Source organism: Oratosquilla oratoria, chromosome 23, assembly GCF_046742065.1.
Source record: "Oratosquilla oratoria isolate Oo_2021 chromosome 23, ASM4674206v1, whole genome shotgun sequence".
In the NCBI taxonomy this organism is placed as follows: Eukaryota; Metazoa; Arthropoda; class Malacostraca; order Stomatopoda; family Squillidae; genus Oratosquilla; species Oratosquilla oratoria.
Window position 1 is genome coordinate 56,362,406 of NC_134799.1, and position 124,793 is coordinate 56,487,198.

At 40.3% G+C, this 124,793-nt stretch overlaps 3 protein-coding genes across 6 annotated transcripts; 1 reads left to right on the forward strand and 2 right to left on the reverse strand.

Moving 5' to 3' along the window:
• Window positions 1-19,474: 19,474 nt before the first annotated feature.
• On the reverse strand, window positions 19,475-106,534 carry melt (ventricular zone expressed PH domain-containing protein melted). 4 transcript variants are annotated; one of them, XM_076207124.1, is made up of 22 exons: window positions 106,405-106,534; window positions 106,052-106,195; window positions 97,060-97,169; window positions 93,975-94,135; window positions 93,681-93,825; window positions 89,817-89,991; window positions 85,398-85,561; window positions 85,135-85,269; window positions 82,370-82,517; window positions 80,498-80,645; window positions 76,575-76,831; window positions 69,668-69,973; window positions 67,079-67,291; window positions 46,464-46,580; window positions 35,923-36,059; window positions 35,623-35,758; window positions 35,297-35,436; window positions 34,862-34,990; window positions 32,221-32,349; window positions 31,889-32,008; window positions 26,119-26,256; window positions 19,475-23,918 (listed from the first exon to the last, which is right to left on the reverse strand). In XM_076207124.1, exons 3-22 carry the CDS (start codon window positions 97,105-97,107, stop codon window positions 23,757-23,759), a joined length of 3,108 nt encoding a protein of 1,035 aa, XP_076063239.1. In that variant the 5' UTR covers window positions 97,108-97,169; window positions 106,052-106,195; window positions 106,405-106,534; the 3' UTR covers window positions 19,475-23,756. The 4 variants fall into 4 exon arrangements, with proteins under 4 accessions (XP_076063239.1, XP_076063240.1, XP_076063238.1 ...); XM_076207125.1 differs by lacking the exon at window positions 106,052-106,195 and having other exon boundaries at window positions 106,251-106,527; XM_076207123.1 differs by having other exon boundaries at window positions 106,052-106,527.
• A 1,133-nt stretch (window positions 106,535-107,667) lies between these two features.
• LOC143037694 (uncharacterized) lies at window positions 107,668-111,935 on the forward strand. The gene is made up of 2 exons (XM_076206234.1): window positions 107,668-108,955; window positions 109,378-111,935. Exon 2 carries the CDS (start codon window positions 109,545-109,547, stop codon window positions 111,285-111,287), a length of 1,743 nt encoding a protein of 580 aa, XP_076062349.1. The 5' UTR covers window positions 107,668-108,955; window positions 109,378-109,544; the 3' UTR covers window positions 111,288-111,935.
• A 1,445-nt stretch (window positions 111,936-113,380) lies between these two features.
• Window positions 113,381-121,165, reverse strand: LOC143037825 (protein FAM200C-like). Its single transcript, XM_076206383.1, has 5 exons — window positions 121,123-121,165; window positions 118,753-118,919; window positions 116,485-117,817; window positions 116,069-116,401; window positions 113,381-113,700 (listed from the first exon to the last, which is right to left on the reverse strand). Exons 1-5 carry the CDS (start codon window positions 121,163-121,165, stop codon window positions 113,381-113,383), a joined length of 2,196 nt encoding a protein of 731 aa, XP_076062498.1.
• Window positions 121,166-124,793: the final 3,628 nt, after the last annotated feature.

The following is a 124,793-nucleotide window of genomic DNA, read 5'->3' on the forward strand; positions in this document are numbered from 1 at the left end:
CACTTGCTCATGATGCCTACGTAGGCGTCATCGTATCGAGGGGTTAAAGCTGATTTTCCCCAGATCTGCAACAGCCCCTAGCAAACTAAATATCACCAGTCTTGATATTCATTGAATTTCTAAATAGGCCTGACTATCTGGCTGAAAATTGGTTATTTTTCCGCCATGCATCGACACATTTTTTCTTTTTTTAGTTTCGACACCGGTCAGGGTCTGAACACTTGTCTGCTCTTAAAAGTTGCTACCAAAATCGAAACGTTCTTAATACTTGATCGAATCTGATTAGCTAGGGGTCCTCGCATTGAGCTTTTTCTTTGTGGATTTTGTTGTTGCTGTACTTTTCAACAACCCTATGTATTCAAATGGGTACATGTTCAATTTTACACTGTAAAAGTCAATGAAACATGCATAAAAATTTCTTAAGACTTTGTAGATATTTTCCAACCTAAGTAATGATCAGTAGTTTTTGTCTTTTTGTGCCTGTGATACATCATGTTAATGCATTGTGAATCTGTGCAGAGAAAAAGGGTAAGTCCATGTATGCATTTTTTGTAAAATCATGGTATTTCAATAATAAGCTGATATAACAGCTGCCTGTTTTAAAAATTCCTCTTTATTCATTCATTCTATTTGAAGTTTGCTAATATCTGTTGAGCCCTGAAACATGTTAAATTGTGCAGATAAAACATGTTTTACAAAGCTTGGTAACATGCAAAAATAGCTGAGAGATATTATTGGGAAAAAAAAATACTGACAGTAAACCTTCATTCTTTTGTTTGAATTTTATGTGTATAAAGATCTACAATGAATATCAGTTGGAATTATTGTGTTTGCTAATAGTGACCACTGCCCAACTCTTACCTTATCGGGTGGGATCATACAAACTGAATTTCTTTGTTTTGAATCTAAATATGTCACTTGAGCAACAACTTAAATCCGAAAAGAAAATGGTCAGTTAGGAAAAAAATAAATAAATAAAGAAAAAGAAATCAGTGGGGTACAAACTCAGTATCAGTTGCACAGAAATCAAAATTATTTGGGAAAAAAAAAAAAAAAAAAAACTAAATCACTACGGAGTGATAAACCCCCAAGGCTTGAGACAGCATAAGACTTTTTTTTTTCTTTTACTCAACAGTTTTTGGACGAGGAAAGGGAGTATATATATGACAAATGCAAACCACAATCAAAAACGAGAATGTAGTCGGGCAACACTTCCACCACCCCCCTTACCATAGTTAACATATGTCAGACCTACTTTACTGTTGGTGAGTGTAATTTAGCAAAAAGGAAATTTGTAATGTGTTCTGATAGATATATGTTTATACCTTTTTCTTTTATTCATTTCCCAAAATATTTTTTTTTTTCACTATGAAATAATACATATTTATTTTGTTGGAATGCATTACAATAACTTATCCAATTATATTGTCATATTCTCATTAGAATCTGTAATAAAAATCTGAAAATATGGGAAAATTTATATATGAAGTTAATGCACTATTAAAAGAAGTTGCCAATTTAACACAAGTTAATTAGTTCATTAATGATTTACAAAGTTAACTTAAAAGTTAATCCCTTAATGAAATTTCTACCTTCTTCAATTAAAGATTAATGGGTTGACGGAATGTTGCCCACCTCTGATACACACACACAAATAACACACACACACAGTAATTACTGAAACAGGGTTTGGGAACGGAGTCAGAAGTGGGATGTGGACTTCAACATAAAGAAATGTAGCATAATGGGATTTGGAAAAAGTAAGAAAAGAATATCAGGACAATATAGAATTGGTAAAAAGGAAGTAGAAAAAAAGTGGGTTCTGAAAAAGACCTGAGAGCAGTTATCACAAAAGACATGACTCCGTATAAAGAGATGAATAAAATTGTTGGAGAAACCTACAACTTACCAAAATCAACAAAGGTGGCCTTTACCTACTTGGATGAAGAGATGATGAAGAAAATACTACTCACACTGATAAGGCCAAGACTGAAGTATGCAGCGATACTATGAACACCCAATACTAAAAAGAAAATTGAAAGAATCCAAAGAGCAATTACAAAGATGGCCCCAACATTTTCAAAACTGTCATATGAGGAGAGATTGTCAAAGCTGGAATTACAGACTCTGGAACAAAGAAGAGAAAGAGGTGACCTACTGACCATGTATAGAATTATGAGGCATGAAAATCCTTGATAGAGAAGACTTACTAAATTGGGATAAGAGAAATACAAGGGGACATGAAAAGAAACTAAAAAGGAGAGTTATAGATAGGACCTGAAAAAGAACAGCTTTCCACACAGAGTGGTGGATGTCTGGAACAAACTGGACAAAACATTAAGATAAAACTTGATGCGGAGAGATACAAAGATGGGTCACCACGAGCATAGCTCCCCTCCCGTATATTACAACTAGGTAAATACACACACACAGCAGTGAATGAGGGATATGAGGATGGAAATAGAGCAGAATGCTGTAAGTATGAAAATTTGTGTGGATAGCGTCTGCAAGGGGGAAAGTTGCATGAAGTTCAAAGTACATACATATACCAAAGGCTTTTCCCCCTTACAAGGGAGGTAGCCAAAAAACAAAGGCATAAAACCACTGTCACCCATTCCATCCCCACATACTCCACTATCATCCACCCCTTTCCTTCCCTCTTATCTTGGCTCCAAAGTAGTTTGATGAAACATATAGCCCCAGCAGATTTAACACACTCCAAATTCAGGGTTTGCATGAGAATAAATGGGTTTCAACAAGTTTGGGAAAAATATATATATACATATATATTTACATGTTATTTCCATACAAGCAATACACATTTTTGCCCTTTGTAAACCATCACTGAGTAAATTCTAAACTCCTATACAAATGCAACAATGCATTCATATATGTACCATAAGTCCTGATGGAAGGTTATGGCCAATATATGAATTAATTTGGGCTGATTTCACATCCCGTTTTTACGTGGTCAGGTACATCCTTGTATGTAACTGTAACAAGTATGAATGTGTCAACAGTACAGTTGTCTATATGCAGACATATACACAAACATGCATGGTATACAAGTATATACAGTATCATCAACTTGTTTAATATAACGGGTGCTGATCACAAACTTAACCTAATGTGGAAAAAAAAATATATGTTCAGCATAATGTATTTGAAGTCAATACCTAAACTGACTAACATTCTTTGCTAACTGTGGGAATACTCTTGGAGAGACCAACAATGGGTACCTACAACTGGTGGTTCTAAAAGATGCACTTCAGAATCATTTTTATCACCTTAAAACCCAATACCCTTCCCTCAACTGGAAGTTCATGTGAGTTAGTCTCTGGACAGGGGTCAATATCTCTCCCTATCAACTTCAACTGTCCTCCATCTTTTCACATAAGGAGAAGTGACAATCAGTGAGACTGCTCCCCTTCTGCTGCAAATGACGCAGAAAAATTCCCACGCTAATACAAAATATAACAGTCCTAAGTTTCTTCCCAGAGATTTGCAAAGGAGTCTGAGAACACCTATCAATCAATGTAGGATTGTAGGTTTCCAGTCACTCTAACTTGGGGCAACAATTATCATTATCATTCAAAATATAAACATACATACATATACCAAGGGCTTTTTCCCCCTTACAAGGGAGGTAGCCAAAGTTAAAGGTATCAAAGGCATAAATCCACTCCCACCCATTTCATCCCCACATACATTCTCATTCACCAAACCTCCCTCTCTCTTTTATTGGCTCCTCCTGGATGATGGGTCATCCCTGCATCTCGACCACTGCCCTGGGTGAAAAGCAATGCAGCAAGACACAGCACATCCACAGCAAGGCTGCTTTATTTAATCGGCAACCCCCCCCGTCCTCTCATGCAGAAAAAGAGAAGACGGGGAGAAATCCCTTTGGGCTGCATCAAAATATCATTCACTCATACCCCCTAACCCCACTCCCCACCCCCCACCCACTCAAAGGATTACAAAGGCGAGCATGCGGACAGGAGACCTTTTGGTCCATATCTAGGTCGGATGCGGAAAAAATTATAATAATAATAAATTAATAAATAAAAACTATAATATTGTAAATAACAAATAAAACACATAAATAAATGCATAGGTATAGATAAATAATAAACAAACAGGTAAATAGTAAATAATGATAAATTGACATATAACTAATAATAAATGAAAATCAAACAGACAAATGATAACAAAACAAAAACAAATAATACAAAATAAATTATAATCATTACAGCATCTTCCAAGCATCACAGCATCATCCATACACTTGCCTATTTGGACAAGGAAACGATAAAAAAAAATTAAGTACACTAATAAGACCAAAACTTGAGTATGCAGCAACCCTATGGACACCCAGTACCAAAAAGAATATAAAAAAATTAGAAAGAATACAAAGAGCAACAACAAAACTGGCACCAACTCTTTCCAAAATGACATATGAACAAAGACTGTCCAAATTAGAATGACCAACTCTGGAACAAAGAAGGGAAAGAGGAAACCTACTAACTATCTATAGAATTATGAAGGGAATGGAAATCTTAGATAAGAATGATTTATTGTGGCCAAACCATCCAAATACTTTTTCATCAACCCCATCTTCCAAATCTTTTTCTACCACCACTCTCCTCCTCATCTCCTTGTTTCTCACTCTATCCAGCCTAATAACCCCTACCATACTTTACAGGCATCTCATCCCAAACACATTTAAACTCTTCTCTTATGTTCCATGTTTCTGCTCCATACAGTGCTGTCGGCACAATCACCTCAAAATTGTTGGCAAAAGCTATAACTTACTAAAATCAATGAAAGTGGCTTTTACCTACTTGGATGAAGAAAAGGGAAAGAAAATTGGAGTATGCAGCGACACTATGGTCACCCAGTACAAAAAAGAATATAAGGAAGATTGAAAGAATCCAGACAGCAGCTACGAAGATGACCCCAGAACTAACAAAACTATTATATGAAGATAGATTGTTAAAATTCGAGTTGCCAGCTCTGGAACAGAGAAGAGAAAGAGGTGACTTATTGACCATCTACAAAATTATGAAAGGCATGGAAGTTCTTGATAGAGAAGACTTATTAAATTGGAATAAGAGAAACACAAGTGGACATGGAAAGAAGCTGAAAAAGGACAATTATAGAAGAGACCTGAAAAAGAACAGCTTTCTCCACAGAGTGGTGGATGCATGGAACAAATTAGATGAAAAACAGTGTGTGCAAAAACAATATAAGAACTTAAGAGCAAACTGGATATGGAGAGATTCAAAAGAGGGACACCACAAGCTTAACCCCTTCCCGTAAGATACAACTAGGTGAATACTAGGTAAAATACAATCTCCTCTTAGCAAACATTCCCAAATGTCTATTTCTCATCACATTTTTTAATCCCCCAAGGCATTTACTTACTATTTTCAATCTACATACTACCTCTACCTCCACTCCTCACTTTTCCACCACATTCACCACCAAATATCTAAAGCTATCCCCTTCCTCCAGTCTCTCTTCTTTAACACTCACTTCCAATTTGCTGCCATCCTCTCCTATTGTACATCTCATCACCTTACTTATACCCACATTTAAAGTTAAAGTTGTTGGGTTTCAGTTCTGATACCAGTCTCAAAGGCTCTCCTCAGAACATCAGGCAAGGCAAGCCTCAACCCCCACTGTGGCACGGCAGTAACCTGTAACCTCCCCAGTAAACAGTTTAAGCTCACTGGCCCAGGCGGGGCTCAATCTGTTTACCTTGTGAATACGAATCCAGCGAGCTACTACTGTATTAGCACACCTTCTCAAATTCCATCACTAACTTCCTTGATACCTCTTCTAATTCTGCTACAAGAGCAGTGTTGTCAGCAAACAACAACTGGTTTATCCCTTTTTCTTAATTTTCTTTAACCATCTCCAACCCCCAGCCTATTACACTTGTATTTACTTTTCACACCACCCCATCCATGTATATATTGAACAGTCATGGCGACATAACACATACCTGGCAAAGTCCCACCTTTACCTCAAACCACTCGCTCTCTTAATTTCTAATTCTAAGACAGGCTCTACTTACTCTCGTAAAAACTCTTGACTGGTCTTAACTGCTTTCTTCCTATCCCATACATCTGAAATATCTCCCACAGTGCCTTTGTGTCTACTTTGTCATAAGCTTTTTCCAAATCCATAAAGGTCCAAAACACATCCTTACCAAAACATAAACAATAATTTATTTTGAAGTCTAGTGGTCAGTGCACTCATCTTACCACAAAAATCTGATCCATGCAATACCTGCCTTTGCCACATTGTTCCTCCCAATTACTCCATCTGTTCCTCTCCTAATCCTCTCAATTAAAACCCTCCTATAAGCCTTCCCAACTACACTTAACAAAATGATTCCTCTGAAACAACTACACTCACATTTGTCCCCTTTTCCCTTGTAAAGCAGAACTATATGGGTATTCCTTTAGTCCTCCAGCACTTTACCCTCCCTTAGATGCACATTAAACAACCTCACTAGCCAGTCCACTATTACTGTACCTCCCTTCTTCACTTTGTATAACACCCATCTAACTGAACAAAACACAGGAATAGAAAAATAGGCACCAAAAATGATTTGTAAATGGTAAGCTGAACCATAAAGTAAGAATATCCAAACTGAAAATTTAACCTCTTCACTCCGGGGCACATCGCACGTCTGGCAGCATTAGCTGCCCGATGTGCGATGTTGCGTCATAATAATCACATTATAAAAAATAAAGTCAGTGCTCAATCGTTCGTTCTCTTTCACCCGTGAATTTTGATAACCATAGAAAATATGATGAAGCCAGTTTAGAGAGAATGGAGGTTACGTAGGTATGACTACAATAAATATAATCAGCATCATCGCGTACCCACTTGCTCCTCATGACGCCTACGTAGGCGTCACTGTATGGAAGTGATTAAGGAATTGCATAAGAGGATGCAAGAGCACAAACAGAAATTATGAATAAAAGCTTTCAGCCAGTACTCAACATGGATTAAGTTTTAAGACAGAAAAAAATGGAAAGAATGTAAATATATGACAACTGTGAGAATGAAAGAAGTACTTAGATTGTTAGAAATATTGGAAACAAAGATGGCCTCAGGACTTGATGAAATATCAAACTGGACACAGAAAGAAACAATTGATGAACAAAGTATACAATTTGATAACTAGTTCACTAGAAGAGGTAAAGGTACCATTGGACTGGAAATCAGCTAATGTGATGCCAATTGATAAAGGAGGTAACAGAGAGGTATTGCTAAATTATAGACCAGTGTCTTTAACTAGTATAATAGCAAAAATGTGAGAAAATTGTAAGAGAAGAAACATCTCGAAAAGCAAGGAGTTTTAATAAACAATCAATCAGATTCAGAAGGAAAATCCTGTTTTACAAACCTGCTAAGTTTTTAGTCAAGAATGATGTACTATATGAGAGGGATGGGTGGACTGTATATCTGGACTTAAAAAAGTATCTAATAAAGTGCAACATACATACATACATGTATGTTGCATACATACATATACCAAAGGCTTTTTTACCCCCTTACAAGGGAGGTAGCCAAAAAACAAAGACATAAAAACCACTCCCACCTATTCCATCCCTATCACACTCCCCTCCACCCCACCCTCCTCCGTCCCTCTTATCTTGGCACCTCATGGATGACGGGTCATCACTGAATCTTGATCACTGCCCTGGGTCAGCAGTGTCGCAAGACACAGCACATCCACAGCAAGGCCACTTCATTAAATTGGCAATCCCCTCTCTCCGTCCCCTCATACAGAATAGGAGAAGACGAGGAGAAATCCCTTCGGGCTGTGTCAAATTTTTCTCACACACACACACTCCCTCACATAAGACATTAATATGGAAATTAGAAAACATAGGAGGCCTCAGCAGAAACATATCAGAATTAAATATTTCTCATAGGATAGATGTATGAGAGCAGTAGTAATTGATGAAAAGTCAGAATGGAGTAAAGTAATCAGCAGTTTGTTTTGGCTCTTGTAATGTTCCTTGTATATATTAATGACATGACGAAAGCAGTTGCTATGCAAACTTATTTGCTGATGATGAAAAGATCATGAAGAGGATAAGAAGTGAGGAGGATTGTATAATATTGGAAAGGAACCAGGATAAAAGTATACGAGTAGAGGCACGAATGGAAAATGTATTTTAACACAAACAAATGTAAACTACTGGAAATGAGACAAAGCATGAAAAGACCAATGATGGAGTACAAAATGAAATGATAACAGAAGCAAAGGAGGAAGAGGACCTAGGCATCGTAATCAAAGATGGCCTATTACCTAATGTACACATAAGGAAAATAATATGATCTATAACTTGTTGAAAAATATGAATAGCACTTCACTACATGCATGAGGACATGAAGAAAATCACAGAAAACTTGATAAGGCCTATACTGGAATATACAGTGATGATGTGGTCACAATACTTGAAGAAAGATAATAAGGTAGAATACAAAAGGTGATATCAAAGATGATCCCTGGTATATAGATGACATGATATATGAGGAAACATTGAAAAAACAGGGACCTCCCATTTTGAAGAAGGAAAAAGGGGAGACATAATAATGACATCTAAACTGGAAATAGGTTTAGAAGAAATGGACAGCAGTTACTGGTATAAGAAGAATGATCAACAAGAGGTCATGATAAAAAACTTATAAACAAATCTGTTTAGATGTCAGGAAATATAACTTTCTGCATAGGACTGTTGACTTGTGGAATAATCTAGATGAAAATATAACCCGAGCCAATACTAACAAAGAAATCAAGGCAAGTTTTGACAAATGGAGAAAATGAGACAGAACCCCATAAGCATTAGACCTATTCACTCACCCTCTCAATTTTAGCATGTGATTCAGGATTGCCCCACCACATTGCATAATAGATACTATTTTGTATTTTTTCCCACTTTCTAGAATTATTCTAGTAACATACAGATGATACATTTGATACAAACACACATAAATATTTACGTATAATCGTACCTTGATTTACATTCTAAATAACCTTTCTAAAAGCACATAAAACTGGTAGAAAATAAAAACACTTGGAAAATATATGAGGTATAAATGTGTATCTTTTCTAATTCATTCACTAAAGGACAGTAGAAATGGTGGTTATGACTAATGATTTCAATGATGATTTACATTAAATGTAATAAATGTAAATCAATGGTAATTGGAAATATGATTGTGAGCAATGGTGAACACTGGTAAAAATTATTAATGACTACAATGATTTACCTTAGAAGTCCTGCATAACCATACCTCATATCCTGACTCCATAATCCCTGTACTCTCTCTCTCATTGTTCCTTTTGTCTGCCAGGAGAATCAATCTAAAGCTCATTACCTAAATGCTTCCTCTGTATAATAATGTAGATAGGAGAAGAAAGAAAATAATAATAATAATAGTAAAATATACACATAATCATAACAGTTGTTACCTTTAGTTACCGAGTGGAAACCTACAGCCCTACAACAGTTCCAAAAGTCCTTGGTCCTCAAACATTGGACTGTTGTCTGTGTTCTATTTGTGAAGGAGGACAGGGAGGGAAAGATAGTTGCAGTGGGACGTGCTAAGATAATGACAGTGATTAATGAAGAAAATGGAGGAGATATAAATAAAGATGAGGTGAAAGCAGGTATTAAAATGATGAGAACAAGTAATGCATCTGGGTTGGATGGGTGTAATGCAGAATGTCTAAAAAATGGAGGTACACTGATGGTGGACAGGCTGGTGAGGTTGTTTAATGTTTGTCTAAAAGAGGGTAGAGTGCTGGAGGATTGGAGGAGCACCTGTATAGTTCCACTTTACAAGGGAAAAAGGGACAAGTGTGAGTGGAGTAGTTTCAGAGGTATCAATTTGTTGAGTGTAGTTGGTAATGCTTATGGGAAGGTTTTGATGGAGAGGATTAGGAGCGAAACAGTCAGAATAATTGGTGAGGAACAGTGTGGGTTTAGGACAGTTAGGAGTTGCGTGCATCAGTTTTTTGTGGTAAGACAGATATGTGAGAAAGCTGTAGGAAAAAGGTAAGGATGCTTTTTTGGGCCTTTATGGATTTGAAAAAGGCTTATGACTGGGTAGGCAGGAATGCACTGTGGGAATTAGAAATGAGAGAGTGTGTGGTTTGAGGTTAAGGTGGGACTTTGCCAGGGATGTTCAATTTCTACATGGATGGGGTGGTGCAAAAGGTAAATGCAAGGGATTGGAGATGGTTAAAGAAAATGGAGAAAATGGAAGATAAGCCAGCTGTTGTTTGCTGATGACACTATGCTTGTGACAGGATCAAAGGAGGGATTAAGGAAGTTAGTGATGGAGTTTGGGAAGGTGTGCAAAGAAGTTGAAGATAAATGTGGGTAAATGTAGGGTGATGAGATGTACAAGGGGAGAATGTGGCAGCAAATTGGAAGTGAGTATTAAGGGAGAGAGACTGAAGCAAGTGGATAGTTTTAGATACTTGGGTGCAAATGTGGGGGGAAAAAGGAGTGGAGGTGGAGGTAGAATGTAGAATGAGAGAAGCAAGGAAATGCTTTGGGGGATTAAAAAATGTAATGAGAAACAGACATTTGGGAATGGATACTAAGAGGGGATTGTATGAAGGAGTGATTGTGGCGACAGCATTGTATGGGGCAGAAACATGGAACATAAGTGAGGAGGAGAGGACTTTAAATGTGTTTGAGATGAAATGTATGAGAAGTGTGGTAGGGAATACTAGGCTGGATAGAGCGAGAAATAAGGAGGTGAGGAGGAGAGCAGAGGTGAGTTGGAAGATAAGCCATGCGGGGGGGGGGGGGGATGACCAGGGATGAGATGGATGGATGGGGTAAAAAATATATATATATATATTGGGAAAGAAGGGAATGTGTGTTAAGGAAGGAAAGGAGAAGACAGAAGATAGGGGTAAGTGGAGAGTAGTTGTGTATGGATGATGTTGTGCCACATGGGAGTGGGTGGGGGATGAGGGGGAGTATGTTTGAATGATATTTTGACACATCCTAAAGGAATTTATCTACATCTCTTTTTCTAGATGAGGGGACAGAGAGGGGGGTCACCGATTAAATAAAGTGGCCTTGCTGTGGATGTGCTGTGTCTTGCTACAATGCTTCCAACCCAGGGCAGTTGGCAAGATGAAGGGATGACCAGTCATCCAAGAGGAGCCAAGATAATAGGGATGGAGGGGGGTGAATAGGAGTGGAGAATGTGGGGATGGAATGGGTGGTTGATTTTGTGCCTTTGTTTTATGGCTGCCTTCCTCGTAAGGAGGAAAAAGCTGTTAGTACCTGTATGTACATATATATATATATATATATACATATACCAAAGGCTTTTTTCCCGCTTACAAAGTAGCCAAAAAAAAAAGGCATAAAAACCACTTCCACCCATTACATCCCCACATACTCCATTCCCATTCACCCCCTTCCCTCCCTGTTATCTTGGCACCTCCTGGATGACAGGTCATCCCTGCATCTCACCCACTGCCCTGGTTCAGAAACAGTGTCGCTAGACACAGCACATTCACAGCAAGGCCACTTCATTAAATCGGTGATCCTCCCTTTCCGTCTCCTCATGCAAAAATGGAGAAGACGGAGTGAAATCCCCTCAGGCTGCATCAATCTATTTTTCACACATACTCCTTTACTCTCATCCCCCACCCACTCCCCTCATGCCTCACAGCATCATCCATACACAAACATTCTCCATTCACCTCTATCTTCTGTCCTCTCCTGTCCTTCCTCAACAGATACTCTCCTCTTTCTCAATGCCCCTTTTATCCCATCTATCCATCTCATCCTTGGTCACCCCCTCATGTTTACTCCTTCCACCTCTGCCTTCCACACCTCTTTTACTAATCTTTCTTCACTCATTCTTTCCTTGTGTCCAAACGATCCCAATACTCTTTCATCAACGCTATCTCCCAACTCCCTTTCCATCACTGTTCTCCTCCTCACCACCTCATTTCTCACACTATCCAGCCTAGTAACCCCTATCATATTTCTCAGGCATCTCATCTCAAATACATTCAAACTCCTCTCTTCCTCTCTTATGTTCCAAGTTTCTGCACCATACAATGCTGTCAGCACAATCACTCCTTCATACAATCTCCTCTTAGCATCAATTCCTAAATGTCTGTTTCTAATTACACTTTTTAATCCATCAAGGCATTTACTTGCTTCTTTCAATCTGCATTCTACCTCCACCTCCACCTCCACTCCTCCCTTTCCTGCCACATTTGCACCCAAGTATCTAAAACCATCCACTTCCTCCCGTCTCCCTTAATACTCACTTCCAGTCTGCTGCCACTTTCTCCCCTTGTACATCTCATCACTTAACTTTTACACACACTTATCTTCAACTTCCTTCTTTCACACACCCTTTCAAACTCTGTCCCTAACTTCCTCAATCTCTCTTCTGATCCTGCTACAAGCCGAGTGTCATCAGCAAACAACAGCTGGCTTATCTCCCACTTTTCTCCATTTTCTTTAACTATCTCCAATCCCTGACCCACTACCCATTTACCTCTCATACCACCCCATCCATGTATAAATTGAACAGCCAAGGTGACATAACACATCCCTGACAAAGTCCCACCTTAACCTCAAACCACTCATTCTTTCCATTTTTTATTCTAACACAAGCTCTACTCTTGTAAAAACTCTAGACAGCTCTTAAAAGCTTTCCTATCCCATATACCTGCAATACCTCCCACAGTGTATTCCTGTCTACTGTCATAAGCCGATTCTAAATCCATAAAAGCCCAAAAAACATTATTACCTTTTCCTATAGCTTTCTCACATATCTGTCCTACCAATAAAAATTTGATTCATGCAACTCCTACTTGTCCTACACCCACACTGTTCCTCACCAATTACTCCCTGTTCCTCTCAATCAAGACCATAAGCCTTCCCAACTACACTTAACAAACTGATCCCTCTGAAACTACTACACTCACACTTGTCCCTTTTTCCCTTGTAAAGTAGAACTATACAGGCACTCCTCCAGTCCTCCAGCACTCTTACCCTCTCTAAAACAAATATTAAACAACATCACCATCCAGTCCACCATCACTACCTCCTTTTTTTAGACATTCTGCATGGCATTTATCCAACCCAGGCACCTTACCTGCTCTCATTGTCTTAACAACTGCCTTCACCTCATCTTTCCTTATTTCTCCTCCTTTTTCTTCACTCATCACTGTCATTTTCTTAGTGCTTCCTATGGCAACTACCTTTCCCTCCCTATCTTCCTTCATATTTAGCAACTCCCTAAAATACTCTGCACATCTTCCTCCTACTGCCTTCTCTTCTGTTATCATCTCTCCATCTGCACCTTTTATCTTTTCTTCTCTACTTGATTTGCCTCCACTTCCTCTCTTAATTTCTTTCCAAAACATTGTTTTACATATATACCAAAGGCTTTTTCCCCACTTACAAGGGAGGTAGCCTAACATATATATATATTTTTTTAATATTCTGTTATACTCTTACCCCATTTCACATCTGCTCTCCTCTTTGCCTCCTTTATCTTATGCTTTACTTCTCTTTTCTTTGTTCCTCTCATATGATTCTGTCATCCTATTTTGTAACCAATCTGTGAAAGCTCACTTCTTCTCTTCTACAACCTTCTTTGCTTCCTCATCCCACCACTCACTACCCTTCCTTCTATTTCCTCCCATCCTCCTTGTTACACACACCATCTTTGTACACCTTGTGACTCCCTCCTTCATCCCTAGTCTTCCTCCACTCCCAGTTCTACTCTATCCTTCACTCCCTTCCACTCCTCTCTCAGCTTCTTCTTGTACTCCTTCTCCTTTTCTTTCTCATTTAAGCAGTTCACTTTAAGTACCTCCCTACCTTCTGTCCCTTTCCTTTTTCTACATCTATCCTCCACTCTCAACTTACCTTCCACCAAAAAATGATCTGATATTCCCCCACTCTCTCCCTTTAGAACATGTACATCCTTAACTCTTCCTACTATACTCTTGGGTTACCACTATATAGTCCATTAACACTCTACCACCCATCCATCCACCACCCTCTCCTATGTGTACTTATGCTTGACTTTCTTCCTAAATATTGTATTTGATATGATCAACTCTCTTGACACATCCCCATCATCAACTCTACACTATGATATATATATATATTATATATATATATATATATATATATATATACATATATATGTACATATATATATGTATATATACATATTTACCTAGTTGTATTTTACGGGAAAAGAGCTATGCTTGTAGTGACCCACTTTTGTATCTTTCAGCATCCAGTTTGATCTTAAATTCTTGTAAATTTTTTGCACTCACTGTTTCCTCATTCAATTTGTTCCAGATGTCTACCACTTTGGTGTGGAAAGCTATTCTTTTTTAGATCTCTTCTGTAACTATTCATTTTCATTTTTTTTTTCATGTCTTCTTGTTTTTCTTTTATCCCACTTCAGTGTGTGTGTGTATATATATATATATATGTATATATATATATATGTATATATATATATATATATGTATATATATATACATATATATACACGCACACACACATATATATACCAAAGGCTTTTTTTCCCCCTTACACGGGAGGAAGCCAAAAGACAAAGGCATAGAAACCACTCACATATATAGTATATGTGAGAAAGACATGTGAGAAAATTTTAGGAAAATGTATGGATGTTTTTGGGGCCTTTATGGATTTGTAAAATGCTTATGACAGGGTAGACAGGAAGACACTGTGGGAGGTATTGCAGATATATGGAATGGGAGGAAAACTGTTAAAAGCTGTCATGAATTTTTACAATAGTAGAGCTTGTGTTAGAATCAGAAATGGAGAGAGTGAGTGGTTTGAGGTAAAGGTAGGACTTTGCCAGTGACATATTTTGTCGCCTTGGCTGTTCAATTTATACATGGATGGGGTGTTGCAAGAGCTAAATGCAAGGGTAATGGGCAGGGAATTGGAGATGTTTAAAGAAAATGGAGAAAACTGGGAGATAAGCCAGTTGTTGTTTGCTGACAACACTGCACTTATAGCAGGATCAGAGGAGGGATTATGGAAGTCAGTGATGGAGTTTACGAAGGTGTACAAAGGAAGATAAATATGTAAAAGTAAGGTGATGAGATGTACAAGAGGAGAGGATGGCACCAAATTGGAAGTGAATATTAAGTGAGAGAGATGAGAGGAAGTGGACATTTAAGAGAAGAGTGAAGGATAGAGTAGAACTAGGAGTGGAGGAGGAATAGAGATGTTTCAATGAAGGAGTTGCAAGGTGTGCAAAGATGGTGTGTGGAACAAGAAGGACAGGAGGAAATAGAAGGAAGGGTAGTGAGTGGTGAGATGATGAAGCAAAGAAGGTTGTAGAAGAGAAGAAATGAGCATTCACATATTGGTTACAAAATAGGATGAGAGAATAATATGAGGTACAAAGAAATGAGAAGAGAAGTAAAGTATGAGACAAAAGAGGCAGAAAGGAGAGCAGATGTGAAATGGGGTAAGTCTGACAGAAAATTTTGAAAGTAATTAAAAGATGTTTTGGAAGGAAATTATGAGAGGAAGAGGGGGTGAATCAAGTAGAGAAGAAAAGGTAAAAGGTGCAGGTGGAGAGATGATGATGAGACAGCAGTAAGAGGTAGATGGGCACAGTACTTTAGGGAGTTGCTAAATGTGAAGGAGGATAGGGAGGGAAAGGTAGTTGAAGTGGGAGGTGCTAAGAAAATGACAGTGATGAGGAAAATGCAGGAGAGATAAGAAAAGATGAGGTGAAAGCAGGTATTAAAATGATGAGAGCAGGTAATGCATCTGGGTTGAATGGGTCATGCGGAATGTCTAAAAAAGGGAGGTACAATGATGGTGGACTGGCTCATGAGGTTGTTTAATGTTTTTCTAAAAGAGGGTAGAGTGCTGGACTGGTGGAGTGCCTGTAAAGTTCTGCTTTACAAGGGAAAAAGGGGACAAGTTGTGTAGTAGTATCAGAGGGATGAGTTTGTTGAGTGTAGTTGGGAAGGCTTATGGTGGGTTTTCATTGAGAGGATTAGGAGAGGAACAGAGGGAGTAATTGGTGAGGAACAGTGTGGGTTTAGGACAGGTAAGGGTTGCATGGATCAGATTTTTGTGGTAAGGCAGATATGTGAGAAAGCTTTAGGAAAAGGTAAGGTTTTTTTGGGGTCTTATGGATTTGGAAAAGGCTTATGACAGGGTAGACAGGAAGGCACTGTGGGAGGTATTACAGATATATGGGATAGGAGGAAAGCTGTTAAGAGCAGTCATGAGTTTTCATGAGAGTAGTAGAGCCTGTGTTAGAATTATAAATGGGTAGGGGATTGGAGATGGTTAAAGAAAATTGAGAAAAATAGGAGATTAGCCAATTGTTGCTCGTTGAAAACACTGTACTTGTAGCAGAATCAGAGGAGGGATTAAGGAAGTTAGTGACTGAGTTTGGGAGGGTGTGTGAAAGAAGTTGAAGATAAATGTAGGTAAAAGTAAAGTGATGAGATTTACAAGGGGAGAGGATGGTAGCAAACTGGAAGTGAGTATCAAGGGAGAGAGACTGAAGGAAGTGAATACATTTAGATACTTGAGTGCAAATGTGGTGGGAAAGAGGGCATTGGAAGTGGAAGTAGAATATAGATTGAGAGAAGCAAGTAAATGCCTTGGGGGATTAAAACGTGTAATGAAAAATAGATATTTGGGAATGCACGCTAAGAGGACATTGTATGAAGGAGTGATTATGCCAACAACACTGTATAGGGCAGAAACATGGAATATAAGAGAGGAAGAGAGTTTAAATGTGTCTGAGATGAAATGCCTGAGAAGTATGGTAGGGTTTACTAGGCTAGACAGAGTAAGAAATGAGGTGAGGTGGAAGAAGAGCTGGGATGGAAAGGGAGTTGGAAGATAGGGTTGATGAAAGAGTTTTGGAATGGTTTGGGCACATGGAAAGAATGAGTGAACATGAGGGGGTGACCAAGGATGAGATGGATGGATGGGGTAAAAGGGTCATGGGGAAAGAAAGGAATGTCCGTTGAGGAAGGAAGGGAGAAGACAGAAGATAGGAGTGAGTGGAGAATGGTTGTGTATGGATGATGTTGATGTGGTGCTTGGATGGATGGATGGGGTAAAAGGGTCATTGGGAAAGAAAGGAATGTCCGCTGAGGAAGGAAGGGAGAAGACAGAAGATAGCAGTGAGTGGAGAATGGTTGTGTATGGATGATGATGATGATGTGGTGCATGGAAGGGAGTGGGTAGGGAATGGGGTGGGTGGGGTGAGGGAGTATATGTGAATGATATTTTGAAGCAGCCTGAAGGGATTTCTCCCCATCTTCTCTTTTTCTACATGTGGAGATGGAGAGGGGGGTTGCCGATTTAGTGAAGAGGCTTTGCTGCAATGCTTCTCACCCAGGGCAGTGGGTGATGTGCAAGGATGGCCCATCATCCAGTGCCAGGAAAAGAGGGAGGGAGGGGTGGTGAATGGGAGTGGAGTATGTGGGGATGAAATGGGTGGGAGTGGACTTATGCCTTCGACTTTGGCTACCTCTCTTGTAAGGGAGGGGGGAAAAGGCTGTTAGTATGTATGCAACCCCACACCCCTGGTTATTTCTCAGTTGCATTTGGTGAGGTGTGCTTATGCGATATGGTATGTAGGGTTGGAGGAACTGAGGTCTCTTGCATTGAATTGTGTATCATTCTCATGTGCTGTTCTATGGGAAGAACTTTGGTTTCTGAGTGTAGATGTTCTACTGGAGTTACTTTATTGTAGCCAGTTGTTTTTTGTAATGCTTTATTTAATGTTTTTAGTAGGATGTCTTTATTTTCTTAATTGCTGGGTACCATGTTGTGCTATTTGTATGCAGTGTTTAGTGTTTCTTCCTGTAATTCAACTCATTAACCTCTTAAATACAAGTCAAATTTTCATGGGCAGCATCAGCTGCCTTATATACAATGATTTGATGATGCACCACAATATTCATGTTACAAAATATAAAGTTACAGCTGTATCACTTGTTCTCTTTCACTCTGAATATTAATAACCACAGGAAATATGACAAAGCTAGTTCACAGAATATAGGGGGTCACTGAGTTACAACTACAAAATAAATAAAATCAAAATGCCAATGCTGGCATCCCCAAATTCCCCCTCGTGCCTCACGATGCCTACATAGGTGCCATCATATGGAAGGGGTTAATGTATAAGGGTGTGTGGGGAAATTATTGATGATGATGATGATGATGATGATGTGATGATGATTATGATGATTATTTTGATGATGATGATTATTTGATGATGTTGATGATGTGTCACAAACTCACCCATCTGAAGGCTAAGACAGTGCCCCTTACAGAGGACTTTGTAGTGCAGACTTTAATGAACCATGCCCTTGGTTCAACTCTGCCTGAGTCATGGTTCAAACAACCATCCCCTTGGCTTTCGCAACAAGTAACAACGCCCTAACCCGCCCAGCCAGCAAGCTTCCTGAATAATGATAATAATAATAATAATAGTACATGCATGTGCACACACACACACACCAGTCCATCTCTGTTCACATCAATAACAAGAGCTAACATTATCTATCAGCATGTGTAGGACATAGTCAAACTGCTTCACTAAAACCCCTGTATCCGAGAACCAGATTTTTTACAGCATGACAGAGAACACAGGCAGTATCTCATCAAAGAACTTAAATGATATTCTGGAAATTAAACAGAACCCAACAATGGTGGTCTCTTGCTACCACTGTTAAAGTGTTTGTCATGGTATGAATTGCAAAGAACAATGGCCTGCATTAAGAGCACCATTATTCAACTCCAATACCACCAGATTTGAGGTTGATCCCCTTTTTATTCCTTAAACTGAGCATTCAAGTATCAAAGCTAGCTGTTGTGCAGACAATGCAACATGAAAACTACAATGAAGAATTAACATTCTTGTGGGACCTCTCCCTGACAGAGGTAGCATTTATCATTAAAGACATATGAAACTAATCCACAATATATCAGAACTTTGCAAATATCTTACAATGTCATTAAGGAGATTTGTCCCTAAAACCAGTGGCCTCTAGGAAGGGTTGTCACTATATCTCTGAATCAAGGCAAAGCTGTTTGTTTTGTGGAAATTCAGACCTCTATATGAGTGTCCTTGTCTGATCACTGAAATGTGTATACTATGCCACCAAGCATTTGAGTGTCAAGTCATCCCTTCTAAGCTTACTTCCAAGGATTTCCTGTATTTACCTTGTTGTATCTTATGGGAAGGGGAGCTATGCTCGTGGTGTCCTGCCTTTGTATCTCGCAGTGTCTCATTTGCTTTTAAATTCATGTATGGTTTTGGCCCACACTACTGCTTTGTCCAGTTTGTTCCAGATGCCTACCACTCTGTGTGGAAAACTGTTTTTTTTTTCAGATCTTTTCTATAACTATCCTTTTTTATTTTTTTTTTCTATGTCCTCTTGTTTTCTCATCCCAATTCAATAAGTTCTCTCTATCAAGGACTTCCATGCCTTTCATGATTCTGTAGATGGCCAGTAGGTCACCTCTCTCTCTTCTTTGTTTCAAAGTCAGTAATTTCAATTTAGCCAGTCTCTCCTCATATGACAGGTTTGAAAGTGTTGGGGCCATTTTTGTGGTTGCTCTCTGGATTCTTTCAATTTTCTTTATATTCTTTTTGGTACTGGGTGACCATAGTGTCACAACATACTCCAGTCTAGGCTTTATTAACGTGACTAATATTTTTCTAATAATTTCTTCGTCTAAATAGGTAAAAGCCACTTTTACTGATCTTAGCAAGTTATAGGATTCTTTCTTCAACAATTTTGTTTATCTGTTTATCAGGTGGCTTATCATTTGAGATAATTACTTCTAGGTCTTTTTCAGATCCCACTTTCTTCACCTCCTTTGTTCCAATTGTATATTGTTCTGATATTCTTTTTTTACTTTTTTCGAACTTAATTATGCTACATTTCTTAATGTTGAAGTCCACTTCCCACTTCTGACTCCATTTCTAAACCTTGTTTAGGTCTCTCAGTAGTGATTCTCAATCTGTTTCAGCTTTCACTTTCCTCAACAATTTTGCATCATCTGCAAAGAAGCTCATGTAACATCCCAGATCTTCATCCATGTCATTCACGTAAATAGTGAACATTATTGGAGCTAGTACTGATCCCTATGGAACTCCACTGATCATCTCCTCCCAACCTGAACACTTTTCTCTGTGCACTACTCTCATTTTTTACCATGCAGGAAATCCTCCATCTAGTTTAGTTGGTTACCTTGTATCCCTCCTATGTTTTCCAATTTTTTAAATAATTTTTTGCATGGTACTTTGTCTAAGGATTTTTGTAAGTGAAAGCACAACCAGCCCATCCATCCCTTTCTTGTATTATATCTATTAGTCTTCAGTAGAAACAGATCAAATTTGTAGCATGGTATTCATATTGATAGTGTTTGCAGTATTTTGAAAGTGAAGTGTTATTCTGTAAATCTTGCAGAATACGATGATTTCAATTCTGTTAGCTTTTGCTTACTTGTAAGTAGGTACTATTGTCAGTATAGGACATGATGATCTGACCCTGCAACTTGACATAAATCAGTTGTTACAGTACAGATGCAAGGGATTAACAGATACACTGAACTAATACTGTAGGAGACATGGCAGGATAACTCTCCATGTCATTCCATACCCCTAATCATTTTCTGTCAGGGGGCTTTAATTTTCAGTGGTAACTACCCACGCTGTTGAACAATCAGTTAACACTACCAGTAACCCTTCTCATTTTGTTGTTTAGTGGAATGAGTAGTTGGGCATATCTTTACATTTCATGGTTGACCTGTCAATAAATAGTACATCACAGGGTTCATTTCCACCAAACCATCTATACTGCTGGAGGTGACCAAAGTATACTATATATGATAATTTTTGTGACAGTCGCATGCAGGATTCGAACCCACATGCATACATACATACATATACCAAGGCATTTTCCCCCTTACAAGGGAGGTAGCCAAAAAGGAAAAGGCATAAAATCATTCCCACCCATTCCATCCCTGAATACACCCCGCACCCTCCACCCTCCCTCTCATCTTCGCACCTCCCGGATGACGGGTCATCCCTGCACCTTGTCCACTGCCCTGGGTCAGAAGCAGTGTCGCAAGACCCACATGCAACTGTCATAAAAATGATCAGATTGATGTCGCTGTTCCTAGCGAATTTCTCTCGTATACTATATATATCTGTAAACAACTTGCCTCTAATTCCTACTTAGTACTGACACCATATGATCATCCGCATCATACTTATAATTTTTCCCCTCTAAATAAAATTCTAAATACGGCTGCTTCCTATATACCCCATATATTAATAAAAATATATTACTTATCAGGTATAACTCCAGCATTGCATTACACTGGAAAATTAACTTCTTCAATACAAATAAAACTCTTGCGTGCAGCATTGTATACCTAATGTACAGTGAGACCTCTCGTTAACGGACATTAATTAGCTGTGTTTGTGGTGTTTTCGCTGTGTTTTTGGTGTTTTTGGTGCTGTTGTTTAGTGTGTGCAATCACTATGCCACCCAAAAACCACTCCAAAACACCGAAAACACCGTAAACACAGCTAATTAACATCCGTTAATGAGAGGTCTCACTGTACAATGATTGGATGATGCTCACAATAATCGTATTATAAAATATAAAGTCACTGCTTATTTGCTTGTTCTCTTTTACTCTGAGTAATAATAAACACAGAAAATGTGATCAAGCCAGTTCACAGAATTCAGGGGTCACTCAGCTTATACCAAGAGCTTTTTCCCCTTTACAAGGGAGGTAGCCAAAGTCAAAGGCATAAATCCACTACCACCCATTTCATCCCCACATACTTCACTCCCATACACCATCCCTCCCTCCCTCCACTCTTGGTTCCTCCTGGATGACGGGTCATCCCTGCATCTCGCCCACTGCCCTCACCCTGGATTAGAACCAATGTAGCAAGACACTACATCTCCAGCAAGGCCATTTCATTTAATCTGTGACACCCCTCCCTGTCCCCTCATGCAAAAAAAGAGAATATTGGGAGAAATCCCTTCAGGCTGCATCAAAATATCATTCACACATAACCACTCCCTAACCCCCCTATCCCCCACCCACTCCCTTCCATGCATCATAGCATCATGCGCACATAATCATTCTCCACTCACCCCTATCTTCTATCCTCTCCCTTCCTCAACACACATTCTCCTCTTTCCCAATGCCCCTTTCACCCCATCCATCCATCTCATCCTTGGTCTGCCCTTCATATTCACTCCTTCCACACCTATTTTACTAATCTTTCTTCACACATTCTTTCCATGTGTCCAAACCATCCCAAAAATCTTTCATCAACCCCATCTCCCAACTCCCTTTCCACCCCAGCTCTCCTCTTCACCTCCTCATTTCTCACTCTATCCAGCCTAGTGACCCCTATCATACTTCTCAGGCATTTCATCTCAAATAAATTTAAACTCTTCTTATGTTCCATGTTCCTGTCCTATACAGTGCTGTTGGCATGATCACTCCTTCATACAATCTCCTCTTGGCATCATTCACAAATGTCTATTTCTCATTACACTTTTTAATTCCCCAAGGTATTTACTTGGTTCTCTCAATCTACATTCTACCTCCACTCCTCCCTTTCCCACCACATTCGCACACAAGTATTTAAAGCTATCCACTTCCTTCAGTCTCTCTTCCTTAATATTCGCTTACAATACCTCCCTTGGAAGGGGGAGAAAGCCTTGGTATATGTATGTATGTACTAATAATTTTTTCCCAACATTTTAGTAATTTGAGCTGCTGGTACACAGCACACAGCAAGGCATTGTTTACCACAAAATAGTAACTATCATAAGAACCTCACTTAGAAAAACACATAAAATGGTACAAGAATAACTCGTTACGGTATTCAAGATTTCTAGAGCTGAAGGAAATCATTTGATATTAGCCCAAACAAAACTGTCTGGCATTTCCCACAGAAGAATCTTAAATGTGCTTCAATGATACTATATATCATAAAAAATGAATAGATAGTTGAATCATGATGGACGGTTAACCCATTATGACAAAAGGTTTCTCTAAGCTTAATATTATCTGGCATAAGCCAGAGTAAAACTCTAAAATGTGCCAAAACTAGCACAATATCCCATGAAGGGTTAAAAAGGAACATATGCAAATCAATAAATTCTAGCTCATTTCTTTGAGACAGGTCTTACCTGAAAAAATATAGTTATACTGAATAAATTGCTCTGATTGAAAAATTGCAACCAGGAACTATGACTGTCTACCATGAGGGTTTTAACCTGTTCCTGTGACTGGGCTCCCTCTCTATCAGCTATATTCATCACATCTTAACCAAAATCAAATTTGTACCTCTTTACATATAAAATAGTGAAAATCTGTATAAAAACCTTTAAGCCATGGTGTTTACAAATTTGGCCATGCTGTAGGTGCAAAAGTCATAGGGATAATGAGGACCAGTTACTTCAAAGAACAGCACATTTACAGATGTCACTTTTCAATTCAAAATAGCATTCTGACATCACTTCTTTTACAACTACTATTTGCAGAAGTCATTACCATAAAAATGCCAATGTGCTCTTCACATATCACAACAGCTGCCTCCAATATTCATACTTTCTCCTTTCAGGTCCTGCCCATGTCTTCTAATTAGACTGCTGTTCGCATAGCTGAAGAATGTCCATACATGAAGTTCCTTGGGATGGAGATAGTGGTTTTACTGCTGCTATGACGGGCCTGGTTCTCTCGGGAATGGGAATGCGCTACAGCAATGGATAAACATTGTACCCATTGCTCTGCATTCTTGGAATCCTGTGTGCATTAAATTCTATTAGATAAAAAGTTGTACAATAACTATACCAAAATTGTACAATAACTATACCAGCTGGCATACATAGGCCAGAGATCAGCATTTCCATAAATGTACTCTACTTCTTCAGAATCATTATTCTTTGAGTATTTTCAGTCTTTCAAATGAAACATACTACTTCCCATTCTACACAATCCCATCCAAGCTAAAACAGTACGAGACTATTGCTCAATTTGGTTTGGTGGACAGTGGAGGTAAATATGTTATAGTGGGGACTGGGAGGTAAAAGAGAATTATGGACTGGACAAGTTGAAAAAGGGAATACTGAAGATAGAAAATCTGGCAATCAATCAATCCATTACCTAAAATTTCTTTTGCAGGAGACCCATGGCTTCCAAGTAACAGGCAACAACTGCCAAGCAGGCCCATGGAATAGAGTCACTCATGGAAGAAATATTGTTGTTGTCTAGGGATTGTTAGTGTGGGACAGTGTAGGATCAGATACTCAGTGTCTTCTGTGTGGTGGCTGCAACTAGGGCACTTTGATTCTGTTGCCAGGCCTATTCTGAGGTACTGTCTTACAGTTGGATGGTGTCCTGAATGCAAACATTACAGTGTGGTTCTTACTTCTCTTATGAGGGGTATTACTGACCTCATGTATGTATGGATACTATGCATGAAGACTTCTTGTACTCTATGGGCTGTGGGTGTGCATGTTTGAGGGGGCCTTGCAAAGAATTGCACCAGCCATTCTCATGTGTTCTAAGGGAAGGATATTTGGTAAGAGTTGATAGCTTACTGGAATTGTTTTGAAGCAGCCAGTAATTCTCCAGGGTTTTTGTACTATTTGTAGAATGTCTTCATATTTTTTTTATTGTACTAAACTGAGCCACAGGAGCATACTTGAGTGTCCTTACAGGGTTTTCATTCCATTTGTAGAATTTGTTAGGCTGGTTGAAGCAAACTCTGATAGAGTGTTGGTTTTATTTTGCAATGAATTTGGGCGTCAATGTTATGCGGCTTGCTTCTAATGGTAAGAAAAGGAGAGGGGATGAGATGGCAAAAGAGGTGATGACTTGTGTGTTTCAAGTCATTTCCCAAGGTGATCTGCTTGCGGAGGAGGGGGGAGAAGGTGAGAAAGCAAAGAGACTGAGAGCCAGGCTGACAGTATGATGCTCCGAGGTGATCTGAATCTTCAGCATTCATCCAGCCTTTATATACGCAGGCAGGTCATGATCTGTACTCCTAAATGGTGAGGTCAAATTTGAAGTCTGGGAAGTTGGACACAAAACATTCTCATGATTCTCATGCCAGCGGCTCATGAAGATGAAGGATATATCTTCTTCAACAAATTCAGTTTTCATCATCACATGGCTCACATGGCTGGCCAAGCTGTAGATTAGTCATCACTGGCAGATGCTGGTACTGCATGTGTGTTCCTCAAGGAGGCTTTATCCTACCCATGGGCCTCAAGGAAGCTTTAGGTCAAGTCATGCAGACAGGCAGCACACGAGTCACATGGCTGGCCAAGGTGTAGATTAGTCATCACTGGCAGATGCTGGTACTACATGTGTGTTCCTCAAGGAGGCTTTGTGCTACCCATGGGCCTCAAGGAAGCTTTGGGTTAAGTCATGCAGACAGGCAGCACACGAGTCACCTTTTACCCACAATTACCTTCAACTTTCTCCTATCACATACCTTCCCAAATTCTGTCACTAACTGCCTTAATCCCCCTTAACTGTGCTACAAGTGCACTGTCATCCACAAACAACAACTGGCTCACCTACTTCTCTCCATTTTCTTTAATTATCTCTAATCCCCTGCCCATTACCTTTACATTTACCTCCCATACCCCCCCATCCATGTACACACTGAACAGCTATGGCAAACTGACACAGCCTGATGCATCCCCACCTTTACCTCTAACCACTCACTCTCTCAATTTCCAATTCTAATACAGGCTCTACCACTTGTGAAAACTCTTTACTGCCCTTAAAAACTGTAATTCTAATAATCATAAATGTAAACCACTGTATGAGAAATTGAAAACTAAAAAAGAATTTATTGATATATTCTAGGATAGGGTGGCAAAATATACGACTGAGATAAAAGTCCTTTAACAGAAAAATGATTGGCATTTAATGTTGTTCCAATATTAGCAGGTTGCTAAAAAGTTCATGCATAAACAAATACTTTGCTTACCTTTGCTTTAAGTTTAAAAGTTTTGTTGTCTGTGAAGATTTCAAAAGCTTTTGGAATGTGCCTCCTCCCTCTGCGCACCTTTACACTACGAATCTGATGTACATCTATACCCCCTTTGTCCTCCACTTTATCTTCAGTCTGAATGTAATAAAGAAAAGAAAATTACAGCTCAGCCAAGTAACAATACATACCTTACATTAATTTAAATTTTACTGTTTACAGTGTATACATTCATTGAATCACTTGTCTCTAGTTTCACTGGTTGAAAAACCCACAGTCCTACAGGAGCTGGCAACAGTCCTCAGAACCTTCCACAGATCTCTCTGGGAAGAAACTTTGGACTATTGTCTATGTTGTACAAGTTTGAGACAGTTTCTATGTCACTAGCTGAGAGGTGGGTAGTTGCCAGTTCTCAGCCCACATGCACACGCATACATACAACTAGGTAAATATACAGAAATGCAAACATGAACAAACATATATTTGTATTTACCTAGTTATATTATAAGGGAAGGGAGTTATGCTCACGGTGACCCATCTTTGTATCTTTCAGCATCAAGTTTTTTCTTAAAATCTTGAATTGTGTTTGCACACACTGTTTCTTTATCTAAATTATTCCAGGTATCCAGTCCTATATGTGGGATTTTTTTTTTTTTTCATATCTCTTCTGTAGTTATCTGCTTTGAGTTTCTTTTCATATCCTCTTGTTTTTCCATTGTCCCATTTTAATAAATCATTCCTATCTAGGATGTCCATTCCTTTCATAATTCTATAGTCAGCAGATCTCCTCTTTCTCTTCTTTGTTCCAAAGTTGGTAATTCTAATTTGAACAATCTTTGTTCGTTTGTCAATTTGGAGAGAGTTGGTGCCAACTATGTCGTTGCTCTTTGTATTCTTTCTAATTTCTTTATATTCTTTTTAATACTGGGAGTCCATAGTGTTGCTGCGTACTCTAGTTTTGGTCTTATTAGTGTAACTAATATTTTTTTAATCATTTCCTCATCCGAGTAGTCAAATGCCACTTTTATTGGCCTCAATAGTTTGTAGGTTTCTCCAACTATTTTACTGATGTGTTTGTCCGGTGTCATGTCTTTGCTGATACTCCAAAGTCTCTTTCCAAGTTCACTTTTCTGACTTCTTCACCAATTTTATAAGTTCTTGATATTCTATTTTTACTTCTTCCAAACTCCATTATACTACACTTCTTGATATTGAAGTGCACTTCCCACTTTTGAGTCCACTTTTAGATTTTGTCCAGGTCTAACTGTAATGATTCACAATCCTCCTCCTGTTCTTACTTTTAGTATTTTTGCATCATCTGCGAAGAAATTCATATAACACTCTGCTCCTTCATCCATGTCATTTATATATATGGCAAATATGATTGGAGCCAATACCAAACTTTGTGGGACACCACTTATCATTTCTTCCCAGTTCGAGTATTTGTCTCTAATTACTACCCTCATTTTCTCCCAGTCAGGAAGTCTTCCAACCACTCCAATAATTTTCCTCTGATGCCACCTATTGATTCTATTTTTCTTATTAATTTCTTGTGTGGTACCTTATCAAATACTTTTTGTAGGTCTAGAAAGGCACAGTCTGCCCATCCATCCCTTTCTTGAATTATTTCTATTAGTCTCAAATAGAAGCATATCAGGTTTGTTGTACATGATCTTCCTTGTTTAAATTCAAATTTATTTGGATTCAGTATATTTTTTCTTCCAAATGTTTAACCCATCTACTTTTGATAACTTTTTCACATATTTTTGCTATTGTGCTTGTTAGGGAGACCTGTCTGTAGTTGGTTGGATCTTCCTTGTTTCCTCCTTTATATATTGGTAGTAGAGCATGTGTTAGGATTAGAAATGGAGAGAGTGAGTGGTTTGAAGTAAAGGTGGGACTTCGTCAAGGATGCGTTATGTCGCCCTGGCTGTTCAACTTATACATGGATGGGGTGGTGCGAGAGGTGAATGCTAGGGTAGTGAGTCAGGGATTGGAGATGGTTAAAGAAAATGGAGAAAAGTGGGAGGTGAGCCAGCTGTTGTTTGCGGACGACACTGCGCTTGTGGCAGGGTCAGAGGAGGGATTGAGGAAGCTGGTGGCAGAGTTTGGGAGAGTATGTGATAGAAGAAAGCTAAAGATAAATGTGGGTAAAAGTAAGGTGATGAGATGTACAAGGGGTGAAAGTGGCAGTAGACTGGAAGTGAACATTAAGGGAGAATGACTGGAGGAAGTGGAGAGTTTTAGATACTTGGGTGCAAGTGTAGCAGGAAAAGGTGGAGTGAAGGTGGAGGTAGAATGTAGATTGAGAGAAGCGAGTAAATGCCTTGGTGGTTTAAAGAGTGTAATGAGGAATAGACATTTGGAAATGGATGCGAAGAGGAGACTGTATGAAGGAGTGATTGTGCCAACAGCACTGTATGGGGCAGAAACGTGGAACATAAGAGAAGAAGAGAGAAGGAGTTTGAATGTGTTTGAGATGAGGTGTCTGAGAAGTATGGTGGGGGTTACTAGGCTAGATAGAGTGAGAAATGAGGAGGTGAGGAGGAGAACAGGGGTGAAAAAGGATTTGGGAGATAGGGTTGATGAAAGAATATTAGGATGGTTTGGACACATGGAAAGAATGAGTGAAGAAAGACTAGTAAAAGAGGTATGGAAGGCAGATGTGGAGGGAGTGAACATGAGGGGACGTCCTAGGATGAGGTGGATGGATGGGGTGAAGGGGGCTTTGGGGAAGAGGGGAATGTCTGTTGAGGAAGGAAGGGAGAGGACGGAAGACAGAGGTGAGTGGAGAATGGTTGTATATGGATGATGTTGTGACTGCATGAGGAGGAATGGGCGGGGAAGTGGGGGGTGGGGTAGTATGTGTGAGTAAATTTTGACGCAGCCCGAAGGGATTTCTCCCCGTCCTCGCCTTATATGCAAAGGGGGACGGAGAGGGGGGGTCGCCGATTAAATGAAGCGGCCTCGCTGTGGATGTACTGTGTCTTGCGACACTGCTTCTGACCCAGGGCGGTGGGCAGGGTGCAGGGATGACCCGTCATCCAGGAGGTGCTCAGATGAGAGGAAGGGTGGGAGGGGTGTGGAGTGTATTTAGGGATGAAATGGGTGGGAGCGTTTTTATGCCTTTCCCTTTTTGGCTACCTCCCTTGGAAGGGGGAAAAAGCCTTGGTATATGTATGTATGTATGTACAATATTTGCATTTTTCCAGTCTTGTGGTACCTTTCCTTCTTTGAGTATTAAGTTATAATGTGTATTTTGTCCATCAACTCCTCTATGCATTCTTTCAGTATCCAATTTGCAATTCCATCCGGACCATGCGATTTTCTGACATCAGTTTTTTATTTGGTCTCTGGTTTCCTTCTTTGTTACAGTTATTTCCTTCATTGGGGGGATTTCTCTTTCTCTATTCCCTCACAGTTCTGTGAACCTTCATATATGAATACCAATTTGAAAGGATTGTTCATAATTTCAGCCATTTCTAGTTCTTCTGTATGTTCATAATTTCCCTGGTGTAGCTTTTCCATTTCTTGTTTATTTTTTAGTTTACCAATTACATACCTTTAAAATAGTTTAGGCTATTACTTGCATTTTTCTATTATATCTCTTTCATAGTTTCTCTTTTATCTCTGCATATTTTTACATGATCATTTCTTAGTTTGATGGATGTTTGCCATTTACTTTTTTTTTTTCTTTTCTTTTCTTTTCCTTTTTTTCCATCTTTTCTATGCTTTGTTTCTTCTATCCTTAGCCTCACTACATTTTTTTGTTGTCCCAGCTTTTTATGTATACTCTTTCTTGCTTTGGTTGTGGTACATACTTGTTCACTCCCTCATTATAAATTTCTTTAAGCATATTCCATTTCTCTTCCATCTTTGTTTCTTCATTTAGGAATTTATCCCAGTTTGCGTTTCCTTTTCTATGTTTATCATTTCTTCTAAATCCATTTGCTCTTTTAGTTCAAATTCTATTAGTACATGGGCACTCTTTCCTACTGAAGTTTTGTAAATCAAATCTGTCCACAATTTCAGGTTCTAACATAAGTATTAAATCCAGTCTTGATGGTTCCTTATTGTTTCTGTATCTGTATTCAATGGTCATATCAAACAGTATGTTTCTCCATAGGTCTTCTCTCCCCTTCTCTGTCATATCTTCCCAACATATTTCTTTAGAATTAAAATCACCCATAATTACTATATTTCCTTTCTTTTAGTATATTAGTTTATTCATATTTTGTATCCTGCAATAGTTTGGAATGATTGCGTTTGGAATGACTGTGTTTTGGGGGGTACATACACTACTACAAATTTTCTACTTTTCATATAATTGCTTTCAACTTTTATCATAATTGATTCTACATTGTTTTTTCCTTCTGTTATTTTTGTCACATTTAAGTCTTTCCTAGTCAAAAATAATACTCTCCCCACCCTGTTTTTCCTTTCTATTCTTCGTCCAACAGTTGTACAGACCTTGTCCCACAGCATTTGGTGGTAGAGTACTTTTTAATCTAGTTCCTACAATTCCCATTATGTCTGATTTTTCTAATGCCAGATAGTCATTTAATTCATTCAATCCTGAAATCATTCCATGTTGGTATAAGCTAACTTTAATTTTTTCCTTTCTCATCCTTTTCCGTCTACTTCGTATCGTTTTTCTTGATATACCATTTTTTCAGCCTCAGGTCCACTCTAAAAAAAAAAAAAAAATAATTCTTTTCAGTCTCAGTTCTCTTTTAATTTTTTCATTTGCTTCATTTGTATGTTCTTTTTCTCTCTTTTTTTCATCAATCATTTCTTTATCCATACTTTTTTGTAATGTTCTTTCTTTGCTAGCTTTGTTGTTCTAGATAGTATTTCCTCTGCATTCACTTGAGACCCAAGTTTTACTTTTAGTGGCCTATATTGTTTTTCTTTCGAGTATTTACCTATTCTATATGTTTCTTCAATTTCTTTATATTCTGTTCTTCCTCTTGAATCTCTTTAGCAATCTCTTTCTCCTCTTTTTCTCTCTCTAGGAACATCATGTTTCTCTCTAATACCATAGATTATTCTATCTTTCATTTTCTCCTTTGATCCTATTAGGTCCTTTTTCAAATCATCTACCTGTTATTTTCTTCATTGGCCCTCCTTAATAGGGCTACCTCTTTGTACACCATTTCATACTCACTTTAGAGTTTGATTATTTCATCTAACAAGTTGTTGATTTCCCTATTTCTCATTATATTTTTAAACCTGGGTTCTCTTTCCATTTCTATCCCTCTATACATAATTCCACTTTCTGTCAAAACCAGAAAATAATTTTTTTTTCAAACCTTTGGTACATTTTCAGGGTTTCATTCAGGCATGTCCTTTTGGGGATTACCCCCAGGGGGGATTCCACCCTACTTACATCTAGGCATTTCTTCGTTTGTTCTTTATCCCTTGAGTTTCTGTTTGTATTTTTGTTTTTTTGTTTTTTTATTAACTGACCAAGAAAAAATAAATAAATAAAGATACAAAGACAGTTACATTTTCGGTCACTCGTAAAACATTTCACCCTTCCGTTTTGTAAACACGACTAGGGCCAGTTCCAAATTCCAAATTTGTCTGTCAAGGAAGCGCTGCTTAGCGCTTCAGAATTTCAGAGTTTCATAGCATTTTTTTTTTACGTCCTACTTCAACCGCTGTGTATTTACCTAGTTGTATTTTATGGGACGAGAGCTATGCTCATAGTGACCCGTTTTTGTATCAAGATATCGAACAGGCACACAATACAGGAAAAAAAAATTACCGCTCCTCTGTAGGATAGGTGAGCCCCTGAAAGAGTAAAGTAACGTGTCCGCCACTTTCTAAAAATTTTCCATTTGCTCTTCTTCTCTTTTAGCTGCCCTTCTATTACTGGGGTGTTCTCCTGTTGGGTAAAATCAAGAAAAAGTATTATAAAATTTACATCAGGGATTGGCCAAATCAAAGCAAATACCCTTACCCATCTCTAATTACTTTTACCACTGCATGTTCTCAATGCACATGCCTAACCTAAACTGCTTCAGGAAAATTAAATTCATTTGTTCAAGTGGATTGTCCTACTAGCAGGAACTCCTCATACATAAATCAATCCCTGACCTCTTCAAAGTGGCGTGCCTTGTCAGGATGGTTACAAAGGAAGCATCCCCACTGCTGCTCTACACCATTGTACTCGAAGACGTCAAAGAACCGTGCATTACGTAACTCGTGCATCAGCATGTCCATGTCCTGAAAAGTGTAATGCTACATATTAAATCAATAGGGACCAACAATACTCTAACTCCTGCATCAGTATGTCCATGTCCTGAAAAGTGTAATGCTATGTATTAAATCGACAGGGACCAACAATACTCTCACCTTTTGCTATAAAGAGCAAATTAGGAACCTGATGTGTCTGCAGTTTGAAAATAACCATTGTTGGGAAATGGGAGAAAATTATAAAAGTACTGGAACAACTAAATTATACAGTTTCATCAAAGTCATAATCACCCATGACATTGTAAATACAACACTACAGGTATATATTTTTTTGTGTCCAATATGTATTGTAAAATAAATAAAAGCATGCAAAATTAAGAATGTATTCTTGTGTTGTACTATCCTTACCTTAACTTATTTACAAGTCAATTGCAGTAGATTGGCATTAGATGAGATATAAAACACCCACATGAATGACAGGGGTTGCTGCTTTCGTTGCCCATACTTTTGCTTATGTAAATTTTCCATGTGATGTTTGTGATGATGATGATGATATGGTTTAACGTCACAAACTCTCCCCTATTGGGAGGCTGGGACGGTGCCTCTTTACAGAGGAATTTGTAGGTCGGAATTAAATGAACCATGCCCTTGATTCAACTTCGCTGGTGGTGGGGTTCGAACCACCATCCCCTCGACCATCACCACAAGTAACAACACCCAGGATATAACACTTCACCCCATACCATACAACACATAATGGAAGACTGCATTATACACAATCATGCATGCAAACAACACAACATACACTCTATAAAGGATTTGTGGGAAAACCCAGTTTCGGCTGTAGCATTCCTTGGGGAGACGGGACTGCTCGGACAGACAGTCTAGGGAACGACAACAACAACAACAACACCCTAACCTGCTCGGCCAGTGAGCTTCCCATGTGATGTTTGTGTAACCCTATAAATATATCTACCCGTGAGTTGCCTGCTGCTGGGCTTGGGGTTGTCTGCCAGAAAAACAGCACTTAAGCTATTCATGTTGAACTTTTTACCCAACAAGAATGGTGGAGATATCAAAGAACAAAAGTGTCAAGTGTCCAAAGTGCCCATCAGGCATCAACAAACCATAGCAAAAATCATCCAAAAAAGCTCAATGCTGCTACCCTGGTGCCAGGCAGTCTGTGTTGGCATGGATGAACAGCTTGCCCCTTGCTGGAATTTTTTTTACAATAACAGCCATGAGGGTGACAGCAGGAAAAGAATGCTGCCACCAAGTCCCACTTGAGTCATAAAAGGCAACGAAAAACAGGAAGGGGATTAGAACTAGGAATCCTGCTACCTGTAGCTCCACAGGGGACATTCCATTTACAAATACTGAGCTAAAATAATTGTTTAAAATATCACACATGCCTTCATTTGAATATTCAAGTTGACTGTCAGCAGATAATAGAGGACCAATGTGATTCCTAATAACCTTTTTATCTCTAATGTAACTATAGAATTCTTTGGGATTATCTTTGGATTTATCAGCAATATTTGTTACGTATTGTTGTTTTCATATTTTTATTGTCTTTTTCAAATCTCTGTATTATTACATACTTTGATAGTCATTAGGAGCACCCGAGCACTTGTATTTCTTATAAGCCTGTCTCTTTTTAGCAATACTTTTTTCGGTTTCTTTGTCAAGCCAAGATAATTACAAATAAATTCACCAGTAAGAGGGAAACAATATTTTTTTCATTGTTATTAGCCTTGTTATAATATTCTGCACTACCGGTGTTCTGTAGATGCAGTGCACACCCAATAATCAATTGTATCATTATGTGTCATAGCACTTATAGTGGAGTGTGAGTCAGTGTTGAAAATATATGCCTCAAATGTGCAGATCAACAAATGCACACTGCTTGAGTTTGTTTTTACTACTGAAATTTTATGGTACCTAAAGTAAGAAGTGTCTTTGCCATTCATTATATGGGCATAATTAAGACTTGCAAGAATTATAATATAGCATTTATTATGTTGTTAAGGGCAGACGAGAGTTTTTACAAGAATAGTAGAGCCATTAGAATTAGAATGGAGAGAGCGAGTGGTTTGAAGTAAAGGTGGGACTTTGCCAAAGATGTGTCATGTCTCCATAGCTACTTAATCTATACATGGATAAGGTGGTACAAGAGGTAAATGCAAGGGTAATGGGCCAGGGATTGGAGATGATTAAAGAAAATTGAGAAAAATGGGAGTTGTTTGCTTTGTAGGTGGTGAAGAGAAGTGTGATTGGGCAGAAGAAGCCCTTGGTATATAGATAGCATTACTGTTACTAGTAACAACAGCTGTTACTATCATTAGGAGTAGTATTAACACCAGTTTTAGTAATGGCACAGTATCATTATTTTTACTATTTACAGTACTACCATTAATATGAATTTCAATACTGTTAGTAATAATTATGACTGACAAAACTCAACTGTTCCTTCCATTTTCCCAGAAATATATTTTTCTAAACTAATCCTAAAATTACAAAGCAAAATGGAATAATCAAAAACCTTTGTTGACGGAAATGCTGATGTGACAAGCGTTAGGAAAGTCTTGTTGTCACATTTGAGGATATCCCAGCAGTTTTTCAGACTGCTCACTTGAGTTTCCCTTGTGCTCAAAGCACATGTTGCACGGGCCTAAAAGGAACAAGATGTGCATATAAATCTTCTCATTAAATTTTTTTGCAATTAATAACTACAGGTCCATTGATTATAAGAACTCTGAACATATATTCTTGTGCAATACTCCAACAAAACATTTAAAGATACCAGACTAAGTCCAGGACCCATCTGAATGAGAGTCCCTCGGGCCACCACCTCCTGATGGAGCTGATAGAGTTGATAGTTTTGAAAATGGGCAGCTTCACTGTCCATCTTCCAGGACTACCACATGCAGGTACTCATTTTCGGTACCTTAACAACAGAATAACAAAGTAAATATACCTGAAGTGCTAGGAACATAAGATGAATCCAGATTCTGGGATTTCTGGTTTTCATGTTGAAGAGCTGTTGGTTGTACAAGCAATGGTCACCCTTGCCTTGGCAAGCAAAGTATAGCTTGGCATGTTTTCGATTCTTATGCTCTGCAATACACAAAAATAAAATAAAATAAAATACATAAGTAAATATTCGACAAACACGCACAGGAATAGATTGAATTACACCTATTCAAGTAAATAATTATAAGTTGAAACTTATCTTCAACAAATACGCACAGGAATAGACTGAATTACACCTATTCAAGTAAATAATTATAAGTTGAAACTTACCTTCAATACCACACCGAACAGGTAGGGGTAGCTTTACGAAGACTTTCTGCATGTACGCTTTAATTTTATCTAAGTGTTTTTCACAAAAATGCTGCACTGTGTCCCTCATGGCAAAAGGCTCAAATACACTTATTCTCTGCAGATACACGAATTTAAAGAAAAAGTTAAATGGAATACTGTGTCACACATCCAACATCTTTCATCCTCATTCTGCTCCACAACCATATGATTAATCATACTTTTCACATATATATTGTCATGCTTCCATGTGTATGAAACATATAAATATAAGAACATTACCTGAGTATTACAATTAGTGGTTGTAGTTTGTTGATCATGAGTTATGTGTGTAAGAGTAGTATTGGGACGTCTGGAATGTGGCTGACTCATTGTTGAAACACTTGTTGCTAAACTTGAACTCAACATATTGCTATTGCCTGCCAAAGATTAGAAAAAATTAACTTGAGTTATCAAAATACAAGAACAATATATAAACAAATAGCATCATTACAGTAGCAATCAAGATAAGACCCTTTTCATACACCGATTCCTCCTCTACTGTTGCCCTTTTATCCTTCATTAACTCCCAATTTCTATGCTTCTCTTAATAATCTATTTATCTCGTCTAATTTGCTCATCTTCAGCACTTCTCTGCCTTCCCCTTAACCCCTTCACTCTGGGCCAAAATCTCGCGGGCAGCATTAGCTGCCAGACGTGAGATGTTGCGTCATAATACTCGCATTATAAAAAATAAAGTAACCTCTGTGATGCTCGCTCTCTTTCACCCATGAATTTTGATAACCATAGAAATATGATGAAGCCAGTTTACAGAGTATGGGGGTCACGCAGGTACCCACTTGCTCCTCATGACGCCTACGTAGGCGTCACCGTATGGAAGGGGTTAATAATCTATCTATCTTATGTAATTTGCTCATCTTCAGCACTTCTCTGTCTTCCCCATAACTTTATCAGACAGAAGTGAAACTGAGATGGGAAATATGGCAGCATACAGGGACAGGGATACTTCATCCACATGGATCTAAGATGTAAAGGAAAGGGGTGTAGGATAGGAATGGGATGGCTTGGGGTGGGGTGGGTGCATGCCTTGGCCAGCTATCTCCCTTGTAAGGGGTACGGAGCCTACTGGTGTGTCTGTATTTACCTAGTTTTATCTTATGGGAAGAGAGCTATGCTCGTAGTGACCCGTCTTTGTATATTTCAGTATCAAGTTTGTTCTTAAATTCTTGTACAGTTTTTGTACTCACTGTTTCCTCATCCAATTTATTCCAGATATCCACCACTATGTGTGGGAAACTATTCTTTTTCAGATCTCTTCTATAACTATCCTTTATATGTTTCTTTTCATGTCCTCTTGTTTTTCTTTTATCTCACTTTAGTAAATCAACTCTATCGATGACTTCCATCCCTTTCCTATGTATTTTACAGGTAGAGAGCTATGCTTGTAGTGACACGCTTTTGTATCTTTCAGCGTCAAGTCTGTTCTTAACCACTTCCATACGGTGACGCCTACGTAGGCGGCATGAGGAGCAAGTGGGTACTCGATGAAGCCGACGTTGCCATCTTGATTATATTTATTGTAGTTGTAAATACGTAATTTCCATTCTCTCTAAACTGGCTTCATAAATTTTCTATAGTTATCAAAATACACGGGTGAAAGAGAACGAACAATTGAGCACTGACTTTATTTTTTATAATGCGATCATTATGACGCAACATCGCACGTCGGGCAGCTAATGCTGCCAGACGTGCGATGTGCCCCGGAGTGAAGAGGTTAAATTCTTGTACAGTTTTTGCACTCACTGTTTCCTCATCCAATTTATTCCAGATATCCACCACTCTGTGTGGGAAACTATTCTTTTTCAGATCTCTTCTATAACTATCCTTTATATGTTTCTTTTCATGTCCTCTTGTTTTTCTTTTATTCAAGTTGTGGATGTGCTGTGTCTTGCAACACTGCTTCTGACCCAGGGCAGTGGACAGGATGCAAGGATGACCCATCATCCAGGAGGTGCCAAGATAAGAGGGAGGAAAGGGGATAGATGGGGGTGGAGTGTGATGGGGATGGAATGGGTGGGAGTGGTTTTTATGCATTTGTTTTTTGGCTACCTCCCGTGTAAGAAGGAAAGAGCCTTTAGTATATATATGTATGTAGTAAATCATCTATATCGAGGCCTTCCATCCCTTTCATATGTACATACATACATACATATACCAAGGCTTTTTCTCCCCTACTAGGGAGGTAGCCAAAAAGGAAAAAGCATAAAATCATTCCCACCCATTCCATCCCCAAAAACACTCCACACCCCTCCACCCTCCCTCCCATCTTAGCACCTCCTAGATGACGGGTCATCCCTGCACCCTCTCCACTGCCCTGGGTTAGAAGCAGTGTCGCAAGACACAGCACATCCACAGCAAGGCCGTTTCATTAAATCGGCGACCCCCCATATAAAGGAGAGGACGGGGAGAAATCCCTTCGGGCTGCGTCAAAATTTTGCTCACACACACTACCTCACCCCCCATCCCCCCGTCCATTCCACCTCATGCATCACAACATCTTCCATATACAACCATTCTCCATTCACCCCTGTCTTCTGTCCTCTCCCGTCCTTCCTCAACAGACATTCCCCTCTTCCCCAAAGCCCCTTTCACCCCATCCATCCATCTCATCCTAGGACGTCCCCTCATGTTCACTCCCTCCACTTCTGCCTTCCATACCTCCTTTACTAGTCTTTCTTCACTCATTCTTTCCATGTGTCCAAACCATCCTAATACTCTTTCATCAACCCTATCTCCCAACTCCCTTTCCACCCCTGTTCTCCTCCTCACCTCCTCATTTCTCACTCTATCTAGCCTAGTAACCCCCATCATACTTCTCAGACACTTCATCTCAAACACATTCAAGCTCCTTCTCTCTTCCTCTCTTATGTTCCATGTTTCTGCCCCATACAGTGCTGTTGGCATAATCACTCCTTCATACAGTCTCCTCTTAGCATCCATTCCCAAATTTCTATTCCTCATTACACTTTTTAATCCACCAAGGCATTTACTCGCTTCTCTCAATCTACATTCTACCTCCACCTTTACTCCACCTTTTCCTGCCACATTTGCACCCAAGTATCTAAAACTATCCACTTCCTCCAGTTGCTCTCCCTAAATGCTCACTTCCAGATTACTGCCATTTTCACCCCTTGTACATCTCATCACCTTACTTTTACCCACATTTATCTTCAGCTTTCTTCTATCACACACTCTCCCAAACTCTGTCACCAACTTCCTCAATCCCTCCTCCGATTTTGCCACAAGCGCAGTGTCGTCCGCAAACAACAGCTAGCTCACCTCCCACTTTTCTCCATTTTCTTTAACCATCTCCAATCCCTGACCCACTATCCTTGCATTTACCTCTCACACTACCCCATCCATGTATAAGTTGAACAGCCAGGGTGACATAACGCATCCTTGACGAAGTCCCACCTTTACCTCAAACCACTCACTCTCTCCATTTCTAATCCTGACACAAGCTCTACTACTCTCATAAAAACTCTTGACAGCTCCGAGAAGCTTTCCTCCTATCCCGTATATCCGCATAACCTCCCACAGTGCCTTTCTGTCTACCCTCTCGTAAGCCTTTTCCAGATCCATAAAGGCCCAAAAAACATCCTTCCCCTTTCCTATAGCTTTCTCACATATCTGTCTTACCACAAAAATCTGATCTACACAACCTCTACCTGTCCTAAACCCACACTGTTCCTCACCAATTACTCCCTCTGTTCCTCTCCTAATCCTCTCAATCAAGATCCTCCCATAAGCCTTCCCAACTACACTTAACCACTTCAGTACGGGACTTAAATCTCGTGGGCAGCAGCCAATGCCAGCCGTATGACGTAACGTAATAATATTCGCATAATAAAATATAGTCACCGCTTATATCGATCGTTCTCTCTTTCACCCGCGAATTTTGAAAACCACAGAGAATGGGATTCAGGGCGCATTTGGGAGAATGTAAAAACACAGGGGCGACTACAATAAATATAATCAAGACGCCGATATGGCAGCGTCGCGAATCCACTTGCTCCTCATGACGCCTACGTGTGCGGCACCGTATGGAAGGGGTTAACAAGCTAATCCCTCTGAAACTACTACATTCACACTTGTCCCCCTTTCCCTTGTAAAGTGGAACTATACAAGCACTCCTCCAGTCCTCCGGCACTCTACCTTCTCTCCAGCAAACATTAACCCCTTCCACACGGTGCCGCATACGTAGGCGTCATGAGGAGCAAGTGGATACGAGAGGCTGCCATATCGGCGTCTTGATTATATTTATTGCAGTTGCCCCTCCGTAATGACATACTCTCTAAACTGTCTGTAATCACATTTTCTATGGTTATCAAAATTCATGGGTGAAAGAGAGAACGATCGATATAAGCGGTGACTATATTTTATGATGCGAGTATTATTACGACACGTCGTACGGCTGGCATCGGCTGCTGCCCGCAAGATTTAATGCCCGTACTGAAGAGGTTAAATAACCTCACCAGCCAGTCCACCATCACTGTACCTCCTTTTTTAAGACATTCTGCATGGCATCCATCCAGACCAGGTGCCTTACCTGCTTTCATCATCTTAACTGCTGCCTTCACTTCATCTTTCCTTATTTCTCCTCCATTCTCCTCACTCATCACTCTCATTTTCTTAGCATTTCCCACTGCAGCTATCTTTCCCTCCCTATCCTCCTTCACATTTAGCAACTCCCTAAAATATTCTGCCCATCTTCCCCTTACTGCCTTCTCCATTATCATCTCTCCATCTGCACCTTTTACCTTTTCTTCTCTACTTGATTCGCCTCCTCTTCCTCTCTTAATTTCTTTCCAAAACATCTTTTTATTACTTTCAAAATTTTCTGTCATACTCTTACCCCATTTTACATCTGCTCTCCTCTTTGCCTCCTTAACCTTTTTCTTTACTTCTCTTTTCTTTTCTTTGTACGTCTCATATGACTCCCTCGTCCTATTTTGTAACCAATCTGTGTAAGCTCGCGTCTTCTCTTCTACAACCTTCTTCATTTCCTCATCCCACCATTCACTACCCTTCCTTCTATTTCCTCCTGTCCTTCTTGTTCCACACACCATCTTTGCACACTTTGTGACTCCCTCCTTGAACCATCCCCATTCCTCCTCCACACCTACCTCTACTCTATCCTTCACTCCCTCCCACTCCTCCTTCAGCTTCTTCTTGTACTCCTTCTCCTTTTCCTCTTCATTTAAAGAGTTCACTCTAAGCACCTCCCTACCTTTTGTCCCTTTTCTCTTTCTCCATCTGTCCTCCACTCTCAACTTACCTTCCACCAGAAAATGATCTGATATTCCCCCACCCTCTCCCCTTAGCACATGTACATCCTTAACTCTTCCTATCATAATCCTATTTACCACTACATAGTCCATTAAAGCTATATCTACCACCCTTCCCTCCACCACCCTCTCCCATGTGTACTTTTGCTTGACTTTCTTCCGAAACATATGTATGTAAATATATATATATATATATATATATGTATTCATTTATTTTAAGGAGAGGGGCAGATTTTCTGTAAGACATGTGGAGTTGAAAGCAACTGAATTTTTGCAGTTATCTAACTTTTTCTAGCGTTCTCAATATCTCTGATGGCATTCTTTCCTTCAACTGGATGTGCATAAACTAAATTTGCATAATCTCCCATTTGTTCAATGTTTCATCTTTAATAAGACATCTTCAAGATTGTCTGTAATAACATACATACATATACCAAAGGCTCTCCCCTTACATGGGTGGTAGCCAAAAGAAAAAGGCATAGAAACCACTCCCACCCATTCCATCCCCTACATACTCCACTCCCCTCTACCCTCTTCCCTCCCTCTTATCTTGGCACCTCCTGGATGACGGGTCATCCCTGCATCTTGTCCACAGCCCTGGGTCAGAAGCAGTGTTGCAAGACACAGCACATCCACAGCAAGGCCGCTTCATGCAGAAAAGGAGAAGATGGGGAGAAATCCCTTTGGGCTGCATCAAATTATTTCTCATACATACTTCCTCACCCCCCATCCCTCACCTACTCTCCCTCACGCATCACAGCATCATCGATACACAACCATTCTCCATTCACTCCTATCTTCTGTCCTCTCCCGTCCTTCCTCAACAGACATTCCTTTCTTTCCCAAGGCCCCTTTTACCCCTTCCATTCATCTCATCCTAGGACACCCCCTCATGTTCACTCCTTCCACCTCTGCTTCCACACCTCTTTTAATAATCTTTCTTCACTCATTCTTTCCATGTGTCCAAACCATCCTAATACTCTTTCATCAACCTTATCTCCCAACTCCCTTTCCACCCCCATTCTCCTCCTCACCTCCTCATTTCTCACTCTATCTAACCTAGTAACCCCTATCATACTTCTCGGGCATTTCATCTCAAACACATTCAAACTCCTTCTCTCTTCCTCTCTCATGTTCCATGTTTCTCCCCCCATACAGTGCTGTCAGCACAATCACTCCTTCATAATATCTCCTCTTAGCATTCTCTATTTCTCATTACACTTTTTAATCCACCAAGGTGATTTACTCGCTTCTCTCAGTCTACATTCTACCTCCAACTCCACTCCTCCCTTTCCTGCCACATTCGCACCCAAGTATATAAAACTATCCACTTCCTCCAGTTTCTCTCCTTTAATACTCACTTTCAGCCTGCTGCCACTTTCTCCCTTGTACATCTCATCAACTTACTTTTACCCACATTTATCTTTAGCTTCCTTCTTTCACACACCTTCCTAAACTCTATCACTAATTTCCTCAATCACTCCTCTAATCCTGCTACAAGTGCAGTGTCATCAGCAAACAACTGGCTTATCTCCCACTTTTCTCCATTTTCTTTAACCATCTCCAATCCCTGACCAACTACCCTTGCTTTCACCTCTCGCACCACCCCATCAATGTATAAGTTGAACGGCCAAGACGACATGACACATCCCTGACGAAGTCCCACCTTTACCTTAAACTACTCACTCTCTCCATTTCTAATTCTAACACAAGCTCTACTACTCTCGTAAAAACTCTTGACTACTCTTAACAGCTTTCCTCCTATCCTATATCTGCAATACAATTATTTACATATGTAAATAAAATTATTGTAGACACAATTTATACAAATAACACAGTAGTCTAAATATAAAAATTTGTTTTAATTTCCTAATTTTTATTTATTCAATTCTTAATTGACAGAAGACAGAAGACAGGGGTGAATGGTTGTATATGGATGATGTGATGCATGAGGTGAAATGGGTGAGGGGATGGGAGGTAAGGTAGTATATGTGAGAAAATTTGATGCAGCCTGAAGGGATTTCTCCCCGTCTTCTCCTTTTCTGCATGAGGGGACGGAGAGGGGGAGGGGTCGCCAATTTAATGAAGCAGCCTTGCTGTGGATGTGCTGTGTCTTGCAACACTGCCTCTGACCCAGGGCAGTGGACAAGATACAGGGATGACCCATCATCCAGGAGGTGCCAAGAAGACAAAAGGGAGAGTGGAGGGGAGTGGAGTGCATTAGGGATGGCATGGGTGGGAATGGTTTAAATGGCTTTTTCTTTTTGGCTACCTCCCTTGTAAGGGGGAAAAAAGCCTTTGGTATATGTATGTTAATTGACCTAGTGAAGACTAGAAAATATATGATCTGTATGCAGAATTTTATGCCAAAGTAGAAAAAAAAAAAAAAAAAAAATTATATGATTTAATTTTTTTTTTGAATACGATTTCCTCATTTCCTTGATATCTCTGACTGGGCTGGCTAGGAAAATTAAGCCCCTGGTGGCAGAAAGTAAAACTGAGTTTATTTGAGTTCGGGGAATTTTTGTAAATTTTGGTAATAGATGAGGATGGCTTGTCAAGTTTAACCAGGATATTAATACATTACCTCATCTTGTAGGTATCAAACACACTCGGAGTGGCCAGATCTCTTTTCTTATTGAAAAATGCCGAGGTTGTGCAAGGTGTAGCCACCTAGATGCTACTGTATGAACTTACACCGCTTGTGAATTTAATTAGCTGTAGCTTATCAACATGCAAGTAAAAATGTGGGAACATTGATGTTTTAGCATCACTATAGTCTACAATATGTGCCCATAAAAATTTAAGGCTACCTTGTGAAAGTTGCAAGAGAATTTCTTATAGTGATGGCATGGATTTTGGCTCATTATATATATTTCAGAGAGCTGTAGAATGTGGTTGAGGATAGGGAGGGATTGACTATGGCAGTGGGAGATGCTATGAAAATGACAGTGATGGGAAAGAAAAATGGAAGTGATATAAGAAAATATGAAATACAAGGAGTTTTGTAAATGAAGAGCTGGTAAGGCACCTGGGTTTGATGGGTGTCATGCAGTGTCTGAAAAAGGGAGGTACAGTAATAGTGGACTGGCTAGTGAGGTTGTTTAATGTGTGTCTAAGGGAGAGTAGAGTGCAGGATGACTGGAGGGGTGCCTGTATAGTTCCACTTTATAAAGGAAAGGGGGACAAATGTGACTGTAGTAGTTTTAGAGAGATCAGTTTGTTGAGTGTAGTTGGAAAGGCTTATGGGAGTTGAAATTGAAAGGTTTAGGAGAGGAACAGAGAGAGCAATTGGTGAGGAGCAGTGTGGGTTTAGGAAAGGTGGGGGATGTATAAATAATTTTTTTTGGTAAGGCAGATTTGTGAGGCTTTGGCAAAAGTTAAGGATTTTTTTTTTTTTTTGGGGGGGGGGACCTTTATGGATTTGGAGAAGACTTGAGACAGGATAGACAGGAAGTCATTGTGAGAGCTTTTGCATATATATGGGATTGGGGGAAAGCTAATAGGGGCAGTCGAGAGTTTTTATGAAAGTAGTAGCACCTGAGGTGGCAACCAAGGATGAGATGGATGGATGGGGTAAAAGGGGTATTGGGAAAGAGGGAAAGGTCTGTTAAGGAAGGACAGAAGAAGACAGAAGATAGGGGTGAATGGAGAATGGTTGTGTATGGATGATGCTGTGATGCATGAGGGGGAGTGGGTGGGGGATGGCAGTAAGGGAGTATGTGTGAAAAATAATTTGATGCAGCCCAAAGGGATTTCTCCCCATCTTCTCTTTTTCTGTATGAGGGGATGGAGAGGGGGGGGGTGTCACCAATTAAATGAAGTGGCCTTGCTGTGGATGTATTTACCTAGTTGTATTTTATGGGACGAGACACTGCTTCTGACCCAGGGTAGTGGGCAAGATGCAGGGATGACCCATCATCCAGGAGGAGCCAAGATAAGAGGGAGGGAGGGGGTTGAATGGGAGTGGAGTATGTGGGGATGGAATGGGAGGGAGTGGATTATATTCCTTTGTTTTTTAGCTATCTCCCTTGTATGGGGAAAGAAAGCCTTTGGTATATGTATGTAGTAGCACCTGTATTAGGATTGAAATTTGAGGACAGTGATTGGTTTAAGGTATAGGTAGAGCAGCATCAGGGATGTGTTACATTCCCATGGCTGTTCAATGTGTACAGGGATAGGGTAGTACAGGAAGTAAATGAGAGGGTAATGGAGATGGTAAGGGACAATGGAGAGAAATGGGAGGAGAGTCAGTTGTTGTTTGCTGATGACATTGCACTAGTGGCGGGGTCAGAGGAAGGATTAAGGAAGTTAGTGGCAGTTTGGAAAGTAATGCAGTAAGAGAAAATTGAAGGTAAATGTAGGTAAAAGTAAGGTGATGAGATGTACAAGGGGAGAGGATGGCAATGAGTTCAAAGTAAGTCTTAAAGGAAAGACAATGGAAGAAGTGGATAGTTTCAAGTATTTAGGGTCACATGTGGCAGGGAATGGAGGAGTGGGGGTGGAGGTAAACTATAGATTGAGAGAAGCAAGTAAATGTCTTGGGGATTTAAAAGTGTCATGAGAAATAGGCACCTGGCAAAAGATGCAAAGAGATTATATAAAAGGGAGATTGTGTCTATACAACACTGTATGGGACAGAGACTTGGAATTTAAGAAAGGGACTAAGAAGTTTAAATGTGTTGGAGATAAGAGTTTCTGAGAAGTCAGGGTTACATGGTTGAATAGAATGAGAAATGAGGTGAGGGGGAGAGTGGGGGCAGAAAAGGAGTTGACAGATAGGGGTAATGAAAGGTTATTGGGGTGGTTTGGACACATGGAAAGAATGAGTGAAGAAAGATTACCAAAAGATGTCTGGAAAAAAGAGGTGGATGGAGTGAAATTGAGGGACAACCAAGAATGAGATGGACAGGGTGAAAGGGGTTTTGAGCATGTGGGCAATGTCTATTGACCAATGAAGAGAAAGCAGAGGATATGGGTGCATGGAGGATGGCTGTGTATGGATAATATTTTGATGAAGTCCAAAGAAATTTCTCTCGCCTTCTTTATTTTCTGCATGAGGGGACGAGGAGAAGGGGGTTGCTGTATAAGTGAAACGGCCCTACTGTAGATATGCTGTACCTTGCTGCATTGCTTCTGACCCAGGCAATGGACAGGAGACAGGGATGACTGTTCATCCATGATAAACTAAGATACAAGGAAAACATGGGTGGTCGATAGAATGGAATGGGTAGGAGTGAGTGCAGGCCTTGTCTTGGATACCTTGCTAATAAGGAGGAAGAAGCCTTTGTCATTTAGATAGAATAATATTAATAATAACAAGTTTTAAACTTCACATATGCTCCTACCTGATGAACTGTATAAGACAGTTGTGGAAGCAGGAGGGCAGGATTTTGTTTATAAGGAGGAAGAGGCCTTTGTCATTTAGATAGAATATTAATAATAACAAGTTTTAAACTTCACATATGCTCCTACCTGATGAACTGTGTAAGACAGTTGTAGTGGAAGTGGTAGTGGTGGAAGCAGGAGGGAGGGATAGTGGACTCTGGGAGTGACGTAGAGGTGAGGAAACGCCAGCACTCCCAACTACCCCTGTGGCAAGATGTAAATATTCTGAGTATACAATCCTGAAAGCATAGCCAGTGCACAAACTCCATATACATACATACATATACCAAGGCTTTTTCCCCTTTCCAAGGGAGGTAGCCAAAAAGGGAAAGGCATAAAAACACTCCCACCCATTTCATCCCTAAATACACTCCACACCCCTCCCACCCTCCCTCTCATCTGAGCACCTCCTGGATGACGGGTCATCCCTGCACCCTGCCCACCGCCCTGGGTCAGAAGCAGTGTCGCAAGACACAGCACATCCACAGCAAGGCCACTTCATTTAATCGGCGACCCCCCCTCTCCATCCCCCCTTGCATATAAGGAGAGGACGGGGAGAAATCCCTTCGGGCTGCGTCAAAATTTACTCACACATACTACCCCACCCCCCCGCCCATTCCTCCTCATGCAATCACAACATCATCCATATACAACCATTCTCCACTCACCTCTGTCTTCCGTCCTCTCCCTTCCTTCCTCAACAGACATTCCCCTCTTCCCCAAAGCCACCTTCACCCCATCCATCCACCTCATCCTAGGACGTCCCCTCATGTTCACTCCATATACTCCATATACTAAACTCCATATACTAAAATAAATTATATTTGTGGTGATTAAAGGATAACAAAGGATTACAAAGGATTATAATGGAAGAGCATACCGACAGGAAACTTTTTGGTCCACAACTAGGTTGTATGTGAAAAAAAAAAAAAAAAAAAAAATGATAAATAATAAACAGATAATTAATAACAAATACAGAGATGAATAACAATTTATAATAAATAATAAATAAATAGTAAAAAAATAAAGATAAATAATAATGAATAAAAATAAATAAATAATCAAATAAATGGCAGGCATTACAACATATTGCTTAGGTGTTTATCTAAATGAATCTTAACCCCTTCCATACGGTGCCGCACACGTAGGCGTCATGGGGAGCGAGTGTATTCGCGAGGCTGCCATATCGGCGTCTTGATTATATTTATTGTAGTCGCCCCTCCATAATGACATTCTTTCTAATTCTTTTGTAATCGCATTTTCTATGGTTATCAAAATTCACGGGTGAAGAGAGAACGATCGATATAAGCGGTGACTATATTTTATGATGCGAGTATTATTACGACACGTCGTACGGCTGGCATTGGCTGCTGCCACCGAGATCTAAGTCCATGACGCCTACGTGTGCGGCACCGTATGGAAGGGGTTAAAGCTTCAACCTGCACTACATTGCATTGCCTCTGCAGGAAGTTTATTCCATTCATTTACTACATGGTTGGTGAGGTTGTTGCTACCCACTTCCAAATTAATCTACTACCTGAGAGTTTGAGAACATTACTAAAATTATGTCCCCCATCTGGGGTATTGGCTGCATGTTATTGAGAGGTAAAGATCTGCTCAGAAACATGCAGCTGATACTTTAGGATCTATATGGGGTGCCCCTATGGACCAGAGCCACACATCATTTTGCCTGTGTTAGAGGAAATATCTACTCTTAGAGAAATGGTGCTACTTTATTATATTGCAACTCTCCCTCCATTATGCTGTCCCCCCCAACTCTTACTACTGTCCTGTACAATTTCTCTAAATATACAATTCCATTTTCACCAAACCCTGTGGTAGGGGAGAAAGATTACTACCACTAAGTGTTCTTAACTGAGTCATAAAAGGAGACTTAATGGAACGGAGGATAGGACTAGGCATCCAACTCTCTGTAGCCCCACAGGGGACATTCCTATAAAAAGCAATGGCATAAGAGGATCTGGGAGTTTTCCGACTAGAACCTTAACCACTTCCATACGGTGACACCTACGTAGGCGGCATGAGGAGCAAGTGGGTACTCGATGATGCCGATGTCGCCATCTTGATTATATTTATTGTAGTCGTACCTACGTAATTTCCATTTTCTCTAAACTGGCTTCATCAATTTTCTATGGTTATCAAAATACACGGGTGAAAGAGAACGAACGATTGAGCACTGACTTTATTTTTTATAATGCGATCATTATGACGCAACATCGCACGTCGGGCAGCTAATGCTGCCAGATGTGCGATGTGCCCCGGAGTGAAGAGGTTAAGGTTTGGGTCTTTTAATATGCATGGGTGTGGTACAGATGAGAGTAAAAGGAAACATACAGGTTATGTTAGTGAAGAGATAGGTAAGCATGTGGTGGAGTAGAAGAAGGTTTCTTCAAGGTTAATGAGGATGAAGGACAAACTAGGAAGGGAGGTGTGGGTCTTTGTAAGTGCACATGGGCCTAGTAGTGAGAAGAGTGTGAAAGGGAGGCTTTTTGGATAGATTTAAATGAATGCATAGAGGGTTTAGGGAAAAATGTCAATATAGTGGTATTGGGAGATCTCAGTGGTAGTCTGGAGTGCTAGGAATATATTGTAGTGGAGAGTTGATGGTAGAGATGTGTTTAGAAGGAGAGTTGATGATAGCTAACACAGTGTTTAGGAAGAAGGTCAAGCACAAGTACCCATGGGTTAGGGTGGTGGATGGAAGGGTGGTAGATGGGGCTTTAATGGACTATATAATGCTAACCAAAAGAGTGGGAAGAGTCTTGGATACATATCTTCTTGGGGGAAAGAGTGGGTGAATATTGGATCACTTTTTGGTGGAAGGTAAGTTTTTAGCAGGATCAGAGGAGGGATTAAGGAAGCTAGTGACAGAGTTTAGGAAGGTGTGCGAGAGGAAGAATTTGAAGGTAAATGTGGGTAAAAGGTGATGAGATGTACAAGGGGAGAGGATGGTAGCAAACTGGAAGTGAGTATTAAGAGACTGGAGGAGTGAAGCTGTAGAGGTGGAGATAGAATGTAGATTGAGAAAAGCAAGTAAATGCCTTCGGGGATTAAAAAGTGTGATAAGAAATAGACATTTGGGAATGGAAGCTAAGAGGAGATTGTATGAAGGGGTGATTGTGCCAACAGCAGAATGGGGCAGAAACATGGAACATAAGAGAAGAAAAGTTTAAATGTGTTTGAGGTGAAATGTTTGAGAAGTATGGTACGGGTTACTTGACTGGATAGAATGAGACACAAGGAAGTGAGGAGGAGAGTGGGGATGGAAAGGGAGTTGGGAGATAGGGTTGTGACAGATGGTTTGTACACATGGAAAGAGTGAAGAAATATTAGTAAAAGAGGTGTGGAAGGCAGAGATGAATGGAGTGAACATGAGGGGGCAACTGAGGATGAGATGGATGAATGCAGTAAAAGGGGCTTTGAGAAAGAGGGAATGTTTGTTGAGGAATGATGGGAAAAGACAGAAGATAGGGATGAGTAGAGAATGGTTGTGTATGGATGATGCTGCGGTGTATGGAAGGTAGTCAGTGGGGGATGGGGAGGGGGGTTAGGGAGTAGATATGTTTGAATGATATTTTGACATAGCCCAAAGGGATTTTTTCCTGTCTTTTTTTCTGCATGAGGGGATGGAGAGGGGGTTTTGCCAATTAAATGAGGCAGCCTTGTTGTGGATGTGCTGTATCTTACTGCACTGCTTCTGACCCAGGGCAATGGGTGAGATGTAAGGATGACCCTTCATCCAGGAGCCAAGAACAGAGCGAGGGAGGGAGAGATGGTGTATGGGAGGGGAGTGGGCAGGGATGATATGGGTGGAAGTGAAATTATGCCTTTTGACTTTGGCTACCTCCCTTGTAGTCGATCTTCGTACAATTTATTTCTGATAATTGGAATCAGTTTTGTGGCTTGTCATTGTACTTTTTCCAATCTGTCAATGTCTTTAATTAGATTTGGTGATGATAAAGAAACAGCATATTCTAGATGTGAACGAAATAAAGATTTATATAGCTTGTTAATGACAGATGGACTTTTAAAACCAAAGATCATGCAATCAGTTCTAGAATCTTATTTGATTCCTCTGAGGCAGAAACATACTGTTTAGATGATTTGAGATCATTACTGATAATTATGCTGAGATCCTTTTCACTATCCACTTTTGTTAAAAAATTTACAAATAACTTGTACATACATATACCAAGGCTTCTTCCCCTTTAGAAGGGAAGTAGCCAAAAAACAAAGGCATAAAATCCACTCCCACCCAATTGTATTTAGTTATTCTTACCTATGTGCATAACCTTACACTTATTGGGTTAAATTTCATTAGCCACTTTTCAGACCATTGCTTTACAAGGTGTTCAGGATAAATTTGATAATTTTTTATTTGTCATTTTAGAACCATTTGAAGGATATACATACATATACCTAGGCTTTTTCCCCCTTAAAAGGGAGGTAGCCAAAAAGAAAAAGCCATAAAAACCATTCCCACCCATTCCATCCCTAAATACACTCCACCCTCCCTCTTATCTTGGCACCTCCTGGATGACGGGTCATCCCTGCACCTTGTCCACAGCCCTGGGTCAGAGGCAGTGTCACAAGACACAGCACATCCACAGCAAGGCTGCTTCATTAAATTGGCAACCCCCCCCACACACACACACATCCATCCCCCCATGCAGAAAATGAGAAGATGGGGAGAAATCCCTTCGGGCTGCATCAAATTTTGCTCACACATACTACCTCATCCCCCATCCCCCAACCCATTCCACCTCATGCATCACAACATTATCCATATACAACCATTCTCCATTCATCCGTCTTCTGTCCTCTCCAGTCCTTCCTAAACAGACATTCCCATCTTCCCCAAAGCTCCCTTCACCCCATCCATCCATCGCATCCTTGGACGTCCCATCATGTTCACTCCCTCCACATCTGCCTTCCATACATCTTTTACTAGTCTTTCTTCACTCATTCTTTCCATGTGTCCAAACCATCCTAACACTCTTTCAACAACCCTATCTCTCAACTCCCTTATCACCCCTGTTCTCCTCCTCATCTCCTCATTTCTCACTCTGTCCAGCCTAGTAACCCCATCATACTTCTCAGACACCTCATCTCAAACACATTCAAACTCCTTCTCCCTTCCTCTCTTATGTTCCATGTTTCTGCCCCATACAGTGCTGTTGGCACAATCACTCCTTCATACAGTCTCCTCTCAGCCTCCATTCCCAAATGTCTCTTCCTCATTACACTTATTAATCTACCAAGGCATTTACTCGCTTCTCTCAATCTACATTCTACCTCCACCTCCACTCCACCCTTTCCTGCCACACTTGCATCCAAGTATCTAAAACTATCCACTTCCTCCAGTCGCTCTACCTTAATGCTCACTTCCAGTCTGCTGCCACTTTCATCCCTTGTACATCTCATCACCTTTAACCCACATTTATCTTCAACTTTCTTCTTTCACACACTCTCCCAAACTCTGTCACCAATCCCTCCTCTGATCCTGCTATAAGTGCAGTGTCATCCGCAAACAACAGCTGGCTCACCTCCCACTTTTCTCCATTTCCTTGAACCATCCCCAATCTCTGACCCACCACCCTTGCATTTACCTCTCACACCACCCCATCCATGTTTAAGTTGAACAGCCAGGGCAACATAACACATCCCTGACGAAGTCCTACCTTTACCTCAAACCACTCACTATCTCCATTTCTAATCCTGACACATGCTCTACTACTCTCATAAAAACTCCTGACAGCTCATAAAAGCTTTCCTCCTATCCCATATATTTGCAAAACCTCCCACAGTGCCCTCCTGTCTACCCTGTCATAAGCCTTTTCCAGATCCATAAAAGCCCAAAACACATCCTTACCTTTTCCTATAGCTTTCTCACATATCTGTCTTACCAGAAAAATCTGATCTACGCAACCTCTACTTGTCCTAAATCCACAATGTTCCTCACCAATTACTACCTCTGTTCCTCTCCTAATCCTCTCAATCAAGATCCTTCCATAAGCCTTCCCAACTACACTTAACAAGCTAATCCTTCTGAAAATACTACACTCACACTTATCCCCTTTTCCCTTGTAGAGTGGAACTATACAGGCACTTAAAAATAAACAAGAAATGGAAAAGCTGCGCCAGGGAAATTATGAATATACAGAAGAATTAAAAATGGCTGAAATCATGAGCAATCATTTCAAATTGGTATTCACAATTGATTGTTCACAGAACTGTGAGGGAATAGAGATCCCCCCAATGAAGGAAATATCTGTAACACAGAAGGAAACCAGAGACCAAATAAAAACACCTTGATATCAGAAAATAACATGGTCTGGATTGAATTGCAAATTGGATACTGAAAGAATGCATTGAGAAGTTGACGGACAAAATATACAATATAATTAAATACTCACTCAAAGAAGGAAAGGTACCACAGGACTGGAGAAATGCAAATACTGTACCAATATATAAAGGAGACAAGGAAGAGCCAACCAACTACAGACTGGTCTCCCTAACAAGCATAGTAGCAAATCTATGTGAAAAAGTTATCAAAGGTAGATGGGTTAAACATCTGGAAGAAAAAATATACTGAATCCAAATCAATTTGGATTTAGACAAGGAAGATCATGAACAACGAACCTGATCTGCTTCTATTCGAGACTAATAGAAATATATAATACAAGAAAGGGATGGATGGGCAGACTGTGCCTTTCTAGACCTACAAAAAGCATTTGATAAGGTACCACACATGAAACTAATAAGAAAAATAGAATCAATAGGTGGCATCAGAGGAAAATTATTGGAATGGTTGGAAGACTTCCTGACTGGGAGAAAAATGAGGATAGTAATTAGAGACAAATACTCGAATTGGGAAGAAATGATAAGTGGTATCCTGCAAGGTTTGGTACTGGCTCCAATCACGTTTGCCATATATATGACATGGATGAAGGAGAAGAGTGTCATATGAATTTCTTCACAGATGATGCAAAAATACTAAAGAAAGTAAGAATAGAGGAGGATTGTGAATCATTACAGTTAAACCTGGACAAAATTTGGAAATGGACTCAAAGTGGGAAGTGAACTTCAATATCAAGAAGTGTAGTATAATGGGGTTTGGAAAAAATAGAAATAGAATATCAAGAAATTACATAATTGGTGAAGAAGTCAAAAAAGTGAACTCCGATTGAGACCTTGGAGTAATAATCAGGAAAGACATGACACCAGACAAACATATCAATAAAATAGTCGGAGAAACCTTCAACCTATTAAGGTCAATGAAAGTGGCACTTGACTACTTGGATGAGGAAATGATTTTAAAAAATATTAGTTACACTAATAAGACCAAAACTGGAGTATGCAGCAACACTATGGACACCCAGTACTAAAAAGAATATAAAGAAATTAGAAAGAATACAAAGAGCAACGACAAAGTTGGCACCAACTCTCTCCAAATTAACATACGAACAAAGATTGTCCAAATTGGAATTACCAACTCTGGAACAAAGAAGAGAAAGAGGAGATCTGCTGACTATTTATAGAATCATGAAAGGAATGGAAATCCTAGATAGGAATGATTTATTAAAATGGGACAATGGAAAAACAAGAGGACACGAAAAGAAACTCAAAAAGGATAACTATAGAAGAGATCTGAAAAAAAAAAAAAAATAGCTTCCCACATAGAGTACTGGATACCTGGAATAATTTAGATAAAGAAACAGTGTGTGCAAACACTATTCAAGATTTTAAGAAAAAACTTGATGCTGAAAGATACAAAGACGGGTCACCACGAGCATAGCTCCCTTCCCATATAATACAACTAGGTAAATACATACATACATATACCAAGGCCTTTTCCCCCTTACAAGGGAGGTAGCCAAAAAGGAAAAGGCATAAAATTATTTCCACCCATTCCATCCCTGAATACACTCCACACCCTCCGAGATCTTAGCACCTCCTGGATGACGGGTCATCCCTGCATCTTGTCCACTGCCCTGGGTCAGAAGCAGTGTCGCAAGACACAGCACATCCACAGCAAGGCCGCTTCATTAAATCGGCGACCCCCCTCTCCGTCCCCCCATGCATAAAGGAGAAGACGGGGAGAAATCCCTTTGAGCTGCGTCAAAATTTGCTCACACATACTACCTCAGCCCCCCATTCCACCTCATGCATCACATCATCATCCATATACAACCATTCTCCATTCACCCCTGTCTTTCGTCCTCTCCCATCCTTCCTCAACAGACATTCCCCTCTTCCCCAAAGCCCCCTTCACCCCATCCATCAGAAAACAGAAAACTTGAATTATTCTGTTGAATTAATGTTACTCACAATTTTAGTGATTATCCATTTCTTCTTCTCACTGATTAAATGAAGCAGCCTTACTGTGGATGTGCTGTGTCTTACTGCATTGTTTTTGACCCAGGGCAGTGGGCAAGCTGCAGGAATGACCCAACATCCAGGAGAAGCCAAGAAAAGAGGGAGGGAGGGGTGGTGAACGGGAGTGGGGATGTGGGGATGAGGTGGGTGGGAGTGGATTTATGCCTTTTGACTTTGGCTACCTCCCTTGTAAGGAGGAAAAAGCCCTTGGTATATGTATATCTATTTCTATATATTACTAATCTTTCAACTGTTAACATTCTTTCATAAAAAACATTATATAGAAAATTCATCCCCCCAGTCACTGGATGCTCCTTCAATCCACTGCCCCAGATCTTTCTTGCATCTTGCAGGAGACCTACAGCTACCAGGTAACAATCAACAGCCTCTGGATTGGCCCACAAGTCATTCAAAGGAAAGATATTATGTTGTTTTCTGGGAAAGTCTACAATAGGGAAGCATAGGACAAGGTGTTTGGAGTCATCTATACAATGACTGCATGTGGATTAATTTGATTCTGTGGCCATTCCTATTCATAGTACTGTTTTAATGTTGGATGATGTTCTGAATGCAGTTAGAGTGGTTCTTGCTTCTCATGAAGGAGATTTCTCTGCTGAGCTGATGTCTGAGGGAGTTTGGTGGAGTATGGAGTTTGGGAAACAGTCTTGAGGAGCTTGTTTTGTGATCTGAGAGTACGTATTTTTGTATGGAAGTGATGCAAGGTGTAGTAGCAGGTTGTTGTATATGTTTGAGTAGTATGTTAACAGTGCTCCCCCCTCCCTACATACACACCAATTAACTTGCTATAGATTGGTGTTCATCAATGCTTGGAGTAGTTTAATGTTATTCTCCATGGGATATCATGTGCAGAAGTTACTACAAATAACCATAGCAGGCATGTGCTTGCTGGATACTGATATACACCCCCCAACCCCCCTCTTTTTTTTTTTTTTTTTTTGGGGGGGGGGGGGGTCAAGTACCTTGAAACTCTGCACTTGAATCTTTATATTCATAATGCAGTCTAGTTTTGGAGACTAGACCTATCACAAGAGGAGGAAGCTCAGGTATGAGGTTGCAAGACAAGCATTTTCCTTCTATGGTTGTAAATCCATATCAAGGAAGATGTGCAGAAATGATGTTGTGGTTAGGGCACCATATGTAATGTCATGAACTGCCAAATAAACATGACAGCCTAACCAAATGTGTGAGACACACTTAAAATCCACTACTCAAGTGAGGTGCACAGCATTCCTGGTGAGGGGTTCAATTGTGACACATGGCACTTACCAGGCTAAGAGACTACCAGATGCAGAGAAGAAACAGAACAGGAAAGAGAAGAGGAGTAATTTTCTGCAGAGAAGAGATGATGATTAGCCAAATCCTGTCAGGAAGCAACTCAAGAGTTACCTAATAGTGATCACTTCATACTGTAGTGGTTTTGAGAACCTAGGCAAAAGTTGCATTATAATCTTCTGTGATTTCCTATTACAGAATGACACCAGCCTTTGAGCTCTCTTGATCACTACAGTAGGTGTCACATGTCTGAGGTCAACTATGTCACATTTTACTGTTTATTTGTTTTTAAGTGTTCACCTAGATGAGTTCCATACAAAAAAGTTGCACCCATTATATCTTATCTCTATTTTAAACAGCTCAAAAGTTGACATATGAGTGATTTGAATCCTTTGAGCTTATTTGAACATATCAAAGGTCTGACAGTGAAAATCAACAAGAAAATAAACCTACAATCCATTGCAAGCACAAACTTTGGACTACAAATAAAGAATCTTGATATCAGAAAGTCATATGGGCCAGATGGAATAGCAAACTGGATATTGAAAGTATGTATAGATGAACTTACAGACAAAATACACAAGATAATTGACTTTTCAAAGAACGAAAAGTACCACAAAATTGGAAAAATGCAAATATTGTACCAATATATAAAGGAGACAAAGAAAATCCAACAAATTATAGACCCGTATCCCTTACAAGCACAATTGCAAAAATATGCAAAAAAGTTATTAAAAATAAATGGATTAAAAACTTGGAAGAGAACAATATACTAAACCCTAAACAATTTGGATTTAGAAGTGGTAGATCATGTACTACAAACTTAATATGCTTCTACTCAAGATTAATAGAAATAATACAAGATAGGGTTTGGGCAGATTGTGCTTTCTTGGACTTACAAAAGGCTTTTGACAAAGTACCACACAAAAAGCTAAGAAAAATTGAAACAATAGGTGGAATACAAGGAAAATTATTGGAATGGATGAAAGATTTCTTAAATGGAAAAAAAATGAGGGTGGTACTTGTACTGGCTCTGATAATGTTTGCTATTTATATAAATGATATGGATGAAGGCATGGAATGTTATATGCATTTCTTTGCAGATGATACAAAACTAATGAAGAGACTAAGTACAGAGGAAGATTACAAATCTTTTCAAGAAGACCTGGACAAAGTCTAGAAATGGAGTCAAAAGAGTGAAGTGAATTTTAACATTAAGAAATGCAGTATATCGTATTTTCCGGCTTAAAATGCGCATCGCGTTATAATGAGCACCCATGCACTTCATTATCTCAGTACACAGATAGCGCGCACCGACGTATAACGCGCATGCCAGGAAAAGTCACTGGTGGCGTGAACTGCATGTATGCGACTCCTGCTTGCGTTGGTTCATTGTTTTGTGGGAAATTTGAGCCATGAAAAGTTTATTGAATACAAAATGTACATGAAAAATTTCGGATTTTTACAAAAAAAAAAAAAAAAAATTGTAATTTAATATCCTGAGGGAATAATTCATCTTACAAGTTTTTATCACCGTGTACAAGTTTTTATCGCCATGCAGCAACTATGTTTTGGTTCATAAGTGTCTTTACTGAAGTGACGTTTAGTTTAAACTCTCGCAAGAGGGTGTTTAGTGTTGTTGTTGTTGTTGTCGTTCCCTAGACTGTCTGTCCGAGCAGTCCCGTCTCCCCAAGGAAGGCCACAGCCGAGACTGGGTTTTCCCACAAATCCTTTATAGAGTGTATGTTGTGTTGTTTGCGTGCATGATTGTGTATAATGCAGTCTTCCATTATGTGTTGTATGGTATGGGGTGAAGTGTTACATCCTGGGCAGCTGTTCACAACACGGTCGTCCAGCCTCTTCTGGTAGCTTAGAAGTGCTGGGTGGTGACCGCATCGCAGTCTGGCCAAGTGGACTCTGTCCTTACGTGGGAGAGAGGATTCAGAAGGGTGGATATCAGGGGGTCTGGCATGCAGCAGTGTGTTGTCTTTCAGTGTGTTAATGGAGCGGTGAGTGATATGATTATGAATATGTTTCCGGAGGCTGGTATTTGGTGGTTGTGGAGGAAGAGAAGAGAGTATCTGTGTGTAATAAAGGTCTTTGGGTGTAGTTTTAATGTTTCTTGGTGTGTGTGGGTGTTCTGCTATGTAGTGTAGCGGGTGTGATGTGTTTGTGGTGGCTGCAGCAAGTGTTTGTGTGCCTCTCATGTCGAGGTGGTCCTTGACTTTGAGGACTTTTGTTTCATGGTGTAAATGGTTTGTAGGTGATGTATTTGTGCAGCCTGTAATTGTTTTTAGGGCTTTGTTTTGTATGATTTGAAGGGCGTTGTGGTGTGTCTCACTGAGATTAGGAGCCCATGCAGGACTCGCATAATTCATCACTGAGCGTATGCATTGTTTGTATATTGTTATATTAGTTTCTTTGTTTTGTCCAAATGTTGTTCCAGTGATTGACTTAAGTGCGTTAAGTCTAGGTGTGCATTTGTTTTTTATGTTTGTGAGGTGTTGTTTGAAAGACATGGATGTATCGTATGTTACACCAAGAATTTTCGGTGTGTTTGTGTGTGGTATTAGAGTGTTGTTGATGTAGAGATGAGGTATGTATTTGTGTTCTTTTGTCCAGTTGGTGAGAAGTGTTGCTGTAGATTTGGTTGGAGCTATTTTGAGTCTGTTTGTGATGAGCCATGTGTTGAGTGTGTCAAGGTAAGGCTGGATTATTTCTGCAGCTTTGTCTGTGTTACGATGTGTGTTTAGTGTAGGCTAGATTGGCAATAGAACTATCAATCTCGGCCCTGATCTAGCATATTCCGGGTGAGTTAAAATGACCAACGTTCATGATGTTGGTACCAGTGCTGTTTTACGGATCCTAAATATTTGCATAGACTACGACAATTAATGTTAGTAAAAATAAACCAATGAAATAACGACGATTAATTACTTAGTATCATGTGAACGAGGTTACATGGAGAAGTATTATTCATTGGCTAGAGCCACCACTGGGAAATCTGTTGATTTGTCACTAAATTAAGTGTCAGTTTAGGCATCAATCAGGACATAACTAAGAAAAAGTCGGAACTACATGTACCGGTATATGACTCATGTTGTGCGTTCATCCCTTATTACTTTGTAGCTTAAATAGTTTGTAGGAAATATGATCTAAAAAAAGTTTATTGAAAGTAAAATATACAGAAAAATTTCGGGATTTTTACAGAAAATTTTCATTTCATATCTTGAGGAAATAATTCGTCTTTACCATTTTTTATTTAATACTGAAACAAACTACAGACTGTTTCATTTTAGCTTTGAACCTGCAATGACAGTGGTGAAATAGGACAATCTCTCATCAAGGTGACGTTTAGTTAATATAACTCCCGAAAGAGGGTGTTGTAGTCAGGTGTTTGACACGAGTTTATGAACGGCCGCAACGGAATTTGTACCATACCTAAAATGAAGCAACAAAGCCAACATAAAAATTCAAACTAGGATGTTGTGAACATGGGCAAATATCATGAATATTGATCATGTTTCATGGTGTTTAGGCCTATTTAAACATGAAAAATAAGATTCGATAGATACCTACCTATACCAAATATTTATATAGCCCATGCTGGCGTATTCTTTCATGTCACCATGGCTGTTCTTCTTGTTCTCACGGAACGTCATGGAGAAGTGTGAAAAAAATTACACACACAGCCGCAGATTTTTTATCGTAGGCCGTAGATAATGCGCACCACCGGATAATGCGCACCCCCAATTTTTAGGCCCTTCCAACGGAAAAAAGTCGCGCACTATACGCCGGAAAATACGGTAATGGAATTTGAAAAAAGCAAAATTAGAATATCAGGTCAATATAAAATAAAATTGGTACAAAGGAAGTAATAAAAGTAAACTCAGAAAGGGACCTAGGAGTATCTCTAACAACATGACACCAGACAAACATGTCAACAAATTAGTCGGAGAAACTTTTAACTTCTTAGGATCAATGAAAGTGGCCTTTGACTACATGGATGAAGAGATGGTAAAGAAAATACTAGTTACACTGATAAGACCAAAATTAGAATACATACATACATATACCAAGGCTTTTTCCCCCTTACAAGGGAGGTAGCCAAAAAGAAAAAGGCATAAAATCATTCCCACCCATTCCATCCCTGAATACACTCCACACCCCTCCACCCTCCCTCTCATCTTAGCATCTCCTGGATGACGGGTCATCTCTGCACCTTGTCCACTGCCCTGGGTCAGAAGCAGTGTCGCAAGACACAGCACATCCACAGCAAGGCCGCTTCATTAAATCGGCGACCCCCCCTCTCCGTCCCCCCATGCATAAAGGAGAAGACGGGGAGAAATCCCTTCGGGCTGCGTCAAAATTTGCTCACACATACTACCTCACCCCCCATCCCCCCGCCCATTCCACCTCATGCATCACATCATCATCCATATACAACCATTCTCCATTCACCCGTCTTCTGTCCTCTCCCGTCCTTCCTCAACAGACATTCCCCTCTTCCCCAAAGCCCCCTTCACCCCATCCATCCACCTCATCCTAGGACGTCCCTTCATGTTCACTCCCTCCACATCTGCCTTCCATACCTCTTTTACTAGTCTTTCTTCACTCATTCTTTCCATGTGTCCAAACCATCCTAATACTCTTTCATCAACCCTATCTCCCAACCCACTTTCCACCCCTGTTCTCCTCCTCACCTCTTCATTTCTCACTCTATCCAGCCTAGTAACCCCCATCATACTTCTCAGACACCTCATCTCAAACACATTTTAATTAGAATACACATAAAAAAAAAAAAAAAAAAAGAGCAATGTCAAAGATAGCACCAACAATTTGCAATTTGACATACGAACAAGGATTGGACAAATTTAATTTACCAACCCTAGAACAATGAAGAGAAAGAGGTGATTTGCTAACCATTTACAGAATTATGAAAGTGATGGAAATTCTTGATAGGGATGACCTACTAAAATGGGACAGTAGAGCTACAAGAGGACACGAGAAGAAACTTAACCCCTTCCATACGGTGCCGCATACGTAGGCAGCATGAGGAGCAAGTGGATACGCGAGGCTGCCATATCTGTCTTGATTATATTTATTGTAGTCGCCCCTGCATAATGACATAATCTCTAAACTGTCTTCATCACATTTTCTATGGTTATCAAAATTCACGGGTGAAAGAGAGAACAATCGATATAAGCGGTGACTATATTTTATGATGCGAGTATTATTACGACACATCGTACGTCTGGCAGCTAATGCTGCCCGCGAGATTTTGGCCCGTACTGAAGAGGTTAAGAAGGAGAGTTAAAGAAGAGATCTGAAAAAGAATAGCTTTCCACACACAATAATAGATATCTGGAACAAACTGTTTCATCAACAAATTGAATGTCAACACATTGTTGCATGCCAGACCCCTGATGTCCATCCCTCTGAATCCTCTCTCCTCTGAGAGGACAAGATATACCTGGCCACAATGCAGTGTAGCCATCATCCAGAAAAGACTGGATGACCTCATTATAGACAACTCTCCAAGATGCAATACTTCACCCTATACCTTACAACACATTATGGAGGACTGCATTGTACATGCCTACAACATAATATACACTCCATAAAGGATTTGTGGGAAAACCCCTGTTCCATCCATGGCATTCCTCAGGGAGATAGGACTGCATAGCATGAGAGTCTAGGGAATGATAACAATGACAACAGCAACTGGAGATTAATTTCAATGCAAAAGAAAATAATGCAATCACTTTTAACTTCTATAACATTCCTCAAATCTTTTAATTGCGGCGAAGGTCGAGGGGATGGTGGTTCGAATCCTGCCACCAGCAAAGTTGAACCAAGGGCATGGTTCATTAAATTCCACGCTACAAAGCCCTCTGTAAGGGGCACCGTCCTAGCCTTCCAGTAGGGGGGAGTTTGTGACGTTAAACCATATCATGAATCCCTCTTCAATGTAATATAGTCTCCAAGAATAGCACTTGTTATCAGTGATAAACTACAATCTTTGCTGCTGAAATGTATTTTTATCACCAATAAAGCACTTCTATCCTTGAAGATATTATACTAAACAGGTCAATCAATCTGTTGATTTAGGTCTTTTTTACAGAAGACCCAGACTTCTAGGTCACCAACAACTGCCACTAGGTTGGCTCACAAGTCACCCAAGGATAAAATATTATGTTGTGTTCTTGGCTAGGCTACAGTATGGTAACATGGGAAAATATGTTCATTGTTTCCTGTGTGATTATTGCATATGGGGCAATCTGCTTCCAAGGCTAGGCCTAATCTGTGTTGGTATAGGCTGGAAGGTGGCCTGAATACAGTCTTGTTAGTAAGGTTCTTGCTTGTAGGAGGGATTTCTTGGTCATGCTGATGTTAGGGATTGTTGGAGTCTGGGAGTTTGGTGGTCAGTCTTGATATGTGTGTGTATTTCTGTATAGATATGTTTGATAGTGCAGGTAGTAGGTTGCTGTCAAATTTTTCAGAAGTATGCTGCTGATGTGGGATTTTTTGTTACATTCTGATGATTATAACTATGTTACTTGATGGGATAAATGAGTGGGATTAGGGACTCTTGAACAGAACTGTATGCCTATAATTTTCAAATGCTGTTCTATGGGAAGGCTCTCACAAAATACCACTCACTCTTTAGTGGAGCAATGTTCCACAAGAGGAGCATTGCCCCCCCCCCCCATGCCACTGCCCCACTCCAGAGTAAGCTGCTACAACTTCACTCCCCCAACCACAGGTGCAGATCTGATAGAAGAGATAAAGCTTGGAAAAGATAAAGAAAAGACAGAAAAGACTAGAAAGTAGCAAACATATGTTAATCAATGGAACAAATATGTAAAAATACATAGGAAAAAAAAAGAAACTGAAAAAACATAATAGAAAAATGTATGGGTCAGCCAAAACTATTCTATAGATATGTGAAAGTTAAACTAAAAAACACAGAATACACAGAAGATACAGAAATGGCTGAAGTCATGAGCAAACACTTCAAGTCTGTTTTCACTAGAGAAAATGTACATCGAGATGAAGGGAGAGAAATTAAATCCCCCCTATGAGGGAAATTATAGTAACACGAAAAGAAAAAATATACCAAATAATGAACCTCGATGTCAAGAAATCACATGGCCCTGATGGAATTGCAAATTGGATATTAAAAGAATGTAAAGCACTAACATACAAAATATATAACATAACAAGTTGCTCATTCAAAGAACGAAAAATACCAGAAGACTGGAAAAATGCTAATATTGTACCAATTTATAAAGGAGGAGATAAGGAAGACCCAACAAATTATAGACTGGTTTCCCTTACAAACATGGTAGCCAAAATGTGTAAAAAAAATTATAAAAAGTAGATGGATAAATATCTGGAGAACAACTTACTAAATCTGAGACAATTCGGATTTAGACAGGGAAGATTATGTGCCACAAATTTTATCTGTTTTTACTCAAGACTACTAGATATAATACAAGAAAGGGATGGATGGGCTGATTGTGCTTTCCTAGCTTTACAAAAAGCATTTGATAAAGTAACACCCAAAAAACTATTAAGAAAATTGGAAACCATAGGAGGGATACAAGGTAAATACTGAAATGGATGGAGGACTTTTTGCATGGAAGAAAAATGAGGGTAGTGCTCAGAATTATGAGAGGTATAGTAATCCTTGATAGAGAAGACTTACTAAATTGGGATAAGAGAAATACAAGAGGATATGGAAGGAAGCTCAAAAAGGACAATTATAGAAGAAACCTGAAAAAGAACAGCTTTCCCCACAGAGTGGAGGATGTCTGGGTCATACTTGATGAAAAAATAGTGTGTACATAAACAATGCACATACTTAAGAGCAAATTAGATATGGTAATTGTAGCTCCCCTTCCCGTAAGATACAACTGGGTAAATATAACAACTGGCTCGTCTCCCACTTGTATCCATTATCTTTAACCATTTCCAGTCCACTACCCATTACACTCTTGTTTACCTTCCATACCACCCCCGTCCCTGTACACATTGAACAGCCCCTTCACCTCACACCCCTTTCTCTCTCCATTTCCAATACTAACACTGATATGTACATACACATACCAAGGGCTTTTTCCCCCTTACAAAGTCAAAGGCATACATTCATTTCCACCCATTTCATCCCCACATATTCCACTCCCATTCAACCCCACTCCCTCCCTCTTTTCTTGGCTCCTCCTGGATGACAGGTCATCCCTGCACCTTACCCACTGCCCTGGGTAAGAGGCAATGTACCAAGACACAGCACATCCATAGCAAGGCTGTTTCATTTAACCCCTTCGTTACCGACCCGTCAACCTTACGTAAACAAACGTTTCAAACCATCTCACAAATGGCTGGAGCCTTATGTTGTAAACACAGACACTTGCCACCACGTGGGTAGAAATTACCCAGAAACCGAGGCCTTGAGAGCCCTCAATACACACAGCTTATAACTGTGACACGTGTGTGTCACGGGGAGCACGCTCGGTTCCTGGCAGGTGCACTCAGCCGTGACACAAAACACACATCCGGTACTCAAGGGGTTAATTGGCACCCCCCCCCCTTTTCCCTCATGTAAAAAAAGTGGGGTGGGGGTGGGTGGGGCGAAATCCCTTTGGGCTGCATCAAAATATCACTCGCACATACTCCCTCACTTCCCCCATCCCCACCCCCCTCTTCCATGCATCAAAGCATCATCCATACACAACCATTATCCACTCATCCCAATCTTCTGTCTTCTCCCTTCCTTCCTCAACAGATATTCCCCTTTCCCAATGCCCCTTTTACCCCATCCATCCATCTCATCTTTGGTCACCCCCTAATATTCACTCCATCCCCCTCTGCCTCCCACACTTCTTTTACTAATCTTTTTCACTCTTTCCATGTGTCCAAACCATCCCAATACTCTTTCATCAACCCTATCTCCCAACTCCCTTTCCACCCCCACTCTCCTCCTCACTTTCTTGTTTCTCACTCTATCCAGCCTAGTAACCCCTACCATACTTCTCAGGTATTTCATCTCAAACACATATAAACTCTTCCTCTCTTATGTTCTACATTTCTGATTCCTGCAGTGCTCTCGACACAATCACTCCTTCATACAATCTCCTCTTAGCACCCAATCCCAAATGTTTATTTCTCCTCACACTTTTTAATCCCCGAAGGCATTTACTTGCTTCTCTCAATTTATACTCTACCTCCACCTCCACTCTTCCCTTTCCCTCCTCATTCACACCCAAGTATCTAAAGCTATCCACTTCCTCCGGTCTCTCCCCCTTAATACTCACTTCCAATTTGTTGCCATCCTCTCCCCTTGTACATCTCATCACCTTACTTTTACATACCTACATACATATACCAAAGGCTTTTCCCCCCTTACAAGGGAGGTAGCCACCTTACTTTTACCCACATTTATCTTCAATTTCCTTCACACACCTCCCCAAACTACATCACTTACTTAATCCCTCCTATGATCCTAATGCAAGTGCTGTGTCATCAGTGTCTCCAATTTTCTCAATTTTCTTTACCCATCTCCAATTCCTCGCCCATTACCGTTGCATTTACCTCTTGCACCACTCCATGTATAAATTGAACAGCCAAGGCAACATAACACATCCCTGGCAATGTCCCACCTTTACCTCAAACCCCTCAATCTCTCCATTTCTATCACTGGCTCTACTACTCTTGTAAAAACTCTTGACTACTCTTTACAGCTTTCCTCCTATCCCATATATCTGCAATACCTTTCACAGTGCTTCCTGTCTACACTGTCATAAGCCTTTTCCAGATCCATAAAGGCCCAAAAAATATCCATACCATTTTCTAAAGCTTTCTCACATATCTACCTTACCACAAAAATCTGATGCACACAACCCCTACCTGTCCTAAACCCACACTGTTCCTCACTAATTACTCCCTCTGTTCCTCTCCTAATCCTTTCAATCAAAACCCTCCCATAAGCCTTCCCAATTACGCTTAAACTGATCCCTCTGAAACTATTACACTCCCACTTGTCCCCTTTTCCCTTATAAAGCAGAACTATACAGGCACTCCTCCAGTTCTACAGCATTCTACCCTCTTTTAGATATTAAACAACCTCACCATCTAGTCCACCACCACTGTATCTCCCTTTTTCACATTCCACATGACACCCATCTAACCCTGGTGCCTTATCTGCTCTCATCATTCTAATAACTGCTTTCACCTCATCTTTCCTCATTTCTTCTTCATTTTCTTCATTCATCACTGTCATTTTTCTAACACTGGTACATAATTATCATTATTACCTAAGTGTCCCCTTTATGTATTTTGCTCTCATGAAGAGAATTGAAACATGCTTTGACTCTACCACCTGCCTTACATGGAAAAAAGGCCACTAGTATATACAAATATACATATGGCTTTGTGTTTTAATTTGATAAGGAAATCCAAAGGATATAAAAGCATATCCATTGGGTGTTCTTATAAAAACAAATATATATACATAATAATTATGAAGAACCCACAGTCGGAATAAAAGGAAACTTTAAAAGAAAGTGTGACTTCTATATTTCAGCTAATAGCTAAAGCCCTCTTCAGGAAAGTACGGAGGGCTATAGCTATTAGCCAAAATATAGAAGTTACACTTTCTTCTAAAGTTTCCTTTTATTCCGACTGTGGGTTCTTGGTGATTGTTTACAAATGTGCTACAACATTTTGTCTAAGTGATATATACATGAACCTGAAAGAGTAATAAAGATAACTGAAAATATCCCATATATAAAGGACATTACAATAACCCAAAAATATGTTGGATAACAGATGCTTTTACTTATGACAAAAAATGTAGTTCAAGGTTCTATATACAATATTTCCTCATTTGGGGATAAAACTCAATAGGACTAATCAGGTCCTTTCAACCACTTACCTGAACAAGGAAAAGAGAATGATAATCACATCACTCTAATCATATATTTCTCACATGTTCATGATCCACTAACCTAAATCTCTTGATGAATGATGCAATGGAAGAGAGAGAACATTGTGAGAAGCACCAATGTTGGTGCTTGAAGACACATTGTCTGAAGTGAGTAAGGTCGCTTGGGAGTTCGTCATTGGTCCTTGTGTGTGGCTCAAGCACCCTATGTCACTACCTGGGCCATCTCGAAGCGTGGCCACTGAGGAACTGGTGCTTTTTGTGGGGCTGATGGTTCCTGTAGCAAGATTAAGTGTTAATCTTTTCAGATAGTTTGAAATGTGTACAATGTATGTATGTATGTATATATATATATATATATATATATATATACCTATATATATATACACACACACACACACACACTTATACATATACACTTATAGATTGTTCACTCAAAGAAGTAAAGGTACCACAAGATTGGAAAAATGCAACTATTATACCAATATATAAAGGGGGAGATAAGGAAGACCCAACAAACTATAGACTGGTCTCCCTTACAAACACAAAGTCAAAAATATGTGAAAAAGTTACCAAAAGTATATGGATCAAACATCTGTAAGAAAATATAATGAATTCAAAACAATTTGGCTTTAGACAAGGAAGATCATGTGCCACAAACTTGATCCATTTTTATTTGAGGAATGGATGGGCTGATTGTGCTTTCTTGGACTTACAAAAAGCTTTCAACAAGGTACCACATAAAAAAAAATTATAAAAAAAAAACTGGATCATATAGGAGGGATACAAGGCAACCTACTAAAATGGATGGAGGACTTCCTGATTGGTAGAAAGATGAGAGTAGTACTCGAAGAAAAATATTCAGGTTGGAAGGAGGTGATTAGTGGAGTTCTGCAAGGATCTGTACTGGCTCCAATAATGTTTGCTATTTGTGTGAATGACATGGATTATGATGTGCAATGTTACATGAGCTTCTTTGCAGACGACCCTAAATTGTTAAGGAAAGTAAAAACCGAAATGGATTGCAAATCACTACAGGAAGACCTGAACAAGATTTGGAAGTGGAGTCAGAAATGGGAAGTGGACTTCAATATTAAGAAGTGTTGCATAATGGAGTTTGGAAAAAGTAAAAATAGAATTTCGGGACAATATAAAATTGGAATTAAGGAGGTAAAGAAAGTGGGATCTGAAAAAGATTTGGGAGTAATTATCTCAAACGACTTGTCCTATGATAAACAAATAAACAAAATTGTCAGAGAATCCTATAACTTGCTAAGATCAATAAAAGTGGCATTTACATATTTGGACGAAGAAATTATTAAAAAAGATATTAGTCACACTGATAAGGCCTAGACTAGAATATGCGGCGACATTGTGGTCACCCAGTACCACAAAGAATATAAAGAAAATTGAGATAATCTAAAGAGCACAGCCACAAAAATGGCTCCTGCACTTTCAAACTTGTCATATGAGGAGAGACTGGCTAAATTGGAGTTACCTACTCTGGAGCAAAGAAGAAAGGCGACCTACTGACCATCTGTAGAATCATGAAGGGCACAGAAATACTCGATAGAGAGGACTTGTCAATTTGGAATAAGAGAAACACAAGAGGACATGGAAAGAAACTCAAAAAACATAGTTATAGAAGAGATCTGAAGAAAGTTTTCCACACAGAGTGGACACTTGGAACAAACTGGATGAAAAAATAGTGTGTGCAAAAACCATTCATGAATTTAAGAGTAAACCAGACACTGTGGGATACAATTGCAGCACACCACAAGCGTAGCTCCCCTTCCCATAAAACACAACTAGGTAAATACACACACACATTACATTAGAATAGCAAAAGAGGAGACAGACTTGTGAGTATTGATAAAAGACAATCTGTCACCTGACAGACATATTATCAGCAGGATTGTGGGAGAGACATATGGAGTAATGCAGTGGTTCTCAAACTTTTTCGTGAGCGACCCTATTTGGAACATTTCAATCCTTCGCGACCCAGAATAAAGTAAAGAGAAACAAAATGGACAGTGATACATACCCTTTACTCTGAAAAATAAAGTGTACAGCTTTTCTTTAACAAAACTAACAGAATCCATGGCACTGCATTTCCTTCAGAAAACTAAATTAATTAGTCAAGTATTTGAAATACTCTGAAAACGTGAGAATTTTCAGTGTCCCTCCAACCCATCAAAATTGATCTCGCGACCCATAGTTTGAGAACCACTGGACTAATGCATAAGATTAAAGTGGTGTTCTACAACACGAATGATATGACCAAGACCAGAATATGCATTAGTAGCATGTTCCCTACACAGAGTGAAGGATATAAGCAAGATTGAGAGAATACAAAGGGCAGCAACTAAACTGGTCCCCAGCCTGGCAGATAAACCATACAAGGAGAGACTAAAACCAATGGGTCTACCAACTTTGAAAGATCAAAGAGAAAGAAGTGATGTGATTACAGTATTCACATCATTTGTATCCCTCCTACATGTTCCATTTTTTTTAATATAACTGGAAATCAAAGATATAGATTAAGTTGGAAATGTACATGATACTGCTCCTTTCCTGTATACTACAATTAGGTAAATACACACACATGCATCCACACACACATATATCACCATGACAAAACATATAATCCTACCTGGTGGAGGTGTGACAACACTTCCAGTGGTTCCTGTCGTGCTACTGCACACTGGCCCCCCCGATGAGGATGATACCAGTCTCAAACCCCCGTAAGGCTGTGACCCATTTAAATGTATTGCCCCTACACCAACTCCTACACCACCACCTCCAACACCAAGGGTTAGCTGTCCGGAGAGGTGACGGGATGGAGGGGCAAGTACGGTGATGGAACGATTCATGCTGAGACCATGAGATGAATTGAGGCGAGTCATGGATTTGTTGAGCTGGATATTGGAAGAACCTAGACGGCCAGTGCTTTGGGGCACTGTCAAAGGACCAAAAAGAAACATCATATCAATAAATATATAACTGGTGTGTGTATTTACTTAGTTGTGTGTGTGTGTGTGTGTGTGTGTGTGTGTGTGTGTGTGTGTGTGTGTGTGTGTGTGTATTTACCTAGTTGTATTTTTCTAGTTGTATTACAAGGGAAAGGGTGCTATACTTGTAGTGACCCATCTTTGTATCTCACAACATCTAGTTTGTTCTTAAATTCTTGTATGGTGTTTTACACACACTATTGTTTCGTCCAATTTGTTCCATATATCCACCACTCTGTGGAAAGTTGTTCTCTTTCAGGTCACTTCTATAACTGTCCTCTTTTAGTTTCTTTTCATGTCCTCTTCTATTCTCTTATCCCAATTTAGTAAGTCTTCTCTATCAAAGACTTCCATGCCTCTCATAATTCTATAGATGGCCAACTGGTCACCTCTTTCTCTTCTTTGTTCCAGAGTCAGTATTTCCAGCTTGACAATCTCTCCTCATACAACAGTTTTGAAAGTGTTGGGGCCATCTTCATAATTGCTCTTTGGATTCTATCAATTTTCTTTATATTCTTTTTAGTACTGGGTGTCCATATTGTTGCAGCATACCCCAGTCTTGACCTTATCTGTGACTAGTACTTTCTTCACCATTTCTTCGTCCAAGTTGGTAAAGGCCACCTTTATTGATATTGGCAAGTTGTAGGTTTCTCTGACAATATTATTTATCTGTTTATCAGGAGTCACATCTTTTGTGATAATTACTCCCAGATCTTTTTTGCAACTCATTCACCTTACTTCCTTTGTACCAATTTTATACTGTCCTGATTTTTTTTTTTTTTTCAAAATTCCACTATGCTACATTATTTATGTTGAAGTGCACTTCCCACTTCTGACTCCATTCCCAAACCCTGTTTAGATCTCTCTGTAGTGATTTACAGTCCATTTCTAAACTTACTTTCCTCATCAGTTTTGCGTCATCTGCAAAGAAGTTCATGTAACATTCTACATCCTCATCCATGTCATTTACATAAATAAACATGATCAGAGCCAATAATGATCCCCATGGGACACCACTAATCACTTCTTCCCAAGTAGAACTCTTATCTCTGTGCACTACTCTCATTTTTCTTTCATGCAAGAAATTCTCCATCCATTTCAATAGTGTCCCCTGTATTCCTCCTATGCTTTCCAATTTTCTTAATAGTTTTTTTGTGTGGTACTTTATCAAAAGCCTTTTGTAAATCTAGGAAAGCACAATCAGCCCATCCATCCCTTTCTTGTATGATATCTATTAGTCTTGAATATATACATACATACATATACCAAGGCTTCTTCCCCCTTACAAGGGGGGTAGCCAAAAAGAAAAAGGCATAAAATCATTCCCACCCATTCCATCCCTGAATACACTCCACAACCCTCCACCCTCCCTCTTATATTAGCACCTCCTGAATGACGATCCCTGCACCTTGTCCACTGCCCTGGGTCAGAAGCAGTGTCGCAAGACACAGCACATCCACAGCAAGGCCGTTTCATTTAATCGGCGACCCCCCCTCTCCGTCCCCCCATTGCATAAAATGAGAGGACGGGGAGAAATCCCTTCGGGCTGCGTCAAATTTTGCTCACACATACTACCTCACCCCCCATCCCTCCGTCCATTCCACCTCATGCAATCACATCATCATCCATATACAACCATTCTCCATTCGCCCGTCTTCTGTCCTCTCCCGTCCTTCCTCAACAGACATTCCCCTCTTCCCCAAGGCCCTTCACCCCATCCATCCATCTCATCCTAGGACGTTCCCTCATGTTCACTCCCTCCACATCTGCCTTTCATACCTCTTTTACTAGTCTTTCTTCACTCATTCTTTCCATGTGTCCAAACCATCCTAATATTCTTTCATCAACCCTATCTCCCAGCTCCTTTTCTACCCCTGTTCTCCTCCTCACCTCCTCATTTCTCACTCTATCTAGCCTAGTAGCCCCCATCATACTTCTCAGACACCTCATCTCAAACACATTCAAGCTCCTTCTCTCTTCTTCTCTTATGTTCCATGTTTCTGCCCCATACAGTGCTGTTGGCACAATCACTCCTTCATACAGTCTCCTCTTCGCATCCATTCCCAAATGTCTATTCCTCATTACAATCTTTAATCCACCAAGGCATTTACTCGCTTCTCTCAATCTACATTCTACCTCCACTTTCACTCCACCTTTCCCTGCCACATTTGCACCCAAGTATCTAAAACTACCCACTTCCTCCAGTCGCTCTCCCTTAATGCTCACTTCCAGTCTACTGCCACTTTCACCCCTTGTGCATCTCATCACCTTACTTTTACCCACATTTATCTTTAGCTTTCTTCTATCACATACTCTCCCAAACTCTGACACCAACTTCCTCAATCCCTCCTCCGATCCTGCCACAAGTGCAGTGTCATCCACAAACAACAGCTGGCTCACCTCCCACTTTTCTCCATTTTCTTTAACCATCTCCAACCCCTTGCCCACTACCCTTGCATTTACCTCTCGCACCACCCCATCCATGTATAAGTTGAACAGCCAGGGCGACATAACGCATCCTTGACAAAGTCCCACCTTTACCTCGAACCACTCACTCTCTCCATTTCCAATCCTGACACAAGCTCTACTACTCTCATAAAAACTCTTGACAGCTCCCAGAAGCTTTCCTCCTATCCCGTATATCTGCATAACCTCCCACAGTGCCTTCCTGTCTACCCTATCATAAGCCTTTTCCAGATCCATAAAAGCCCAAAAAAACATCCTTCCCCTTTCCTATAGCTTTCTCACATATCTGTCTTACCACAAAGATCTGATCTACACAATCTCTACCCGTCCTAAATCCACACTGTTCCTCACCAATTACTCCTTCTGTTCCTCTCCTAATCCTCTCAATCAAGATCCTCCCATAAGCCTTCCCAACTACACTTAACAAGCTAATCCCTCTGAAACTACTACATTCACACTTGTCCCCTTTTCCCTTGTAAAGAGGAACTATACAGGCACTCCTCCAGTCCTCCGGCACTCTACCCTCTCTCCAGCAAACATTAAATAACCTCACCAACCAGTTCACCATCACTGTACCTCCCTTTTTCAGACATTCCGCATGGCATCCATCCAGACCAGGTGCCTTACCTGCTTTCATCATCTTTACTGCCTTCACCTCATCCTTCCTTATTTCTCCTCCATTCTCCTCATTCATCACTCTCATTTTCTTTGCACTTCCCACTGCAGCAATGCAAACAGATCAAATTTGTGGCACATAACCTTCCCTGTCTAAATTTGAAATGTCTCAGGTTTAGTATATTGTTTTCCTCCAGATGTTTTGTCTATCTATTTTTGATAACTTTTTCACAAATTTGGGTTACTGTACTTGTTGGGTCTTCCTTGTTTCCCCCTTTATATATTGGTACGATATTGGCATTTTTCCAGTCTTCTGGTATTTTTCCTTCTCTTAATGAGCAGCTTATATATTTCGTCTATATTAGTTCATCTATACATTCTTTAAGTATCCAGTTTGCAATTGCATTTGGTCTGTGCAATTTCCTGACATCCAAGTTTTATTTGGTCCATTATTTCTTTCCTTGTTACAATTACTTCTCTCATAAGTAGGGATCTCACTTCACTTCTTCCATCCCCATGCTATACATTTTCTCTAGTGAACACAGACTTGAAGTGTTTGTTCATGACTTCAGCCATTTCTATATCTTCTGTGTATTCTATATTCCCTTGGTGTAATTTTACTATTTCCTGTTTGCTTCTTAGTTTACTGTTCACATATCTATAGAATAATTTTGGTTGGTCCTTACATTTTTCAATTATGTCTTTTTCATAGTTTCCTTTTCCTCCATGCATACTTTTACATATTCATTCCTTATATTGACATATATTTGCCACTTTCCTTTTTTTTTTTTTTTTTCTCCATCTTTTCCAAGCTTTATCTCTTCTACACCTTCTGTTAAACCAGAACTTAGTATTCTGCTTTTCCTGTTTTTGTCTTGGTACACATTTATCCACTCCTTCATTGTAGATTTCTTTCAAAATCATCCATTTCTCTTCCACTTGTGTCTCTTTATTGTAGGATTTTTCCCAATTCGCCTTTTGAAAGAAGTTTCTAAGTTTTTCAGTCAGTTTTGTTATATATCAATCTTCCTTTTCTGTATATCTAATTTCTTTCCATATATATATATATTTCCTCTTTTAGTTCAAACTCAAGTAATATGTGGTCACTCGTCCCAATTGGTGTCTTGTATTTGACTTTATCCACCATTTCAGTTTCTGATATAAATATTTCTTGTCTTTACAGTTCTTCATTATTTCTATATCTGGTATTTTCTTTTACCCACTGTGTCATTGTATATTCTATAGTCATGTCAAGTTTTATATTTCCCCAAAGGTTCTCTCCACCTTTCACTACATTTCCTCCATCCTTCTGCATCTCATTTAATGGCTTCCTTGTGTATTCTAACATTTTAGAATAATCGCTCACTTTCCAAAAGTCACCACAAACTTTCTAGTCACTATTTTCAACTTATCATGATCATTTCCACACTATTTTCTCCTTGTGTAACCTTTGTCACATCTAGGTTTTACTTAGTCAAAAACATGACACTCCACCCTTTTTTTTATCTCTATTTTTCATCCAGTGATTATATAATCCTTGTCCAACACTAATTAGTGGTAGTGGACCCCTTAATTTTGTCTCCATAATTTCCATTTTATGTTTTTTTTTTTTTACAAATAATCATTTAGTCCATTTAATCCCAAGATCAAACCATCTATGTTAGTATAAATCACTTTTATTTTTTTTCTTCTCTATCTCGTTCTCAATTCCTTTTTTTTTTTTTTTTTTTTAATATACCATTTTCTCAGCCTCATGTCTAGTACTATCCAATAGAACTCTTTTTCAATCTCTATTCTATTCTCATTTTTTCTTTAGCTTCACTTCTTGGTGTCTTCTCTCTTTTTCTCATTGTGTGGCTACCCCCCATGTAAGGGGGAAAAAGCCTTTGGTATATGTATGTATGTATGTGTGTATTTACCTAGCTGTATTTTATGGGAAGGGAACCTATGCTTGAAGTGACCCATCTTTGTATCTCACAACATCTAGTTTGTTCTTAAATTCTTGTATGTTGTTTGCACACACTATTGTTTCATTCAATTTGTTCTAGACATCCACCAATCTGTGTGGAAAACTTTTTTTTTCAGATCTCTTCTATAATTATCCTTTGAGTTTCTTTTCATGTCCTCTTGTTTTTCTTCTGTCCCACTTTAATAAGTCTTCTCTGTCAAAGACTTCCATGCCATTCATGATTCGGTAAATGGCCAATAGATCACCTCTTTCTTTTCTTTGTCCAGGGTTGGTAGTTCCAGTTTAGACAATCTTTGCTCATATGTCAATTCTGAAAGTGTTGGGGCCATCTTTGTCATTGCTCTTTGGATTCTACTTTCCTTATATTCTTTTTTGTACTAGGTGTCCACAATGTCACAGCATACTCTAATCTTGGTCATGTCAGTGTGACTAGTGTTATTCTTTACCATTACCTCATCCAAGTAATTAAAAGCCACCTTTATTGATGTTAGTAAATTGTAGGTTTCCCCAACTATTTTGCTTATCTGCTTATCTGAAGACATGTCTTTCGTGATAATTACTCCTAGGTCCTTTTCGTAACCAACTTTACTTCCTTTGCACCAATTTTATATTGTCCTGATATTCTTTTTTTACTTTTTCCAAATTCTATTATACTACATTTCTTAATGTTGAAGTTCACTTCCCACTTTTGACTCCATTCCCAGACATTATCCAGATCTCTCTGTAGCAATTCACAATCTTTTTCCATACTTTCTTTAGTAGTTTTGTGTCGTCTGCAAAGAAGTTCATGTAACATTAATCTTTCTTCACTTATTCTTTCCTTATGTCCAAACCATACCACTCTTTCATCAAACCTATTACCCATCTATTTTCCACCCCTACTCTCCTTCTTACCTCATTTCTCACTCTATCCAACCTTGCAACCCTTCCCATACTTCTCATACATTTCATCTCAAACACATTTAAACTTCTCTCTGCCTCTCTTAAATTCCAAGTCTCTGCCCCATACTATGCCATCAACACAATCACCCCTTCATATAATCCCAGATGTCTATTTCTCATGAAACTTTTTAATCCCCCGAAGGTATTTACTTATTTCTCTCAATCTATAATTTACTTTCACCTCCATTCCTTTCCTGCAACATGCAACTCCAAATACCTAAAACTATCCTCTTCTTCCAGCCTCTCTCATTTACTTCCAACTCGTTGCCATCCTCCCCTTAAACATCATCACCTTATAATACCCTGTCTGGGGTATTGGCTGCATGTTACTGAGCAATATAAATTGCTCATGTGGGATGTAAATATAAATGTGGGTGAAAAGTCTAGGTGGAAGAGTATTTCATATTAATCTAACTCTGAAGAATTAAAAAGCTTTGAATTTTTTATTTGACATGGCACTGGCACCATTTCTGCTAAACAGTGATTATAATTACATGTTCAGAACAATTTGCAAAAACTTGTTAAAACATCCCAAAATATTAATCCAAGTTACTCACATGCATTGAGCCTTGGCATGGAGCGATTAGAAGCTGTGACCAGTCGTCCAGTGCTTCTTGAAGTGTCACTCAGCTTTGTATATTTATTGGCCATCTTGCTTCCTGTTGCTGCACTTGCACTATGAGGGAGGTACAAGCTCAGGTCCTTGCCCGTCACCGTTGTGAGCTCACTGCGGCCGGTCACATCTCCCCTGCTGCCACCTCCACCAACTCGAACCACTGTTACACCTCCAGGTGTGTGATTCACATTGGTGTTCCTTGAAAATAAAAAATCCAAATGAACACTTGTCACATATATACATATCACAGGACCTTTCCCCACCCCTTACAGGGTTGCCAAGTCAAAGCATACACTCACCCTAAATCTTTCCCACACCCATCCAATATCTATTTATCACCCCCCACCAAATTAGCACCTTGTGGATAAAAGGGTCATCCTTGTCCACCACTAGACCACTCAGGTCAGAGGCAATGTAGTGAGACACAGCACTTCTACAGCAGGGCCTGACAGCTAGAGCTGGTTTATCCCCACCTCTTCATTACATGATAACCATTCTCCCTCACTTCAATGTAATATAGTGCCTTGTATGAAAAGTAAGAAATGATAGTATAAAGCTTGCAATTATGTATTCTTTAATAACCTCTTCAATACGAGTCAAATTCTCACACGCAGCATCAGATGACTGATGTATAATGATTCAATGGTGCATCACAATACTCATGTTCTTAAATATAATGCCACTCCTAATTTATTTGTTCTCTTTCACTTTGAGTAATAATAAACACAGAAATACAATCAAGCCAGTTCACAGATTACAGGAATCACTCAGCTACAATTGGGGGACTGGAGATGGTTAAAGAAAATGGAGAGAAGTGGGAGGAGAGCCAGTTGTTGTTTGATGACAACACTGCACTTGTGGCAGGGTCAGAGGTGGGATTAAGGGAGTTAGTGATGAAGTGGCAGGAAAAGGTGGAGTAAAGGTGGAGGTAGAATGTAGATTGAGAGAAGCGAGTAAATGCCTTGGTGGATTAAAGAGTGTAATGAGGAATAGACATTTGGGAATGGATGCTAAGAGGAGACTGTATGAAAGAGTGATTGTGCCAACAGCACTGTATGGAGCAGAAACATGGAACATAAGAGAGGAAGAGAGAAGGAGCTTGAATGTGTTGGAGATGAAGTGTCTGAGAAGTATGATGGGGGTTAATAGGCTAGATAGAGTGAGAAATGAGGAGATGAGGAGGAGAACAGGGGTGGAAAGGGAGTTGGGAGATAGGGTTGATGAAAGAGTATTAGGATGGTTTGGACACATGGAAAGAATGAGTGAAGAAAGATTAGTAAAGGAGGTATGGAAGGCAGATGTGGAGGGAGTGAACATGAGGGGACGTCCTAGGATGAGATGGATGGATGGGGTGAAGGGGGCTTTGGGGAAGAGGGGAATGTCTGTTGAGGAAGGACGGGAGAGGACAGAAGACGGGCGAATGGAGAATGGTTGTATATGGAAATGTTGTGATGCATGAGGTGGAATGGTGAGGTAGTGTGTGTGAGCAAAATTTTGACGCAGCCCAAAGGGATTTCTCCCCGTCCTCTCCTTTATATGGGGGGACGGAGAGGGGGGTCGCCGATTTAATGAAGCGGCCTTGCTGTGGATGTGCTGTGTCTTGCGACACTGCTTCTGACCCAGGGCAGTGGACAGGGTGCAGGGATGACCCGTCATCTAGGAGGTGCTAAGATGGGAGGGAGGGTGTGGAGTGTGTTTGGGGATGGAATGGGTGGGAATGATTTTATGCCTTTTCCTTTTTGGCTACCTCCCTAGTAAGGGGGAAAAAGCCTTGGTATATGTATGTATGTAGTAATGAAGTTTGGGAAGGTGTGCAATAGGAGAGAGTTGAAGATAAATGTGGGTAAATCTAAGGTAATGAGATGTACATGGGAAGAGGATGGCAGTGTGTTGGAAGTCTAAAAGGAGAGGCTGGAGAAAGTGGATAGCTTTAGATATTTGGGGTCACATGTGGGAGGAAAGGAAGGAGTGAAGGTAGAGGTAAACTGTAGATTGAGAAAAGCAAGTAAATACCTTGGGGGATTAAAAATAGCATGAGAAATAGGCATCTGAGAATGGATGCAAAGAAGGGATAGTATGATGGGGTGATTGTGCTGATATCATTGTATGGGGTAGAGACTTGGAATTTAAGCGAGGCAGTGGAAATTTTTTAATGTTTTTGAGATGAAATATCTGAGAAGTATGGTTGGGGTTACAAGGATGGATAAAGTGAGAAACAAGAAGGGGAGGAGGAGAGCTGGAATGGAAAAGATGGCAGATAGGGCTAATGAAAAATTATTATTGGGATGGTTTGAACACATAGAAAGAATGATTGAAGAAAGTAAAGGTGGTGTGGAAGGAAGAGGTGGAGGGAGTGAACTTGAAGTGATGACTGAGGATGAGATGCATGGATGGGGTGAAGGGGGCATTGAGTAAGAGGGGAATGCCTGTTGAGCAAGGAGGGGAGAGGGCAAAAGATAGGGATGAGTGGAGTGTGTATAGATGATACTGTTATGCAAGGAAGGGAGGGGCTGGGGATGGGGGTAGGGGGTACTTATGTGTGAATGATATTTTGATGCTGCTTGAGGTGATTTTCCCCCCTCTTCTCTTTTTCTGTATGAGGGGATGAAGAGGGGGAATTGCAAATTAACCTCTTCACTCCGGGGCACATCACACATCTGGCAGTATTAGCTGTCCGATGTGCGATGTTGCGTCATAATAATCGCATTATAAAAAATAAAGTCCGTGCTCAATCGTTCGTTCTCTTTCACCCGTGTATTTTGATAACCATAGAAAATTGATGAAGCCAGTTTAGAGAGAATGGAGATTACGTAGGTACGACTACAATAAATATAATCAAGATGCCGACGTCGGCATCATCGAGTACCCACTTGCTCCTCATGCCGCCTACGTAGGCGTCACCGTATGGAAGTGGTTAAGTGAAGCAGCCTTGCTGTGGGTGTACTGTTTCTTGCTAATTTGCTTCTGACCCAGAGCGGTGGGTGAGACACAGGAGTGACCCATCATCCATCCATGATTAGCTCAGATGAGGGGGGGGGGGTGATGGAAGTGAATTGGGTGGGAGTAGGTACATGCTTTTGACTTGGCTACCTCCCTAATAAGGGGGAAAAACTCTTTGTATATAGATACATAGTTACAAAATAAAGTAAGAAACAATCAGATCTTTGAAGAGACAAGTACAAACCGGATTGAAAGAACAGAACAGGCCAACCTGAATTGATGTGGCCATGTTATGAGAATGGATAAAAGTAGACACCCTCAAAGGATACATAAATTGTTGGTGCTAGGAATGTGAAACACATATACCAAAGAAAAGGTGGGTGGATGAAGTGAATGAAGTCAAAAGAGCACATGATGATGATGATGATGATGATGATGATGATGATGATGATGATGATGATGATGATGATGATGATGATGATGATGATGATGATGATGATGATGATGATGATGATGATGATGATGATGATGATGATGATGATGATGATGATGATGATGATGATGATGATGATGATGATGATGATGATGATGATGATGATGATGATGATGATGATGATGATGATGATGATGATGATGATGATGATGATGATGATGATGATGATGATGATGATGATGATGAAGAAGAAGAAGAAGAAGAAGAAGTCGTAGTCGTCGTAGTAGTCGTACTAATCGTAGTAGTCGTAGTAGTCGTAGTAGACGTAGTAGTAGGCATAGTAGTAGTAGACGTAGGCGTAGTAGTAGTAGTCGTAGTAGTAGTAGTCGTAGTAGTAGTAGTCGTGGTGGTGGTGGTGGGTGATGGTGGTTAGTGGTGGTGGTGGTGGTGATGGTGGTGGTGGCGGCAGTGGTGGGACCTACTTTCCTTACCTGATTTCATTAAACTCATTGTTGAGTTGCTGAATGTATACTCGGGCAGAAGAATTCGCTCTGTCTGTGCTCTTGTTCACAGCAGCCAAGAGGTTGTCCGTAAGCAGCATAGGATACTGGTTGCACAGGACTTGTACTTCACGCAGCACTGCAAAAGCAAGATAACCCTTTCATTACGTAGCACAGCTAAATGAAAAGTAGATCTATCTATATACCAAAAGGTCTCTTCCCTCTCATAAGGGAGATACCCAGCTAAGGCATGCAAACACCCTTCACCTATCCAACACCTATTTGTTTTCCCTTTTATCTTAGCTCCTTGTGAAGGAAGGGCCATCCCTGCTCCTCTACCCAGCCTGGGTCAGAATCATACATACATACATATACCAAAGGCTTTTTCCCCCTACACAGGGGGTAGCCAAAAAGAAAAAGGCATAGAAACCACTCCCACCCATTCCATTTCCTATATATTCCACTCCCCTCCACCCTCCTCCCTCCCTCTTACCTTGGCACCTCCTGGATAACAGGTCATCCCTGCTCCTCTACCCACTGCCCTGGGTCAGAATCGATGCAACAATACACAGTACCTCCACAGCAGGGCCACACATCCAAACCTGGTTTATCCCCATTACTTCATGACATGGCAACCTTTCCTCCTTGTCCACTTACAAGTCATTAGAGAAGACAAGGGAAAACCCTTTGGGCTGCAACAATTTATTATCCATTCACACCTGTCTCTTCTCTGTTTAACAGACATTTCCCTTTCCCCCAAGACCTCTTCATCCTATTCATCCATCCGTTTCATTCTTAGCCTTCCCTTCCAGTTCACTCTGTCTGCCTCTGCACAGTTCTTCCACAGAAGAGGCTGACAGCCCCATTCCTCATCCACTCATAATACATACATACATATACCAAGGCTTTTTCCCCCTTCCAAGGGAGGTAGCCAAAAAGGGAAAGGCATAAAAACACTCCCACCCATTTCATCCCTAAATACACTCCACACCCCTCCCACCCTTCCTCTCATCTGAGCACCTCCTGGATGACGGGTCATCCCTGCACCCTGCCCACCGCCCTGGGTCAGAAGCAGTGTCGCAAGACACAGTACATCCACAGCAAGGCCGCTTCATTTAATCGGCGACCCCCCCTCTCCGTCCCCCTTTGCATATAAGGCGAGGACGGGGAGAAATCCCTTCGGGCTGCGTCAAAATTTACTCACACATACTACCCCACCCCCCAGCCCATTCTTCCTCATGCAGTCACAACATCATCCATATACAACCATTCTCCACTCACCTCTGTCTTCCGTCCTCTCCCTTCCTTCCTCAACAGACATTCCCCTCTTCCCCAAAGCCCCCTTCACCCCATCCATCCACCTCATCCTAGGACGTCCCCTCATGTTCACTCCCTCCACATCTGCCTTCCATACCTCTTTTACTAGTCTTTCTTCACTCATTCTTTCCATGTGTCCAAACCATCCTAATATTCTTTCATCAACCCTATCTCCCAAATCCTTTTTCACCCCTGTTCTCCTCCTCACCTCCTCATTTCTCACTCTATCCAGCCTAGTAACCTACTACGTGTACCACTCATAATAGATCAAGCAAATGAACAGAATATCTCTTCATTCATTCACAATCTCCACCCCTTCACTACTATCCTTTGTGTTCTCTCTTCCCTGCTTGACAGACATTCATGTGCATCCACTGTCCCTTTCACCCACATCCATCCATCTCAGTCTTCCTCTCAAGCTCACTCCATCCACTTCTGTTTACCACACATATTTTGCTAGTTTTCCCTTATTCATTCTTTCCATATGTCGCAGCCACCTCAACACTTCTGAACTATTATAATGAAATGTATTCTATAGATACTTACCAACACCAAGGCTACCAGAATCCACCTTGTGCAACTGCATGCGAATGTAATCAAGAGCTTCTTTGCCCTTCTCCTTGCTCAAATGCCCCACAGCACTGATAACCTGAAGAGCTAGAGGCAAACAGTGGGGCTGCATTTCCACAAGTGCCTTAAACAAAGATTGAAAGAAATACAATTATACACAGAAATGGACAACAATATAATTCATAGCTAAAATACTTCGTGTGCACATACATGTTCTACTGATGGAAATACTGATCCTTGACAAAATCAACTCATACATACCCTTACTTATGTAACACAGTTTCAGGCCTCAATCTACTAACATATTGCTCAGAACTCTTAAAACAATCCTCATAAATCAATCTGTACCCTTGGCCCTCTCTTGTGGGAGACCTGCAGCCCAAGTTAACCATCCCTAGCCACCAAACTCCACACGTCACTCAAAGAAGAAACAACATTCTTGTCTACATTATGTGTATTGTGTAGTGTGAGATGACATGTGGTGAATGTATCTGGGTCATATAGTGTTTGTTATATAGCTGCCTCTGTGTTGGTACTGTTTTAGAGCTGAACAAAGGCAATCTTGTAAGGTTCTTGTATGTCTCTGAAGGAATTTTCCTTATGAGATTATTTCTGGAGATACTTGATTTAGTACATACATACATACATATACCAAGGCTTTTTCCCCCTTCCAAGGGAGGTAGCCAAAAAGGAAAAGGTATAAAATCATTCCCACCCATTCCATCCCTGAATACACTCCACATCCCTCCACCCTCCCTCTTATCTTAGCACCTCCTGGATGACAGGTCATCCCTGCACCTTGTCCACTGCCCTGGGTCACAAGCAGTGTCGCAAGACACAGCACATCCACAGCAAGGCCGCTTCATTAAATCAGCAACCCCCCTCTCTGCCAGAGAAGTATGATAGGGGTTACTAGGCTGGATAGAGTGAGAAATGAGGTGAGGAGGAGAACAGGGGTGGAAAGGGAGTTGGGAGATAGGGTTGATGAAAGAGTATTGGGATGGTTTGGACACATGGAAAAAATGAGTGAAGAAAGATTAGTAAAAGAGGTGTGGAAGGCAGAGGTGGAAGGAGTGAATATGAGGGGGTGATCTAGGATGAGATGGATGGATGGGGTAAAAGGGGCATTGGGAAAGAGAGGAATATCTATTGAGGAAGGATGGGACAAGACAGAAGATAGGGGTGAATGGAGAATGGTTGTGTATAGATGATGCTGTGATGCATGACAGGAAGTGGGTGGGGGATGAGGGGTGAGGGAGTATGTATGAGAAATAAATTGACGCAGCCCGAAGGGTTTTCTCCCCGTCTTCTCCTTTTCTGCATGAGGGGACGGAGAGTTTTTTTGTTTTTTTTTCACCGATTTAATGAAGCGGCCTTGCTGTGGATGTGCTGTGTCTTGCAACACTGCTTCTGACCCAGGACACTGGGCAAGATGCAGGGATGACCCATCATCCAGGAGGTGCCAAGATAAGAAGGAGGGGAGGGGGTAGATGGCAGTGGAGTATGTGGGGATAGAATGGGTGGGAGTGGTTTTTATGTCCTTGTTTTTTGGTTACCTCCACTGTAAGGGGGAAAAAGCCTTTAGTATATGTATTTATGTATAGAGGCCCTAAAAACACCCTTACATTTTCCTAAACCTTTCTCACATATCTGCCTTCCCATAAATAATTAATCCAAGCTACCCCTACCTGTCCTAAACCCACACTGTTCCTCACCAATTACTCCCTCTGTTCCTCTCCTAATCCTCTCAATCAAAACCCTCCCATAAGCATTTCCGATTACACTCAACAAACTGATCTCACTGAAACAACTACACTCCCACTTATCCCCTTTTCCCTTGTAAAGTGGAACTATACAGGTACTCCTCCAGTCCTCCAGCACTCTACCCTCTTTTAACCTTCATTTAGTGATGGAAATTATTTGCCTTGGGATCAACTATGGGTACCTATGGTCCTCTGAGATTGATGATGATTCAGTTTAATATCACATACTCCCCTTCTCCCAGGAGTCTAGAATGGTGCTTCCTTATGTGCTTTAGGATAGTGGTGGGAGAGTATTGTAGACATCTGTGTACCATGATGCTGGAGTTATACTTCTTTGCATCCAGTTGGCTGTACTTGTGTGATGTGATAAGAAGGATGAATGGAATCAAGGGCTTTTGCATATGTGTGCCTACCATTTTCAAGTGCTTCTACAGAAAAAACATTGGTTTCCAAGTGCAGTGGATCATTTTTTTTTTTTTTTTTTGTAGAGAACCATCCAGGGGAAAGATTGTCAATTATGTTTCTTATGAATTGTTTGTAAACTCATTAGGGATTCTTTCTGCTGGCCAACTCCTGTACATTTGATTTCTTATTAGATCTCACAACATTTTCTTGGTAACCAATGCTCCCCATAGTGAGACATCTGAGAACTAATGTACAATAGTCATTAACCTCTTCACTCCGGGGTACATCGCATGTCTGGCAGCATTAGCTGCCCGACGTGTGATGCTGCATCATAATAATCGCATTATAAAAAATAAAGTCAGTGATCAATCGTTCGTTCTCTTTCACCCATGAATTTTAATAACCATAGAAAATATGATGAAGCCAGTTTAGAGAGAATGGAGGTTACGTAGGTATGACTACAATAAATATAATCAAGACGCCGACATCAGCATCATCGCGTACCCACTTGCTCCTCATGACGCCTGCGTAGGCGTCACCGTATGGAAGTGGTTAATACTAAGGGTACAGTACCTTGATACGCGCAACATGTTCGGTGAAGGGTGCTGGTCTCCATGAACACAATTCCACAAAGATCTGCAGAGTTGCCAGTGAAGTTCCACTAAGGCTAAGACATTCAACTAGCTGGGGCAAGGACGGCTCCAATAACTTCAAGATGGAGAAAAATAATGAGTTCAATATTGGCAAAAAATAGTGTCATAGAAAGTATCAATGATCAATTATTCAACTATACAATATAAAATATTATTTACCAATTGTTAAGAGCAAAGACTTACGGCTGCCTTATTTTTGGCGACAAGGGAAAAGAGGGTTAATAATCCCAGCTTCTCATTAGTATCACATTGAGGGAGAAGAGACACCAGGGTCATAACGTGGTCATGAATTGGCTCTTTCTTCACAGCGTAAATTTGTGGAAGGACACGTGATAAAGAGTAATTGCCTGCAGAATAATAATTTAGATTAGGGGTAGAATTCACTTGTTGGTATGTAACCATCTCAAACTTGGGTTACTTTATCATTTCTCAAACAACAGTCAATTGATCAATTGTTGTCTTCAATTTCACCAAATGGAAAACCCACAGCCACCCCCAGTGGCTGGCAATGGTCCTCAGAACTTCCCACAGATCTCTCACTGGGAAGAAACTTTGAACTGTTGTCAATCAATATGGGATTGTTTAAATGTTACTGGATGAAAACTGTAGGGAAAATCAGTCCCCAGTTGTCAGCTCTCCATGTGTGAAAAAGTTTAAGAAACACTGGTGAAATTGATAGCGAGAGATCTTGGGTCCAGTCCAGAGACCAAATGTCAGCCACTCAGGACTGCACCTCCTGATGGAGGTGAGGGGGTTGATGGGTTTTGAAAATGGCCAGCTTTGCTGTCCATCTGACAGTACCACCATATGCAGGTACCTGTCATTGGTCCCTCAAACAACAATGATGATGATGATGATATGGTTTAACATCACAAACTCCCCCCTATCAGAAGGCTAGGACGGTGCCCCTCACAGAGGGCTTTGTAGCATGGAATTTAATGAACCATGCCCTTGGTTCAACTTCACTGGTGGCAGGATTCGAACCACCATCCCCTCGACCTTCGCCGCAAGTAAAGACGCCCTAACCCGCTCAGCCAGCGAGCTTCCTAAACAATAATAAACCTACAAAATAAACTATCTATATACTATTTTTTTTTCACCCTTACAAGGGAGGTACCAAAGTCAAAACACAAGTACCCACTCCCATCCACCACCCTTTCCTTCCTCTCATCTTAGCTCCTCATGGATGACTGGTCATCCCTGCATCCTGCCCAGTGCCCTGGGTCAGAAGCAATGTAGCAAGACACAGCAATGTAGCATGACACAGCACATTTACAGAAGACTCTTCACTTAATCAGCAACCCCCATCCCCTCTCCCTTCAGACTGCATCGAAATATCATTCATACAAAACCACTCTCTACTCTCCCACATCTCCATCCCCACCCCTCCTTGCATCACAGTATCATCTATACATAGCCATTCTCCACTCACCCCTATCTCCTGCCTTCTCCCTTCCTTGCTCAACAGACATTCCCCTCTTACTCAACACCCCTTTCACCCCATCCATCCATCTCATCCTTCGTTGCCCCTCAAGTTCACTCCCCCCACCTTTGCCTTCCATACCTCTTTTACTAATCTTTCCTCATTTATTCTTTTCATGTGTCCAAACCATACCAAAAATCTTTCATCACCCCTATCTACCATCTCCTTTTCTACATCACCCCTCCTCTTAACCTTGTTTCTCACTCTATCCAACCTTGTAACCCCTACCATACTTCTCAGACATTTCATTTCAAAGACCTCAGCTAGTGAACTCAGTCTGCTTAGAGACCTCAGCTAGTGAACTCAGTCTGCTTAGAGACCTCAGCTAGTGAACTCAGTCTGCTCAAAGACCTCAGCTAGTGAGCTCATTTACTGCCAAGACACCAGCTAGCGAATACCTTGTTAAGTTTATTACTACTTGTGAAGTTTACAGTATATCTTCGAATAGTAACAAGCGATTGTGTTGTGTTTTTGCAATTGTATACATATAGCTCTATACAGTTACAGGTATAAGATAAAGTGTAGTGTTCTAGTAATTTAGAATCAAAACAGAAGTCTGTCACTGTACTCCAAAGGTAGGAGTAATAGTATAAGATAAGCAGAGTAAGCTTTGTGTATATAGTTTATTTAATGACCGCTTTTATTTTGTTGATTTATATTTTCTCTTGCCATTTGTATTGCCAATGGAGGAGTGAAATGGCTTGTGAAGGTTGTGTGAACCTAGAGGACCATCTCAGGATGTGTGAGGAGAACATTTGTCTTCTCAAGAGTGCACTCTGTGAGAAGAATGAATCCTCCCCACAACCCAAAGAGTGTTCCACCTCTTCCACTCCTGCCACTGCCGTGAGGAAGTGGCGCTCCGTGGGGTCCCATTTGTCGAACCCACTTTCAGTAAGAGGGGGTCCTACAGAGCAACCAGTGGCTCTAGCCAATCATTTTGCTCTGCTGGAAGATGAGGTGGCTTGAAATCAGGAGTTCTTGGTGGTTTGGGACTCCATGGTGCAAGGCTATGACAACATCCTGCAGCAGAAGACTAAACATAGTTGCAAGCTTGTATGTCAACCAGGCCATGGGATCATAGATTGTACCCAGACCATCAGGGAGCAAAGGTGGTACAATTGTTCATGCAGGAAGTAACAATGCGGGTAGGGTGAGATCAGAGAAACTTCTTTGGAATTACAAGGTCCTCCTTCAGGAGATGAAAGAATGTGGAAGCAGTCATGTAGTCTGTGGGATCCTTCCGAGGAGCTATGCTGGCTAGTGTTGGGATAGTAGAGCCATAGGGATCAATGAGAGGATATCACAATTGTGCATGCAACTGGGATACCACTTTCTTGATCCTTGGTATCTCTTTTCCAGGCATCATGACCTTTATGCTTCAGTCGCAAAGATATTCTTACAAACCTCATTGTGGGAGTTTGTAATGAACAAGTTCCTTTTTTGGGGTAGACACCCAAAGGAAATGGGAAATAGAGTGTATTGAGGATAACAGAGTAGGGCGTGGCAATAATGTAGAGCAATATGTTAGTGTAGGACAAAATATCATTTTAGGATATAATGTCGGTAGAGGTCAAAATATCATTTTAGGATATAATATCAGTAGAGGACAAAATATTACATTAGGATGTAATGTCAATGGACAAAATATCACGATTAGATGTAATGATAGTACATACATACATACATATACCAAGGCTTTTTCCCCCTTCCAAGGGAGGTAGCCAAAAAGGGAAAGGCATAAAAACACTCCCACCCATTTCATCCCTAAATACACTCCACACCCCTCCCACCCTTCCTCTCATGGGTCAATGAATGACAAGTGGTCAGTGTGGGACATGGTGACAGAGGGGGGGGGGGTGTTCCTGAGCGATCAGATGACCATGAAGGACCAGATATCCATGATGGGGCAAATGTCCATGAGGCACTGAATATCAACAAAGAACCAAATGTCAATATAGAACAAGGTGTCAATAAAGAACAAAATTATAAATTAAGACATGATGTTGAAACTCAAAACAATTAAAAAAGAAATAATCACAAGTTTCTTAAAACTATGTACTTTAATGGTCATAGTATTAGGAACAAATTCCAAGAAATGCAGGTATATGTCAAAAGCGAATATCTCAATATGAAAGGAATAACTGAGACATGGTTAAATGGTGGAGAGTTTGAAGCTGAATCTAATATTGAGGGATTTAAATACTTTCATCAGGATAGAAACCATAAGAAGGGTGGGGGTGGTCTGTTGTACGTTAAAAGCAATGTCCATGTCTGTGTTCTAGAGAAAGTGAAACAGGATGCATATGATAGATTGTGGGTAGAATTAACCCAAACAAATAGACAAAAAATTAATGTGGATGTAATTTATAGGTGAAAGACATTATCATTAGCAGACAACAAAATGTTGTTTCAAGAACTGTCTAGTTTCAGCAACTGGGACTTATTGATAATGGGTGATAAGAGGAAGTCATAGAAGTGGTAAAACACTGTTTCATAGGAACTGCCTAATGAAGGGGGCAGTCATATAACAAAAGTAGCATCCTTCCAAGAAGAGTTTTTACTAACTTAGACAAATGATGTGTGGCTTCAGTCTATAAGGGTACCCTGAAACAATCCCTAAAGCAGTAGCTGCATATTACCATGCAATCACTGCTGCATGTTAACCCCAGTATGGGTACAACACAGACATTCCTCAAATACCTTATATCAAGTACATTCTGGTTATTCTTTTCTTCCTCTCTTACATTCTCAGTCTTCACTCAGTACAATGAAATGTATCTTTCCCCAAAGGCAGTTTCCTAAATTACTACAAAATTCAAAAATTATGCCCACAAATATTCCAACCTCCTTTTGTACAATATTAAAGATTCAATGTATTTAAGTAAAATAAACCTGACGAGTTAAACACCATATGAGGACGGAGCCTTTATTTGTATGACATTTTGCTTATTACAGCTTTTTCGAGTACGAGAAATTGAAAAAGCTGTAATAAGCGAAACGTCGTACAAATAAAGGCTCCGTCCTCATACGGTGTTTAACTCGTCAGTCTTGTCGGCAACTGCTACTTTCATAAAATAAACCTCTAATATCACAACAATAAACCAGACAACTGAACTAACCTGAGATGACTGAATCTATGATTGGTTGTATGTGCTGTGCTAAGAGATCAGCAGCTTCGATAGCAGCCAGGGAGAGGTAGGAGCTCATGTTACGACTGAGCTCACGATTGCCCTTGTGAAGGAACTTGACAGCAACAGGCAATGCCAAAGCCATAACCTCTCGCTTGTGGTAATTCTATAAAGAAAACATTAAATGCACAATCATACGTAGGAAACATGCATCTAAAACACCTCAACTTTTATATCTTAAATATCCATCTAAATCGCCTTGAATCAAATTTAATAAAGGTCTTGACCAATATTTTCAATCACTACTGAGTGTACAAGTTTCAATAATCTGGAAAATAGCACATATAGGCCCCAAACCTCGTGACAACCTGGTACCCTACAAACCAATTTCATTATCATTCATCATACTCAAGCAGGTGAAAAGACTGGTAACAGAAACAAGCACACCTCCCCAAACTAAAATGAATTCAAGGAGGGCTATTCCACTTGCACATCTCACAATCATCACTTAAGTATTAGAAAGATTTAAAAAGGAAGTACCACCAGAAAGAAAAGTTGCGGGGGCAGGCAAATAATGTATTTGATAATCTGCACACTATCAAAAAAGATCAAAGAATATACAAATATTTGTTGCCTCAAGTTTCACTAAATGGAAAACTCACAGCCCCACAATGACTATCAACAGGCCTTAGGTCCTGAAACAGACCTCCCTGGGAAGAAACTTTAAACTATTGTTTGTGGTGCACTGATGTGAGACAATTTTCATGTCCTTGGCTGAGAGTAGTAAGCAGGGACCAATTGCTGGCTGTCAGCTCTCAATGAGTGAAAAGGTGTCAGAAACAGTTCAAGTTGACAGAGTAAAATATTGTTTCCAGTCTACAGACCACGTGTTTAGACAGATTTTGAAAATGGCCCCCAGTTCCCTAACATGGAAGGAATTGGGGGGTCAAACTGTCACAAGAAGCCCTTGCTACCCTTGGGAGCAGCTTCAGTTACCTGGGGCAAGTACCACAACCTTTAGCCAAATTACATTTTCAAGGAGGTGCTAAGATGGGAAGGAGGGTGGAGGGGAGTGGAGTGTATTTAGGGATGGAATGGGTGGGAATGATTTTATGCCTTTTTCTTTTTGGCTACCTCCCTTGTAAGGGGGAAAAAGCCTTGGTATATGTATGTATGTATGTACAGTGAGACCTCTCTTTAACGGATGTTAATTAACTGCGTCTGCGGTATTTTTGCTGTGTTTTCGGTGTTTTGGAGTGGTTTTTGGGTGGCATAGTGATTGCACGCACTAAACAACAGCACCAAAAACACGGAAAACACAGCAAAAACACCGCAAACACAGCTAATTAACGTCTGTTAATGAGAGGTCTCACTGTATGTACATTTTCATGTTTTTTCAACACCAAGGGTTGATTCTCCAGTGATTACTCCTTTTTCCCTGTACCCCAACCCTGTCCACAACCTCCAACTTGTACAGAACACACATCAACATCTTACAATTACACACTGATGACATCAAAGGTCTTTGGGTGAAACATTAAAACTACACCCAAAGACCTTTATTATGCAGACACTTTCTTCTCTTCCTCCACAACCACCAAATACCAGCCTCCGGAAACATATTCATAATCATATCACTCACCGCTCCATTAACACACTGAAAGACAACACACTGCTGCATGCCAGACCCCCTGATATCCACCCTTCTGAATCCTCTCTCCCACGAAAGGACAGAGTCCACTTGGCCAGACTGCGATGCGGTCACCACCCAGCACTTCTAAGCTACCAGAAGAGGCTGGACGACCGTGTTGTGAACAGCTGCCCAGGATGTAACACTTCACCCCATACCATACAACACATAATGGAAGACTGCATTATACACAATCATGCACGCAAACAACACAACATACACTCTATAAAGGATTTGTGGGAAAACCCAGTTTCGGCTGTGGCCTTCCTTGGGGAGACGGGACTGCTCGGACAGACAGTCTAGGGAACGACGACAACAACAACAACAACAACAACAACATGAAAAAACACAAACTCAAATACTTTCTCAAGCAACACAACATACACATAGCCATCATACAAAAAACAAAATTCTGACACTTACAAAAAACTCCCTTTCATAATTTCACCACCATCAGACAAGACCTGACAGATGGTAACAACAATGGATTCGTCACACTATTCCACCAATCCATCTGCTTTGTACCTAGGTACCACCACCAAATTCTTACTCCCTCCCATTGACAGCACCACTGAAACCCAATAAATCTAAATACAAACAGGTAACATATCTACAATCACAACAGTTAACATCTACACACACACCCCAATCATCCCCACAGTTCCCAACAACTTCAGGCCTAACCTCAACTTCACCATAACCTCCAACTTGGTCCTGGATGGCGACTTTAATGCTAAGTCATCAGCCTGGTATATCAGCAACCCCAACATAGACAGATGGCTTGATTTACACACAGCTTGACTCACTATCAAGAACAACACCCATAATCAATAAATTAGTTGGAGAGACTTTTAACTTATTGAGATCAATGAAAGTGGCCTTCGTCTACATGGATGAAGAAATGGTAAAGAAAATAGTGGTTGCACTAATAAGACCTAAACTAGAGTATGCTGCAACACTATGGGCACCTAGCACAAAAAAAAATAAAAAAATAAAAAAATAAATGAATAAATAAATAAAAAGAAAAAAACATAAGAAAATTAGAAAGAATTCAAAGAGCAGCAACAAAAATAGCACCTACACTAACAAATTTGACATACGAACAAAGATTGGAGAAATTACATTTATCAACACTGGAACACAGAAGAGAAAGAGGTGATTTCTTGACCATTTACAGAATTATGAGAGGGATGGAAATTCTTGATAGAGACAACTTATTAAAATGGGACAGAAGAGAAACAAGAGGACATGAAAAGAGGCTAAAGAAGGGCAGTTACAGAAGAGATTTGAAAAAGAATAGCTTCCCACTTAGAGTGATTGATGTCTGGAACAAACTAAATGGAGAAACAGTGAGTGCCAAAACTATACAAGTTTTCCCTCCCTCTTATCTTGGCACCTCCTGAATAGGTCATCCCTGCATCTTGTCCACTGCACTGGGTCAGAAGCAGTGTTGCAAGACACAGCACATCCACAGCAAGGCTGCTTCATCAAATCAGCAACCCCCCTCTCTGTCCCCTTATGCAGAAAAGGAGAACATACATACATATACCAAGGCTTTTCCCCATTACAAGGGGGGTAGCCAAAAAACAAAGGCATAAAAACCATTCCCACCCATTCCATCCCCAATACACTCCATTCCCCTCCAACCTTCCTCTTATCTTGGCACCTCCTGGATGACGGGTCATCCCTGCATCTTGTCCACTGCCCTGGGTCAGAAGCAGTGTCGCAAGACACAGCACATCCACAGCAAGGCCACTTCATTAAATCGGCGACTCCCTCCCCGTCCCCCCATGCAAAAAGGAGAAGACGGGGAGAAATCCCTTCAGGCTGCGTCAAATTTTTCTCACACATACTAACTCTACCCCCATCCCCCACCCATCCCACCTTATGCATCACATCATCATCCATTTACAACCATTCTCCATTTACCCTTGTCTTCTGTTCTCGCCCATCCTTCCTCAACAGACATTCCCCTCTTCCCCAAAGCCCCTTTCACCCCATCCATCCATCTCATCCTAGGTCGTCTCCTCATATTCACTACCTCCACATCTGCCTTCCATTCCTCTTTTACTAGTCTTTCTTCACTCATTCTCTCCATGTGTTCAAACCATCCCAACTCCCTTACCACCCAGAGGACCTTCTGGTGTGTGTATCACAGAACTTACAAGAAATATACAGGAGACAACATCTGAGGCAATCTTGGCATGTGGAGGATCAAAGTCGCGATCAGAGGGACGCAGGTTGTGGTTGAGACATGTCTGAAGTAAAGCAACCATGGCCACCGCATGTTGTTCAATGCTGCCAGTCTCTCTGAAAATACCCATAGATAAGCAAATTTATCTATAAAAATAATACAAAAATTATAAAAAATGTGTACTAATAAAAAAATATATAAATGATTAAGTTTGAAGGGGTGGAAAAGAACCAAAAATAGTGTTCTAAAAGAACTTATTCCTTACCTAATTGCAGAGGTAACCCTTGTGATGCAAATCTCCACCACACTTTGATCATTGTCATTTCGTGTGTATTCAGGAAGACTCGCAATATCACGGATTTTATTAATGACATCTGTGAGGTCATTGACAATCACATGGTCTGCCACATTGAACAAGTCCCCAGCCTGAAAGTAGGTTGCACCAAAATTAATTGATCCTTTCACAAGTGAGTCACACAATATGTTTTATTCCAGCTCTTGATGGGTGATTTATACAGCTACACAAAAATCTACCCAATCCAATAGGGTAATATCTAACTAAATCACTCCAACCTGAAGACACCTTTAATATATTATGTTCTACTAATGTCAATCATTTGTATTCTACTGAAGTCTGGACCTCAGTCTAACTAGGTTTAAGCTTGCCTCATTCACCTGATAATACCATCTACAGCTTTTATTCTGATGAACACCAAATTAATTTTGCTCAAATAGGACCCTGGGCTAAAATTTACTGAACTATATGAACTTGTCTTGCTAAAATGTCCATATGGGGAACTATACCCTATGCACTGAGATCTGGCCATTAGGGCGGAGCACTGGGAGTTCCCCTGTGGTGCCACATATAATTATTTTATAATTTTATTTTATTATATAATTCTATTTTATAATTTTATAATGTTGCCTCATACGATTATATTATAATTTTTTGTCACACACCACCACTGAGATAAAAATCAAAGCAATGTTTTCTATACAAAGGTTTCGTTTCTTTAAGTGAAGATATGGCATATGTGCATGCGAGAGCGACGTTGCCACTACATCTAATCTCTGGCCCCGCCCCCCTCACACTGCATTCAGAAAACATTGCATCCACACGCACGTTCTCGCCATGGATGCCCATATGTGGCAACACCGGGAAATCTCCTAGCCACGCCTTATCGGTCATTTCTCCTTGCGTTGACTATAGCAGCATAATTTTTTTCCAGTCAATATTTCAGGGACTAGTGACTTCCACAAAGACCCAAGCAGCATTCTTTCATAACATCAGACTAATTTCCATTCAAATAAGAAGGCTGATCACTTTTTCAGGACCAAGTCTAGAATTATGAATATTATTATGGAATAATAATTGTTGCCTTCAGTTTCACTGACTGAAACCCCCACAACCCTATAGCAGCTGATAATGGTCCTCAAGCCCTTCTATTGATCTTTCTGAGAAGAAACATAGTAACTATTGTCTGTGTTGCATTGGTGCAAGACTGTTTCTATGCCACTGGCTCACTGTCATGTCTTATATGAAAGTGAAAAATTTGTAGTGTAGAAAAATGTATACTTTTACATATGCATTTTATATATCAACCTTTTAGGTTATTAAATTCTATATAATGTAATATATCTAACCTTATGTTATCTAACCTATATATTGTAATACTGTATATCTAAATAATTAAAATTACACATGGTTGTATGTTCAAATGATCCAAATGTCTCTCACGCAAGACTGTCTGTATACATTTTCCACATGTTTGGCAAGCCTGCCAGCATGATTCACCTAGTGCAAATGTGAAAGCAGGAGTAGGAGTTATGTTCCAAACAAACTTTGATTCAATTACAAAGGATTACAAAGGCAGAGCATGCCGACAGGAGACCTTTTGGTCCATATCTAGGTTGGATGAAAAAAAAAATCATAATAATGATAAATAAATAAACAAATGATTAAATAAAAACTATAACAATGTAAATAATAAATTACATAAATAAATGCATAGATATAGTTAATGCGTGGAAAGGCCCAAATGATCCTAACATATTCCTTAAGCGGCATCATACCAAAGAACGTCAGAGGAGGAGCAACTACTTTGTTATGACTCCAATGGGAGAGGGTATCACTACCTACCCCATTTCAGCACTGTGGCAGACCCAAGAAATCACCCCATTCACTTTAAATGTTACTAAGCATGAGATAGACAACTCTCCTCATAAATTTGCTAAATGCATTCAGCAGGAAAACCCTAGGTTATTAGGTGGTGTGTCTCTTTGCACTGTGCAATGCTGCTCCCCCCACTATCCTTGAAATGTAACAACTAGCGTTGCAATGAATGCACTGTAACTCCCGTATTTTCAAAGACTTCCTTCACAGAATGACCTGTCTTAAATACAGCCACTAAAGCAGCATTCTTGTCATGTTTGATTTCATGTTCATTACCCACAGCCAACAACAGAAACCAAACCACTGAGAATTTACATAAAATCAAAAGCAAAATGCAGAGCTCCCGAGACATAATCCTCCCCTTGTCTAATCTTAAACAGCACTGAGCCTGGAAACACTGCATGCCCTGATGGCAATCAACCTTGGTCTCGCTACCAGGCATATGAAAAAATATCTGGTTCCCTCGGGATATCGAGGTTGAGGGACTTCCAATCTGTGGCATAAGTATTGACATCAGCATTATCGCATTTAAACTTATGGTGGCTATAGTACAACCTCAAAACATACTACATCACTCTAGTTAATTTAGGGAAACATTACTAAGATAGTGATGTGATACTCATATCTGTACGAGGGAAGTGGTCACTGGCTGGTTATATTATTACCCAGACAATAACTTCCAAAATAATTTTCTAAAATAGCAAAACCTGAGCACTAATTTTTTCTAAAATTACAGAACTATAACTACAAAGTAATGCCATAACACATTCATAAAATTCAACAAGAACCCACTGTGTTGGATAAGAAGAAATGAAATAAATGATCAATTCAAAGTGCAGTTTTAAAAGGAAAATAATAGAATCATCCTTGATAAATAAATTTCCTAATTTCACTATATCATATGGACAATGGTCACCTGACTGCATTAATACCTGGGCAGTCAACAAATTATTACCATCTTTGGTGAAGGCGGGTGACCTGCCCCGCAAAGCATTAGACGCTACCTGAGTCCTATCCATGTTCCTTCTTTTACTGTACATAAGACATGCCTTTTGCTCCACTACTCTGTATTCCACTGAAGAGGATCAGTCCGTGATCGAAATATATGGATATCATTTATTTCATTTATTCTTATCCAATACAGTGGGTTCTTGTTGAATTACAGAACTATGCTTACCTTTGAAAGGTCCTTGTGTGTCAAGACTTGTGTGAAGAGTTCATGCATGTTTCTGAAGAAACTGCCCTCATAACAATATTTTCTTCATAGCTGCCTTACACTGTAAAAAACTATGAAAAGTATGTCTAATTATTCCTCCATTACTAAAGAAAAATTTATTATCTTTAAACACAACCTTTAACCCATAAAAATGCATCACAATCAATCATTTCACTGCCCTGGATTTTTTTTTTTTTTTTTTTTTTTTAAGAAAATGGCCACCTCAGAAGTCACTCAGCAGAGAAATTTTATGGAGCTGTTTGGAGTGAGTAGAACAGTGTAGTGTATCCTGTGTTTTCTGTGGTGGTTGTATCTAGGGCATTTAGTGCCTGTTGGGCTGATTTCTAAGTGAGTTTGGTGAAGAAATTAGACTGCCTCTTGAGGCAGTACTTGCTTTGTGATGTGTTGCATATACAGTAAGTCCTCGTTATACAGTACATATGCATTCCTGAAAACCTTACGGCAAATTGAAATTACCATATACCAAACCCATTATAACATGTAATAATAGGATATGGCAGACATACCTTCTCCCTGCTCTTTCCTCTTCAAAATATCTAGCAGATACCGTATCTGTGAATTTTTCTTACCGTAAATAGAATTGAGGGTAGTAATTACCAAATACCGTAACTGTGAATTTACTGGATAAAGAATTACCGTATAAGGAGGACTCACTGTAGTAGATGTTTGTGTAAAATATTATTGGAATTATTTTCATGTCCAGAGTCTTGTGTGACATTATATGAGGGGTGGGTGGGTTCAAAGACTCGTCCATAGAAGTGTGTGGCTCTCACTGTCATGTGCTGCTTGGCTCTCACTGTCATGTGCTACTTAGCTCTCACTGTCATGTGCTGCTTGGCTCTCATTGTCAGTATCTACACAAAAACTGATAAATAAACAACCTCTTCAAGAAAGACCACCAAAGTCAATACTTCACAAACATCCCCTCTCAACATTAGCCCTACCAAATAATCCTCTAAAGAGAAGTAAAAAATCAGTCAGTCAGTCAGTCAACATGTTGCCCCTAATCTCTATTGCAGGAGACCCACAGCCCCAGGTAACTGGCAATGGCCTCCAGGCATGCCCATAATTCATTCAGGCAAAGAATTTTTGTGTTCCTATCTTCTGTATGGTGGTTGCATCTAGGGCAACTGTTTTACAGTACCAACACAAGATAGGCCTGGCCACAGATCCAAACTGCCCTACATGCAACCACTAAGATTGTGCTCTGAATACAGAGATTTTCCTGTTGGGCTGATGTCTGTAGGATGTTGAAGGTTGTCTTGTGTTGGTTACAGTTCCAGTTTTTTGTGTACTGGTTTGTGTTTTTAAGTCTTATATGTTTTAAATGGAATCATTTGTGGCATGTGTTGGATTTGATGGGCACGTGTGCATAGTTAATGTGTTTTGTGCTGGTGAGGCAAGTATAGGAACCTGGGTTGGTTCCTTGTTGCCAGCTAATAGGAGATATGGGATAGCAAGTGCTAGTTTACTGACCTTCCTGAGCGAAAAAATAGGGATATAAGTATTGGAAAATGTTGGATGTAATGTGTATGTCTCTGGTCCATTACAGTGACCAGGTGCCAGTTCCATGAGGCTGGTAGTATAGTGTATTCACTTGTGGGCTTCCTGGACAGCTCCTACAAGTGAGACCTCTCCATGAGGGAAGCATCTTCCTCCTCTTACTGTCCTAGGACTCCAGCTATGCAATCTCTAGCAGGCTGGACATAGCAGCACCTTTTTATGTCTATCTCAATCTTTTTTGGTAGTATGTCTCAGGACCTAGTCAAAACCTTTATGCAAATGGGTACCACAGCCATTCTTTTTGGTGGGATTACTTGTTGAATCATTCTAGTGCCTGTTGAGATGTTTGTGAGCAGTGTATTGATGGAGTGGCACTCTTTGAATCCACATAGTTTATGGGAGGTAGGCAATTTTGTTTTAATTCTTCCTGTTACCATTCTTTCTATCACTTAGGATGGTGTGGATAGTAGTGAAATTGGTCTGTATGATACATGTGGCCCAAATATAGGATGTTTGGGCCACATGAGTTTCACCTATGGGCCTGCAACCTAGGTTTGGGCCACAGGACAAAATATGAAAATATGTTTTTGTAATGGAACTATCACATTTCCTACCACAGTATAATATTTACATTGCAGCATAAGTACATACATGTACCAAGGACTTTTTCCCCCTTACAAGGGAGGTAGCCAAAAAACAAATGCATAAAATCCACTCCCACCCATTCCATCCCCACATACTCCACTCCCATTCACCCTCCTCCCTTCCTCTTAGCTTGGCTCCTCCTGGATGATGGGTCATCCCTGCATCTTGCTCAGTGCCCTGTGTCAGAGGCAATATAACAAGACACAGCACATCCACAGCAAGGTCGCTTCATTTAATTGGCGACCACCCCCCTCCATTACCTCATGCAGAAAAAGAGAAGATGGGGAGAAATCCCTTCAAGCTGTGTCAAAAATATCATTCAAATGTACTACCTCCCCTCCCATCCCCCACTCACTCCCTTCCATGCATCTCAAATTCCTCCATACACAACCATTCTCCACTCACACCTATCTTCTGTCTTCTCCCTTCCTTCCTCAACAGACATTACCCTCTTTCCCAATACCCCTTTTACCTCATACATCCATCTCATCCTTGGTCACTCCCTCATGTTCACTCCTTCCACACCTCTTTTACTAATTTTTCTTAACTCATTCTTTTCATGTGTCCAAACCATCCCAATAGTCTTTCATCAACCTTATCTCCCAACTCTCTTTCCACCCCAACTCTCCTCCTCACCTCATTTCTTACTCTATCCAGCCAAGTAACCCCTGCAGATTAGGCTGCCCACATATTTTTTTCTATCTATATGGATGATGTATCATGTGCCCAAACATGATATATCCACTAATATATATAATATATATATATATATATATATATATATATATATATATATATATATATATATATATATATATATATATATATATATACACACACACACAGACAATAGGCCCTCAACATTCGCGAGAGTTGGGGACTGAGAACTTTGCGAAAGTTTAAAATTCGAGAATGTTTGATGTGCATATTACATGTATATATATGTAACAATAATGTTTACTTAACAATAGGGTTTCCTTTACCTTATATTAGGGTTTCCTTTACATACATATACCAAAGCTTTTTGGTATATGTATGTAAAGGAAACCCTTTACCTAACAATAATATTTCCTTCATCAAATAAACCTAATAATTCATAAAAACCCCAAAACACTATGAAATATTGCAAATGTTATGGCTTAATAGTGGTGGTGGTGGTGGTGGTGGTGAATGTCTGGATGAGATGATGTGGAGTGTAACTGCATTAATTGGGGAGTCTAGTGCCTGGGTTGAGGTTCTGGTGGGGCAATAGGGGTAGCAGCAGGCCTCCTTGTGAAATTCATTGTGATTGGCTACTAAAACCGTTTCCTCTTCATGTCATCAAAAAGAGTCTTGTAAGGAGCAATGCTCCTATCAGTATTGCTCATCAATGCTCTCACCATTGATGGATCTATGTCATACAATAATTGTTTGAGTTGTGCTGTCATCCTCATTGCTTCCCCCAGCTTTTCAAGAGTGAGAGCTTGAGGGTGATCAGCCTCAGCAACACTATCTTCCTCTTCATCCTCACTGTCTGACTGCACAATCTCTAACAGTTGATCATCATTTAAGGCCATGGCATGTTCTTCAACCAGTTCCCTCACCTCATACTCCTGCATGTCCTTGAACCCTTCACCACCAATTAGCCTAGCTAGCTCCACTGTCTTCTTCGCAGCATCATTAACCTCCTGAGGACCAAAGCCTGTGAAATTTCACACACACTCTGACCACAGTGCCCTCCAACCACCACTGACTATCCGAGGGCACTAATCCTTAACCCCTTCGTTACCGACCCATCAACCTTACGTAAACAAATGTTTCAAACCGTCCCACAAATGGCTGGAGCCTTATGTTTGTAAACACAGACACTTGCCACCATGTGGGTAGAAATAACCCAGAAACCGAGGCCTTGAGAGCCCTCAATACACACAGCTTATAACTGTAACAGGTGCGTGTCACGGGGAGCACGCTCAGTTCCTGGTGGGTGCACTCAACCGTGACACGCAGGTGTCACAAAACACACATCCGGTACTCAAGGGGTTAAGGCACTCCTGCACAGTTGAAAGGCAGTCAGCAATAGTGAAATTTTTCCAATACTGAATGACACTCAAGTCAGAGGTTGTATCTAATGCATGCATCTGCATGTGTAATAGGCTTTGAAGGCAGCTACCACACCCTGACCAAAAGGCTATGAGGGAGGTTGTGTTTGGCAGCATAAACACAACCTCAATGTCATCGCACATTCCATCAAGTGACACTGGGTGACCTGAAGGAGGCCCTTGTAGGTATGCCCATACCTCCTTCAGGAAGCAGTGGTGGAACCAGTCAATAGTGATGGTGTTGGTTGTCCATGCTTTTACATTATGCATCCAGAACACTGGCAGTAAGTTCTTGTTGCGTCCCATAAGTGCTCTGGGGTTAGCAGACTTATAAATAAAGCCTGGCTTGATGATGTGGCCAGCAGCTTTGAACCCTGGTGACAAATGTCCTGGCAGGCATCTCCTTCAAAAAGAGACCTGTTTCATCCATATTCCATACCTGCTCAGGCCTGCATCCCTTATCTTCAATCATTTTCTTCAGAGCGACAGGGAATGCAGCTGCCGAAACATGATCTGCTGAACCTAATTCCCCACACATTTTCAAACTGTGCAAGGAAAAGTGCCTCTTGAATCTATTAAACCATCCTTTACTTGCTAAAAATTCAGACTGGGTGGGGGCAGGACGGTCTGGTCCTGCACTGGAACTAGCCTCTGTACTGTTGCTAGCCTTATCACTCGTTACTCTGTCATACAATGCTTTTCCCATTGCACAAATCATATTACTATCAATTGAATTGCATTTTTTGTTCTGGTCTGTTAGTCACATATATAAAGCATTTTCCATCTTAGATATAGCACTGCTTCTTACCTGCAACACTTGATTAGCAGAAGCAGTAGATGTTAGTGCTACCCTAATGTTCGCTTCATTTTTCTTTATTGGACACACTGTGCTCTCATTAACATTAAATAGCTTTCCAACAGCAGAATTGCTCATATTACCCCACCCTACACTTGTCTAGCAACTTCACCTTCTCCTCCAAATTCATCAATTTATCTTTTCAGAGTAGAATCGTCACGAGAGGGTGCTGCTCACTTGGGGGCCATAGTTCACCCCACACACACATGAACTGGAGGACACAAACACACACATGAACTGAAGGACACACAAAGTTATAGCAGTCACTTCGAGCTGACTGAACTGCCACCTGAACAAACAAGGCAATAACTGAGACAGAGTGGCAGACTGGTGGGCTAATGGTGGGGGGGATGAGGGAGAGAGGGTAGTGATTTGGTGATAGGCTGCTTTGTTATTTTATCGCACAAATTTTGGTGGCAGATTGGCAGGCTGATGGTGGGGGGATGAGGGAGGGAGGGTAGTGATGCAGTGATAGGCTGCTTTGTTATTTTCTCATGTACATACATACATACATACATATACCAAGGCTCTTTCCCCCTTCCAAGGGAGGTAGCCAAAAAGGGAAAGGCATAAAAACACTCCCACCCATTTCATCCCTAAATACACTCCACACCCCTCCCACCCTCCCTCTCATCTGAGCACCTCCTGGATGACGGGTCATCCCTGCACCCTGCCCACCGCAAGACACAGCACATCCACAGCAAGGCCGCTTCATTTAATCGGCGACCCCCCCTCTCCGTCCCCCCTTGCATATAAGGAGAGGACGGGGAGAAATCCCTTCGGGCTGCGTCAAAATTTACTCACACATACTACCCCACCCACCACCACCCCCCCGCCCATTCCTCCTCATGCAATCACAACATCATCCATATACAACCATTCTCCACTCACCTCTGTCTTCCGTCCTCTCCCTTCCTTCATCAACAGACATTCCCCTCTTCCCCAAAGCCCCCTTCACCCCATCCATCCACCTCATCCTAGGACGTCCCCTCATGTTCACTCCCTCCACATCTGCCTTCCATACCTCTTTTACTAGTCTTTCTTCACTCATTCTTTCCATGTGTCCAAACCATCCTAATATTCTTTCATCAACCCTATCTCCCAAATCCTTTTTCACCCCTGTTCTCCTCCTCACCTCCTCATTTCTCACTCTATCCAGCCTAGTAACCCCCACCATACTTCTCAGACACCTCATCTCAAACACATTCAAACTCCTTCTCTCTTCTTCTCTTATGTTCCACGTTTCTGCCCCATACAGTGCTGTTGGCACAATCACTCCTTCATACAGTCTCCTCTTTGCATCCATTCCCAAATGTCTATTCCTCATTACACTCTTTAATCCACCAAGGCATTTACTCACTTCTCTCAATCTACATTCTACCTCCACCTTCACTCCACCTTTTCCTGCTACACTTGCACCCAAGTATCTAAAACTATCCACTTCCTCCAGTCGCTCTCCCTTAATGTTCACTTCCAGTACTGCCACTTTCACCCCTTGTACATCTCATGTGAATTTTGTTAAATAAGTTTGTGCTGCTGGAAACTCGTGAATGTGTGAACCTCGCGAAAGTGGAACTTGCAATTGCTGAGGGCCTACTGTGTGTGTATATATATATACATATATATATATATAGATATGTATATATACATATATATATATATATACATTTATATATATATGTATACACACACACACACATATATATATATATATATATATATATATATATATAATATATACTGTATATATGTAGGTATACATATATATATATAATATACATATATATATACATACATACATATATAAATATATCTATGTATACATATATATATATATATATGAATACATATACATATATATATATATACATATATATACATATATATATGAATACATATATATATGTATGCATATATATATACATATATATATATATGTATGCATGTATATATATATATATACATGTATACATATATATACATATATATTCCCTGTTGCCCAAACATTATATATCACATACAAGAAAATAAAAAATCATTCCCCACTGCCCAAGCATATCCCCTCCAAAAATAAACAAAAATAGAGAGAAATTATTCCAAGGGCCCAAGAAATATATATTTACAAGTTCCCTGTTATCTAAACATGATATATCACCAAAAGGATAAAACAGAAATAAAAGAATTTATTCTGTGGCCTCAAAAAGATTAAAAAAAGAAAAGAAAAAGTGAATTGTAATATTCTCCCCCCACCATACTGATCAACTGTAGAATCTCCACTCCAACTATACTCAACTGTAGAATTTCCCTGCCTCAAACACTGATCAACTATAGATACTCCACCCAAACTAATATAGGCTCAGTTAGGTTAGGTTAGGTACCACAAGCCATAATCAACTGTAGAATGGTAGGTTATGCTAGGTTAGGTCAGTTTAGGCTAGGTATCACAAGCCATATTCAATTGTATAATGTCCACCCCAGCAACATTCAAGTGTTTGTGAGGGGAATTTCTACAACGAATCCCAAAAAATATATATTACCCATAGCCCAAACATGATATATCTCCCAAAGTGACAGAAATTTTTTTTTATTAAAATGTATAAATAAATAAATAGATATCCCCATTGCCCAAACATGATATATACCCCAAAGAGATACAACAAATATAAAATAATTTATTCCATGGCCCAAATGTCCAGTCACCCCCGTCCCTAATAGGGATTAGATTACACAACTAGGGGCTCTGTCCCCTACCCTCTCTTCCAGGTATGCATTACCTAATTCAGGACTTGACATACTCCCTAAATCCCCAGATTGGGGTGTACATTACGACAATTTATGAAAATAAAAACTTTTGTACTGGTCTAAATATGATATAATGAAATATCATACAAAATATATGGATACATTAGACTTTTATTCAAATTCTGGATATTACTTTACTTTCCCACATAATTTTCATGTTCTATTTTTTTTTTTTTTTTTTTTTCCAAAAACAAATCTATTTCTCCTAATGAAATTACTGTCAACAATAAAAAGCCATAGACAAGACACATAGTTTATAGTAGAATATGAAGCATTTGACGGTTCAATCAATCCACTAGCATTGCCCCTGGTCTCTTGTAGAAGACCAGCAGCCTCCAGGATACTGGCAAAAGCCTCCAGTCAGGCCCATAAATCACTTGGAGAACTGATATTGAATTGTTATCAGGGGACTGTTGGTGTGGGCCATAGTATGAGGTGTTCTGTGTCTTCTGTATGATGATTGTATCTGGGGCGTAAAGATGAAATCAAAGGTGCCCATATCACACTACATATATGATAGAGGGCAAGTAGGTCACTCTTGTCAAAAAATAAGGAAGGACTTGTCTAGTAAATGCAGTCATGCTGATTTGTGGCTCTTAACAACCTACAAAACTTACATGCTTTGAATACAAGATTGTAAAAACTTAGTATGAAAGGGTGGGATTGAACTGGGGTCACTTCCTTCAACTTGTGTCGGCAGGACAGGTTATATTCGAAGTTAGGTTAAGTAGAATGAACCTTGAATGCAAACCAATCAAATTAAAAAAATATATAAAATAAGCCACCACCCCCATTAATTTATTCAATGTAATACTTCCTAAACTGAATTTAAGTTGTACAAGTTCCGACTGTACCTTTTCTTTTTTCAACACTTCTCAGAAGGCTGGCCTAATATTTTTTTAAATTGGGATAAGCACCTTTCCCTAGCTTTTAACTCCTGGGTTCGTGAAGCTTTACAAGGTTCATCAGAGTAATGAACATAGGATAAAATGACACTAACAGTTAATAATTTACTACATATGATAACACTTTTTTCAGTTTTACTTACCAACATGATTTCTGATACATGAAGGTTGTCAATTAGGCTTTCAGAATTACTCCTCAAATCATTTGAGCTGAAGCTGTTTTACTAACGTGAGCTGCATCAACTCCTCAAACTAATTTGTCACGAGTCACTTAAAAATCCCATGCACTGCAATATCATAACTCCTCATGCATTACTTTCAAGACATGGGTCTAATACTTACTCTTTTATACCCCCTCGTAAACTTATAAACAAACTTTGCCCTCAGCCATTTTGTCAACAAATCTAAACATAAAAGTTGAATTAATTAAACAAATGAGGGACACTATATTAAACATTTACGCCAATAAATAGATAAAAATCCACAACAAACAAACATTCTATTTTCCCTATTTTAATTGCAGTATTTGGCAGGTAAACCAAAGACTTCGAATTGACTCGGGTAGAGAAAGGGAAATAGGGTACAGATGCACCTGTTGAGTGAGACCGATGACCTAAAACCACCTGAATTTCCTTACGACTGTGACTGCGGAGAATTAATGGATTACCATTTTTAACTATGCATCAGTAGTTTGAAATAGAGCCTAATGCACATGGAAAATCAGAGGAAATTGACAATTCGTGATATCACATGAAACAATGTTTACATTTTTAATTAAAAACCCCAATGCGCGCAGAGTAGATTTACGTTTGTGTGCTATATTTTCACATGCTAGATTATTACAGGGATTGTTAATGTATACGTGTTAAATGATATTAACGATGAGTGTGTGTTCGTGCGTATATATTCACCAAACTATCACATGCAAATGATGGGCGTGGTTAGGTGTTAACGTGTTCGAAACGTTTTAATTGATTACGTTTTACAGTCTAAAAATTAACCCTTTATCGGTTCAAATACAGCAACCACGGCAAGCCGTAGAGGCGATATTATAGTATTACAGTATTTATTAGACAACCATAGTAGTGGCATTAGCACGCCTCACGAACTCGCGTGCCATTTCAGTAATACGTTTCCATTTTATCTATTATTTAATCAAATATATTCCTCTTTGTAACATCTTGTTTGCTTCCATGACTTCTTTTGAAAGTGCCAATAAAACCTCTCTTACAATATTAGCGGCTGAATTCTTGTCCCTGTTACCGAACAACCACCTTTGGCAAGGGAACATGTAGGAAGATGAAGAGGGAGCCAAAGTCTATTGATATTGTAGGATAATATCTCTACCGGTCTTGTAGCCGGTGCAATGCTTCAGGTCACTGTTGCCACTTTGTGGGATTTTCCCACAGATCTGTGGGACAAATGATCTGACGTGGGACTGGTTGTGGGGAGACCAATTTTGTTCTTAATTTGTGGAATTTTTTTGTGGAAATCCATACAATTTGTGGGAAATTCTATGGAATCAACAATTAGTCAGACAGATAACTAAGATTCTCCGTAAATAAGAGAATTTGAAAAAGGTCAGGTCTAGATTCCATACTCGCTAGTAGATGACGTCACGTCACAGGTGAGAAATGTAGTAACACATTTGTAAATCACAACTAACACCACAGTCGGACGAAAGAAAAAGTTGCGTAAGCGGAACTATATATTTCGATTGCTACCTGCAATCCTATTCAGTAGTACAAAGTGGCAGGGAGGAGGCTATCTTAAGTAGCAACCTCTTACAAAAGAAAGGGAACATGAGAAGATAAGGAACATCACTGCCCCAACCCTAGTTGACCTGAGGCTGACACGAGGTCGGGTCAGGGGGAGGGGGAGGAAGCTTGTTGACAATATTTTTGGTGATGAATAGTCCTGAAATGATGTCTGGGGTCCATTGACCCTTGGAAATATTCATCGTGGGCAGGTAATCAATTAATAAACGTCTTTGTGTTGTTATCACTTCGGGCAATGTCGGGTATTTTCGGAAGTTTCCGAAGTCCGATGTGACGGAAGACATTCAGAGGCCCAAATAAAACGCAATATTAGACTTCAAGCTTCTTTTATGGAAGAAAATTAAAATATCAAAACTTTATAACATTTTTTCAAGTGGAATGATGAATTATATAATATATAAAAATATTACTATTGGGTGGACGTTTTTTACATTAAAAAAGTTTGAACTGCTAGGAAAAGACAAGAGACTTGAATTTTTTTTTTATATAAAAATGGTCTTATTTTTATTTACAGCAGAACAATATTAAAATACATGTATGTGGAAAATCTCAATATTAAAATACATGTGTGTGGAAAATCACTTATTCTTATTTACAACAGCACAATTAAAATACATGTAGGCCTATACATGTAGGTGGAAAATCTCTACTGGTAAAAACACTTTATTTTTATTTGCAGCACAATTCACGTATACATCCTTGCATATGATCCCGTGACGTCATCTACTAGCGAGTATGGAATCTAGACCTGACCTTTGAAAAAAGTATTGTTGGAATACTTAACTAGGTTGTGTTGAATCAGTCAGTTCTAAATACTGGAACTAATTCTGTGGTACATAATATGGGTAAGCTGGGAATGGGGTGGATCATAGTTTGGTCCGTTTCATAACTCACGCGTCCTGGACGCGTCCATTTGACTCCATCACTCGTTTAGTCAGCACTCGGAAGGGATTGGGTAGGGGGGAGGAGGAGGACTACTTCTAACAATGAAGACACAGCCCAAGCGAATATGTTTTCTCCTCCCTCCCGGCGATAGGTCGAAAGCGTCATACGTTGTAGTACGGTCGACCTTCCCCGCGATAGGCCGAAAACGTCATATGTTCAAGTACGGTCGACCCTCCCCGCGATATGTCGAAAGCGTCATAAGTTCAAGCACGGTCTGGCCAGTAGAAACTCTCGACTCCTTTGTCAAGAGGCTCAAGTTGGAATCTTGGAACGTTTTGGAAGTCTCGCCAGAGGCTTACTTCACTCTACAGTTTCAGTTATACAGTAAGCTCTGTTGCTCAGCTGTTGTTAGTCATACCGGTCTGCAAGATGGCCGGTGCTTGTAGGACCTACTTTATTTGCTAGTGATAGTCAAGACGACTGACAAAAGTACAAGGAAATACAGTCAGAGGTACCGTCCATCATGGGAAAATGATCAGCGTTTTAAATGTAAAGACAAAAATTTCGAATCTGTTAAGTTACCTTGTTAAAAATAGATGAAGAGCATATACAAATAGATACATGTATGCTTTCCTTATATCCATTAATTGATTACCGCTGGATAATTTTACTTTACCAAGGTGTGGTGTACGCTAGGCTAGATCTACGTTTTCTCAGTGCTTATGTAGTCGTAATATAAATTACCGCAGGATGAAATGGTATAACTATTGTATGTTTATCAGAGAACTTTGACTTCTTGGTTTTAGGTTGGCTGCAGTCAGTCCCAGGTGATGCAAGCAAAGCACGATGCAAAGTTTGCGGAAATTCCTTTCAAGCGCACATGAAATCCGTGATTGGTCACTCTCTTAGCAAGAAACACGTGGATAACACTAAATCCTCTACAAGCAAGAGCTAGAGGTCCATCAAAGATGCTATGCGTCCCATAGAGAGAGATCCAGTCAAAATTGCTGAGCTTAGAATAGCAGTTTATATAGCTGAACATGCCTCAGCTTTATCAGTAGATCATTTGGGTAAACTTTTGCCTAAGTTGGATATGAAATCACGCACATTACAAGGTTTCAGAATGCATCATACTAAATGTGCACGTCTTCAGAAATATGTCATTGCTCCATCTTTTGCTGTTAAATTAAGAAATGAAATTGGAGACCAATTTTTTAGCTTGGTTGATGAGAGTACCAACGAAGCAAATATATCTTGCCTTGCCCTTTGCATTCGTTTTTACAGTACAAGTAAAAAGTCTGTAGTGGACACTTTCTATCGTCTACTACCAATAGAAAATGCTACAGCTGATACTCTCTATCAAACTGTTAAAAGATGCTTGGCTGAGGACGGCCTAGATGTGAAAAAAATTATAGGCCTAGGGACTGATGGAGCCAGTTCGATGATCGGTCGAACTCATTCACTATCAACACTTTTAAGAGTTGATAATCCTGAATTAACCCTGTTTAGGTGTGTGTGCCACTCCCTTCACCTTGCTGCCAGTAAGGCTTCTGAATGCCTTCCTATAATTGTTGATTTTGTAGTTAGAGATACTCATAATTGGTTTTCTACTAGTCCTAAGAGGACTAATGAGTATCAGGCTATATACAGAGTGTTAGAAAACAGTGTACCTAAGAAGGTGCCGGGACTGGCAGGCACACGCTGGATAGCAAGGTTGGAAGCAGTTAGTATAATTATCGATCAGTGGGAGGCTCTAAAGCTTCATTTTGACCTGAGTGCTTCCAAAGAACGTTGTTACACAGCGAAAACCCTGTCTGATGCATACAGAGATGACCAGAATAAATTGCATTTGTTGTTTGTCAGAAAAACTCTGAAAGAAATAGTTAGTGTTAATAAGATTTTCCAGTCACAAACTGCAGATGTCACAAAAGTAACAGAGGATCTCATTGCAATGTATCGTAATCTAATGAACATTGTAGTAAATGGAAAGCACTTGTCAAAATGTTCTGATGAAAACCTACCCAAACTTAGATTTCTGGATCATGTTGTGCCATGTGAGGCAATGAACTTTGGATATGAGTTCACCACATATGCATCTGCTTGTTCTTTAACTGTAGCTCAAGTTCACTATATCAAAGAGCGGTGTAAAGAGTTTGTGGTTGAACTCATAAAACAAGTTCAGATGCGCTTACCTGATAATGTTGAGATACTTATGATGTTGAAAAATTTCCATCCTTCCATTGCCACATCGCAGATTGACTCTGCTGCTCTGATTGGTGCTAGGTATCGGTCTACCTTTGAGGATCTAGATGGTCTTGAAAATGAATGGAGTTCAATGTGTCTTCAACAGTGGCCTAAAAGTTGCTTGGGTAATGTAGTAAGTTTTTGGACTGAGGTAAATGAAAGGGAAAATTCTGCAGGACAAAAAATGTTCCCAAACATTTCAGGCCTCGTACTGGCATTATTGTCCCTTCCATTTTCAAATGCCTCAGTAGAAAGAATTTTCTTTCAAATGAATGTTGTTCACTCGAAACTGAGAAATCATCTAAAGGTTAGGTCGGTAGAGGCATTGTTGCAGATAAGGTATGGGTTGGTTCATTATTATCAGTCGTGTGTAAACTTTCAGCCCACTGATGACATGATAAGAAATTTCGGCGCTAAAAGTTCTAGAGAGGAGGAGGAGGAGAATGTCATTAATCTTGATTTAATGCAGTAAGAAACTGAGACTGTAGGTAACTATAAATCTAATTGTTGTCATTATGAAGTTTGTATTGTAAAGTTTTGGTTGGCCTACTGTAGCTGCAGGCTGTCTACAGAACAGTCATAATGGAAAGACCTAGTTTTTAAGTTTATATAGTTGTTAAATATTAAGTAACTGTTTTTTTTTGTAAGGAAATTTTTTTAATTTTCTTAATCAATAATAAATTTATATGAAATAATGCTGTATTAATTTTGTGGGAATTTTCGTGGGATTTTAATTTCAGTTTGTGGAAATATGTGGGGGAAAAATCTTTAATCTGTGGGAATTCGCCTCTACAAAAGTGGCACTGCTTCAGGTCTCTGATCTCCCTAGCTTCACCTTCCCAACTTCGTTGTCGTCGCCTTGTAGGTTGGAACCGCATGTACTGCATACTTTCGATGCATTGTGTCCATCCATTTCAACGAAAGCTACTTATCTAATGCGATCTGCGTTACGGATAGCTTTCTTCACTTTGGTCATACTGATTACCGAGATCTTCAAGAATTACAAATATCGGCGTCGATTTACTAGGATGCATTTACCGAGATATTTTATGATATTTACCGAGATTTATAATATCTACCGAGATACTGTAAATTTCATTGTAAAAGACTAATCATGAATGAAGAAACCAAACAAAATGAAATAAATCCGTATCAAGAACATCGAAACTATTTATTTACCTTGCAAGTTTACCGTTTTGTCCTTAGAAAAAAAAAACGAAAAAGTTATTTTGGAAAATTTCCGAAAGGCTCTCTGCTGGAATTACGCTCCGTTTTATATAAACTAATCTACATGTAATATGTAGCATTAAATTCCACCCACCAAGTGGAGTGAGGACTAAGTCTATCATCGCTCTGCTCTGCATATTTATTTGAGACCTGCTTATATCAGGTCAATAATTATCGATATCTTGAAGAATTACCGAGAATGGGGTCGATTTACCGAGATGTGAATTATATTTGGGAATGTCCCCTTTAGAGCAACAGAGAGCAGGATGCCAAGTCCTATCCCCGTCCCGTTTTTGTCGCCTTTTACGACTCAAGTGAGAAAACTCAATAGTAGTATTCTTTTTCCCTTACCACAGGAATGCACTGTGGGAGGTTCTGCAGATATATGAGGTAGGAGGAAAGCTGTTAAGACAAGTTAAGAATTTTTACGAGAGTAGCAGAGCCTGTGTTAGAAATGGAGAGAGTAAGTGGTATGAGGTAAAGGTGGGACTTCGTCAGGGATGTGCCATGTCGCAATATGGCTGTTCAATTTATACAAAAATGGGGTGGTGCAAGAGGTAAATGCAAGGGTAATGACCCGGGGATTGGAGATGGTTAAAGAAATTTGAGAAAAATGGGAGATAAGCCATTTGTCGTTTGCTGGTGACACTGCATTTGTAATAGGATCAAAGGAGTTAAGGAAGTTAGTGACGGAGATTTGGAAGATGGGCGAAAGAAGGAAGCTGAAGATGAATGTGGGTAAATGTAAGGTGATAATATACACAAGGTTTTTGGTTTTAATAAATTTATTACGCCCGTGGGCGGCAAACAATAGTACATCTATCACAGCATTGTGTTAGAGGACATGTCATATATTACACCCATTCTTTAAATGGTATTACAAATTTCCTGGACAGTGGAAGGAGGAGGAGGTGGTTGAGGGGGCGTGGGGAAATACGTACCTCAAGGGAGTGAAGAATGGAGGAGGATGATAATCTCAGTGGGGAAGCCGAAGTCCAGGAGATTCGCATTACCACACGGGACCACGCGTGCTTCCTCACAGCAAGCGTGTATGTACGTAAATCAAAGAGGGGTGTGGGGACAACTCATAAAGATGACCGTCTTTGGGTAATGAAACCCAGAATTCCTAATGTGACTTTAATTGATAACTTGTTCAAATATCAAATATGGTTAGTATAGTCTGTAAATCCATGTGAACAAGTTGTATAGACACGGTAAAGGAAACATGGACTGGAGGTGAAGCTTTATTCCTGACGTTTCGTCATTCCTTTGAGAAAGTCGTTAGACGAAACGTTAGTATAGTCTATAAAGGTTGGTCTTAAAGTTAATTAATGGTTCCTATCGTACTCTGTCTCCCTGCGCTTCAACTAAACATCTTACAGTAACATCAAATAAATTAAACTTAGCATCTACTGTTGGTGGTGGGAGTGGGTTCAGACGAGCACGGATTCGCACCTCGGATGAGGCCTTTGTAGCGATGGGCGGGAACTGCCTGGTCACGGTTGGTATCTCCGAGCGGGCACTGAAGACGGCTGGGTAGGCGTCTCTCCGCAATTCCGCTAACGTCCTTCCGGTCTGGATGTCCCGAAAGGGGATGTATCTGCCCCTCGCGACCTTGATGCGATGATCCTGGTAATCTACACGATGGCGATGAGATCCTGATCACAGGTAACAAGGAACGCCGTAGCACTGAGTTCCTTGACACTTATGTTTTAGTTACGCGTGTTCACCTGACACTAGGGGTCAATCGGTCTTGAATTTTGGATAGGGTTTAACTAGTTCGTATTAACGAAGTGAATCATCGCAGCCACTGTGCGAGACCAATGCACCTGAATCTTCCGAGACCGCGTAGGAGTTACTTCATGTTCTCTGAGAACCCACGCTAGACTGACCTCTGTCTCACGGCATGTCAGGTCGTGATGCTCGCTAGCCGGCTTCCGACGTTGCCAATAGTTCTATGTCTCCGTCCCTAGTTGTGAAGGGTACTACGAATAATGTTCATGTGGGAGGTGACACAGTTGCAATTGTTCTTTGAGGTAGACACTGTTCACGAGCGGGTTAAACACAATCCTAATTATTCTAATTGCCTAGCTTAAACAAATATGTGGCAGCGCGCAGGGGGGGGAGGGTTTGTGTTTGAGCGCTTTGTGTGGGCGCGAAAACCGTTGAGCATGGCTCTGAGAACACAAATCAAAAAGGGGGGGGGGTGTTTCTAGATAATTAGAAGTCTCTCCCTTCGTTAAGGCACTGAAATTGATTGTCAAAAATAACATGACAGATAAAGAGGATAACGAGGAGGAGAAAGGACAGGATGTAGCTACTAGAAGTCTTAAGGACTCTGGAAATTCCCCCGAGTATAGGGAATGAAGGGCTGATACGGAGAGAAAACAGACGAGAAAATGGGAAGGGGAGACAGCGAGCCGGGTGTCACAATTTCAAAAATTGTGACAAATGGAGACATAATACAATAATCATTCAGGATCCCCCGAAATGGTGATGGCGAGATAGTGGTACTATGTAAGTGTTACATACAATCATTATGCCCCGTCTCCGGGGAATATTGTCTGTCACTATGGGTCACTGGAGACAATAATACCAAGGGTGTTCGTGTTAGGATGGTTACACAGCCCGCACGGTCATCACCGTGGCATATCATCCGTCTGGGAGCCCCGTCACACAGGTCGACTCCCAAGTCGGAGACGATATTGTCCCTTCGTACCATGGTCTTGCGTCGGCGTTACTTGTGGCGGGTGGGTAGGAGGTGGTCGTATGGGGATATCGGTAGACCGTTCCGCATCTTTCGGTGTGTTGACATGGCATTAGTGGCTGCGTGTACTTGTATCTTGTTTTAAGGCATGATAGGGTGAGCATTGCGCGTGACGTCCATTACGTAGGTATAGGCTGCCTTGGTAAGATGGTCCACCGTTTAATAAATTCATTGCTTCTGAGGGCGACAAACAATAGTATATTAGTCATAGTATTATGTAAAGAGATACAGAAGGAGGTATAGTTGGATTTAACAATCAAAATCCCCCAAAATGGGGGTGGCGAGCTAGGAGTGTATCTAAGTTGTCGTCACTAAGTAAATATTTACATACAGTTATCACGTCTTGTCTCTGTGGAATACTGTCTGTCACAATGGGGCATTGGAGACAGTAATGTTCAAGAGTGTTGGCGTTAGGGCGGTTACACAGCCTGCATGATGAGTAATGTGGCATATCTTCCGCCTGGGATATTTGCCACACAGGTTATACACAAGGGAGAGGATGGCAGCAAATTGGATGTGAGTATTAAGGGAGAGAATCAGGAGGAAGTGGATAGCTTTAGACACTTTGGAACGAATGTGGCGGGAAAAGGAGGAGTGGAAGTGGAAGTAGAGAAGCAAGTGAATGCCTTGGGGGATTAAAAATTGTAACGAAAAATAAACATTTAGGAATGGATGCTAAGAGAAGATTATATGGAAGGATAGTTATGCCGATAACACTGTATGGAGCAGAAACATGGGACATAAAGAGAGGAAGAGTTAAATGTGTATGGGATAAAATGCCTTTTTTTTTTAATAATTTTATTACGCTCAAAGAGCGGCAAGCCTAGCACATATCAAATTAACTATTTACATGCGAATCGTGACTCACAGGACACGCTGTTCGACTGAGGCGGCAATTTGTAGACAAGTACAAATTTCCAGAGGTTGGGACACAGTGGTGGAGGACATGATGATACAATCAGGGACAACAACAGCATGTATAAAACAGCACTGTTAATAATATCACAGTCAACAGTATATACCAGTGGTTCTTAACCTTTTCATTACCACGCCCCCCCTACGAACTACTATTTTTTTCATGCCCCTTTGCATATATAGGTAAATATTATTCTCTAATTTAAAAATAGAATAGAAACGGCAATGTCTTTTTAGTCCATTTATTAAGTATAAATTGCAATAATTTGATATTTGACACTTTCGAATAGGTACATGATTATGAGATATTTGGCACTGCTTCTTAGCTACCAGATCTAGAATACGCGGTCGAATACTCGAGAGTGCACAACGCAAGTCGCCTTCAACGTTGAGGCGGTTTCTGTACTTAGTCTTGATAGAAACGAGCGTGGAAAATACCGTTTCACACATATATGTGGATCCAAACATTGTTAGAATCCGAAGAGCCTGGTGTGAGGTCAAAGGGTAAACATGAAGGTATTTGACCCAGAAAGTCTCCAAATCCATATCTTTGAAGTCTTCTTTAGCTGTGGAGTCGAACTTCAACTCTAGGAACTCTTCTTGGACTTCTTCAGCTACATCAGCTACTTCACATTGAAATGGATTCCTGGTGAATTTCCATGCCTCACGCTTGTCGTCTATATCTGGGAAGTATCTGACGAATTCCGATTTCAAGTCACTTAGATGAGTGATTATTTGCTCTTCTCAGAGTCGAGGTTACTGTCAGCGAGAGCCGTATCTAAGTTTCTAAAACTGGCTACATTTCCCTGTAGAACTCGACATTTCCAAAGATCGAGTTTGGCCATGAAGGTACGAATGGTGTCATGGTGCACAAGGATATTGATGTTTTTTCCTTGTAGTTTGAGGTTCACAGCATTCAATGCCTCAAAAATATCCACCAGGTAGGCTAAGGTTGCATGAAAGCCTTCAGACTGAAATTTGTCATAAAGGTCTACTTTCTGCTGTGAATCTAGAAATATTTCTACTTCTTCTCGTAACTCATAAAGCCTTCCAAGCATATTTCCTTTTGACAACCATCGCACGTTCGTGTGAAAAAGCAAGGCTTCATGTTCGGATTCCATATCCTTACACAGCAGTTTAAAAAGACGACTGTTCAAGGCTCCAGCTTTGACAAAATTGACAATCTTGATAGCCACATTCAAGACGTCCATCATTTCAACAGGCAAAGTTCTGGATGCTAAGGCTTCCTGATGAAGTATGCAGTGTGTACTCATTACGGAAGGATTTCTTTCTTTCACCTTTGTGACAAACCCAGACCGTAAACCACGCATGGCTGGTGCTCCATCAGTACACACTCCTACCAGCGACTCCCAAGAAAGCTGATTTTCCTGGAAAAAATCTGATATAACATCAAAAATAGCTTCTGCTGTTGTGAAACTTTCCATCGGGTGACAGAACATAATTTCCTCTTTTATATTATTGCCTGATACAAAACGAGCATACATCAGAAGCTGAGAACACTGAGCGACATCAGTCGTTTCATCACACTGGATGGCAAAAACAGGGGAGGCTCTTACTTGGTCGAGAGTCTGAACTTTGATATCTTGAGATAATTCATCTATCCTTTTCTTGACTGTATCATTTGACAGAGAAATCTGGGAAAGCTTATTTGCACTATCTTTCCCCAAAACGAGTTCTGCTGCACATAATATACTTGGTTTTATGAGAGACTCTCCAATGTTATGACTCTTCTTGCTCTTTGCAATCAACATAGCGATCTCATAGGAAGCCTCAAGAACCTTTGAAGATTGCTGCCGAAATGACCCACTGTCGTCCAGTTTAGCTCGCTTCAAGGTGTCTTTTTTAGTTTCAAAGAATGCCTTCGGCTTGTCAACTAAAGCAGGATGTGATGTCCTCAAGTGGCGTTCCAGGCGTGAAGGCCGCATTCCATCATTGCTCAGAGTCTTGTAACATATCACACACAGTGGAACCTCGGTGTCACCCCTTTGGAGAGACACAAATCCAAATCGAATGTAATCTTCAATGTACTTCCGTTTCTTAGCACTCATTGCAAAATACTTGATGTTTTGTATCTATGTAAATATGTAGAACAAATAAGGCCAACACAACAATAAGCAATAATCACACAACGACTGGTGAAATGCAATTGTCTCAGTCCCACCGTCCCACACATTGATAGCATCGCGCGAGAATTTACTAGCCAATCAGCTTCCGTCTTATCATGACGTCATCGTACGATTCAACTGACGAAGACAACCTTGGAAGAAACGCTCTGCCTAAACGGGTCTCACTCTAACGGTTCATTAGTAAGAAAGAATTCAGTAATAATTCATATGCTTATGCTTATAGTACTGGCCCATGCTGTTGTAAAAGTAATCACTAACTGGAAAAACTTATACTTTTCACCCGAAAGCTCGCGCCCCCCCCTGGAAATGATCCACGCCCCCCTAGGGGGGCGCGCCCCCCTGGTTAAGAATCACTGGTATATACAAAAAAAAAGTATGAACAATATAACGGAGCTGCTTAGTGTAGGCCTTATGATCTCTTGCAGTCTCCTTCATTCTTATGTTCTTACGTTCTTATTACAGTTATGATATAAGGGACATTGACATATTGAAACAGTCGTGGACAAGATCACACATTAGAATTATTACGTCGTTAGCAACGATAGTTAGCACCCACCAAAGTGGCGACGTAAGAGCAGTGTTTCTAAATGGTCGTCGGTAAGCAAGTATTTACATACATCAATGACAGACCCTCTATGGGGAATTAAATCTGTTAATGCAGGGCATTCAAGGCAATAATGCTGAAGGTTGTTTGCATTGGGCAAGTCACACAGTTTACAGGAAGAAAATTGAGGCATGTCTCTTGTCTCGCTAACCTGCCACACTGGTCTGTAGCCTAATATAAGTCGAGCAGATACCACATTATGTCTTCTATCTAAGAGTCCTCGGCGGCGATACTTGTGGGGGCGATTGGCAAAGTGATCATAGTGCTGAATGGTCACACTCGAAGGTCGCTCGATATTCCTCCGGTGAACGATAGGCAAATGAGCTGCAGCACTTATCTTGCGTCTGTAGAATGAGAGGGAACTAGGTGAAGAGTCAGCAGCAGGTGAGGGCTGCTCGCAGGCTGCCTTGGCGAGTAGATCCACCGTCTCGTTGCTAGTTATTCCTACGTAATAAGGGATCCACAGGAAGTGCATAACAAGGGAGTGCTCAAGGGCTGTGGCTAGCTGAAATAGAATGTGAGTTATTAGGTTATGGGGTTCTGATTTTTGGGAAGACAAGGCACGGAGAGTAGATTGAGAGTCGCAGATAATCAGGCCATTACTACCAATACGTAACAGTAGATTGACAGCATCCAGGAGTCCGTGGTGCTCGCAGGAAGTTGAGCTAAGAAAACCTGGTAGTCGGCGTCCAGTCCAGCCTCCATGGGGTGGAACCATACTAGGCGAGTAGATGGCACAGCCCGTGTTTCCGTCCGGTTGCAGCGACCCGTCTGTGTATATTGTATGGACAGCTGGGAGGGAAGAGGTCACTTTGGCGATGGTTTCTAGAGCTAGTTGCTTCTGTAGTAGGGGCAGGTCACTTTTGCAGGTTGGTGTATAGGTGACAGCGAGGAGCGGAACCCTCCAGGGGGGGCGGACTGTGAACAATTTCTTGTCTAGGAATATGAAATCCTATACTCTGTAGGTTTGTGCGAATGGCTCTAATAAGGGCTCAACCACCAGGTTGGAGTCGGGGCCGAGGTGCAGTAGGGTCGAGAGACGTTCTGAGGACATTCGAGTAGAGGGGGGTAATCTGTGGGGTGTGTAATCATTTAACAGTGAAATATGTTTCATTAGCGTGCATTCGTTCCGCCAGAGGGAATAGATGTAGTTCCTGTAGCATATTGGCAACCCGAGTAGAGATTGGGCAACCCAGTATGAGCCGCATAGCTTTATTTTGAAACTTATCGAGGAGGTCAAATGCTGATTTAGGTAGTTGACATAAGGCAGGAGAGAGATAATCGATGACTGAGGATGAAATGCCTGAAAGGTATGGCAGGGCTTACTAGGCTGAATAGAGTAAGAAACGAGGAGGCAAGGAGGAGAGCGGGAGTGGAAAGGGAGTTGATAGATAAGGTTGATGAAATAATATTGGGATGGTGAAGAAAGATTAATAAAAGAGGCGTGGAAGTCAGCGGTGAAGGGAGTAAACATGAGACGGTAACCAAGGATGAGATGGATGGATGGGGTAAAATGGGCATTGGGAAAGAGGGGAATGTCTGTTGAGGAAGGAAGGAGGGAAGAAGACAGAAGATAGAGATGGGGTATGGAGGAGGTCAAGGAGTATGTGTGAATGATATTTTGACACAGCCTGAAAGGGTTTCTCCCCGTTTTATCCTTTTTCTGCATTAGGGGGATGGGGAGGAGGGTTTCGCTGATTAAGTGAAGCGGCCTTGCTGTAGATGAGCTGTGTCTTGCTGCGTTGCTTCTGATCCAGGGCAGTGAGCGAGATGCAGCGATGATCCGTCATCCAGGAGCCAAGAAAAGAGGGAGGGAAGGGTGGTGAATGAGAGTTGAGTATATGGGATAGAATGGGTGGGAGTGGATTTACGCATTTGACTTTGGATACCTCCCTTGTCAGGGAGAAAAAGTCCTTGGTATATGTATGTATGCATTACATTTATCGAGATCTACTTACAGCAGGCCAATAACTACCGAGATCTACCAAGATCACGAAGAATTACCTAATTTTACCGAGATCGGTGTCGATTTACCGATATTTTTATTACATTTACAGAGATCTGCTTATATCAGGTCAACAACTACCTAGATCCACCGAGATAGGGGTCGATTTACCGTGATCTGGCTATACCATGTCAATAACTACCGATATAATGAAGAATTACACACTACATTCAACACTTTCCCATACCTATATCCCTATTTTTTTACTCAAGCAGATCAGTAAACTAGCACTTGCCATCCCATATCTCCTATTAACTGGCAACTAGAAACAAACCCAGGCTCCTGCACTTGCCTCACCATCACGCAACACATTAAATATACACACGTGTCCATCAATCCCAGTACATGCCACAAATGATTCCATTTAAAACATATAAGACTTAAAAACACAAACTTGAGCTGTAACCAACACAAGACAACCTTCAACATCCTACAGACATCAGCCCAACAGGAAAATCTCTCTGTATTCAGGGCACAATCTTAGTGGTTGCATGTAGGGCAGTTTGGATCTGTGGCCAGGCCTATCTTGTGTTGGTACTGTAAAACAGTTGCCCTAGATGCAACTACTATACAGAAGATAGGAACACAAAAATTCTTCCCCTGAGTGAATTATGGGCATGCCTGGAGGCCATTGCCAGGTACCTGGGGCTGTGGGTCTTCTGCAATAGAGATTTGGGGCAAACATGTTGACTGATTGACTGACTGACTGATTGACTGACTGACTTTTTACTTCTCTTTAGAGGATTATTTGGTTGGGCTAATGTTGAGAGGGGATGTTCGTGAAGTATTGACTTTAGTGGTCTTTCTTGAAGAGGTTGTTTGTTGATCAGATTTCGTATGGATACTGGTGGTAAGTTGTTGTATATGTTTGAGTAATAAGCTGCTGCTCTTTTTGTATATGTGTGAATAATATTTTTTCAATGTTTAGCTGGTAGTGCTTGCGTTATATAATGAGGTGGTAGAACACTGGAAACTATCAAGAAGCTTTTTAATTGAAACACACAGGGTCCAGACAAGATATTGTCCAGTAGACACCATATGAAATGTCAGGGACCATCAGAATAACCAAAATCTTGTAGATTCTTCTAGCATACCACTTGATCCACTGTCTGCATTATCTCTTAATCTTCCAGTCCAGCTTTGTATGTCTTTTCTATTGTGCTTAAGTTACTGATGCATGTTTTCACACGTGCCTCCAGGAACTATTATTAATTTGGTTATTGTTTTTCCTCTGCCTCTGCAGTACCTCATTTATTTCAGTCTTATTGCCCTACCAGGGATGGAGGGATAGGCAGATTTGATATCCAAGAGGGAAATATATTGAATGTTTCCACAGAATTTGTTTCTCATCAATGGCGGGGCTACGGCACGTCGTCGCGTGGCGTGCGCGTGCGGACGCGTCAGTGAGGCCCTCGGTCTGTCCTTCCAGCAGAAAGAACGCCGGCTCGTGATGTCCACTCCTCGACGGCCCGGAGGAGGGCAGGAGAAGACGACGGCTCGGGAGGGAGGCAGGCCATTTGCAACACTGAATCTTTTAGATTAATAAACTGTCTTTGTCGTTTGTTTTATTTACCCTTCTTTTTTTTCCTCTTATGCGTGTATGTGTATTCCAAGTGATCAGGCTTATTATATAGAATTTGTTTTTGAATTTCATGTCATCATTAATAACTCTTTAGAAAACGGGTTCACACTATGTCTCTGACATGTCATAGTTACACTCCTTAAATCTCCCCCTTATACCACCTGTATAACTCCACCTTTTCAGTGCAATATTGTCCCCTAAGGATAGAAATACATGATTTCATCGTCGCCAAAATCGATCAAAAGGATTCTGGTTAAAGTCCATTGAGGTTCCACACACTGTAGTGGAACGCGCGAAAGGATTTTCCCCTTTCCCATATTCCTTTTCTTGTTAATCTCTCTCTCTCATCTCGGACAGACTCGATCGAGGTTCTGCACGGCCATACCAAGCGTATTTTTTCATTACTATATTTTCTCTTAAACCTCTCTCTCTCTCTCTCTCAAAACCTGCACAATGCGCGATGTTTCTTACGATTTGGTGGTCTTAAGCATGTAAGATCGCCTATACCTCTATTACAACAGAAATTATCCACCTGTTTTTAAAAATCTATTAGTTTGCTTGCCTGTATTCAACCACAACCAAAAAAAAAAAAAAAAAAAAAGCGCAAAACGTCACTGTGCTTGCATAAAAGTAGAATCTTCTGAGATGGGGACAGCTACAGCACAACTGTATCGATGAAATCGAACCACAAGTTGTTACCGAGTTGGTTCCCTCCTACGATCTAATTTGGTTAAATCTTCATATTCCCTGTCAAATTGAAAATGATTTTTCGGAAAGAATATCATCGGATTCTTTGAAAGAAAGGAGACCAGATGCCAACAGATTCCGACAGACTTTAAGAGATGACAATGGTAGTGACTGACAGACTCTTGAAGACAAAAAATGGTCAGTAGGGATACATCTAGGAGTACAAAAGAAATTTAAAAGAAAAGAAAGAAAAGAAAGTAAGAAGGACCTACAGGAAGCTGTACGAAAATTTCTCTTGCCTAGAATCTTATATAGAAACTGTCACGTCACACTGGGTTCATACTCGTGATGTGACATATTTATTCCTTGAGCATAATTACACTGTGTTATGCTACCCCTTTGTGTGAGAATGAACAATGACTCCTTGTCCGCTAAGGCCGTTGACCTGGAACGCGCGCGAAAGCTCTCGTAAGCAAGCGGCGGAGTGATACGAAGCCAACGCCGCCCGCTAGCTGAGGTCAAGGGGCGCGTGAATCGAGAAGGCGAAGTAGTGCCTCCCCTCCCTTCTACCTCATTATCTTGTAGGTTAAGGTATAAGCTAGGGAATTATTGTGAACCCTCTCCATACATAAATAAAGGAAGTAATGGATGTGTGGAGTTGGGTGGATAGGGATAGGAAATGTATTTTAAGATAAGTTGGCATTGGGCAATAGCACTTGTGTTGTGCGGTTGGGGTATAAATCAGGGGGTGAGGTCACCCACGCTGCTCCCTCCGCACTCGACCTCTGCGCATTGTCGGTACTTGTAAGTAAGAGATATTCTCATTAGTTGTGTTAATAAATATTTCGGTGATTTTGTATATCTTCTTTCTTTATCCTGGCGTGTTGGACGTATCTATAAAGAGGCGATTATTCTCTGAGACTCTGGATTGTATGAATTACTCAAACTCTGTTTTAGAGTTTGATGTAACACAAAAACTGAGCTTAGGGCATGACAGAAACCAACATGGAGACACCTACAGGCACCTGGAGACGTCACCAGGTTCATAGAACTCGCATTGACGGAGTCGAGTTCTTAGGGACTTCCGCAGATTCCGACAGACTCTGGCAGACACAGAGAAGACATGCAGGCAGTAGGTGTCCTTGGAGAAGCCGACAGTAAGTCCAGAATAAAGGAACAGGAAAAAAAATCATAATGGGGACTTACAAAGCTTCATACGAAAATTCTTCTTGATATAAAAATTGTATTCGTCTAACAGGAATTCGTCGTCGTCGTCGTCGTCGTCGTTATAATTATCATCATTATACCCCCCGTCACCTACTGTTCAGAGTTTGTGAAGAATTAATTTTAGTATTCATTGAAGTGAAGTTTTATTGATTCGCAGCCGAATGACTTCGACTGCTGGCACTTGACAGAATTAGAATTTATAAACGACATCACCGTCTTTTTGAAAGTTAGTGCCACACCGAATTACCGCCATAGAAGAGTCCGCCGTAAGAATTTCAGCCTCGTTTTCTCCCGTTGTATGATTCTGCATTTGCCTTCAATTTGTCAGACTAGTCCTGTATTTCTGTGGGACTCTCATCGACAGCTGTAGGTATGTTTGTCGAAATTCTTTTTGTCGTCTCTGACTGTCGGAGTCTCTGTATTGATCCGAATCTTGAAATGTATATATATACATACATACATACATACATACATATATATATATATATATATATATATATATATATATATATATATATATATATATATATCAAGAAGAATGGTGTTAACCAGTACTATGCCGGTCCCAAGCCCGGACAAAAGAGGAGGGTTGCTGTGACAGGTCTAGCAAACCGGCAGTGTAAAACATTTTTTGCTCGGGAAATGCATAGGCAGCCTCGGAACAGACGGATACACAAGTTGACGACCCAGAAAGAAAATGGACAAAGGACACGGAATACTCTCAAAATCGCAACAATCAACGTTTCTACACTACGCGGGAAAGAAGAAGAATTAGTAACTTTAATGGAGGAAAGGAAAATAACAATACTTGGACTTT

Excerpts from the sequence above, each read along its gene's own strand:
- LOC143037825 (XM_076206383.1), bottom strand. The coding sequence starts at position 121,165 with ATGTTTGCCCCAAATCTCTATTGCAGAAGACCCACAGCCCCAG. Across the intron at positions 118,920-121,122 it reads CAGAAGACCCACAGCCCCAG|GAATAACTAGCAACGAGACG; the intron begins GTACCTGGCAAT and ends CTTATTACGTAG. Across the intron at positions 116,402-116,484 it reads AGATACGGCTCTCGCTGACA|ACGACAAGCGTGAGGCATGG; the intron begins GTAACCTCGACT and ends TCCCAGATATAG.
- LOC143037694 (XM_076206234.1), top strand. The coding sequence starts at position 109,545 with ATGCGTCCCATAGAGAGAGATCCAGTCAAAATTGCTGAGCTTAGAATA.
- melt (XM_076207124.1), bottom strand. The coding sequence starts at position 97,107 with ATGCATGAACTCTTCACACAAGTCTTGACACACAAGGACCTTTCAAAG. Across the intron at positions 93,826-93,974 it reads AGGGTTACCTCTGCAATTAG|AGAGACTGGCAGCATTGAAC; the intron begins GTAAGGAATAAG and ends GGGTATTTTCAG. Across the intron at positions 35,759-35,922 it reads CCACTAATTGTAATACTCAG|AGAATAAGTGTATTTGAGCC; the intron begins GTAATGTTCTTA and ends GTGTATCTGCAG.